General features: G+C 37.1%; 2 protein-coding genes and 2 non-coding genes across 4 annotated transcripts; all 4 read left to right on the top strand.

Annotated features, from left to right (window-relative positions):
• Positions 1-41329: 41329 nt before the first annotated feature.
• On the top strand, positions 41330-110860 carry LOC131065224 (protein FATTY ACID EXPORT 7). The gene is made up of 3 exons (XM_057999673.2): positions 41330-41795; positions 109932-110066; positions 110389-110860. Exons 1-3 carry the CDS (start codon positions 41741-41743, stop codon positions 110529-110531), a joined length of 333 nt encoding a protein of 110 aa, XP_057855656.1. The 5' UTR covers positions 41330-41740; the 3' UTR covers positions 110532-110860.
• On the top strand, positions 70368-70440 carry TRNAA-AGC (transfer RNA alanine (anticodon AGC)). The gene has a single exon. It is a non-coding gene; the product is annotated as a tRNA-Ala (tRNA).
• On the top strand, positions 76196-76268 carry TRNAA-AGC (transfer RNA alanine (anticodon AGC)). Its single transcript has one exon. It is a non-coding gene; the product is annotated as a tRNA-Ala (tRNA).
• Positions 86450-89131, top strand: LOC131065223 (uncharacterized). Its single transcript, XM_057999672.2, has 3 exons — positions 86450-88305; positions 88418-88633; positions 88736-89131. The coding sequence occupies exons 1-3, from the start codon at positions 87780-87782 to the stop codon at positions 88978-88980; spliced, it is 987 nt and encodes a 328-aa protein (XP_057855655.2). The 5' UTR covers positions 86450-87779; the 3' UTR covers positions 88981-89131.
• Positions 110861-144179: the final 33319 nt, after the last annotated feature.

Below are 144179 nucleotides of genomic sequence, written 5' to 3'. Positions count from 1 at the left end.
TTGAGTGCAACCCTTGAAAATTTGGAACAGATGATCTATCACCATCATGGGCATATTCTAAGACAACATCAAATTTGTTCTTTTCCAAAACCGACTTCAACGTCTTCTTAGTTTCCTTAATAACTCTATCAGTTTGCCTAATCATAAGCTTGATTATTCTAGTTTTGCTCCTGAACTCCCTTTTAGTTTGTTTAACTATTAGATTTACTTCCTCTATAGATATCGAAGGACATAATTTGATCAACACATACTCTTTTAAACTTTCATCTTCAACTTTGGCACTAACTCTTCTCACCTCTAAAAGATCATATAAACTTTTAGGAATCCCAGACATGATTTCAACAAGAGCCCTATTAAATGTGTTCAAGTATTTAACAATAGCGTATTCAATAATTATTTTTCTATCCTAATCAAATTTATCATACCATTCAGACAGAGGCTTTAGATTGTCATGCTCATTAACATCATTCACAACCTTATCAACTGACATAATGGGCTTATCTGAATCAAATTTCATTCTCTTGCTTACCTTTTCTCCAGCAGAGGGTTTGTCTTTAGAGACTTTTGAGGCTTTAGAACCCTTGGTCTTGATTTCTTTCACTGCCTCATTTGATTCGGTCTCTTCATCATCTTCAACAGTGACACAAACCCTTGAACTCTTGGCTTTCTTTCTCTTTTCTTCCTTCTTGGATGATTTGGCTTGTGATTTCTTAGAGTTGGCTAGCTATGGAGGACTAGAGGAGGGTGCAGAGCTTCTAGTTTTCCTTGGCTTAGGAGAGGCTCCCAAAATAGTAGATTTTTCTTCGGTGGGTTTCTCCTCTTTAGCTACCTTTGACTTCTTCTTGGCTTCCTTCATAGCTTCTTTGGAAATGCCAATACTCTTTGCATACTCCTCAACCTACTTTCTGACCTTTCGAACTATCTCAGGTTGCTTCACTTGAGAGTGTAAGTGTAAATCATTTTCTACAAAGGTAAAAAATCTTTGTTGGCATTTGATCATTTGGTCTGAACCAGTAATTGTTTGTTTTCTTGATGCAATCGATTCATGTCTATTTTGTAAAGAGATTAGATTGTTGTATGATGATTATGTTGTATGTTGTCATTGATGGAAACTATGTTTTTATAGTCATCTAAGTCCTACAGGTCAACCGAAAAGGCTTAACCGGTAAGCAGAAACAGTTTTATCACAACCGGTAATTAGGACTTTAACCAGTAAAAGACAAACAATATTATATTCCGACAACCGGTACAGGAAATCTATGAGGAATGAGATGATATGATTTTATAGCAACAATGAAGACTAATAGATGAAGTTATGTTCATGACCGCATGTGGTGATTTGATCAGGTGAATGAGATTTGATTGACAGATAAGGTATTATGATTGAGACTTAACTGGTAGTGATGAAAATCACTCAAATCGATAAAATGACACAAAACTTGTTTTGTTATGTCAGTGGCCGACATAACTAAGGCATGCAATGAAAGATTATCTATATTACTTGAACCTAGGGAATTTTTCCAAGGTTCTAGCCAACCTAATAATGTTTTTAAGAAGTGTCTTGAGCTATGAAGGCATATATGAGTATGAGCTTGAATGTATGAAAGATCATTAGCAAATTTCGTATTTCTGATAGTGCAGTGATCAGAGGAGTTATGAGATGAAGTATATGTGATATTGTAATATTCTAAAGTAGATCTTATTAGGCACTAAAGGTGTTATACTGAGATCATTTGTACTTGTTCTCTCCCTAACAGTTGCAGTAAGAAAATTCTCTCACAAGGTCACTCCTAACAGGGTGCAGTCGGATCCTAACAGGTCTGATCATTAAATCCTCTATCAGGTGACACATTAACTTGTGTTTGAAAATCCCAGTAACTTGAAAATCTCCTAACATGGTTGGTCTTCATAGGCCTTATTGTATAGCTCTTAACCGGGCTTAAACACTCCTAACAGGGTGTGCCCCTAACTGGGTGTTGTAGACCTTAACTGGTCAGATCTCTATACTGCAGATAGTGGATCTATGCGGGTAACAACTCCCACCGTGGTTTTTCCCATTTGGGTTTTCCACGTATAACCTATTGTGTCATGTGGTTTATGCTTTATGTGGTGATTGCATACTTGGTGTTATTTCTTATATACCCATTGAGTTTTAAGTTGGTGAAATATATAATCAAATTTGTATTGTTTTTACTTGCACTGATTCACCCCTCCCCTCTCAGTGCCTTATAAGTTCATCAATCTCTCCTCTGAAGTATCAACTCATTTTCTTGGAAGATTTTGAGAATACATCTCAAGAATTTGTTCATCAACTTCATACTCCATAGGCATAATCCAAATAGTTCTAGGCTCCACTGCTTACATCAAACATTGATCCATATCTACCATGAAGCAGATAGAGTCCTTGTACTTCTCAAAATTGGACTAAGGAATCCTTTCCCTAGCCCGCATTATGCCTTGGAAGTTTTTGAAGTATCCTCAAAGTGCAGTTCTTCAAGCCTTGCTATCACCAATGCTGAATAAATAATCTCTTATCTAAGCAGTAATTGGCTTTTAATTTCATCAGTAGACTTGCTTTACTCCTAAAACCTCATTCATGAATTAAAAGAATAGGCACAAGATAAAAGTACCATACTTGAAGTTGCTCTTCTTATCCTTCTTTATCTTTGCCAAATTCTCCATTAGTTGGCTTTGCAACAGCTCATATAGGTCATATTTAGCATTTCCTTTAATCATCTAGTATGTAGCATAGATGGTTGTCTTGGAGATTGAATTCTCCTAGCTGGAATGATAAATCTTGTATCCAATCACCATGGAGAAAAATTTTACATCTGGTTCAATGATATCATCAACTATCATTTCCCTCTTGTCAAACTTGGAACTGCTTGCGTCAGTAACAAGCTGATTCTTCACAAATTTTAGCATGGGTAGCTCGTCAGATAATCTTAAACCAGTTATGGCCCTAATTGCATCCTTGATAATCTTGAACGGGCTCATCAACTACATGAATTCATCATGCATTAGACTCAAAACATATCATACCCTTTCATTCTCTTCAAACAACAAAAAATTGATGAACTAAATGAAATTCTTCATCTCCAGTACCTTATACTTGGCTTTGAGGTTATAATCTACATCTCTGAGTTGATTCATGAATAGGTTTAGCAATTTAGAGCTCCTGAGTTCATCTAGATTTGCATGAATGTATGCCCTAATATTTTCAACATGAAGAACACCATACAAAACCAATGAAAAAACACCTAGTTGATCTACCTCCACAAATTTGAAAGGGTGTTTCTTGAAGCTAGGGTGAGGCCTCTCGGTGATATCCACAACCATTGGAGTGTCCATTTTCAAAAATTTTAAGTTCACAAGCTTCACAAAAAAATAGCTTTCTGCATTGTCAAACCAAAAATCGGTACTCAGAAGCTTCTAACTTGTACACCAATTATCACCGAAGACCAAAAATTTGGAATAAGGTATTCTAGGCATCCATCTACCTTCCCTCTAATCCACAACACAAAATGTTGACCTGAAAAGAAGTGCTGACCCAAATATTGAACACTATCAGATGCTTTATTCTTAGCTTGCCAGACTTGAGTAAATCTTCAATTTGACTTCTAGTATGATAAAATCATGCAATGCAAATGGGTGAACTGACTTGGGTTGCCATCAATAACAACACCTAATAACCTGTGTAGTGTCTCTTGCCAACAATATTCTTGTGTGATCGATCTTGTCATGTTATGTTATTGCATCAACCCTTGAAGGGCTTATCTAAAGAGCATTGCATCACCACCATTATCAATTCCTAAGGTAGTATCATTTCAATTTAAGAATTTCATTTGAATGTTAGCCTATGTCCTACCGAGCATAAGATCTCTTTTTCCTCATCATAGTTATAGTGGAGGTGGAGACACCAACACTAGGTTTGACACAGGTAAGCCCTTATACGACACAACATTTTTCCTCTATGTGAAAGTTATATATTTGAATGTTGAAAGTGATAGAATTATGCAGAGCAGATTGAGACGCATAGTTCCATATTTCAAATATGGGAAAATCCTAAGACTAATCCAATTAGCTACACAGTTTGATGCTTTTTGGCTAATTGACCTATAGGGCATCCTGATTTGAGATCTGAAGCCTTATTTGATGAAGACACCTACATGACTAAGGCACCTATATCCATAGTCCAACATTTTTAGGCTCAAATTTCAATGCAGGTTGTTCTCTATATCTCATTCTTGAATCTATACTTCTGAGTTGACTTTCAATTATGTATATGTTTGTTTATATTTGTGAGATTTTGCCAAGATCAAGAGGCAATGGACAACACAAATAAGAGAGACAAAATAGATGATAGGAATAAACTGTATTCTCTCAAGATGCAAAATATGATCAACTAGATCATTACAAGATATTGATTGATTGCCCATACAAATAATGTAGATGAGCCTGCTTATATAGGCAAAACTAGGGATATGTGAGCACACAAACATGACATGTGGCTCAATAAGAAACAAGGGTAGGTAGGAAATAGGTGTGGGTAGGTAGGAGAAATAATATAATAGTCCACATGAGGTGGATTACCCACTGAATGTGGAGTGTAACAACAAGATCAACACCATAAAAGGTGGAATTTCTCCTACACACACTATCCCAATGTGACACAAACACCCAAGTGTCTCATACCCAAACTACTATGAAATGCATTTCCTAAGTAAACTTAAGTAAGATGTAATAATATCCAAAATGAATAATTATTTACACCAACACCCCCCCTTAAGTACAACTTAGGGGAATGCACTTAAGTCTACAATGCAACTAAGCAATGCAAGATGGGTCTTGACTACGAGGCCATGTTAGGTACCCATATACAAATGCAAATGCATGCAAATCAATGCAATGAAATCTCTCACAAAGCGGGGAAAGAGAGAAAAACCCAATGGGAAAAAACCCTCCCCCAAAAGAGAGATGATGAAAGCACACAATGCTCTCAATGATGAATGAGAAGAACAAAATATGTCCCCCCCATAAAAGAGAAGAAGAGACCATGAAGCTCCCCCTCAATGTTGAATCTCCTACAAGGATGGTTCAATGAAGATGACCAAAATACCTCCCCATAAGGAAGAAAGAGAGCCAATGATGCACCAATAATGTCAAAGTGTGACAAAACTAGGTACCAAGTCGATGACGATGAATCACTCGCTGCAACAAAAAGATCGGTCATGGAGACAACCTACTATGAGCATCATCTGGATACTCAGAAATAGTAGAAATATTGGTACAATTCAAGTCTCACGGGAGCCATGCACAAATGTGTACAATCTAAGTCTCAACTGGAGCCATGCACCAAGTCTCACAAGATATTCTTAATCTAAGTGTACACGAGGATTACATCAAATATGTCAACAAAGACAAGATACAAAGAGGTGTGGCACTTTATGATAGTGTGAATACAACATTGCTCATGCAAGAGCATACATCATGATAAAATATTCAAATGTGGAAACATGAAAATGATGCCACCAACAAAGAAGCCTTGTAGAATATTGCAGATGGAGATGCCTCTGAATGAAATTTCACCAAGAGATATAAATGAACAACTGACCCCCCATAAAAAGATCATGTTGGCACTTGCAAATAATGGCAAAGTGGACTTCTGATTTCAACTTTACAACTTCTCAAAATGATATATAAGAGACTTCAACAAATATTGCTAGTGATTTAAACTGAGATCCAAGCAAAATACAAGTACCAAATATGCCAAGAATGGCCAAATACTAAAAGTACAATTCCTACTCAAAATCACTGCAAAAAAATGGCAGATTATGAAAGTAGACGAAAAATTATGCACTTTCAAAAAAAAACTGCACCTAAAAAGGAGTCCATATGAACCCAAATGAAGCCTCCAAAGTTGTAAAAATTGGGATTTCATGATTTCCAAAAAACCTGTATCCGAAAATCCAAAACTTCCTACACCATTGTACATATCACAAAATTCTACCCCAAAACAAAAAAAATTGCTCGAAAAAAGGAGCCCGGATGAGTGAGATGTCGCTATTTGAAAATTGCCTACAAAATTATAATTTCTGAAAAAATTTCGTTGCGACTTCAAACTTCAAATGCCTCTAGATTTGGCCTCTGAAGTCCGATTTGGATGAAACAAAAACAAAAACTGACTTTCTTAGACCTCTTCAATCCAATGGTGTCCTCAGATTTGACCCATCAAGCTTCAATAATAACCTGCAATAGAAAGCTCCAAAATGCAAACCCCAAATAGCATCAAATTTCTCTCAATTGGCAAACCAATGGCACTCTAATGGCTCTGATACCATGTGAGATTTTGCCAAGATCAAGAGGCAATGGAAAGCACAAATAAGAGAGACAAAATAGATGATAGGAATAAACTGTATTCTCTCAAGATGCAAAATATGATCAACTGGATCATTACAAGATATTGATTGATTGCCCATACAAATAATGTAGATGAGCCTACTTATATAGGCAAGACTAGGGATATGTGAGCACACAAACATGACATGTGGCTCAATAAGAAACAGGGTTAGGTAGGAAATAGGTGTGGGTAAGTAGGATAAATAATATAATAGTCCACATGAGGTGGATCACCCACTGAATGTGGAGTGTAACAACAAGATCAACACCATAAAAGGTGGAATTTATCCTACACACTATCCCAATGTGGCACAAACACCCAAGTGTCTCATACCCAAACTACTATGAAATGCATTTCCTAAGTAAACTTAAGTAAGGTGTAATAATATCCAAAATGAATAATTATTTACACCAACAATACTGATTATTGTATATTTTGCATCATTTCTCATCATAACCATATCCAATCAAAATCAATAAAAAAGGGAATAATTAACCAAAGTGCTTAGCTCTCCTTGAGGACTGAAGTTAAGCCTAATTGATTGTTTCACAATGAAAAGTGGAAATAGTGATCTAATAAGTTCTTAGTTTACATTCTTAGGCTAACCCATTTAGGATCCCTATTATACAGTGTGCATAATGATTTCTATTAGGACACTAAAATGGTCTTATTGGCATTAATAAAGTTGTAGATAAAGAAACAAACATGATAATTATATCATAGAAAGGTATAGCTAAATTTAATATTGTAGATGTATAAATCTGACCGCTTTCCTAAGTGAATATTTAATATTCATTTTAACCCCATTCTTTTTATTAATTAAATTATATTTTATTTATTTATTTATATTTATCTATTTGAATAAATAAATTACTCAATTTATTTAATTAAGTTCACCTAAGCCTTTTCTAACTTTTAATTAAATAAATCACTTTATTTAATTAATTCATCTTTCTCCCTTTTTAATTAAATTTACATTTAATTAAATTGATCCTTGCAAATAAATAAATCTAATTTATTTATTTAAATCCCCCACTTGTATTTATGCAAGTTGCATCTATTTAGTTGAAATAAAGTAATTTTATTTTAATTAAAATCATTTTTCCTCCACTTGCATTTTCCTACATCTCCCACTTGCCTTCTAAAGGCCATCTAGATTCTTCTAATCACTTCCAATTTAGCCTAATTCATCTCCTAATTATTGTCACAATCCTAAGAAAAGAGAAGTCACTTCTCAAAGCCTCCAAAGTCTTTGAAAACCATTAAAGGCTTTATGTCCTCAACAAGTTAACCCTCAAAGTCTTCCAAACCATTTAAGGCTCTTACATAACCATTAATGGTTAACTCAACCTTCTTGCATGATTAGAGACTTTCTCTCTAACTCAACCCTCCTCTAACCCAAGGGTCTCATCAAGCATTCATGGCTTTTATTTAACCCTTGCACAAGAGTTTACCCCTTGGGTAAAAGCTTTATCCATTGGATAACCCTAACCTAACCTTAACCTTACCTTTTAAGGTAACCTTCATGTCTTCTCAAGAATTTAATGCTTCTTTCATATCCACTCAAGCAACCTCTTGTTGACAATTGTCACCATTTCATTGGTGAGAATTGTAAACATGGATTTATTAACTTTCAATCCTGGCCCTTCTTAAGATTATTCAATCTTGACCATCCATTGCCCTATTTTTCCTATAAATAGAACTCTCATTCTCTCATTTTAATAGAGAAGTTTCATGCATCAAACTTATAGTCATTTTGCTAATTAATAATCTTTCATGCATCAAGCTTATAGTCATTTACTAAGCATTTTAGCCTATCTTTGTTAAAAGCATCATAGTAGCATTTAAAAGCATTATAATATCATAGAATATCCATGTTAGACTAGTATATCATTGCTCAGTTAATTAGCTAATCTTATCATCATCTTTATGCTAGATTAATCATCATAGTTTCTATATCATACATATCTAGGAATGCATTCATCCATAATAATCAAACATCACTCGTTCTTGGAGTTGTCATTCCTAAGTCACTTTGCTCAGTGATCTGAGAGCAAAAACACTGACTTTAGGGATCTTGTGAGATAGAGAACAATGGGACACCCCTTGGGAAGTTGAGATATTTCAATATAGTTCTTATAACTTGCACCAAGAGTCTCATTGGTGTGTGGGCCTTTTGAATCAGACTTTTACGTTTGTGTCGCCCTCATTTCCCACACACATTTTCGGTGCCCACCGTGGGGGACATCCCCATAAAATGTATTGTTTTTATGCAGGATCAAGATTACAAGCACGCGGTAATGTTGTTTTAGCACATCAGAAACTATAATTAGCGCATTCAGGGCAAACAATAGCGCGTTTAGTACATTGTTTAGCGCATTAGACCCTTTTTCTAGCGCATTCAAGCTCTTTGTTAGCGCATAACATTTTGGTTTCTTTCATGCATGATTGGACAATAGTGTAGCGCATTTGGTAACTAGTGTAGCGCATAGGAGAGTTTCTATAGCACATCCGTGACTTTCTGTAGCGCATCTATGCAGAAGTCTAGTGCGTGACTTTGACAGAGAGAAAACATAAATTGTAACCGAAGTAAGGAAAAATTAGGCTTGTGTAAGCCCACCCAAAGATTTTATATTTCACTAACTTTTCTTCTTGCAGGTCACTAATAATTTCTTGTAGGTTTGGAAGAAGTTAAAGTAGGAATTTAATTCTTTCTAGCTTCTCAAGTTGGGTAAAAAGAATTCATTTTCCAGTAGTATTAAAAAGAATCTCATCTTTTCATTTTGGGCTTAAAATCTACTACATCTTCATTTGGGTTTAAAAAGAATCTCATTGTTAGGTAAAAAGAACAACAAAACAAACTCTTTACTTTCTTGCAAGTTAGGAAAAACATTTCAATTTGGGCTTAAAAAGAACAACAAACTTGCTTTTGAGTTTGCAAATGGTAAGAAGAATCACATTTTCCTTTGGTGCATCATCACTTCATTTTGGCAAAGGATAAAAAGAATCTCACTTTTATTGTTTTTGTGCAAAACAAAGGAGTTTTTCATTTCGCGATTTTATTTTTGTTGACCAACATCACGATTTATTTTGTTGACCAGGATTTCACTTTCTTAGATAGAAAACATTTTTCTATGAAGAGTTCAAAAGAACACCATGCTTTTTGGAGCAACATCTCCAAATAGAAAGTTAGAAAATCATTTCTTTGAAGGTTAAAAACAACACTTGTTTGCTTTGTCTCAAAAGTGGAAGGTATATGCTCTCCCCTTAATTGGGTGACCAAAAAACCAAACCACTCTTAAAATCTTTCTTTACTTCAAGCATTTTAAATCCTTTAGCAGGCCTGCCCTCTCGAGTTCCTCTTAGAGCACCACTAATGGCTGGTGAGAGGGGAACAACCTAAGTGGGAAACAACTTTATCGCCAAGTGTTCCAACCCACTATAATCAAATGTGGAGGCTAATGAAAGTCCCCTTCAATGGTTTTGCTCAGCGATTAGCCTTCCCCTGGTATCTTTAAGATACGTAAAATCTTGGTTCTAAAGGTTGGGAAGCCTCTCAAGGGAATTTATCATTGAAGATCGAACGAAAGCCTAATTAAAAATCTTAGCACTAGAAACTTTAAGCTGAGTTAGTTACCAAACATTTTCAACATCATGGTGCAAGGGTGGGGAAGAATCTGTCCCCAAGATCACTCACCATGTATCTCCCAAGATAACTACTCAATTGTGAAGCAATTCACTTTGAGTTAATTTATGGCAAAAGGCAAAAAAATGGGCACCCTTTAGGGGGTGATAAGGTTGTTTGAGATGACGGAGTATCGAGACTAGTGGGCTATGATGTTGTTGATGACCCTTGAATAAAGAGTATGCTTGATTTGTCTTATATGTTATCTAAACCAGTGAAAACATTGGGGATTTGAATACATCCACACAGAACATACACTACTTGTTTAGCATAGGCAAAAATTGTTATCTCTTTTACGTGTCGTATTTTCAAGTTATTTTTCAGAAAATCATCCATCAAAATCACAAGTGTTAGTTTTCAAAACAATAGAAACAAAGAAATCGGGACAGTTAGCGCATAGGAGAAACATCCTAGCACGTAGCAACCATTCTATAGAGCATTTCAACCTAAACTTAGCGCTTTCATCAGTCAACTTAGCACCTAATCAGTACCATACTGGTGAAATTCCTAGTAGCACTTTACAGCATCAGTCTAGTGCATTCAAACATCAGCGTAGTGCATTAAAGACATATCATAGCGCTTTCAGTCCAAACAATGGCGCGTAATTGGGACTTTTTAAGCGCATAACCCATCCAAAGCAGTCATTTTCAAATAGTCTAAACTAGCGCATAGGAGAGGCAACATAGCGCATAGAGAGCTTTTTGTAGCACATCTTGAACATTCTTTAGCACATTTAGTCTATGTCTTAGCGCATGATCAAAACTAGGAAAAACAGAGAGAAAATCTTGCACCTTGGGAAAATTTTATCAACAGTCTTGAATACCCTTTCAGGTCCTTTAGCAAACTCAGTAGCCAAACTTCGAATCCAATCATCAGTGAGAAAATTTCCAATCAACAAAGTGTTCTTAGAGCATTTTTTTCAAATCTTAAACTAGCTTGAGATAAGACTTCATCCACCAAAATCAGGAAGTATCAGAAACAGTGATCAAGATTTCATCATCCAATAGATTCTATCAAAAACACATACCTAGTTTAATCCTTACGTTGTCAAATCAAGTTTTCATATCGGGAAACCTTTATCCATATCATTTGACACACTTTGTCATGGAGGCAAATCAAACTAAACCTCTACTTGATAAAGTAAACTTGAGTATTCAAACGAAGTATCCAAATCCAACATCAACGTCAACCTTTGATTATTCATGTATGACCACTCACATTTTGAGAAGAACGAGTCTTCATCACAAAACTAAGTTGAAGAATAGGCAACCTAATTCTAAGGCACTTGTGAGAAGGAATAAATTTCTCTATATCAATCGTCAACTCTTTGCATCACATGTGATTGTATATCCAAGGCAAAACAAACGAGTTTGACAAGGAACCTTTGAGAAGTAGGGCTTACATTCAGAAAGCAGGATTCACCCAATGCCTAAATCGTGGAGGAAAGATTAACCCCGCTTTATTCCCACAATTATGTATCACATATAACGAAGCTCGATCTGAACCACCAACACCACCCAAAATTCCCATAGAAGACAAAGAATTCATCACGGTAGAAATATATTAAATGTCTATTGTCACTCGATCTCAGAGAAACAAACAAAAAGAATCACAACCAGAATCAAGTATGGGTCATAGATTATCCAACCCTTTTGATGTGTATGCCAATATGAGCGAAACAAAGATCACCGAAGAACTTCTCCAAGAGTGCTAAGAAAATGCAACATTCTAAAAACTCATGGAAATACTTATTGAAGTAGATAAGGAAAAATATATACTCATTCTAACTAACAAAGGAGCTAAACTTCCTGAAGATTTTGATACCGAAAACTTAAGGAATATATATGAAATAATTTTAAGAACAAGGTCTATAAATTATGCCTATCAAGAACAACAAAGAGAAGAAGAAACGCATGACCCTGAAACATGCACGAACAAGACAACACTCACAAATGAAATCATGCTTGCAATCGAGACAATCTTAATGGAAGAGAGGAAGCTCTCCCTCGAAGTACAAATGCACCCATGATCACTCTTACACAACAAATCCAAATGCGGCAAAGACAAATGCAGGACATGCAACAAGGAACCATGGTGTGATACTCCTTGGACGAGATTTGTCCTTATCCTTTTGACAAGAGATTAAACATGGTACATTTTCCCTAAAATTCAGATTTACCAAAGTATGACAAGTACGATGGTAAAAGTGATCCCCATGATCACATTCGAGAGTTTTGTACCATAAGCCTAGAGTTTGTTCGTGATGACACTTACTTAATGAGACTATTCCCAAGAAGTTTGGGAGGGTAAACAATGGAGTGGTTGTCTAAACTTACACCTCCCATCTAATAATTTGATGAGTTGGTAAACAAATTTATCACGCAATACTCCTATAACATTCTACACACAATCACCATGTTGGATGTGTGTAACACCAAACAAAAGAACAATGAAACATTCATGGTGTTTCTTCAGTGATGGAGACGCATGGTTTCGAGATATCCTTGAGATGTGCCTGAAAAGGAAAAGATGGAAATCTTCATTGATAATCTGAATAATGAGATGAGTTATCAACTCAAACTCTAATGCATACTATCTTTTGCCAAGTTGATAGAAAACGAAATCCAAGTGGAGGAAGCCTGCATCAAGAAAGGAACATTGAAGTTATTTAAGGAAGGAGTTAACTCGTCAAACACTAACCCCTTTAACAATAAAAACAACAACAACACTTTAGACAAACCCAGATTTTGGACAAGGAACACAAATGTTGTTAATGATGGGATAGTTGATGCTAATAATGTGAAATCCAAACAACCGGTGTTAGCTTTATCAGGTAACCAGTCATCCAACAAAAATAAAAAAAGTGTTAATCAAGGAGCTAACACTTATCCACAGAATACCAATCAAGGAAATTCAACATCAAACACCAACAACAATAACCAAGGCAACCACACTAACCGAGGGAATAATGCAAACCAGAGAGGCAACATCAACGCTTTCCCGTATAGACGCATCTACACACCATTAGGAAAAACCTTAGAATCAGTGTTTCAAGAACTCTTGGCGAATAAGATTATCACATTACCAGCCATGAACAACTTTGAACCCTAGATCAAACCACCTTGGTGGAATGACTCTCATTTCGGTGATTTTCATCGAAACAAAAGACATCACACAAATGATTGCATGAGGCTTAAGAACATCGTTCAGGACATGATCGATAGAGGCAATTTAATAGTTGATGGTCACAAAACAAATGGTGACCATGATGCCTTTAAAAATCCTCTTCCAAATTACAACAAGGGAGGAGCTTCAACATCAAACAACACCGGAGGAGCTCGTATAAATCACCTATACAATAACACCATCAATCACATATCAACATATGACAACCAAGTAAATGTCATAAAAATCAAGGACAAACACGAATATGTGTTGATCAATGTGACAACCAGAGCACAAAAATATGTCTTGAAAGGGAACACATCAATATCCACAACTATCCCCAAGACTCAATACAACCTGGTTGATCAACTGCAGAGAAATCTCGCTCAGATATCCTTACTTGAGTTGCTCAAACTCTTGCCAAAACACAAAGATATCTTAGAACAAGCACTAGTTGAAACAAACATTTCTTAAGATTTGGACATTGATCGATTCCAAGCCATGGTGGCTCATATGGCAAGGCCTCATAACCTTACCTTTTCTGAACATGATGATGTCTCCTTGAATCATCCGCATAACACTCTGCTCCATATCGAAGTGAGTCTATAAACATTGAGTAAAAACAATATTAATAGATGGAGGAGTTGGTCTCAATATCTGTACTTTAAAGCTTATTTGTGCATTGGGCTTCTCTAAGCAGTCTATTGATCCAAACAAGAAGATCACCATCAAGGCCTATGATGATGAAGAAAGGTCATCCAAAGGAATAGTGATACTACCTATTCAGGTAGGACCAATACAAAAGGACACCATGTGCCAAGTCTTAGACATAGACTTAAAATACAATATTCTATTGGGTCATCCATGGTTACATGAAATGCAAGCAGTGCCTTCGACATACCATCAGTGTATCAAATTCTCGTACAATGGACATGAAATTTCCATATCTGTAGATAATAACCCTTTTTAGCATTTCAATGCTATGGGGGCATCTCAAGATAACCTGGTTCCACACAATAGGGAGGCCCAAGCTTCCTCAACATCCAATCACCATCAAGAATAACTCAAGTCTTTATCCATACACTTCAAACAAAAGATGAAAATCAAAGATCAAGGCATGGGGGAATACTCTTTTGAACCTTTATGTCTATCAAAATTGCCAACATCACCGAAATCTTATGGACAACCTTCTGCATCAACACATCAAGCAACACAACCCATCACCAATTTTGATGGTAAGTTTATCTAATTGGACACACTGGCCAATGAATCATAATAGAAAGACATCCTTAGTTGGCTATACAAGGATGAAGAAGAAGTCAGAGCTGCTACCATAGAGGTGGCCATACCAACACAACAATATAGAAAAGGATTATGGATCATGCAATCGATGGGATACAACAACAAAGGACCTATCGACAAGCGTCAAGAAGGCATTATAGAACCTCTGCAACTTCCTTCACAATTTGCACGAGATAAAATAAGACTAGGATATGGACAACATGTACCACCTAGGAAAAAGCAAAATAAATATCAGAAAGCTCAGTGGAGAGAAAAGAAGAAATATAATGAAAACTCATGGCAAGAGGCACTACACCAAGAAGCAGAAACAACAAGGAAAGAGCAAGAACATCAGGAAAATGAGAAACGACAAGAGGAACTAGCCATTCAAAGGGAAGAAGCCTCTTATAAAAAAGTGCATCATGTGCAAGAACCTGATCGAACCAAGGTAGAGCCACCACCTAAAGAAACTACTACTCACTGAAGGGAAACAATGTATGAACAAATGCAAAGGGTACAAGAAGGCTCTGATTCCGAATCAGAAAAAACTACAAGACTGGTATCAATTGTCAGAAATCTTTTCTCACCATACAACATACCTGTTAGAAGCAGTGAGATACTCTGGGACAGTAATTCTGAAACTGATTCTAATGAATATGAATGGGGTAGTTGTTCAAATATTACTGAGGACATTGAGGTAGATACCATCTACTCATACACACCCCTTTCTCGGGAGGGACAAGGCGCAAAATCTTGACCACTTGAATTCGGACCACGACATATCTACGAGGATAGTGAGAACGAGCAACAACAATACAAACAAGGCTACATCAAAGATAATACCATCGAAGACCTTAACAATATCATAGACGTAACCAATATCCCAAACAACTATAACGAGGCCTATATCATGACACTTACCGCAGTCGATCTCAACCTACCAAATGACTCCTTACCACTTGTATATCCTAATCTCATAGAATGAGAAGAACCTGAACACCATGATCTACCAATATTCCCAGATGATGAATCCATTGTCCAGTATCTATGTTCAGTCAACCCGAAAACATGCTCTACCAGTAAACAAAATAACAATATCTGTAGTCAGGGGAGTGCCAAGTCTCTCAGTCGCAAAAAATGAAAGAAACAAGGGATTCAATGTTGAAAACCAGTCAATGGCAACATGAGATCACAAAAAAGTAAAAATAAAGGAAGCATCTGCAGGTGAAAACCTTTTTGAGGCACCTAAATATGAGAGACTTGACACTCTTCCTAAACATTATCAAGAAAGGTCACCCATATTGATTGAGCCAACTCAATCAATAAACATCGGTACTGAAGCAACAGTCAAAACCATACACCTAGCAAAATCACTGAGATAAGAGGAACAACCAGATTTTATCAACTTCTTCAAACAAAAGCAAATCAATTTTTCTTGGTCTTATGTTGATATGCCCGGAATAGATCCGAATATGATCATGCATCATTTATCCATCGCTCTGGGAGCTAAGCCAGTCAAACATAAATTAAGAAAGATGAATCCGCATGTGGCATTATTGGTCAAAGTTGAACTAAAGAAGTTATTAGACGTCGGATTTATTCAACCTATAGACTATGTTGAATGGATTTCAAACATTGTACCAGTTTCAAAACCTGATGGAAGCATCAGAATATGCACAGATTTTAGAGATGTCAACAAGGCATGTCCAAAGGATGACTTTCCTTTGCCGCATTGACATAATTGTGGATCTAACAATAGGCCACACAATGTTATCATTAATGGATTGTTTCTCTGGCTATAATCAAATCAAAGTTGCCCTAGAGGATCAAGATAAAACTATGTTCACCTTTCCATGGGGAACATATTGTTGGAACGTCATGCCTTTCAGCTTGAAAAATGCTGGGGCAACTTATCAAAGAGTCATGAGGACAATCTTCCATGATATGATGCATACCTTCATGGAGAACTATGTGGATGATCTATTGGCTAAATCATTCACCTGAGCAGAACATCTAGGCATAATAGATAAAATCTTTCAAAGATTGGAGAAATTAAAGGTCAGACTAAACCCTAAGAACTGTGTCTTTGGGGTCACATCAAGCAAACTATTAGGCTACATTGTGTCAAAAAAGGGCATTGAAGTAGATCCAGTGAAGGTATAGGCCATCATGGAGATGCCAGCTCCCAAGAACATTAGCCAACTCAGATCTTTGCAGGGATGACTACAATCTATCAGGAGATTCATAGCCCAATTAGCAGATAAATGTCTATGATTCAATCATTTACTCCACAAGAATATACCTTTCAGATGGGAAGACAAGTGTGCAGAATCATTTCACTAGCTCAAACAATATCTGATGAATCCGCCAGTTTTGGTACTACCAATAGCAAGCAAGCCACTCATTCTCTACATATCAACAACTGAAGTATCATTGGGGGCACTACTAGCACAAGAAGATTCAGAAGGCAAGGAATGAGCTATATATTACATTAGCAAAACTTTGAACGGATATGAGCTAAATTATACATTCATTGAGAAGGCTTGCTTAGTCGTGGTGTTTGCCTCTCAAAAGTTCCACCACTACATGCTAGCTCACACAATCAAGCTGGTAGCAAAAATTGATCCTCTTAAGTATTTACTTAGCAAGGCAGCTCTTACATGTCGATTGGCTATGTGGGTCATGATTATCAATGAGTTTGATATCTAGTACACAGAACGTCGGGCTATCAAAGGACAGGTAATTGCAGATCAACTGGCTGAAGCACCGCTACTAGATCAACAACCAATGCAGGTGGAATTTCCAGACATGGATGCACTTATTGTCACACCCAAACAACGGACCCTGTACTTTGATGGATCCTATACACAACATGGATCGGGAGCCGACATCTTGTTCGTCACTACAGAAGGGCACACAATTCCATGATCTTATAGACTGATGTTTCCATGCACCAACAACATCACTGAATATGAAGCCCTGGTGACGGGAATCAAAATGGCTATGGAATGGAGAATCACAGAATTGGGAGTCTATGAGGATTCTCAATTAGTCATCAATCAGATCAACGATGAATATCAGACAAAGGATGATAAGTTGATGCTCTATAAGAGAATGGTGGATGATTTCAAATAGTACTTTGTACATATCACCTTTGAGCAAATACCAAGATTGGACAACAGAGCTACCAATTGAATGGCCACTATCGCTTCATTGCTACAAATTCCAAAGAAACAGAGTCGTTACGAGTTCTTGGTAGAGGAATTGTTTTCCCCAGCCTATGACAATTTCACATCCCAAGTCATCTATGCCTTAATCGGTTCAGACTCCCTTCTATATGGGACAATCTATGATTATCTTAAGAACAATACTCTTCCACTCGACCTGTCTCATAACAAAAAATGCAACTTCATCTAGCAAGTTGCCTGTTATACCTTAACCGCTGACACACTTTACTGTCGAGGTCTAGATGGTACTCTTCTTCGATGTATCGATCATAACAAATTAGACTCTACTTTACACGAGCTTCACGAGGGTATCTGTGGTATGCATTCAAGTGGTCCTACTCTTGCCAAGAAACTTCTGAGAATAGGATATTACTGGCCGACAATGGAGAAAGAGTCTTATCAATTTGCAAAGAAATGTCCTAAGTGCCAAATTCATGGCAATCTTATCCACGCACCAACACAGGAGCTACAACCGTTTACCACATCTTGGCCTTTCTGTCAGTGGGGACTCAATTTAGTAGGGAAAATTCATCCTTCTTACTCAAATGGAAACAAGTTCATTATCACTGCAACAATGTATTTCATAAAGTGGATTGAAGTCATCCCGATGACCACTATAACTGGAAAAACAAATCGCCTCATTTATTCTCAATTATCTCATTTGCAGATATGGCATTCTCAGTTCCATCATCACAAACAATGGGCATCCTTTCAAAAATCAAGATGTGCGAGAGCTATGTGAACGATTCAAAATCCAACATCACTTTTCCACACCTTACTACCCATAGGGGAATGGTCAAGTGGAAGCATCAAATAAAACAATTATGAAAATCCTTAAGAAAACAGTAAATGATGCGGGTAAGAATTGGCATGTACAACTCAATCCGACACTTTGGGCATACAGGACTAGTATTTGGACACCTACAGGGGCTACACCATATTCATTGGTGTACGGATCAAAAGCAATTCTGCCTCTTGAGGTAGAAATTCCATCTCTCAGAGTATCTTTGAAGGGCCTCATACCAGATGAGGAATATTGGGTAAACAGGTTGCATGAACTAGAGCTTCTGGATGAAAAACGACAACATGCCTATGCCCATCTCAAGGCATACCAGTAGCGAATGTGTAGGAGCTGTAATCACAGAGTCATCCCTATGGCTTTCAAGGTTGATGATCTTGTACTAAAGGAAAATCCCAAAAATCAGCAAGATCGAGAAAAGAAGGGGAAGTTTGAGCCTAACTGGTTGGGTCCCTTTGTCATCATATTGACCTATGGATCATGCACCTATCAGTTAACAAATTCAATAGGGGACATGCTTGACGAACCAACCAACAATAATCATCTAAATAAATTCTACACTTAAGTCGTCCAATGCATGGAAAAAAGAGAAAAATCAAAAAATCAAAAAAATATAAAAAAATCAAAAACAAATCAAAAAGCGCAATAAAAACAAGTAGTGAAAACCTGGCAACAGGCACTATTTGTAAGAGAATGGCTCCTCTATCCATCAGTACTCATATCTTTTGCATCCATCTAGTCTCAGCTAAAAGCCATCACCACAACACTTATTTGCACAACATTATCTCGGACATACTTAGCGTAGTCACTGTCCTTGATTATCCAAAAACGCTTATCCATATCATATCCCACCATGGCTTGGTAATCAATGTGTATATTCACATTGACACATATCTATGCCTAGGGGAAACATTCATCTCACTTCAAGCATTCCAACAACAAACAACAAGGATCACAACATGCCAAGGAAACGATGTCAACAACATGCCAAGGAAACGATGTCAACAACTGCTCATCAGGCTAGAAAACAAGATCATTATCCAACCAAAAATTTTAACACACACATGATGGATGATTTTCTGAATTGTGATTTTTTTACATATAGCATGAGGTTTTGATTATTTTGAATCTTAATTTTTGAAAATTAGATCTCCAGAGCTACTTGAGGATGCATTCAGTAAGAGAAGCAATGAAGGAATCTGATATTTTTCTTTAGTTTTTTGTCTGTGAGGCAATCATTCGTACGGTGCAAATTTGTCTCAAGACATGATTGGAAACATATCATTGAAGACGTTTTCCACTTTGCACATACAAATGGTTAAGTCTTGTCTGTTTTATGCAAGCAACACTCAGGTTGTCTTGGTTCACTTATACCTCGATGCTTGTGCCGCCTTGCAATATCAAACATACATGTAAGTTTTACTCAAGTCATTATGGTTCAATTATACCATGAGGCTTGTATAAACTTTCAACATATCAAAATCTCAATGATGACAAACAAAAATAGAGCACAAACAAGTGACTAAATAGGAATGATAATGACAACATTAAAGTGTTCACTTAGTTGCACATCATTTTAATCTTGCATTTAGTTGCATATCATTCTTAAAAACATGCATTAGTTGCATATAATTGTAATCTTGCATTAATATCACATCATTAGCATTATCATACATCTCATTTTCAAGATACATCTCACATCATTATCGTACATCTCATTTTCCAGATACATCTCATAAATCATAGTAATCAATACAATACATCATCATAGAATCATCATATCAATGCATATCATCAATCATCATCAATAACACATGTGGATCAGAGAAAATCAATGTCATATATATATATATATATATATATATATATATATATATATATATATATATATATATATATATATATATCTCAAAAATGGTCAAAATATACAAGGGATATCATGTCTCAAAATACAACAAAGTGATCAAAATACAATAGAGACAGGTCTCTCAAGTATGACTATCTTCTAAGGCTGACGGTCTTGCAGTAGATGTCCCAGCCCCTAGATCTCCACCAAGTGGATCATGTCGAGTAGGCCCTGTAACACCTCTTCTTTATGTCCTCATATGACTGCGGCCAAATCGACTGGATGCCACTGCAGCATAGCTAGGAGCTCTATGACCTCTAGGGACCACCTCCTCGTATAGGCACTTATAGTACTCAACCTCCTTGGCCAAAATCTCTATCTCTCTCAGCGTGTCTCACATCGGGCACCAACCATCGCTCTCTCCAATCTATCAGCAAGATCCTCTGCCCAACCCTGGCGCTCTCTCTCTGTATCCCGCTCTGCAATGATCTGCGTAATCTAGCACTGTTGCGCTAACACATGTGCCTGCAGCTCCTACACTGTGACCTGTAGCGCTCTGTTTTGTGAATCCTATCGATGGGTGGGTACCCTAATCTAAACGGGTACCTACGTCATGGTCCCACCCATACCTATCTCTGTCTGAGGCACCGGTGGAGGTAGAACATCAGATCTCCTCCTCTGAGCGAGTTGTCTGACATCCTCTATACCACCCACCGCCGCTAACACTGCATCTACCCTACCAATCCTACCAACACCAAGAACCAACCCTCATCCTCTATCTAATCCACCACCTCCTCTATTTCCCCCTCTCCCTCTATCAAATCTACCTCTCCCACCTCCTCTATCTCCTCCTCTGCCACCTCCTCCATCATCTCCGCCTCCCTCTCCTATCTCCTCTCCCTCCTCATCTCTCTATCTAGCTCCCCCTCGCCTCTGTGGCTACTCATCCTCCTCATCATCAAAGGAAGGTAACATCTTTGTCGGATCAGATATACGTGCCACTGCATGTTCCACGAAGTACGCTACAAACTCCTCTGTCATCCCAGCATCCACAACCCTAGCCCCGTAATCCCAAATCTGCCCTACCAGCGCCATATACTCCTCAACTATTACTACACTATCCAAAGTGGGTCCCCACTCCGACACATCTTGTCGCCGATGAGCATATAAGCAAGCTCCCTGTGGAATCCCCTTTTGTCTACCATACTGCCGCTGAACATGATTGTGCAAGAATAGCTCAATAATAAAGGGTGTCTGCCCAATCAGGTACCTCAACATATACACATAGGGCATCTCTAGCCCGTCCTTTGCCCACACTTCACAATCCATATACGGTCTCCAAATGACCGTATGGATATCATCCAGTGCTCTCTGCCAATGCTCCAGTTTGTCCAGCTTACGTTGGACAACTACACTTGTATACCTATAAACACAAGCTTTCCCAACTGGCCTATCCTTGTCTGCAAGTGGCCTTGTCACAGGAATGTGCTCCCAGGCCCACACCTGTAACAATGTCACCCCAACTAATAAACTAGTGTATCCCAGATATACCACCTAGTGAAGCTCTCTCTAAAGATGGGCCAACATACAGGACCCTCATGCAAACCTGTGTCCCTGCGTCACCATGTCCTCTAGCACCAGTCCCCATCCCATGGCTAATCCCTTCAACCTACTGTCGAGACACATAAATCCACCAATAAACCTTGCTAGTACAGATGGCAATGGAGCGTAACCAAAATCCAAAAACTCCTGCCATGGGATCTCGTGCTCGTTAATCTGATCATCCTAGAAGATGCGATGAAGATCCTCTGTCCCACCCTCCTCAGTCTGCTCATACGGCAACAAGGCCCCAACTATAGGAATTCACAGAATTTGATAAGAGTCCTCTAGTGTGACTATCATCTCGTCCGTAACCAAGTGAAAGGTGTTCGTATCACTATGCCACCTCTCTACCAAAGTTGTCAACAAACCTCGGTTAATGATATACCAAGGCATGTGTAGCAAAGAGGACAACCCACATCTCTTAATCACATCTTTGTCAGCCTGTGATAAGCGCGGAATCAATGACCATGGTCTCATAAACCTCTCTCGAGACTGGAGCACGCCAAGCTCTGCCTACAAAACAACAAGTGTCCATCATCAATTCCCAAATCTATCTGATATATCCAATCAAAGCAAAATCAACTTGAAACAATGAAGCATCTCAAGAACCCAATATCAATCAAAGACCTATATCAAAAAATCAAGCAAGGAACCATATCGAAAATCAGGACCCATATCGAAAGCAACATCCAAGATCCATATCGCAAGCATCAAATCAGACCCATATCAAGAAATCACAAATCAGACCCATATCAAGAAATAAAAAATTAGACCTGTATCGAGAAATCACAAATCAAACCCATATCGAGAAATCACAAATTTGACCCATATCGAAAATCTGGCCCATATCGAAAATCAAGACTCCTATCGAGAAATCAATCAAAGATCCATATCAAAAGCATCAAATCAAGACTCATAACGCAAGCAATCAAATCAAAGATCCATATCGCAAATCACATTAGGACTCATATCGAAAATCAAGAATTGGGACTCAAATCAGACATTAACTCAAAAGGCAAACATCAAAGATCCACATCAAACTCAAAATCAGGATCCACATCAAAAAGTCAATCAACTTGGCACTCCTTATCAAAAGCAATTAATCTTGACAACAACATACTCCAATCATCATATAAAAAATTGAACATCATCACAAAGCAGGCAAAACATTAGATTAGGACCCATAATACAATCAGCAGGTGTGTAGCACCACCTAAGCCATCTATCTCATCTATTTGACTCGCGATGCATTCTTCCACCCTTTTTACATCAACTTTGGACCCTATGCGCTAAACTAGGGCTCCTAAGCACTAAGCTGCCACTCATGCGCTATCCTTTTTCATCAATATGCTAGAAATCATACTCTATGTGCTAAATCCCTACCATGCACTAATTGGTACTTCCATTGCGCTACCCTGTCAACCCTATGTGCTACCCAACCTTACCTAGGCGCTTTTGTGCAGACCCTACACACTATAACTCTCTACGTGCTAATCTATTCTTGTATATGGTGAAAATGGATAACAATAATAACGATATTGAAAGGCTAAATGAATTCAACCACAAAACCCTAGCCTAACAATCAACAAAGATCCACCATAACATATGAAGATTACCTAAGACAATGCAAATCAAATGAAATCACAAAGATTATACCATCACATGTCCAATAGGGTTTTGATCTCCATTCTTCCTATCTCCATTGATCTTGCTTGATATATTTGCTCTCAGATTTTATATGCACAAGAGCTCAACAAAGAACGGAATGTGGTTGCTAATAGGATCGTAGTGTAGTCAATTGCATAAGTTGATTAGAATGCATAGAACGATTAGGGTTTGATAATGAAGGAAGCATCTCCTTATATAGAAGACACAATATGAAATGGAGGGATAAGATTGAGAGGTGTAAAAGGAGGTCAACTATGATTAGAGGGTAGGTAAAAGAAATAATAAAATAATGAAAGGGTAGGTAGTGTAGGAATTAAGAGATGAATGACATGTGTCATCGGTAGAAAAGGTTAATGAATTAATTAAATAAATAAAGATTTATTTAATTAATAGAAGAAGTGGGATAATTAAATAAATAAAATATTTATTTAATTTAGGAAAAAGGATAATTTAAATAAATAAATGTATTTATTTAAATGAGAAATAAAGCTAGAAGAGGATAAATGAATTAATTAAATAAATAAAGATTTATTTGATTAATAGAAGAATTAGGCTTAGATAATTAAATAAATAAAATATTTATTTAATTACCCATGACAATTTTGGGTGTCTACATTTTGCCCCTCTTTGAGACAATGCGACTTGTCGCGTTGTTTCAAAGAAGATAATATGAACTGATACAGAGTTGCCCCAGAATGGGAAATGATATGCCCCCTCGAGAGATTGGATGAAAATGTCTGGAAAGATCACAAACAATCTCTCGATAAGAAAGAAAGGCTAGAATGGACTGACCGGATAAAGTGACAAAGTCACGGGATAAAGAAGACTGACTCGGGAAACGAAGGCGAGGGCTAGGAGTAGTCTATAAGATAGACCACAGGGGAAAATACATCCTCATTGTCATCTACACGTCCACAAGAGCATATTGCAAAGCGAGAATAGAGCAGCAGCAGTCAGCAGCGATGGCTTTCACTCATAGATTCGACTGCGTTCGCCGATTTCAGAGGCCAGTAGAGGTAGGAGAGCCGGTAAGTACCACCAAACCTCCTCGTACTTTGACGCATTTAATTTTGTCATTAATGCATGCTAGGTAGAGAAATAAATGCGCTTAGACTAGGGTCCAAAAAGTGTCAAAAAACGTGTAGGCGCGTCTGCATTGGTGCCAGGCGCGTCTGTGTTCGCTAGGTGCGTTTGTGTTTGTGCTAGGCGCGTCTATGTCTGGACCCGCGTCTGTGTCAATTGCGGCCGCGTCTGTGTTGTTTGGGCGCGTTTGTGCCAAGAAGGCACGTCTATGCAGAGCATAGGCACGTCTGTGTCAAGCAGGCGCGTCTGTGTTGTTCAGGCGCGTCTATGTAGTCTTTGAGCGCGTTTATGTCATGTAAGCGCGTTTGCGTTTGAAAAGTATGAATTTGCATCTTCTAGGTCAAATCGACAATTCTGTGATGAACATATGCTGTCGATTGGATAAGCTGCTAAGAGGATACACTCAAGAAGGTCCTCTAGGGAAAACTAGGATTGCAAATAGGGCTAGGATTGACAATTCTGTGATAGAACATACGTTGCCAATTAGGAAACTACTCAAGAGGATTCACTCAAGCAGAGGCCCTAGGATAGGATAGATCAAGGCACTTTGTGATGAACAGTGAGTACCAAGATATAGTACTTTGTGATGAATAGGGAGTACTAAAATATGAGCAGCACTTTGTGATGAACAGGGAGTGCAAATGTGAGTAACACTTTGTGATGAACAGGGAGTGTCACACACGTAGTACTTTGTGATGAACAGTGAGTACCACTAGGATAAATAGCAACACTTTGTGATGAACAGTGAGTGTCACTAGGGTAGATAGCCATATGCATTTAGATAGCGAGTAGCATTTTGTGATAAACAGTGAATGCCACTATAACTGACATGATTGAGTTGTTTGACTGCAGGAGTATTTGCCGATGCTAGAGTCACGGGAGAGATTCCCATCGAGACAGAGGTTGCGACCTGAGTTGTCGCTCGAGGACAGAGCTGCCATCAAGGAGATGGGTCTGAGACATGTGCTGTATGTGCCTGAGTTTCAGGCAAACATGGGTTTGTTGACTGTGCTGGCTGAGAGATGGCACTCTGAGACGTGCACGTTTCATCTGTCGATGGGTGAGATGACAGTCACCTTAGAGGATGTATATAGGATTATGCGGATACCGATTGATGGGGAGCTAATTCCGTACGATCGAGATAGAGACAGGGATGCCCTTAGATGAGTGTTCTAGGATCCAAGACTGGAGATGAGGGTGGGACACGTGGCATGGGATACCATGACATGGATAGGATTAGCACTACCAATAGTGTTGGCAGGAGTGATCAGTGAGTTCCTCTGTATCAGTTTTGTACCATTTTGTATAATGATGTAGACACCTGCGGGTGATTGTAGCCATATGATTTTGACATCATTGTATCATGACACTTTATTTATAGGTATGAGATGATTCATTTTTGCGGCAGCTATATGCATGTGTACCTATGTAATGAGATGTTCTTATGTGATGCTTATGATATGGATGCAAATATGTATATGATGCAATGCAATATATATATATATTTTTTTTGTTCGTTTCTATTTTATATGTGTATGCCTGATGCAAATGTGAATGTAAGTAATGCAGATGAATATGATAATGCACATGTAAATTGTGCTAACAGGTGTTGTGTGCAGGATGTGATGCAGTTGTGATATCTATATGTATGTATGAAATGCTTATATGTGGTAATGCAGGTGTAACTATATGACATACAAATGTTTTTGGTGTGTCATTATACTCAGTCATGTGATAGCAGGCTACGCGGACTCGAGAAGGACGATAGAAGTCAATCAAGAAAGGGGGATAGAAGACAGAAGATATGAAAGTGAAAAAGCTTCTTGTGCGTTATCATCATTGAGCTTTATTATGGCAAAATAAGTTATGACAATCGAGGCATATGTTCGACCCAGAAAGTCATTGTACCTGTTTGCATGGAGATAAGACAGTCACAAACAAGGAATGCCCTAGTTCACACTAGACTCACAGTGTCCTCATATCCTTGGACAAGTCATAGCATTACTAAGAGACCATCCACAGACAGCAAATACAAATAGGTGACGATACCCCATCCTCGCCTTTCTAGTCAAGGACATCCTGGAGATAGAATCTCTAGTCAGAGACATCCTGGAAAAGCTAAAAGACATGTCACCAAAAGATGAAATCAAAAGAAAACCAAGACTCGACACCAACATACACTGTAGTCCTCAAGTTTAGTGTCTCTTGTCACTTGTATAAGTCTTAGTTGATTGTGGTCACAATGTTTACTTTCACAGAAAGGATAAATAGCACTGAACCATAATGTTGTCTGAGTCTGTTGAAAGATTTGATTTGTTGAAGCCCATTGTTGCTGCTGTGTCTCATCTGAAACTGACTGAATCCATGAAACTGATACTTTATTGCGAAGAAGACGAAACTTTATTTTGGATTTGCGATGCAGATGTTGCTTTATTGCGGATTGTGCGCGGATAGACTGAAGGAAGCTAGAAGAAACTGTACTCCTCGAAACATGTGATGTTCTCAGTTCCACACCCATCACTAGACATAGGATTTGCCTTAGTCACAGATAGGATCTGATTTATTATGGATGGAAAGGGAGGTGAAAAGGGAGGTTTATTATGAATGGCTAACCAATCTTGGGTAGATCAATAACAAGCCATGATGGGAATGGGTAAGTTTATTATGAACGAATAGGTTGTGAGTGTGTGCAAAGTGAAATGATGAAAGAGAATCCTAAAGGAGGGAGGAGCAATGTCTCTACGGATGGCGCTGGTGACCCAGTTTTCACCATGGTACTTGCCCAGGGCACCACTGAAGTGGTTTTCACCGTTGGACGAAATTATTTCTCTTTACTTTTTTCGATTTTTCAATGTTTTTTTGTGTCACAAGGTGCCTGTTTGCCAGGTTTTCACCAAGTAACGATTTTTTTGTTTTATAAATTTTTTTTTTTTGTATTTTTGAAATTTTTGATTTTTTTGTATATTAAAAATTTTTTTGATTTTTTTTTTGTATTTTTGAATTTTTTTGGATATTCCGAAGAGCTATGTGTAGAACCTGTGAAGGTGCATGCTGTTGATAGGATCCTCCAAAGGATCACCTTCTGTGGTTGAGAGCTGATATGCCCCAGATCCATATGCTGCTGTAATGATGTAAGGACCAAGCCAATTTGGTTCGAACTTGTCCTTCTTCTGTCTGTCTTGCTGATTTTTAGGATTTTCTCTGAGAACCAAGTCCCCTACCTCAAATGTGCGAGGTTTGACTTTGTGATTGTAGCTGCATTGTTTCTTGACTGAATGATGTGTAGCTCGAGTGACTGTCTTCCTTGATAAAGGAATTGAGATAGAATTACTAGTGTGTGGACTACACAGGCCCATATGCGTGTCACCTGAAGAAGTTTGGGCATCACTGATAGCAAAGTCCTTCGAGGAAGCTCCATTAAAGGTCCATGATGTATCACTAGAAGGGAATGGATGTGTGAAACAAGTGGATGATTGATGAAGGGTTATGATTGTGAAAAGAAGTGAAAGTAGGATAGCATGATGGAGACTTAGGATCAACAAGTATGCTTTTTTACTTGAAATTTTAGAAATTTTGCCCCTAGTTATTTTGGTATTAGGGAAGATCAACTCTTTCTCTTTTTGCTTCATAGGAATTTTATCCTTGACTTTGATTTTTGCAGAGTCCAATAGCTTTTGATTTTGATTTGGACTAAAGGACTTTTCTTTATTTTTGACTTCTAGATTTTTTTGTTCATAGCTTGATTTTTCATCTCCAATGAATAAGGGCTTTTGTAATTCTTGTTGATCCAAGTCTGGGAGAGGAGTGGAGATGGAATGAGTGGATGAAACGGTAAAGCTATGTGAGTTCTCAAGAGGGCTGGTGATATGCTCAATAGATTCCTTTTTGGAACCATTCTTAGGACTATTGATATCAAGAGATGCTTGCACCACTAGAGGAGATTTGCATTCAGACTTAGTAGCCACAACACTAGGTGGTTCACACCCAATTCCTTGGTCTTGCATATTGCTTGTAGGTTGTTCCTGTTGACAGAATACCTTAGGAGATAATGGGAGTTGGTCAACATGAAATATATACTCACCACATCCTAGGTCTTTAATCATGAACTTTTCTTTTAGCTCTGCTTGTTTGGATGTAGAAGCTTTTAAGGATTCAGGATCCACGTATGCCGATGAAGGAACAGCTTCGCGATTGACTGGGATTGTTATTTCTGATTGAGGTTGCAGATTGTTGCAATATATGAATGGATTTGGATCCGCTTTGACGGTCACTTCAACTCCATTGTGTGGAAACTTGATACATCGATGATATGTAGATGGGACTGCGCTCATTTCATGAATCCATGGGCGTCCCAAGAGTATGTTGTATGTGAGATCTAGATCAAGGACCTGAAAAACCACATCCTTTGTAACTGGCCCAACTCTGAGAGGCAAGGTGACTGTACCCTTGGATGAATGCTCTTCATCATCATATGCTTTGATAGTGATTTTGTTTGTAGAATTCACAGCTTTGTTGGAATATCCCAATTGTTTAATAGTGTTCAATGTACAAATGTTTAGACCTGCTCCTCCATCTATCAGGACTTGTTTTATTTGATGTTTGTGTATGAAGGCTTCAACGTGTAGTGGTGCATTATGTGGCTGACTTACGGAGGCGTCATCGGCTTCTATGAAAGTAAGGGAGTGTGGAATGGAAAGGTATCCCACCATGGCTTGAAACTGGTCCACATTCAGATTAGTAGGAATGACAGTTTCTCTCAAGATTTTGTCAAGAATGGATTTATGTACAGGGGATATGCGTGATAGCTCAAGGATTGAAATGAGCGCGGGTGTCTTCCCTAACTGTTCTACAAGGTCATACTCAGGTTTGGTTGATGAAGAAGCGGTGTTTTTAGTTGGAGCACCTTGCAAAGTTATTTTACCTCGGCGGGTTGTAACATGACATTCAGAGGTAGGTTCAGAAGAAGATCCAACACCTTTTAGGACAATCTTGGGTCTCTGGGTAGAATTCTCAGACGCTTTGTCCTTGATGATAATAGTAGAGACGTAATTGTCCATCGAGATGTGATTGATAGTTGAATCATAGTTATAGGATGCTCTGGTATAGTTGGTTTGATCCTCGGTGGCTTTAGCTTTTCCTTTGTCATGTTTTGGGAATGGTTCCTTAAACATCTCATGTTCTTGATTAGACGAATGTCGCTCAATCTCAATATCACCTTTATCAATGAGATCTTGTATGATGTTCTTCAATCGATGACAATTTCCTGTCTTATGACCCTTGCTCTTATGAAATTCACAATACTCATCATCATTCCACCAATTTGGTTTGACCTTTGGTTCATATGGCGGGAAATCTGGAATTGTGATCACCTTGTTTGCCACTAACTTCTTGAAAACTGACTCAAGTGGTTCTCCCAACGGGGTATACTTCCTTCGTGATCTAGAAGTTGTTTGAGTATTCACTTGATTGTTTGTAGAACTTGATCCAGAAAAAATGAATTTGGGTCGCACTGTATTGGCATCAACAACACCATCATTGACTGTGTTCTTGTTTTTATTCCAAAATTTTGGCTTGTCTTTTCCTTTAAAGTCATCTTTGTTTTCCTTGAATATCTTAATAACTCCTTGTTCAATTAGGACCTTTTCTGTTGCTAAGCCTTTTTCAATGACATCCTTGAAGGTGGACAAACAAGCTTTCCTTAGATCATAGCCAATGTCTTTGTTAACATTTTGGGTGAACATTTCTACCATTTGTTTTTGTGGAATTTCACAAGAGCATCTGCTGGCTAGATTTCTCCATCTTTGTAAAAATGATGCAAAAGACTCTCCCTCTTTTTGCTTGGTGTTGCACAAAGTAGTGACTGATATGTCTGTCTCTATGTTGTAGGAGAAATGTTGAATAAATGCCTCTGCTAAGTCACCCCATGACTTAATTCCAGGTGGAAGTTGGGAGAACCATTCCATAGCTTGATCACCTAAGCTTTGTGGGAATAATCTCATCAAATATGTCTCTTCGGCTGCTACCTCAATGCAAGCTGTGAAAAATTGTCTTATGTGTGCCTTAGGATCCCCTTTTCCTCTATACTTATCAAATTTAGGCGTCACAAAGTGTGTAGGAAAAGGAGGCATTGGAATGCTCTTGTCAAATGGATAAGGACATATGTCTCTCATTGTGTATGTTGGCTTCAGTGTATTTATGTCCTCCTTTTTCTTTTGTAAGTCCCTGATTTGTTGCTCCAAATTGCTCTTAGGTGGAGATTGACTTCTTGGACCATACCCCATGCTTGAGGCACCAATTGGAGGAGGAGCATGTTGCATATATGGATGATATTGATCATACACATGTTTGTATGGAGGAGGTCTGTAATGATGCTGCATATGTGGACCACTTGGTATAGATTCATGTTGAGGAGCACCATATCTATTTTGTGCATGTATACCATACTCTACAGGCATGTCATATTCTATTGTATTGCCCCCAAATTTGATGCGGGGTTTCCTTGTGTCCAAATTTTGAGCATGCCTTTGCATATCCCATTGCTTTGGTGGTTGATCTTTAGCATTGATATGTGATTGAGCATATTTTTCTCCATAAGATTTCCATAATGGTCTGCGAAGGTGAGTATCATATGTTTGACCATGTGTATGTGGGACCTCTGGTTTTTGAAGCAAAGCTGATGGTGATTCAGGTACCATATGTGGTCCTCTATTTCCTCCACTATTAGGTCTTCTTTGATCCATGTTAGAGTGAGGTTGTTGCAAAGGTTGATTTTCCATTATTTGAGACATGTCAAAATCATGAGGTATCTTGGCTCCACTTTGTGCCATCATTTGTAAAAAGTATTGTCTATCCCTCCTCATTATTTCCTCAACCAATCGATTGAAATGGGGATTCATAATGGATTCTTCCACATCTGCTGAATGTACTGAAAAGTTGTCCATATTGTCATTGTGTATAGCATTGTTGTTTATAGTGTCCATGTTCTCAACATTTGGAATGTTTCTATAGACATCCATGTCAGGTAATGTAGTATGATCAGAATTGAAAAAGATATCATTGTCATACTCATAAGAACTCATGTTTGCGGACTCTTGAGCCTCTTTAGTTTCTCTCCTAGATTTTTGAAGACGGGTTTCAACCATGAACTAGGTATTGACCAAGATGTGTAAGACTTAGATGAAAAATGGAAAGAGTATGGAAGACCAAGAGTTGGATGAAATGTAAATGAATCTGAAGTGTACTTGCAATGTCCAAAGTGTAAGACCAAGCATGTATGTAGTAGAGTAGGTGTGACTTCCAAAGAGAGGATAGTTTCTCTTGATGAGGTAAGCTGACCTTGACTCTAAGTAAGACCAAATGAGACCCAAAGGTAAGAAACCTTGATGAGGGACCACTTAGCAAAGTGTTGTTGTATGTAGTGTGTTGATAAAGTATGATGATGTGAAGCAATGATGGACTATGTGAGACCCAAGGATAGGTTGAATGCTAGATGAAACCCTGGAGAAATGACCTAGGAAGCTCAAGAATTCCGAAACTGACTGTGTTTGTTTGCTGGACTGTAACAGTTTTTCAATTCTGAACATAGACACGCCTGTATACTTCACAGACACGGTTTCCCGACACAGACGCTGCTCTGTCTAACACAGACGCGTTTCTGAGATTTTTTTGCCAAATGTAATGTTGACTGTTGGAACACAGATGCGATTCTGCCCTTCACAGACATGGTTAGACAACACAGACGCTATTATGCCCGACACAGACGCGTTTCTGCAAATTTTGTGCAAATTTTCTAATCTGTGAAGTTGTTTTGTTGTGACCAAATCTGACTGTTTGACTGTTTTTCGTGACAAGAGGACACAATGTTGATGATGACTCAATGTTTGCAAGTGTCTAGACTCAAAATGACTCCAAGAAAAGTGTGTGGTTTGATGTAAAAATGTTTTGCATACACTTGAAGACACAAAAGACACAATGTTTTGTTGTTTGTTTTTTTTTGAATGTTTTGAATGTTTAACATAAGTCAAGCACAATTCTTATGGCTGGCCAAGACAATAGTTGTTGATCCCACATGGGGTTTTACCCCCGAGGCTACACTATTCAGAGCGGATACTTAGATGCTTGACCTCACTAGCTCCACCCTCGGCACTCACTTCTCAGGTCAGCCAAGCATCAGTCCCCATGAAAACTCCCCATGGCGAACTTTGTATCTCTACTAAGAACCGTATGTCTGTGGGCCGCTACCAGAGGTTCGACCTCCTGCCCCAACAACTAGAAGGATTTGGGCCTCTAAAACAAAATGGTGCTAGTAAGGGCATCCGCTCGTGTGGCCATACATGTGGCACTTTCAGCTCTGTAAATACAGAAGGCTCCCAGCCGGTAGGGGTTACACCCTACAACTGATCAAATAAATTTGATCAAACGGGTTTATGGGGAGACATAGTGTCGGTATGAACTAATCAGCACACGTTATTCATAGTTTTCACCATGAATACATTTATTTATAGTGGTTCGGATGAGGTGGGTTTTCCTCGCTACCACTTGGGTCGTTCTCTTCTCACTAGTAGTCCTAATGACCACACGGGAAGACGGGCCCTCTAAAGATTAAACAAAAAGAGCCTATTGCTCAAGACACAAAAGACAATGATTCAATTTTAGTGCACCAATTGAAGTGTTTGCTAGTCTATGAAAACAAGACACACAATAAAAATCCAAAAACCCTTGCCAAGGACCTGCAACAAAGAGTTGTTAGTAGTTTGGGTTGTTTCAAATGATCACCCCTTCCTGCAAGCACACAAGTTAGGTAAATTTTAAAACCCAAAAGACATTGTGAAAATAGGGGCCTTCAACCAAACGATTTTGCTTCCAAGACAAGCTGCACCAATTTTGTTAGCTAGATCTGAAAATGTTAGTCCAAAAATAAACCAGATCTGAAACCCTAAATGCAAAATCCGAAAACTGAATCAATAAAACTTCAAAATTTTGAAACAGGTGATACACAGACGTGATTACCCTCGACACAGACGCGACTCTGTGACACAAACGCGGTTCTATGAGACACAGACGCGGATAAAAACCACAGACACGGATAAAAATGACACAGACGCATTTCCATAACACAGACGCGCCTTTTGGAAACCTGCAAAATAAAATTTTGTCGAAAACACAGATGCGATTCCAGATGTCGCAGACGTGCCAGAAAATTAAAAACGCGATCCGAAAGTATGCAGATGCGAAAATGTCGAAAATGTTATCGGAAATGCCAGATCTGCAACTTCAAATACAAAATCTGCAACAAAAGGTAAAATGCAAAAGGGACAAGAGTCCCATCGGGCGTGCCAAAATGTATATGGTGAAAATGGATAACAATAATAACGATATTGAAAGGCTAAATGAATTCAACCACAAAACCCTAGCCTAACAATCAACAAAGATCCACCATAACATATGAAGATTACCTAAGACAATGCAAATCAAATGAAATCACAAAGATTATACCATCACATGTCCAATAGGGTTTTGATCTCCATTCTTCCTATCTCCATTGATCTTGCTTGATATATTTGCTCTCAGATTTTATATGCACAAGAGCTCAACAAAGAAGGGAATGTGGTTGCTAGTAGGATCGTAGTGTAGTCAATTGCATAAGTTGATTAGAATGCATAGAACGATTAGGGTTTGATAATGAAGGAAGCATCTCCTTATATAGAAGACACAATATGAAATGGAGGGATAAGATTGAGAGGTGTAAAAGGAGGTCGACTATGATTGGAGGGTAGGTAAAAGAAATAATAAAATAATGAAAGGGGTAGGTAGTGTAGGAATTAAGAGATGAATGACATGTGTCATGGGTAGAAAAGGTTAATGAATTAATTAAATAAATAAAGATTTATTTAATTAATAGAAGAAGTGGGATAATTAAATAAATAAAATATTTATTTAATTTAGGAAAAAGGATAATTTAAATAAATAAATGTATTTATTTAAATGAGAAATAAAGCTAGAAGAGGATAAATGAATTAATTAAATAAATAAAGATTTATTTAATTAATAGAAGAATTAGGCTTAGATAATTAAATAAATAAAATATTTATTTAATTAGACATGACAATTTTGGGTGTCTACAATTCTCCTTGTGCGCTACCAAATGCTACTCAAATGCTAACTTAGCTAGGTTAACCCTATGCACTAACATGTCTATCGTATGTGCTAACACAACAAAATCCAGTGTAAAAATTGAAAAACATGACCAAAATGAGAAAAATCAATAAAAAATGAGGAGATTTCGACCACTTACTAGTGGGCCATAGGTGGTGGGTCTCCAATGTTGCCTGACATGCTCAAATCGGTGCAGGGAGTATGGAAACAACATCGTCGTCAGAGCTCAAAATTTCACAATCGCAAAGAGACAAGTGTGCAAATGATTTACCCAACTCACTTTTTACCTTTTTATAGGGTAAAATCAAGAAGGTTAATAAGTGGGGCATGCATTTTCCTCACTTTTTCATTTTTAACCTTATCAATATCATTTTCGGGAGATGAATCAATCCAAATGCATTCAACACAGTCAATATTCTCAAATTGCAATTAATCCAAAAATGCTCATCAACTTGACATTTTTTTACTAAAATCTTGATTCATCTCCTGAGGGGGCATCATCAATATTGTTCATCAAATCTGGGGCATCATATCGACATTTTGACACACAACATCATATCAAAAATTTTTGATAGCATATCCGACAAATTTTCTTTGAATCAACATGTGCACACATGTCACTTCAAAGAGGGGCAAAATGTAGACGTATAAATCTGACCACTTTCCTAAGTGAATATTTAATATTCATTTTAACCTCATTCTTTCTATTAATTAAATTCTATTTAATTAATTTCTTTATATTCATCTATTTGATTAAATAAATTACTCAATTTATTTAATTAAGTCCACCTAAGCCTTTTCTAACCTTTAATTAAATAAATCACGTTATTTAATTAATTCCCCTTTCTCCATTTTTAATTAAATTGATCCTTGCAAATAAATAAATCTAATTTATTTATTTAAATCCCCCACTTGTATTTATGCAAGTTGCATCTATTTAGTTGAAATAAAATAATTGTATTTTAATTAAAATCCTTTTCCTCCACTTGCATTTTCCTACATCTCCCACTTGCCTCCTAAACCCCTTCTAGATTCTTCTAATCACTTCCAATTTAGCCTAATTCATCTCCTAATTATTGTCACAATCCTAAGAAAAGAGATGTGACTTCTCAAAGCCTGCAAAGTCTTTGAAAACCATTAAAGACTTTATGTCCTCAACAAGTTAACCCTCAAAGTCTTCCAAACCATTTAAGGCTCTTACATAACCATTAATGGTTAACTCAACCTTCTTGCATGATTAGAGACTTTCTCTCTAACTCAACCCTCTTCTAACCCAAGGGTCTCATCAAGCATTCATGGCTTTAACCTTGGTTATTTCTTTAACCATTGCACAAGAGTTTACCCCTTGGGTAAAAGCTTTGTCCATTGGATAACCCTAACCTAACCTTAACCTTACCTCCTAAGGTAACCTCCATGTCTTCTCAAGCATTTAATGCTTCTTTCATATCCTCTCAAGCAACCTCTTGTTGACAATTGTCACCATTTCATTGGTGAGAATTATAAACATGGATTGATTAACTTTCAATCCTGGCCCTTGTTAAGATTATTCAATCTTGACCATCCATTGCCCTATTTTTCCTATAAATAGAGCTCCAATTCTCTCATTTTAATATAGAAGTTGTTAGGCCCAATATGGAAAGCTAATGTACTGAGAGGGGAGGGATAAATCAGTACTCCAAAACCTTTTAACAACAATATCTTTACTGTTATGCATAAACCAAAAACTGCTGCAACATAACATAAAGCTAAAACAAATAAATAACAATCATACATGATTCACTCCATAACTCATATATTTTGGTTACGTAGAAACTCTTGGTTAGAGAGAAAAATTGTGGTGGGGATGGCACCCACAACTTCACTACTGCAATAATAAAGAGTGCTCGGTTAGAGCTAGATGTTCAGCTATTTCTGATAGCTTACCTTGTTAGGAGTATTTAAGATCTTTAGATCTACCTTGCTAAAAGATTTTACAACACTTATTCTAAATGTTGCACCTGGTTAAAGGCTTTACAATTTATAGACTTTGTTAGAGTCTTTTACCCTGTTAAAGGTTTCTCTTACAACTTCAAAATATTACAATAAATCATTACAAATATCTGCAACTTTACATCTGGAATGTTATAGCAGATTCTATGTACTCATAATGAGTTACCTTGCTTATAGCATACCTCGGTAACCCATGAAGTAACTTGGTAAACCCTTCTGTTTACTCTGTTCTTCGACTGTTCTCTGAAATCCTTCTCGGTGACCTCTGTGTCTCTGTAACAGTCATAACACTCAGTGCATTCTTATGTGTTACACATGTCTTGCTTCATACACCACTCTCTCTCTCTCTCTCTCTCTCTCTCTCTCTCTCTCTCTCTCTCTCACACACACACACACACACACACACACACACACACACACTTTATTTTGTATCATCTGATCTCAATCCATGTTGTATAAATAGATCTCTTATGTCGGTGATCTGATTCATTGCTTCGATCTTACAAAAATGATTTATCGAATGAATAACCATACAAAATATTTCATTGGTTTAAATGACCTCAAAATCATACACAATCCTTAAGTGCAATTTCCAATGTGATAACGGTTCTATGCTCCTCGATCTTGTAACACGTTTCCACATGTGTGTCTAGGTTCAATGAATCTGGTAAAATGTTTCACTCGGTGTATATCAACTTGGTGTATCATTATTGCTGCTCGGTAGACATGGAATGATACTCGGTAGATAGCTCGGTGTATACTGGGCTCTGTGAATACTTTATTCTTTAACCGACTATTCTGTGCATACCAACTGAATGTTTCAGTAGGGGTAACCGACTAGAGTATATAGAATGACTTTGAATATAAAACTAATGGCAACTTAATAAGTAGTAACAGAAGTTTCATGCATCAAACTTATAGTCATTTTTTTAATCAATAATCTTTCATGCATCAAGCTTATAGTCATTTACTAAGCATTTTAGCCTCTCTTTGTTAAAATCATCATAATAGCATTTAGAAGCATTCTAATATCATAGAATATCCATGTTATACTAGTATATCATTTATAGGATAATTAGCTAATCTTATCATCATCTTTATGTTAAATTAATCATCACAGTTTCAATATCATACATATCTAGGAATGCATTCATGCATAATAATCAAACATCACTCGTTATTGGAGTTGTCATTCCTAAGTCACTTTGCTTAGTGATATGAGAGCAAAGGCATTGACTTTAGGGATCTTGTGAGATAGAGAACAATGGGACACCCCTTGGGAAGTTGAGATATTTCAATATAATTCTTATAACTTGCACCAAGAGTCTCATTGGTGTGTGGGCCTTTTGAATTAGAATTTAACGTTTCTATCGCCCTCATTTCTCGCACACAAATATAATGATAATTAGATAGCTTAGAATAGCCATGGTTGAGGGAGGTCTATCCTAACTATATCCCTATTAAACCCTTTGTGGGGTGGAGGTGGAAGAATTGTAACATTGGATGAGGTTCTATTATAGGAGTTGTCCTCAAACTTGTTCATTGTTAGGAATCATTCCTAGTTATGTAAAAATATTTATATGTATATAAAATATGCCGAGAGTGTGTTTTAAGCTATCAAATCTAAATATATAACATAATTACAATTTTTTCCTTTGCACATACAAATAAATAGATTCACTTAAACTTTGAAAGGATTGTGGCATTGCATGAGAATGCGTTGTGTGTGGGGTGTTACAATTATCATTAAAATTAATAGTTGAAGTCTTAAAACTCTACAAAGAGTTCTTAGTACTATGTTTGTAACATAGTGTTGAGCATTCCTTGAATATTTATAGAGAGATTTGGTATGTGTATATTGAGCATTTCACTTTAATATTCAAATAAACTTTCACAAATTGAACTATGATGTTACGATCCCTTAGCTATTGTGTGCACATTTGTATTGGCACAAACAAAGAGCTTTAGCTTTGATACCAATGATTTACTTCCAATGTAAACTAGTGGATGATTGATCCTATAAATTAGCTAGTATTTCAATAAGATCATATAGTCTACAATGGAAAATAAATATGCATACCAAAGACACATTTGATATGTGAAAAGATTCTAGTAGATATGTCACTTATTCAAAATTAATAAGAGAAATGTATAGAGGGTTTACATACAAGATGCACACATCATGTAAATGTATACAATAGTATAGATAAGATATTCATTTGGCTCCATGTAGATGCTAACAAATCTCTAATGCATATGACACATTTCACATGTGGATAAGATGTCACCAAGTCTCAATTCCTTAAGGTTCCACTTTTATTATTACATAATGTAGCACAAACACCACCATGTGTCATGTGCACATGGTACCACTTGTATATCATGCCCCATGATATAGAGGATATCACACACGTATGGTAGCATCAAATTTGAATATTGATGCTCCATTTATCACACACACATAGTTTGACTTGTCACAAGCACATGTGTAGGGTCATATGACACACGATTAGTGTTGCACATGGTTGCATGTACATACTATGCATACAGTTATGTGAAGAGTGTTGCATAGAGATGCATGAGCATTGTGTTGTGTACTTTGAGCAATATTGAGTTCATTGATGAAGATGATGCATAATATTATACTTCTATATTTTGAATGGTGTTTTTTAGCTTAATGTAATGAATATTTCATTACATGTTGATTTTTTAATAAATTCCCTTTTACTTAAATCCCACAGAGCACAAAACATGTTAAGTAAAAAATTCATGGAAAAACCACTTGACCCATAGTTTCTAGATTCCAACTAAAGTATTTCTTCCCATCTATGCATGTGCAATCACATTTTAACTAAATAGATGCTACTTTCCATTACTCACCAAGGACCTCAATCATTAGACACATGTAGTTAATTATTATATTGCTTAACGAGCACAATCATCACCAGCACAACCACCTGCATACTCATCTAACAACCATCATTTCCTAGCTCCTTGCCTATGCCCCAAGTGATTAGTAGATTCCAATCTAGCTCATCAATTTCCATTATCATAGATGATGGAAGGCGACTAATCATCTTTATCAAGCACCTTAACACTTTAATAGACATCTCCATCCGATTATAAGGTAGAATCTTTTGTCCAATGCCATATTTCTCTCTATCTATTTTGTATATTGTAATTCTTATGTGACCTTGATTGTTACAAGTGGTACTTCAATACTTTCCTTATAGTATATATGGATATCTCCCATGTTACAAGTATTTTTAGTTCGTTAGGTTATACTCTATCTTTAATTTTATGTTGCTTAACACCTCACCTCAAAGGGAATCCTTAGACTTGAAGCTTTTAGTTTATTACTTCTACTCATGGTTTTAATATAGAAGTGTCTTTAATTAATGGACTCACAAACATTGTTATATTTCACTACTTATACGTGCATTCTATTTGTTAGTTCAATTTTGGATGTAGGGCAAATCAACCCTAATACATAATACATGCAAGATGGATGCAGCTTAAACTTTGAAAATGAAACTAAATTGATTTACTCTTTTGACACATTGCCTATTCTTTATTCTATTTCTCTAAACTCTATCCTCCTCTTAACTCATTTCCTCATCATGATTAGTGTTAACTAGATTAGCACGAAAGCAAACTATACTAATAAAGTAGATTGGTTTAATTTAGACAAACAAACTACACTCATATAAGGAGCCAACCTTCTCCAAAGGTTCTTGTTACATTTTGGGAAATACAATTGAGTGCAATGGGTTTCCGAGGTTCTTGATGCCAACACTATGAAAGTCACAACATATGCACAAGTAACAAGAGGATCTAAACTAGGCTTGATGATTGGCGTACCAAGGACTTGTCATTCCTCCCCACCTCTTTTGCTTCTCAATCAAGGTCGTGCCTCTCTACACTTTACCTTGCCCCCACAATCATGGGTTCCATGTTACTCTACCACTTGCTCTACTCCACGAGGTAAGCAATATGACAAGAGCATGCTAGTAGAAGCCATCAACAATTAGATATTTTGAAGGACATGCTTTAATTCTAGACTCAACTCATATAACTACTAGACTCAACTCATATAACTAGGTTCATTTGCGAATTGAATAAAGACCAACCTCCACTTCACTAGACTTACACATGATGGATATCAAGCAAACAACTTAACTCTCCTTTGACTAAGAGTCAAAATTTAAGAGATTTCCTTTTAACTAAATTTGTTCGAACACAATCCCAACCTAATTTCGAAGCTTTATACCTAGTGAATACTTTATGTGCCATTCAACTTAAAAACTCTCTTTCATTTGGAGAAACTTGCAAAAGTTTTCTAGAATCTAAATGGAAGAGAAAAGAACAAAACCGATATTCTTAGAGGTGAAATGTGTTTGGAGTATCTTACAAACACATTCATAATGTTTAAATTTTATTACTGTCACACCGTCTGACTCTTACAACATCAGTAACAAATAGCTTACCTAGACCAAGGGGACGTTGGCAGCGTTCTCGCTCTTCCCTAGTCAATTGCTCCACGCCTTCGGTTTTATTTCAAATGGTCGCAGATGTCACCAGATTCCCACAATTTGTCTTCCTTTGCACGTTCTTGACCGTGTCTTCAAGGGCTCATAGCAGCTGGTCTTACTAATCGATCTCTTTTCACATCAGAAGATCGACAAGTTATCGTGTGCGCAGTCAGTGAGGGGCAGAAAGATTTCACTTGAAGTAGCAGAGGGGGAGGAGGAGGAGGAAATAAATTTGGCGGCGGTGGCGGAGGAAGCGGAGAAGTAGGAGGAGAAGAATAAATACCCGAGAAAAAGAAGAGCGTAAGTAGATGGCTTGGTCTATGTCTCAAAAACTTACAATTGCCTATGCAGGCTTGCTTGGAGGTGAACATTTCTCCGCCTCACTTTCAATATTTAGTTTTTCTTTCGTATGGCTAGCGAATACACACACAATGAGTAAGGTTTCTAAAAATAACTGTGAATTTAGTTTAGATCAACGTTTTCAGTCTTGAACACACATATAGTTCACCGAAAGATTGATTTAAGCCGCTGATATTGTAAATTAGTTTTGGTAAGTGACCTACTAATTAAAGATATGATATTTGTACAGTCTTGAAAATGAAAACAGATGTTTTGGTCAAATTTTAGTGATTTTTATCATATTTTATAATCCATCATCAGAATATAGAAGGAAAATGAGATAAATTGTAGAACTAGGCTTAATAAAGAAAAGGAGAAATCGACAGACCAAGAAGAACGAATCAAATTTATTTTATTTTCTTTTTAATTTTGGCTTTTTAGTGTGCTTAGATTTCCTCTCCTTGATCTCTCATTTTCGGCTCCTACTTCCTCCTTCTCCTTTTTCTTATTAAGTCTGTTTTGGAATCTATTTCACTTTCTTTCATGGAGTGCTCAGCATATAGAGACATCTGTGCCAGCTATGAAGGCACCCTGTAAGTTGATAATTTAAGTACTTTGTTTTAGGAGGCAAGGTTGGACAAAACTGCAAACTTCATCATCAAAATTCACTGCAGAAGATCTGATCTCGAAAGGGGATTACAAATTTTATAAGGCTTTTCTGCTAGGGGGTCGTGTGCTGCTCTTGGGTCCCATAGGCTGCTTTGGTCTAGTGGATGTTATTAAAATCTTCCATTCATTCATTCATTTATTTCTTCATTCTAATGATGATTCATGGAATGTGATCCAAACTGTTGGTGAAAACAACTCACACACCTTTGTTAGAAGTATTTTGTCTTCACTATACTTTATTAATTATGCCTATATTTAAAAAAAGGTGGTTTTTATTCACTTTATAGCTCTGGTGTCCCCTAGAATGGAATGCATGATACCAGGAATGTGGAAACTCGAGGAGTACAAAATTGGAACATTACATATAAGATGAAGAAAAAGTTCCAAACGTTCTGGTCAGGCCATGATCTAGAAAATGACCTTTACCTTTGCCTATGCTGTTTATTTTTGTTAACAAAAGAGTATAGTGCCAGAATCTTTATTACTGCTTTAAGCACACAAAGTTTAGGCATTCCCTTGGCACTCCACATGACCTGTTCAGCACTAAGTGTGATTAGAATATCACTAAAATATGAGTTACTAGATTGTGCAATTCAGCCTGAAACAAACTTAACTGTCTTGCTTGGATCAGCAGATTCAACCAGAAAAAAAAATTGACGTCAGCAACCAAAGAACTTACTCTTGAGAAACTGTACTAGAAGTCTTGGAAATGCAGAGCTAGAAGAACAAATGTGCTAGCTGTTGATCAGAAATTACTTAAGGTAAATTGTGGAATTCATCCAAGACTGCAACCATATGCACTCTAAATGAAAGATAAGTAACAAACAAGCCAATCAAGTAGAATGCTAAGAATCTTTTAGCTGGGCCTTCTTAACAGAGAATGTAGAGAAGCTGTTTTTGTAGCCAAGCAGTTTTTAAGGTGTCTAAAACCTTCTTGGTCTAGGAAGAGGTTAGTATCTCCATGCTATGTGCATTGAAATTGCAGAATTGTTCTCAAATGCGCTGAAGAGATAAGCCTGTATTTCTTTGTATGCAAAGTTCAAAATGATGGTCCTGAATATTTCGTTCCTATTATTGATAGAGGGAAATCATTTGACCTCTAGGAGGCATAACCAAAGCTACAAAAGAAAAGGAAAGATTTCAGAAGCTTAAGTGTGCCAGAAACTAGATCACTTGAGTTGATATCTGCAGTAATTCTAGCCTTGTACAAATATGCATTTTCTCCTGTAATGAACTTGTAGATTCTTAGTTAAAGTGATATCCATTTATTTTTAATGGATATCACTTTAACTAAGAATGACTCATATTGTCTACTCATAATGGAAGGGGTCAAATACTGCTATTCATTTAAGTTTCTTGGCCAGGATGTGATCAAAAGGGTCACCCTTACCAAAACCTTTTATATGTTAAGTTTTTCATATTGATTCCTCCAAGTGTTCAACAATCAAGGGTATAACATTGTGCACATTGTTCTCTTTGTATGTATATCCATCATTCATGCATGTGTACCTATCATTCATATTTGACATCTTCAATTAGATACCATTCTTCTCGCCCATGAGGATGCAAGGTGACGGGGTCCATTCAACCCTACCATTAAGAACATTCTTTGCCAAATAGGATCAAAGATAACCATCCTTTAAAGTTGAATAAATTCTAGCTAGCTTTCTCATTTGTAAAGCTCTTATAAGGAATGATGACAAACCCATTCAATTAATTAACAAATACAATCTCACACCTTTTTGCACTACAACCAGATGCAGAAGGAGGATGTTTCTAGGACCTTGAAAGCTAAACCCTCTTGGTCATCTGATGAGGATCACTTGGAGCAAGAGAAGCAACGTTTATTGAAGATTTTCGGAAATAATGGTTACTCAAGGAGACAGATTGCTAGGGCTTTCCAACAAGCAGAGAGGGGTTCTTACGTCAATATCAATCTAAAGAATTGAAATATTGGCCTTTAGCATTTCTTCTTTACATTGGGGGCATCTCCAAAAAATTAGCAAAGAATTTATGGCAGCAGAAGGTTTTGACTGTATTCCTTCCAAAAGAACTCCGAAAGGTGCCTGAGTCCTCTAAGAATTGTTTGGAGCCAAAGTAAAACATTAGGGTCTATAATGTTCCTTTTTCTTGTGGGTAACCTCACACAATGAAGACAGGGAGGTCAAAATAAATGAAAGAACATAGAGCAGAAATTTATTTTAAAGAGGTGGAGAAACCATTTTTAGTAGAACATTTTAAGCTCTACCAAGCATGGCATATGCATAGAAAAGGCTAGGATCATCATGAAGGAAGGTCAAAACTTCAAGCGTAGGTTCAAGAAGGTCCAAGATATTGAAATCATAGTTCCCAGGCTCAGACTCGGCAAGGCCGACTCGACTCGTGACTCGGCAATGACTCGGCTATGACTCAGCAATGACTCGACAAAATTAAAAAACCCTTGAAATTAAGAGATTTTTAACGATTTAAAACTTGTTTCATGCACCCATTATTGAATAAAGCCCAATTATAATGTGTGCTAGCTTGTTATGCCATGAAAGGCATGCTGGTAGAGTATCTACTTGTTTGGGTCTTCTGTTTAGTATTTTCTTTGGCCAAATTGAAATTCTGGGAGCACCAACATGAGACATCATGAACATCTTCACTTGGAAATTGTAAGGAGTGCTTGTATATGGTAGCATTAAATAGTGTGCTTGTTGAACTTAGGTTTTACCTTGGGACTATAGTTGACCTTGGTCTTTCTTGGACCTCTTAGTTTTTGGGCTATATATATGTTGGATGGAAGGGGGAATTGTGAGGCCAGAAGGGTTTGAGAATATGCTCCTCAGAGACATGTCCCTTGCCAAAAATAACCTTGTGCCCCATGGGGGGATTTTTTGGGATGTGGGGACAGGTAGGAGATGTACCCAACTCACTCCCTTTTTTCAAAATTTTAAGAAACATCCCTGTTGTGAGGTACTCACACATCACCCCATTGCAAATGAAGACCCCCACTTTTTGCTTTCTAGGGTTAGCTCTTTTAGTTTTGTTGTTGGTCCTTTTAGTGTCTTAGCCTTTGCATTGAAGGGATTGAGTTTCTCAAAGGTCATCAAGTCAGGTGGATCTCCTCAAGGTGGAGTGAAGGAGGTTAGGTCATTTAGATCATTCCTAGGGTTTTTGTGTACTATCCGGTCACGCTTCAAGTTGCTAAATCAAACCTTGGTTGAATGCATAGTGTCCTCCTAGGTCTCGTCCCTTACATCAAGGTCAAAGTGAACTCACCTTAAAAGTTTGGAATGTCATCCTGATCCTGAAATGGCCTGAAATTTGACTGTCTGGAAATTTGAAGGATCCTCCAAAAACTAGGTTTTGCATTATAACTCATGGAGGTCCGAAACCACTCTCAAACATCCTGACAATATATATGGAATATAACTTAAAGTATAAGAAAGAGAAAAGACATAAGGAAATGCCACTTATACTTACCATAACTCACCTGACTCGCGAGGCAGGCGAGTTATGCTCAAAACTCGCCGAGTCTGAGTCCCGAGTCAACAAAACTCACCGAGTCCGAGTCCCGAGTCAACAAAAACTTGCTGAGCTTGGCTCGACTCGCCAACTCGGCAAACTCGCCTGACTCGCGGTGAGTCTGGGAACTCTGATTGAAATACATCCACGTATTTTAAATAGGGATGGAGACTTAAGCCTAAGTTACAATATGTTGTATCAAATTGAACCTGTCTAGCAATATGGAATACCATATACTTCTTTAGTGTTGAAACTTGAATTATTAGGCTTATAACTTTCTTCATTGCTTTATGACACTTTTTGATTCATGTGGCAGCATGACTCGTATGATCAAAATCATTTTTGCATATGATCTCTTTGTAGCACCCTTCACTAACAAGCTTTCCATGTACCCCTTTGATCATTATACTTTACATTGCAGGTATAAGGCAAACCGTTTCACATTCATTTTAACATCATATGTGTTGCTTCATTGAAATATCCCTAGCCAATTTTTTGAAATTTTTGATCAACTTAATTACAACAACTATATGAGTGATCAATTAGTTCTGAGAAAAAAGTATTTGATTTGCTGAAGCAACTCTAACCAGAATGGCACCGTGTGGATGAGCATTGGTCAGAGGATCTTAGTTGCTTATGAAAAGAACTCTAACCAGTATGGCGCCGGGATGGCGAGCATTGGTCAGAGGGTCTTAGTTGCTTATGCAAAGAACTCTAACCAGTATGGCGCCGGGATGGCGAGCATTGGTCAGAGGGTCCCTGAAATCTAGAACTGGAAGGAACTCAACGCCAAGTATGTGCTACCCACTCCAGACGGATAGGGGCTACCATATGACGGAGTGAAACTTAAATGCTTGAATTTAATTGATTGCAGAAACTGAAAAGACACTCGACATCCAGGATGTGCTTTCAATCCCAACAGGGAGAGGAGCTACCATAGGATGGAGGTAGATAAGATAAGTTTGGTTAGCTTGACAATTACAATCAAGATCACAGTTCAAGACTGCCAGTACTACTGGTCAGAGTACAATCAAAGAAATTCTTTCACAACTCCCCTTTTAGAAGAGAGTTTCTGATTCAACATAAATCTGCACATTCAGCCGCGAACCCATGGATCACTGCCAACAGCTCATTTCGTCCTCGTACAATCTTCTTTCCTCCGGAAACTAATTGCAAAATGCCTTGGTGACGTGGAAACTTGCGAAAGACTCAAACAACACTGCAAAACCCTCACAATGAAAAATGGCACGATTTCCAATGCATTTAAAATGGTACGGCTGGCTGCAAAATACGATTTGTCATTAAAAATAAATGCATGAACCAAACTTGCTGAAACCCTAGGAAGTGCAACGCCTAGGTGAGGCAAATGCAAAGAACTAATACCCACAATGCAATTTTTTTGTATTTTCTGGTTGTGAACAAAACATGAAATTAGTCGCGGGAATTCTAGATGCAGAAAACTGAATGAACTATAAGCCTAAATGATTACAATGAAAACTCTGATGATAAACTACGGCTAAATGCAATTACATAGAGAATATAATCACCCTAGTTGCTATTTTTCAAGCAAGAAGAGATGCCTATGCTAGAAGGCTTCCATTCCTTGAAGCATGTCCAGAGCCAGACGGCTGCCCAAATACAAATTCTGCCAAAAGATCCCTTCAATCCTCCCAAGACTCCAATAAATAGCTTCACTTGCCTCCTCAAAACCCTAATTCGATTTCCAAGGCAAACCCTAATCCCCTCCTCAACATGGCGCCATCACACCTAGCCAAAAAGTCAAATGAAATAATATAAAAATATCACCTTGGTAAGTTTTCGCCATGTTTTGACTTTGGCCAAGGATAAAATATTAAATAAATCTTCCATGAGGGCGCCACCCATAAAGTCCCCCTTTTAAGTGATGTTTTTAAGTTGTTGGACTAGGCCAAGGGGGGATAAGCAACTTTATAATTATAATGATTATTTAATTAAAATAAAGTTACTTGACCACACAACTCCAAAATCTGAAGCTAGAACCTGACCATGCTCCTGGAGTTGACTGAACAGGATATAGAGATTGCCCGATGCCACGCGAGCCCTGCCAAAAATAGAACTTACTAAAAATAGTAAATTCTGAAAACTGCTCCAAAAACTGAGATGAAGACATCGTTGCGAAGCCCTCTGAACCATCAGAAAAAGCCGACGATGAACCCATCCAAAAAGACCTCCTCAAAAATAGGAAACCCTAATTTTACCCTCCGACTGGCCTCCGAGCTTCCTAGAAAGAGACCAACGGTTGCAGAAAGGATCAGGTTTGAGAAGGGGTCATTACATTCATCTTCTCCACGGTTTCTTTGTCATCTGTGCACAATATCTAATTGCAGAGTATGACTGAACAAAGCAGAGGTCTTTGTACATAATCATTTTCTAGACTAATTCAATGAGAATATTTCATAGACATCTCTCTGAGTGAAGGTGTCAACGTATGAGCCGGCATCATATCATCACATATTCAGGTCACTCATGTGTTTAGTGAACTCAATCGTATCCCTTGAGGCACCAGCATAAGGTTAAAGATACAAGTAGCCTGCTGGTATCCTTTAGCATTTGCCACATAAAATTTGCCCACATCAAATTGTGGCATCATTTACTCCTTTCATATTGCAATTGATATTATAATCACGATCTATATTTCTATTATGTACTCTGTGCACTTGCATATTTTTACAATATTTTGCTCTCTATTCATTTACAGTTCAGTTAAATTATGCATTATCTTATTCATCAATTGATGTTATAATTTGCTTCTGCTTAACACATCTGATAATGAATAATTGTGAGCATTGTCCCTTGGATACTCTTGAGATTCCAATTACTTTTTAATTTGTATGTATGGATAGATCATTTGTAATGCAGAACATGACCCTATAAATGCCCTGTGATTTACTTTATAAAGATTTCATGAAAGAATCATAAAATATGCAACCAAATACATGCTTTTCATGGGCAATTTTATTGTGCATTTAAATGCTTAATCGCCATTGTAAGTCAATCTACTTGAATATGATTATAATATGTAACAGAACGTCCTTGCAATCATGCCATTTTAAACTATCTCCAACTCAGAAGAAATTACTTGCAATAAAAAACAATAAAGATCATTTTAACTCTAAAAACCAAATCAAACCCTTGAATTAAAACATCACATTTGAAGCATCAAAATAGCCTTTGTGTGAGACTATCAACAATCACCCAGTAAGGATCTTTTACCTCCACAGATGATATTCTCCATGAAGGGTTTCCTCTTCATGAAATTTTGGAAGAAAACCAGCAGCATATTCTTCTCCAAATTTTCACACATAATGAGAAAGATCTCTAAAATGGCCTTATATATTTCCCCAATCTTCAACACCCAAACATGAGACTATAGTTTGATAAAATAAATATTTCATCATTTTCAAAAACATGGGGGCACATTCCAAGGCATTAGTTACTTTATTTAATACTTAAATGCTTAAGTGAACTTTATAATAAAATATCATAACTTTAAGCATTTAATTAAAATGACCCCTTTAAATTATGGAATCACTAATGGAGCATCGGATGCCAAAACTGAATGTGTTAGGGTGTTATTGAAGATGAGGAGATATGACTGAAGCCAAAATGCTAACTTACTATGAATAGCTGTGGGCTCCAATAAACTTGTAGCTCAAACTGGGTGGCTGAAAACGCTTTTGAACGCATCACCGTGAAACATATTGAAAGTTAAGCTCAAAGCCAACAATAGAAAAGCCAAAGTAACAAAATTGCAATGGCTCGAAGAACCAAGGAGTTCCCTAACCAACCACATTAACCTATGGGAACTTGAGAGATAGGCTAACGGTCACCAACTGCTAGGCTTAGAAAGGGGAGATCGCATTCCTCCCTCCCTAGAATTGCTTGTCCCCAAGAAATTTCGAACTCTAGATGCTACAATATCTCCTCACTCTCCAAGGTAGCATCCTCAACCAACAAGTTCTTCCACGTCAATAAGTACTATTTGATTGCCCTACTCCTAAGAGTACACATGCTGATATCAATAATAGCCTTTGGAATAAGAATAAGACTCCCTTCCTCGTCCAATGGTGGCACACTTAGAAGAGGGAACTACATTATGTCCCAATGCCTTTGAGGTGAGATACATGAAAAATATTGTGCACCTTGCTACTTGCCGGTAGCTCTAACTCATAAACTACTTCTCAAATCCTCTTGGAGATCTTGAATGAGCCATAAAACCATGGATCTAACTCTTCTGACCCACTCTTCTTGGAGTGGCATTCTTAGAAAAACCTTGTCACCAACCTCAAATGTTTGCTCAATGTGATGCTAATCTGCATATAATTTTTGCTGATTTTGGGCTTTGGCACCATATTAAGCTAGGGGGTTCGTAACCATATAGACCCATGAATGGTGACATCTTAATTGACATGTGGTATGCAGAATTGTAAAATTACTCATCAAGATGTAACCATCTTCCCCATGCCTTCTGCTACTTTGAAATGTAACTACGGAGATACCCTTCCACCCACTTGTTAATAATTCCAGTCTGCCCATCTGTCTGTGGGTGATAGCTGGTACTAGGTGTGAGCTCTGTCCCACTCCATTTGAAAAGTTCCTGCCGAAACAAGCTAAAGAACATGCTGTTCTTGTCGCTGATTATGTTCCTAGGTAACCCATACAACTTGAATATTTTTCTGAAAAACAAATCTGCCATTTGTGCTGCTGTAAACACTGCTGAAATGGCAAACAAATGGGCAAATTTGGTTAGTCTATTGAGTACAACATAGATGCAATTCTTTCCTTGCACCTTGGGTAACCTTGTGAACAATCTTGAATATACTTAAGACTTTGTTCTTAAGTTCTTTCCATGTTAACTTTTCTTGGATCTGCCTATATGTCTTGAAAAAACCTAGGTAACAAGCCATAGGAGTATCATGAAATGATCTCATAGCTTCATCTTAAATTGTGAAGTTGGTACCAAATAAATTCTACCTTTGTAAATGATAAACTCATTAATTACAATATACCTGTCATCTTCTGTAGTACCCTCAATGATGCTATGTAATATCCCTTCATTAATACTTAATCAATTAATATTGTTTTTATATTACTTTTTGCATATATTATTAATGTTAAATCATATTATTTATGACTAAGTCATTACCGTCAAATATTATATGACTAGTCATTACCGTTAGTATTTGTAATTGTTCACTACCGTCAAAATCAGGTAACTATCTGTATACCTGAAAGATGGTCAGATGTCAATTAAGAGCAAACATAACAAGCATACCAATGAAACATTATATGAAAAGATCTATCAAAGAAAACAAGTTAAATAAGCCATCTCCTCAAACCGTTCCATTGTACTCTATCTCCAAGGATCCTTTAAATTAAGGTTGCTCTCAGATCATTGAGCACTTGATCCTTTAGAATGACAACCTAAAGAATGAGGGATGAGTTGATAAAAGATCTATATGCAAATGCAACTAAGATTTATGATATGATAATGAAAGCTTAGTTATGGTAAAGACTATGCTATGATAATGAAACTAAACATGCTATAATATGGATATTATGCTAATATAATATATGCTAATGCTAAAATGCTCCTAAATGCTTAAGCTTGCAAAGAGAGGCAAATGTGGATTCTTGATAGACAATAACTTGGATGCATAAAACTTGGATGATGGATAATGAGAGAAATGAGGCCTACCTATTTATAGAAGAAATGGGCAATTGGATGGTTAAGATTGAGTTATCTTAACAAGGGCTAGGATTGTATGATCCTCAATTCATGTGATACTTTCAACCCAATCACATGTTGACAAGTGTCAACATGAGAAGGCTTGAGAGGAGAGAGAAGGGGCATTAAATACTTGAGGGGACATGATGGTTACCCTAGGGGGTTTGGTTAGGGTTGAATTAGTGGATAATCCTTTTATCCAAGGGATAAATGGATGTGCAAGGGTTAAAGGTGTTTTTTATAACTAGGGAAGAGGGTTCGGATTGCCTTAAGGCAACATCCGAACCCATATAGGACTGGGGTCCTATCCTAAAAGGGTAATGTGCCCCTAAACAGGACCTGCCCCATATCTACCACGCCACAATAAATTAAATTGGCGCCAAAATGCATTAAGGCCGACTTGGAGTTATATGGGTTAAAAGCTCATATAAATAAAGTTCAAATGCAAAACTCAAATCACTCATTCATTTTCTCATGCAATCAGCGAAATTGCTCTGCAACTAAATGTGCGAAATATAGAAGAGGATTGGGCGAATTTGTTCAAGAAGATAGAAGGCATTTGGTATTCCTTGATGCAGACTTGATGTAATTAGAAGGGCAGATCTGATATGATAAAAGGGAGCAGATCTGAAGAGTCAAGCTAAGTATTGTATTGATGCAATTAAGATTGAATACATAATCTGACCTGTGGGTCTTTAGTGTTGGGTTTTTCCTCCTTGGAGGTTTTCCCAGGGTATTTGTGTTGGCCTCTTGCTCTCTTATTTTCATTCTTGCATTTACTTGATTATGGTTTATTTAATGTTAGCAAACAATTAAATGCTGGAAATCTGATTACTGATCTAGGTCACAAAATTAACATGGTATCAGAGCTAAGGTGTTACTAACTTCAGATTTTAGTAAATCATTTGTTGCATATAGTTGCTGTTTGTTTTCAGATTAAAATGTCAGGTTTGAGGGCTGAAGATAGACTTGATGGAGCCCTTGATTTTGCTGCTTGGAAAGTCCGTATTCTATTGATCCTTGAAGAGAATGATCTGCTAAAATTCGTAGAAGAAGAAAGGCTGTCCCCTCCTGAAGATGTTGAAGAACTGAAGCACTTCAAGAAAGACTCCCTCAAGGCTAGGAAGATCATAATTGAATCTGTCAAGAGTCATCTTGTCACTGTCATATCAAAATTTGCGTCTGCTAGGGAAATGATCAAACACTTGGAAGGGATGTATGAAGTCAACAACCTCAGCAGGGCTCTTGCTCTAAGGCAACAACTTCTTCACATCAAAATGAAAGAAGAAGACTCAATCATGGCTTACTTCATGAAGATCAATGAACTAAAGGACAAGCAAAGTACTCTTGATTGCCAAATTTCAGATAAAGATCTTGTCATGATTGCATTAAATGGTCTACTTGATGAATGGGAACCATTCATTCGTAGCATTGGTAGAAGAGCTAATCGTCCCAACTTTGAGCATCTTCAATCTGATTGCATTGAAGAGGAATCTCGAATTGAGGTAAGAGGAAAACTCAAGAACTCTCACAAAGATGATAATCATGTTCTCTTAGCTAAATCTAGGAAAGGTGGGCATTGGAAGAAAGAAAAGAGAAGCAAAGATTTTAGATCCTCCTTCTATGATCCAAGGAAGAAGTCAAGAGATTCCTCCTACATTCGTTGCTTCAGATGTGATAAGTATGGTCACTATGCCAGAGATTGTCAGAATGATCCCAAGGAAAAGTGAAGTCAATTTAAATGAAGTTGCTGAACAAAATGAGGACTATCTTCTTATCTCTGCTCTATCAAGCAATGTTCCTACGGACAGTGGTACTTGGATAATTGACAGTGGTGCCTCCAGACACATCTCAGGTTTTCGTGAGCATCTTTCAGATCTGATAGAAAAGGATACCAACCTTCATGTGGTAATCGGTGATGATGCTCGATACTCGTTAAAAGGTTCTGGTACGACCTCTTTAAAATTAGATTCTGGTATTTCCTTACATCTCTGTGATATCCTTTTTGTACCAGGCATTAAAAGAAATCTTATTTCCATTTCTGCCTTAGAAGATAAGGGTTTGCAAATAGCATTTTCTGAGGGGAAAGTACTTGCTTGGTCTAAGAAATCTAATTTCAAAACTGCTCGTGTTATTGGAAATAGATGTGATAGTTTATATAAGCTTGCAGCTAATCCAATTCAAGCTCTCATCCATGAGGCCCTTGAATCATGCGAGCTATGGCATAGAAGACTTGGACATCTACAGTTTCAAGCTCTTCCCACTCTCGGTAAAATGGTTAAAGGTATGCCTAAACTTAGTTTATCTCATGATGATGCTTGTAAAGGTTGTGCAATGGGTAAGAATGTAAAGAACCCTTTTCATAAAAGTGATAGTAGGGCTAAAGAAAAGTTAGAACTTATTCATTCAAATTTATGTGGTCCCATGTCTGTAGCATCTCCTAGCGGCTTCCTTTATTATGTTATCTTCATAGATGATTTCTCTAGGAAAACATGGATTTACTTTCTTAAATCTAAAGAGTCTGAAGAAGTCCTAAACAGATTTAAAGAATTCAAAGCTTTGGTTGAAAACACTACTGGAAATCGAATTAAATGTTTAAGGTCTGACAATGGAGGTGAGTACACCTCAGGTAGTTTTTATAATTTCTGTATTAAGGCAGGAATTAAGAGGGAGTTCTGTGGGCGGAGGCATCCAAAACAACAGTTTACTTTCAGAATAGATGTCTCATCGTGCTCAAAAAAATGTAACCCCTGAAGAAGCCTTTACAAGAATCAAACCTGACATTAGCCACCTAAGGATATTCGGGAGCCCTGTGTATGTTCATGTGCCTAAAGAAAAACGAACCAAGTTAGATCCTTCTGGAAAGAAAGGCATCTTAGTGAGATACAGTGAATCTTCCAAAGCCTTCAGGATCTACATTTCAGGTCAAAGGTATGTTGAGGTAAGTAGAGATGTAACTTTTGAAGAAGATATTTCTTTCAAAAGATCTAAAGGTTCATTATCTGATAATAATGATATGGTGATTGAAAATCAAGATTCAAAAGTTGATGCTAACCCTGAGATACAGAAGGAGTCCACTGACCTCCCGGATCAGGAAGTTCGGGATGATCCAGCAGAACCCACGGACTCTATAGATATACCTAAGGATATTGTGGTCTGCAAGAATAGGTCACTTTGGGTTAGAAACACTATTCAAGATGCTGAAGGATTTGCTGCTCCCAGAGGAACCTTTAGAGATAGCAAGAGACCCCAAAACCACGCCAACTACATTTCTGTAATGTGTAATATCATTGAGCCTGAACCTCACAATGTCGAAGAAGCTATGTCCCATCATGCTTGGAAATCAGCCATGGATGAAGAGTATGGGTCTATCATCAAGAATGATGTCTGGGACATTGTACCCAGACCCAAAGGTAAGTCTGTTGTTTCTTCTAAATGGTTGTTTAAAATTAAGCATAATGCTGATGGTAGTATTGAAAAATATAAAGCTAGATTTGTAGCCCATGGTTTTTCTCAAAAGGAAGGGATAGATTATGAGGAAACTTTTGCTCCTGTTGCTAGATATACTTCTATTAGATCCATAATAGCTATTGCTGCAGCCAAAGGTTGGGAGCTGCATCAAATGGACGTTAAGACAACCTTCCTCAATGGTTTCATTGAGGAAGAAGTCTATATTGAGCAACCAGAAGGTTATGTAATCCATAAAAGAGATTCTCATGTTTGCAGGTTGAAGAAAGCCTTATATGGGCTCAAACAGGCCCCTTGTGCCTGGTATGAAAGAATTGATAAGTACTTACTAAGCTTAGGATTTCGTAAGAATGATGCTGATGCTAACATTTACTTGAAGATATATAATGATGATATGCTCATTCTGGTTTTGTATGTGGATGATTTATTTCTCACTGGTGAAAATAAATTAATCATAAGATGTAAGAAAGAATTAGCCTCAGAATTTGAAATGAAGGATTTAGGTCTAATGCATTACTTCCCAGGGTTAGAAGTATGGCAAAAACCAAATGAAATTTTTCTAAGTCAAGGAAAGTACACTATTGATATTCTGAAAAGATTTAGAATGATGGACTGTAAACCCATGTCTGCTCCTATGGAATCTAACTTAAAGAAGTTAAGTGTTTTTGCAACTAACTCTGATTTTGCAGATCCATCCGAGTACAGGCAGTTGATTGGATCTGTTGGAACCCTAAAATTTGCAATTTTTAGAATTCCAAATTCCAATACAAGGAGTAAGAAAAATTCTAAATATATATATATATATATATATATATACATATATATATATTGAATAGGTACAAGTAATATATTTAATATTTGTTGCACAATATGAAACCATAACATAAACACAATAATGGGCATAAAAAATGGAGTGTGAAGCACCAAAGGGGGTATTTACATCATTTAAAGACCATTTATCCATTATATACCCATAAAATAGCCTTAAAATACCTCTAATATGCCTAAACAACTTGTAAAGTGACAATTAATTACATAAACTAAGGCAATTTCGGGATTTGGAATTATTTATATTTAAAAGGGGGGTGTCTTTTCACCCAAAGGGGTATGAAAACCATTCAAACACATATATATGTGTGATGTAAAATGTAAAGAAAGAAGAAAAAGAATAGAGACAAAAAGTGGAGGCAAATTTTGTACTTTTAAACTTTTTATCAAAAATAACTGGTTGCATTTTCTTTCTCATATGTGTTGAGAGTTAACATATTTCCAGAAGGTAGTTGCTTGTGATATTATCTAAAGGAGATAAGGTTATTTGTGTTGTTCCAGTAAAGTTTTGTGTTTCATATTGTAGATTTGGATCAAAAGGATTTACTTGTGAATTGTAATTGTTCGTTGTAATTCTTCCTTGGATGGTCTCTTAAAGTTAGGGTTAAACTCATTCAAGCGGTTTACAATATAAAACATCAAAATAGAGCTCATAAGAAACAGTAACTGACAGACTTACCAAAAGGGGTGGGTTTAAAAATTGTCTCATAAGTTTACACAATAAGTCCTGAAGAAATATAAGACTCTGTAGCCCAAATAAGAGGAAAGGCACTGGTCATTTGTAAACAAACCCTTTAACCATACCAATTACCCTTTACTTTTAAGCTTTAGGATTAGTAGAGTAGGTATAGTAAGGTAATTTAGCCAAAGTGTAACATATATACCTTTGTAAGATACATAGATCAATACACACATCTGAAATCAATCTGTTTGAGAAACTTATGCCATTCTGAGACTAGGAGATATCAGATTAAGACACTAAATCTGCTATAAAAAGCATTAGTTGAAGGAACAACTAGTGAGTAGGTATACCCGCCTAGGTCCTGCAGAGCCTAAAGTGAGAGAGTTAGTAACCAAATAGGTTCACTCTATAAGTTGGCCAAGTCAATTGGAGGGTTTGATCATAGGAGTTGGCATTTCCTTAGAACCCATCCAATCTGTTGATTTGAGACCCAACAGATTGGCGACTCTGCTGGGGAAGAATTATTAAGACTTTGCTGGGGAAGAATTATTAAGACTCTGCTGTGGGAGAGAACTAAGAAGAAATAAATAACTTATGTCCTCTATGAAAGAGGTGGCGACTCTGTAAAAAGGAAAATTAAATGAAAAAGATCAGTAGCATTCAGTATGTTTCAATATCCATATTTTTATGGAGAAGCATCTTTAGAAAAATATGCACAGTGGCAACCACAGCCACAAAGAGACAGGAATATTCCAGGAAGATTTAAGCCATTGGATTTCAGTAACATCCTTGAGTATCCATATGCATTTCCCTGTGAGCTGAAGATCTGTATGCCGAGGTTCCATGGAGATGAAAGGGAATCACCAATTGGGCATCTAAAATCATTTTATTGGTTTATTGAGACCTTTAGAATCTACTTAGAAGAAACGATCATGAAATGGTTTGTGCTAACATTGGAGGATGTTGCAGAGCAGTCATTCAGCTTGTTACCCCCACAAAGTATCTCATCATGGGAAGAACTTGAGTGGTGGTTCATGGAAGAATTCTACGGTGTAATCGAGGACAACACTTCAGTCGCTAGCCCTTCAATTGGTTATCCATTCCAAAATCAGATTCAATCGGATTATGATTGCGGCAATGCAATCTACAACATAAGAAGAAAGGAAGGTGAATCTATAGAAAAATTGATAATACACAACTTAATTCAGCTATACTGGAGGAATTGATCGTGAGAGAATGTGGGTCTGACAGTTTGGAATCAGCATGTTCAATTCTTGAAGAATTGAATAAAAAAATACATGATTTGCGTGAGACGAGTAACATCAACATAAGAGATGCAAATGAAGATGATCATATAGAAGAATCAGTTATCCCTTTGGAAGTCCCATCTGATGAAGAAGCAATCGATGATGTTTGTGAGTACAAGTCAGAACCTGAAGAAATTGTTGCTAACATTGATGAAGAATATTGTACCAGTCATGAGGAGAGTGAATCCATACCTGAGTACCTTGATGATACAATTGATAAAGAGGAGGTATGCGAATTTGAAAATGGCTTTCAAATATTTTCAAACCCCTTATGTGATGAAGTGATAGAGGAAAATCATATTCCCTACTGCCATGGTATGTGTGTAAAGGATTTTCATGTATTCTCAAATCCTTTATATGATGAAGAAGAAAAAATTTCAGACAGTATGGACAATACAAACATGTGTGAAGACAACATGGGTAATAATATGACTAAGTCACGTGATAAAAGGACCACAAAAATAAGAGAGTTACAAAAGGAAGGTACATCACATAGAGATAAAATAAAAGGTGAAAAGAAGTACCAGTTAGATAATATGCAGCATTCCAATAAAATAGAGATGGAGAATATGCGGATGCCACAAGAAGCAAACTTTTGTAAAAGTATAAATATCATTTCCTATGGAATAGGGGATAATGGTAATCCAGGTGAAATAAAGAATCCTTATAAAATAAGGGTGGATAATGCATCTTATGACAGGAATTACCAATCAGGTGATATCACTAATTTCAAAGTTTTTATACTACTTCATGATGAGAATCAGATGTTTGATAGAGGAAAGAATTGGTGTTCAGTTTTTGGGCTTGAGGCCACCAAAACAGGTCAATGAATTAGGCACATGGTCTGCTCTACCAGAGATCTGAATTCTTGCTATGCCCACAAGGGGCATCCATCCCCAGACAGAGCCACTGTTGGAACCCTAAAATTTGCAATTTTTAGAATTCCAAATTCCAAGACAAGGAGTAAGAAAAATTCTAAATATATATATATATATATATATATATATATATATACATATATATATTGAATAGGTACAAGTAATATATTTAATATTTGTTGCACAATATGAAACCATAACATAAACACAATAATGGGCATAAAAAATGGAGTGTGAAGCACCAAAGGGGGTATTTACATCATTTAAAGACCATTTATCCATTATATACCCATAAAATAGCCTTAAAATACCTCTAATATGCCTAAACAACTTGTAAAGTGACAATTAATTACATAAACTAAGGCAATTTCGGGATTTGGAATTATTTATATTTAAAAGGGGGGTGTCTTTTCACCCAAAGGGGTATGAAAACCATTCGAACACATATATATGTGTGATGTAAAATGTAAAGAAAGAAGAAAAAGAATAGAGACAAAAAGTGGAGGCAAATTTTGTACTTTTAAACTTTTTATCAAAAATAACTGGTTGCATTTTCTTTCTCATATGTGTTGAGAGTTAACATATTTCCAGAAGGTAGTTGCTTGTGATATTATCTAAAGGAGATAAGGTTATTTGTGTTGTTCCAGTAAAGTTTTGTGTTTCATATTGTAGATTTGGATCAAAAGGATTTACTTGTGAATTGTAATTGTTCGTTGTAATTCTTCCTTGGATGGTCTCTTAAAGTTAGGGTTAAACTCATTCAAGTGGTTTACAATATAAACATCAAAATAGAGCTCATAAGAAACAGTAACTGACAGACTTGCCAAAAGGGGTGGGTTTAAAAATTGTCTCATAAGTTTACACAATAAGTCCTGAAGAAATATAAGACTCTGTAGCCCAAATAAGAGGAAAGGCACTGGTCATTTGTAAACAAACCCTTTAACCATACCAATTACCCTTTACTCTTAAGCTTTAGGATTAGTAGAGTAGGTATAGTAAGGTAATTTAGCCAAAGTGTAACATATATACCTTTGTAAGATACATAGATCAATACACACATCTGAAATCAATCTGTTTGAGAAACTTATGCCATTTTGAGACTAGGAGATATCAGATTAAGACACTAAATCTGCTATAAAAAATATTAGTTGAAGGAACAACTAGTGAGTAGGTATACCCGCCTAGGTCCTGCAGAGCCTAAAGTGAGAGAGTTAGTAACCAAATAGGTTCACTCTATAAGTTGGCCAAGTCAATTGGAGGGTTTGATCATAGGAGTTGACATTTCCTTAGAACCCATCCAATCTGTTGATTTGAGACCCAACAAGATCCTTGATGTATCTAGTCAATACTAAACAGATATCTGTTATGTTGTGAATGCCCTCTGTTAGTTTATGAGCTTGCCTAAACTTGTTCACCTGGTTGCTGCCAAGCACATTCTAAGATACCTGTTTGGCACTATTGGTTATGGGCTGAAGTATTCACTTAATACCTCAATCTTCTTGGAAGGCTATTTAGATTCAGATTGGGCAGGAAGTGTGGAACGGAAAAGTACTTCGGGTATTTGTTTCAATTTGGGCTTTGCAGTAATCTCTTGGGCATGTAGGAAGCAATCTTCGGTAGCATTGAGCACTGTAGCATCTGTCGCATCTAGAGAAGCAGTGTGGCTTCGCAAATTTCTGGTTGGATTATTTGGTCAATCTAGTGGTCCTACCACCATTCACTGTGATAATCAAAGCTGTATAAAGATGTCAGTAAATCCCGTGTTCCATGACCGGTCCAAACATGTGGAAACACATTATCACTTCATTCGGGATATGGTGCAAAGAGGCACCATTCAACTAAAGTATATTAGCACAGATGAACAGGTTGCAGATATTCTTACCAAACCCTTATCCAGAGTGAAGTTCGAATACTTCAGAGACAAACTTGGTATTGTGGAAAATGAAACCCTGGTTGAAAGGGAGTTTCAATCTCAGTGACTCTATCTGTAGCGTTTTGATCATTCTTTGCTTGTGTGCAAGAATGAGAAGTATCCAATCTATGCTTGTGTGCTAGATGGAAAATTGTAATTATGTAAAGACCCACTTGTGTATTACACTTTCTATGCTTGTGTGCTAGAACCATCCTATGCTCGTGTGATATGTGGAAGATGTAATTCTATGCTTGTGTGCTAGATCCATTCTATGCTTGTGTGCTAGATGGAACTCTAAAGGTTCAGATTATGTATTCTCTTCTTCCCTAGTTAAGAGGGAGTGTTGTTTATAACTAGGAAAGAGGGTTCGGATTGCCTTAAGGCAACATCCGAACCCATATAGGACTGGGTCCTATCCTAAAAGGGTAACGTGCCCCTAAAACATGACCTGCCCCATATCAACCACGCCACACTAAATATCAACCACTCCACAATAAATTAAATTGGCGCCAAAATGCATTAAGGCCGACTTGGAGTTATATGGGTTAAAAGCTCATATAAATAAAGTTCAAATGCAAAACTCAAATCACTCATTCATTTTCTCATGCAATCAGCGAAATTGCTCTGCAACTAAATGTGCGAAATATAGAAGAGGATTGGGCGAATTTGTTCAAGAAGATGGAAGGCATTTGGTATTCCTTGATGCAGACTTGATGTAATTAGAAGGGCAGATTTGATATGATAAAAGGGAGCAGATCTGAAGAGTCAAGCTAAGTATTGTATTGATGCAATTAAGATTGAATACATAATCTGACCTGTGGGTCTTTAGTGCTGGGTTTTTCCTCCTTGGAGGTTTTCCCAGGGTATTTGTGTTGGCCTCTTGCTCTCTTGTTTTCATTCTTGCATTTACTTGATTATGGTTTACTTAATGTTAGCAAACAATTAAATGCTGGAAATCTGATTACTGATCTAGGTCACAAAATTAACAAAAGGATAACCATGGTCAAAGCAATGAATGCTTGAAGAGACATGTGGGTTAAAGGGATGGTTAAATTGGAGAAAAAGTCTCTAATCAAGAGTCACAAGTGGCTGGGTTAGTTTTAAGCCTTTAATGGTTTATGAAGACTTTGAGGGTTAACTTGTTGAAGAAATAAAGCCTTAATGCTTTTGAGAAGTGACTCCTTAAGGAATGTGCAAATGTTTAGGAGGGGGTGAAGGGATTAGAAGAATCTAGAAGATGGTTAGTGTGCAAGTGGGTTTTGTAGGAGAATACAAGTGGGAGGGATTTTAGGATTTTAATTGGAATAAAATTTATTTATTTCAATTTATTGGTGCAACTTGCAATTGGATAGATATTTAAATAAATATTGATTTATTTAAATGTGAATGTGAATGTGAATTTTGGATTTTATTTAAATAAATCTTAATTTATTTAAATGAGAAAAAGGGGGATAAAACATTAAATGCTTTAAAACTTGAAGGAAGTCATTAGAGGCTTGAGAAGTCTTTAGAATGAAACCATTAAAGGTTTGAAGACTTTGAGGGAAAACATTAAAGGCTTGAAAAGTCCCTAGAATGAAACCATTAAAGGTTTGAAGACTTTAAAAGAAGCCAATAAAGGTTTGAGTTGATGGGTTTTGGGTTAGCCTTTGGTTTAGGAATGTGCAAACCATTAAAGGGTGATTAGGCTAATAATAGGGGTTTAAACATGATTAGGAGAAAGGTTAACTTGCAACTTGCTTTTTCTAGAAAGTGCAAGTGGGTGAGGGATTTTAGGAATTTCAAATAAATATTAATTTATTTAAATGTGAGAGATGGGATTTGGAGATTTTAAATAAATTTTAATTTATTTAAATGTGAGAGGTGGGATTTAATTTAACAAATATGATTTATTTATTTAATTAATGATCTGAATTTGGTTAAGTGAATTAAATCAAATAAATTGAATAGTTTATCTAATTAATAGGAGAAGAGGGTTGGGATGAATTAATTAAATATTAATTTAATTAATAGTTGGACAAAGGGAAAGGATTAATTAAATGTGAATTTAATTAATAGTTGGATAAATGATAATTAAACAAATATAAAATTCATTTAATCAAGTGAATAGAAATAGGTGTCTACACTATCCGTTACCAATAGCAAACACAAGGGAATCGTTCCATTATGAAAAGGTAGGAGGGGGATAACAAATCAGATTATTATTAAGAGACATACCCCCTTGATATGTCCAAACCCTTCAGGAGAATATACGATGGAATCCACTATTATTCCAACAAAGATGGAAAGGAGGAATTAATTTCCAGAAGGAATATACGTACTGGTTGCTCAATAGAGCATTCTGAAAGTGCAGTCTGGTACGCTGAGCCTACCTTTATTGTTACAATATAAATTTACTGTTTTTTTTTTCCTGATTATAGATAGATGTAATTCTCAGACTAAGGATTAAGAACATAAAACAAATAATATATTTTCCTAAATAAATCTGATTATTTCGTTAGAAGTATTAGCAGCGAATATCATAATTCATATATTTTTGATCTAATCTTTGTATCCCTGCTAATGCCTATGGGAGGGATGGACTGGATTTGTGCTCAGGGAGAGGCGGTCTAATTCAAACCAATTAGGCAGTCCCGAGATGGGGTAAGGACTGGATGCTGTAAACCTTGAGGGTATAATCCTGAGATTGGGTAAGGGTCTGCATCTGTAAACCTTGAGGGAGCTTGTTGTAGTATGGTTTCTTAGCACCTTGGCAACATAATCACCCTTCCTCCCTTAGGGCTTGGTAGAAACAAGGTTAGATCATAATATAGAAGGTTATGAATGATAAAAATGTAGAATTAATTGTAAAAGGCATAATAACTTGATAATGCGTTAAGTAATTTATGATAATTGTTGAAAACATGACAGCGTCCAAATAGGGGACATCACATGCTAGAAGCCCAAGAGTCCTCAACATACTTTGCTGAAATTATCTCATCCCAATCTGCTGAATTTTCCACTAAAGAGCATAAATGTGGTCTCCTAGATAAAGCATCAACCACTATTTCCATTTTTGCTATTTATCATTCGAGTCTTGCTGATTTAGGAAGTACTTGGTTTTGTTGTGGTCAATTTTGATAGTAAACATACCTCCAACAAGATATGGTTTGAACTTGGCCAAGGCATGCATAATGGCCAACATCTCCTTATCATATATAGAATAACTCCTTTCACCGTCCCTCAACTTTTTGCTCTCAAATGTAATAGGATTCTAATCTTGCATCAAATCAGCACTTATTCCCTCTCGAGAAGCATCACATTCAAGCTCAAAAGGCTTGAAAAAAGTAGGAATTAATAATATAAGATTTCCACAATCCATAATATTAGTCTATGCTGAATTTCTGGATTAGATTTTGTTTCTGATTTTTGCATAAAATTGGGAATAGCTAGATTGATGCACAAACTCATGATCTTCTTAAATTGATCAAAGCATTGCTGCGCAACATTAGAACAAACAAATGCCTCCTTTTTGGTCAAATCAATAAGTGGGGCATCTACCTGTGAAATTTCCTTCACAAACCTCTTGTAGAATCCACAGTAACCAAAAAAAAAAAACTTAAGCTGTAAAAGATTAGCAGGCAGAGGCCAATCAACAATTGCCCTAGTTTTCTCTAGGTCTACACACACACACCCTTGGAGTTGTGTGACCAAGACAAATCCAAATTCACACTTAGATTCCTTGGCAAATAAGGACTCTCTTTGAAGGATGCTTAGGACTTCTCCTAAGTGCCTCATGTGCTCTTCCCATCTCTTGCTAAATATTAAAATATCATCAAAGAATATTAGAACAAATTTATGGAGCTGATTGTTAAACACCCTGTTCATGCAAGATTAAAAAATGGCTGGTGCATTGGTTAAGCCAAAGGGCATAAGTAGGAACTCATAGCGTCCAAAGTGACATTGGAAAGCAGTCTTCTCTACATCCCCCTCATGGATTTTGATATGATGATAGCCTCCGATCTTAAATCAATCTTGGAGAAGTAATGAGTACCATGCAACTCATTTATGAGCTCATCTATCCATGAAATAGGATAACTATTCTTTATTGTTTTCTTATTTAGAGTGTCTATGCAAATTCACATTGCCCCATCGTTCTTCTTCACCAACACCATTGAAGATGCAAAGAGACTCTTAATTGGCCTAATGTGTCCCATGTCAAACAACTCCTTGGGCCTTCTCTATCTCATCTTTGTGCCTCTTTGGATGCTTGTATGGGTGGTGATAATCAGTTTCACAACCTCCTCCAACTCTATGACATGCTCAATGCCTCGATCTGGAGGCCTCCGAAGAGGTATGCTCAATTCTATGACAGTGTTGTGCTTAGACAACACAATTTTCCACATGTAGATGGCAACTCATCTTCTGTTGCTTTGTAATTGTAGGCATAATAATACATTCCACTACCCACTCTCTATAGTCATGTCTAATAAGTCTCTCCATTCTTTTGAGAGAGACTATTCATGGCCCACCATTTGACATGCCTCTGAGTAAATTTTTCTTACCACCCGCTTCAAATTTCATCTCCATGGTCTGCAAATTAATATAAAACTCCCCAATTGAATGTAGCAACTGCATACCAAGGACTACATCTGTATTTGCGATGCTCACCACATAGAAGTCATCTTTGATCTCATACTCACCCAATTAAATGCTCAAGTTTTGAATATTCCTGATATATGTGAGGGTGAATCCATTAGCTCCCATCACTTTGAAAGCGTCACAATCTTTTGTTTTGACTCCCCTTCTGGTGACAACCCCCTCATCAATAAAACTTTGTGTGGCACCTATATCAATAAGAGTGACTATCCATTGTCCACATAATACTACCATAACTCTGAAAGATCCAACCTTTTAAAGCTAGATAGTTGGGCAAGTATGCTTCCACATTCTTGCTCCTTTGACTCTTTTGTAGAGCTATCCTCCTCTTCATCTTCCGGATCAGTGTTCTGTTTTGATTTTTCAGAAGCTGATTCATCAGCTGATTAGCACTCAATTTGCTTAGCTTTGGTCTTGATGGAACATTTGTGAGTTGGGTCTCATGGTTCTTTACAGCTAAAGGATAACTTCTTCCTTTAAAGGTCATTGAATTGATCTTCATCTAGTCTTGTAGACGCCTCCTTATTCCGATTTGAATCTCTTTGGAAGTGTTTCTTACCCCTATCTTTTTTACTTTGGAATCCCTTTGACGAAAACTTATCTTGAAGGTAGAAGATTCCATGTCTCTTGCTCTTTTGATGGCATCCTATAGTGTGGATGGGTTAAGAGCCTTTATCCAACCTCTCAAAGTATCGAATAGCGCATCAACAAATAATACAATCAACCTCCTCTCTAAAATATCTCTGACCTTCACTGATAACCTTTGAAATTATGCAATATAAATATCCACTGAACCTCTTTGTTTCAGCTATGCTAACTCCTTGGAGAGCAATTTTGGGTCCTTATCAAATCTATCTATTAGTCTCTCTACAAACTCATTATAAGAGACAATCTAAACATGGGGTAATCAGCCCATGGTACCACCATTCGTGCACTATTATCCAAATGTAAGTTTGCATATTTTTATTGCTTCATCTTCAACCATAGAGTTAAGCTGAAAGTATGTGTAAGTTTTTGCACCCAAGCTCTTGTGGTAGTCTTTCCATAACCATCAAAGTAAGGAATTTTTAACTTGCCCACCTTCATATGCAATTCCTGATTATGTTGCCTACCACCTCCCTATTCCTTTCCTTGAAAGCCAAGTAATTTGGAAATGTCATTTCAGCCTATAATTCATCTTCAAATCCATTCCAATCCCTCCAAACCTGCCTATGATATTCTTGATCAGTTGGTTCATTTTTAACCGGAGTGCTATTTCTTTGATTAAAGCTAGGCATAAGAGACCTAGAGTTGACTGTACCACTTAAGGTTAGCTGTTGAGCAGCCCTGTTATTAGCTGAGTTTTGCCCATTTGTGCCATTGTTTCCAGCATTACCATTATTGCCATTATTGTTTTGCATTAATTGGGCAACCATCTAGGTCATTTGTTGCTGTGATTGGGTCATCATGTTCATCATTTCCCACTAAGCTCTAGCCAATTCACTCAACATGTATTCCACACTGGACATTTCTGCTCTCCTTCCACCCATATTAAAAGGTTCCCTACTGTTTTGTCCCCACTGTCCTGGCAAATGTTTCCTTTGCTTGTTCAATCTTAGGTTGAGTTTCAGCGTTTGGATTTGATTTGTTTCTTCTTAGGTAGTAATGATTTGTGCTAGGATGCATTACTCATACTGAATAGGCTGCGAGAAATTTCTCTGTGCTCTGATAGCACTGTAGTGTAGGCCCCTGATTTTTTTTATTTGAATGATTTTGCCAAATAGAAAGAGTTTTCTTGACAACAATGATTAAGTTATTTGCTGATAAGTTTGAACAATGTTTTCACATTCATTCATAATCTACGTTACCAGGAGACCCTTCTCCTACCCCCTGAGACGCGTACCAGAGACAGAGACGCATACCAGAGACAGAGACGCGTCTCCGGTACTAGAAACATCTCTGGAAACTTCCTGATGCACAGGCCACATAGATTTAATATTATAAGCAATTTTAATTTCAACTTTTGTTCAATTTTAAATTTAACGTTAAACTTTACCACTGTTCTTGTTTTCAAAGTTCTATGTCATGATACTCTCTAGAAATTATTAAATTATATTTAAAAAAAATTGGTGTCTCGAAGTACCCGTCTCCTATTTTTGAAAATTAGGCGTACCAGTACCGGTACCAGTCTCCAGCGTCTCCAAGTACCTCCATTTCCCGGTAACCTAGTTCATAATGCTTTTTTACATTACTTTTGGAGCATAGTCATTGCTAAACTTGAAGATAATGATATGAAAAGACTTAACTGCCTAATAATTTTAAAGAAACCAAAATGACTCGATTGAGCAGCTTATTTGGAAGTTGTAGACCTGATGCAAACTCAGATTTGTGGACCGTCATTAACAGCAGCAATGCAGCACCTTTTTGGCATGAAACAACCCCTTCTAAGGCAGCGATAGAAATATAATGCACCTCCAATGGAAAACAAGCAACATCCAAGTACTTGGAACAGATTTGTAGACTGAGATACCACTAGATCAGTCACCTTCAAGGCAAATAAGTTATCCTTAGTTATTTTTGTAGCTAGCTGAGCATAGGTAAAACAGGGGCGAATTGCTAAAATATTGATTGAATGCCTCCAATCACCAAAATCTGCTAACAGATAATCAAATCAGCTGCTAAAACCTTGGATGCCACCTTAGGGACTGTCATCAATCTGAAATAAACCCTTAACCAAGTTGATCCCTTATGAGCAAGGCAGCCAGCAAAATAGGGCGATTTGGCTCAATAAAATTCACATTTGATCCAAAAATTCAGAAATCAACTTTAAATCAGGCGCCTAGAGAAACCCTTTTGATTAATACCCACAAAAGGTTCACCAATAAATAATCCTAGTCGACCTCAAAAGGTGAGTTTTTTGGTTCTTCCTGGCACTGTATGGATACCATAGACGTCCCTTCAACCATGACATTACAAACTATTTCCAATCCTCTATTCACACCCAAAACTCATAAGAAGTTACTTGCAATCAAAAAACAATAAAGACCTTCATTTCAACTTTGAAAACTGAATCAAACCCTTTAATTAAAACACCACATCCAAAGCATCAGCATAACCTCTTTGTGAGACTGTCAGCAATCACCCAGGAAGGATCTTTCACCTCTAAAGATGATATTCTCCATGAAGGGTTTCGTCTTCATGAAGTTCTGGAAGAAAACCAGCAGCATATCCTTCTCCAAATTTCCATGCATAATGAGAAAGAGTTCTAAAATGGCCTTATATATGTCCCCAAACTTCAATGCCCAAATATTAGACTACAGTTTGATAAATTAAAATATTTCATCATTTTCAAAAACATGGGCACACATTCCAAGGCATTAGTTATTTTATTAAATAATTAAATGCTTAAATGAACTTTACAATAACCCTTTAATTAAAATCACCCCCCCTTAATTTACGGAATCACCAACGGAGCATCAGATGCCGAAGTTGAATGTGTCGGGGTGTCACTGAAGATGAGGAGACATTACTGAATCTAAAACGGTGACTTACTATAAATAGCCATGGGCTTCAAGAAATGTGGAGCTCAAACTGAGTGGCCTAAAACACTTTCAAAAGCATCACCATGAAACACATTGAATACTGAGTTCAAAGCCAACAATAGAAAAGCTGAAGGAACAAAACTGCAACAGCTTCAAGAACCAAGGAGTTCCCTAACTAACCACATGAGCCTATGGGAACTTGACGGGTAGGTTAATGGTCATGAACTGCTCTGCTGAGAGAGGGCACATTACATAATCCTTGCCTTTTGTCAAGATTAACATATTACTTCAACACAAAACCATTTTTTATGTTGTCCATGTATTTCAAACTGTAAATTCACTTTTAGCTTTTTCTATCAAACTAAATATTAAATAGATTAAGTTCTCAGAATATGATCCCTAATCAACATGTGGAACTTATGCACCCCAAGAGCACTAGCAGGCAGTTATGCTGAGTAATATTGTACTCGATATTTTCAGCTTTGCAATTTTCAGCATTGGCTTAATTGACCTTGCAATTTGCAAGCTGTGATCTTGAAGGGTATCTTGTTGTAGAGGAAACCAAATTTGAAGGGTATCATGGGAGTGTGGAAGGCTTTCACGAAGGTAAATTAACTTGTCAAATGTAATTTGGTGTATGATTGAGAAAAAATTGCAACCCATGGGACAACATACTAAATGAATGTGCATTCTTGCCATTGGTCTTAAGCACTAATCCAAATGCGTATATAGACAACTGGAAAGCAATTCTTTTACAAATTTTGTTTAATGACTGGAAAAGCAGAAATTAAATTTTCAAAAAGTGCATATTTATATAGTTGAAAAGAAAAAGGGAAAAACTGTTGTAAATTTTTTACACTTAGATTATCTGGAGTAAAATAAATAAAAATGAACTTATAAACTATTTATTTGTTATATTTTGTAATAAACAAGCAACGTTTTGTATAAATGGAGTCTTTGATTCACACTTATGAGTTAAGTTGTTGTGATAGACTACTACATCTAATGCCTAATGGCTAATACAACTGCAACAATGATGTTTGTGGCATGACCTTATAAATCATCAGGGAGAAATACAGGCACAAAATTGGTTTTCAAAAATTTCATTCCACACCCTACCAATTTTTCTCTATCATTAGATGTAAATATTGGTATTCAAAATTTAGAGTATATTGGGAGGTTATGCCCACATTGGAGGATTTCTTTCTAAGAAAGTGTGATTGATACAACGAATCATTTCACATATTACCTTGGTATCATGTACAACTCTCTTTCACATATCTTAAGGTCTCTCTCATGTAAAACTTTGTATTTCAAGATGTCTATCATCTTCCATGTGTCGATGGGTATATCGGAAAGCCAAGCATGTTGGTGTTGGAAATAAGCCACACCCGGACCGACGATGGATTGGTCCAAGAGGGGCCAGTAGCTCAGTGGTAGAGCACTCCATCAGCGTTATGGAAGGTCCTAGGTTCGAGTCCTAGCTGGTCCATGTCTCAACATGGTATCAGAGCCAAGGTAATCGAACCTAAGGCTATTCAATTTTGATAAAATTCAAGGACTAAGTTACAAACTACATCACATTTCCATAATGGCCAACGCTATCAGATTCGAAGATAGACTCGGAGGTAGCGAAGATTTTTCAGCTTGGAAGTTTAGAATCAAAATGATTTTAAGAGAAAACAAAGTTGATTCATATGTCCAAACTGAAAGTGCACAACCAGAAGATGAAACCGAGAAATCCACATGGATCGAGGGAAATGATAAGGCTATTAAAATAATAGTGGATGGGGTAAGAAATAATATAATGCCCATCATTAGAAAGCAGGAGATGGCTTATAAAATGTTCAAGGCACTTGAAAGGACATTTGAGATATCAAATGCAAGTCGTACTCTAGCACTAAAACGAGAAATAAATCATATCACCATGAACAAAGGGGAGACAATCAATGCCCATCATTAGAAAGTAGGAGACGGCTTATAAAATGTTCAAGGCACTTGAAAGGACATTTGAGATATCAAATGCAAGTCGTACTCTAGCACTAAAACGAAAAATAAATCATATCACCATGAACAAAGGGGAGACAATCAACGCCTACTTCATGCGGATATCAGTTCTAAAAGATGAACTTGCAACTCTGGACTATGAGATCCGAGGCAAAGAACTAACACTCATTGCTTTAGATGGGTTGCCTAGTGGATGGAGCACATTCGTCCAAGGCATCAGTGCAAGGTCCAAATATCCTAAGTTTGAAAGACTAAGAGATGACTGTCTACAAGAAGAATCCCGATTGAACAAGGTAGGAATAAAACAGAAGAATATAGATGAAGACTTGCAAGTCCTAAATACAAACATGAATAAGAAGTACAAAAAGAAGCAATTCAGGAAAAGAAAAGCTAAACAAGGCAAGAACACTTCTAAGAAAGACCTATCACATGTTCAATGTTATAGGTGTGACAAATTCGGACACTATGTTGCAAACTATCCGGAGAAAGGGAAGCAAGCCACATTTGCAAAAGTGAAGAAATCTAGAAAAGAAAATGACTCCGAGAACTATGTCCTCTACTCAGCACTTACAAGCCATACTTCAAACAAATCTAACTCATGGGTGATCGACAGTGGTTCATCCAGACACATCACCGGCTTTAGAGAAATACTAGACTCCATGATAGAGAAAGATGATGAGGAAGTAACCATCGGAGACGATTCTTCACATCCAGTCAGAGGAATTGGAACCTGCACCATCAAACTGAAGATAGGCATGTCACTACAACTTGAAGAAGTACTATATGTTCCAGGCATCAAAAGAAATCTAATCTCCATATCAACACTAGAAGATCAAGGATACAGAGTGACTTTCATGGAAAACAAGGTGTTGGCTTGGCCAAAGAGATCCTCCATCAAAGACGCTAAGGTCATTGGTCGAAGACAAGGCTATTTGTATGAGCTATGTACAGAGCCCAATCTAGTATTGATCCATGAAGCAACTAATGCAAATGAAGTATGGCATAGGAGATTAGGCCATTTGAATTATAGAGCTTTGTCAACCCTGGGAAACCTTGTCACAGGTCTACCTAAGTTGAAGCAATATCATTCAGAGGCATGCCAAGGGTGTGCCTTAGGTAAAAATACCAAAAATGTATTTCAGAATAGTACTAGGAAAACTAGCAAAGTTTTGGAGTTAATTCATTCTGATGTATGTGGACCTATGTCCGTACCCTCGCTAGGGGGATTTTTGTACTATGTAATTTTTGTTGATGACTACTCTAGGAAGACGTGGATCTACTTTCTGAAATGTAAAAAATCAGAAGAGATCCTAAGTAGGTTCAAAGAGTTTAAAACATTAACAGAAAATCTCTCTGAAAACAAAATTAAAACCTTAAGAACTGACAATGGGGGGGAATACACATCAGGACTATTTAAAGACTTTTGTAGAAATTCTGGGATTAAGAGGGAGTTGACAATACCTTATAATCCACAACAAAATGGAGTAGTTGAAAGGAAAAATAGGACCATAGTAGAAGCTGCCAAAGCCATGATACTAGATCAAAATCTAAACTTGAACCTTTGGCCAGAAGCAACTAACACTGTTGTGTACATACAAAATAGATGTCCTCATTCACACCTTGAAGATAAAACTCCTGAGGAAGTCTTTACCAAGACAAAACCAGATATCAGCCATCTTAGGATATTTGGGTGTCCGGTCTATATTCATGTACCTAAAGAGAAAAGACTAAAACTAGAACCCTCTGAAAAAAGGGGAATACTTGTAGGATACAGTGAAACTTCTAAAGCCTACAAAAATCTATGTACAAGGGCAGAGAAATATTGAACTCAGTAGGGATGTAATCTTTGAAGAAGATTTAGCCTTCAAAAGGGCCCAAAATACAATAGAACCTGAAATTCATAATCCTACTCCTAACCTAGAAGAAGAACCTACTCCTGAGCTTCAGAGGGAGTATCTTGAGGAAACTATAAGTGAAACACAAGACCCACCTATAGATAATCGCAAGAAAAGACCACTATGGGCCACCAAAACTATAGCAGAAGCTCAGAAGTTCGCTGCTCCTTCAGGAACCTTCAGGGAAAGCAAGAGGCCTAATAAATTCATCAACTATGTTGCACTTATGAATGATCTCTCTAAAGCTGAACCTAACAATGTTTCAGATGCACTCAAACATCAAGTATGGATAGATGCCATGACTGAAGAATATCAGTCCATTATGAAGAATGATGTTTGGGAGATTGTTCCTAGGCCAACCAAGAAGTCTGTCGTGTCTTCTAAATGGTTGTTTAAAATCAAGCATGCTGCAGATGGCAGTATTGAAAAACACAAGGCCAGATTTGTAGCTAGAGGGTTCTCACAGAAGGAAGGAATAGATTATGAAGAAACATTTGCACCTGTTGCCAGGTACACATCAGTAAGAACTGTCCTAGCCATTGCAGCAGCAAAGGGGTGGAAGGTACATCAGATGGATGTTAAGACAACATTCCTAAATGGCGAGATCGTGGAAGAAGTCTACTTAGAGCAACCTGAAGGGTTTGAAATTCATGATGCAAAGTCTCATGTGTGTAGACTCAAGAAAGCTCTTTATGGGCTCAAACAGGCTCCCAGAGTTTGGTATGAAAGAATTGACACCTATCTCTCAAAGCTGGGTTTCTCTAAGAATGATGCAGATCCTAATCCCTACCTCAAAAGAAATAAAGGTGATATGTTAATATTAATTTTATATGTTGATGACTTATTAATTACAGGAGATGATCACCTAATAGATCAATGCAAGAAAGATCTATCCACATAATTTGATATGAAAGACTTGGGGCTTCTTCATTACTTCCTAGGATTGGAAGTATGGCAGAATTCTGATAATATTGTACTGAACCAAGGGAAGTACACCTTGGACATATTGACAAGATTTGGAATGCTAAACTGCAGACCCATGACCTCTCCTATGGAAACCAACTTCCATAAACTTAAAAAAGCAGCAGCAGAATCAAGACCTACTGACCCCACTCAATACAAGCAGATGATTGGGTCCCTGATGTATCTAGTAAATACAAGACCAGATATCTGCTATGCTGTTAATGCCTTAAGTCAGTTCATGTGTGAACCTAAGGAGATACACCTGGTTGCAGTAAAGCATATAATGAGATATCTACAAGGTACCCTAAAGCTTGGTCTTAAATATGAAAAGGTTGACATAGATCTACATGGATTTACAGATTCAGATTGGGTTGACATTGTGATTGACAGAAAGAGCACTTCAGGGTGCTGCTTCAGTTTAGGGTCAGCCATGATATCCTGGATCAGCAGAAAACAATCTTCAGTAGCTCAGAGTTCCACAGAGGCTGAATATATTGCAGCTTCAATGGCTGCCCGAGAAGCAGTATGGCTAAGGAAATTGCTCGTGGGATTATTTGGAGAACCTATGAAACCTATAGTCATTCAGTGTGATAATCAACGCTGTATAAAACTTTCTGTAAATCCAGTATTTCATGACAGGTCCAAACATATTGAGATTCCATATCACTATGTACGAGATATGGTTGACAGGAATGTGATAAAGTTAGAATATGTGTGTACAGGAGATCAGACTGCAGATATTCTGACCAAACCACTTTCCAGAGTGAAGGTTGATCACTTCAGAAAGGGTTTAGGTATGATAGAAAGGTAATCTGCTTTGTAATCTATACTTACATATATTTAAGATGTTTAAGGTGTAAACTTCTTTGTCATGTTTGGACTATCTCTTGGCTTCTTGCCACCTGTGTTCATATCTAAGAGGTGACGATCTCTCAGATACTGAACACTTGTATGTAGACATCATAAGGTGACGATCTTATGATAGTCAAACCAGTAATCATGTTGGATCACTGGTAAGTCATGGATGTGCCATGGCTATGTTGTGATACAACATTTGTACAAATGTTATTGCATTATCACAACTTGGATATGATGAGAACTTAAGCACTTCTCATATGGTTATCCTTGTATTGCGTGTTAGGCAATATTGATATCACGTGTAGGTGATATCTCAACCATTGATCATGTTGGATCTCTGGTAAGTCATGGATGTGCCATGACTATGTTGTGATAAACATTTATAAATGTTATTGCACTTATCACAACTTGGATATGATGAGAAACTAACCTTTCTCATAGACTTATCCTTAAGTATTGCGGGTTAGGCAATACTGATATCATGTGTTAGGTGATATCTTGATGAATCTTACAGATCACATGTTTTGGTGATTTCTCACATGATCAGGTGATGATTCTCTTATTTTAAAAAAAATAATAATACTTTGTCACATGCTCAAGTGATGTTCTTCTATTTTGTATCATATGTCTTGATGGTACTTCTCATGTATAAATGATTTTTGCTGACTGACATTATCTTAGTTATGAAAAGGAAATGTGATGCAGGTTGCCTTATCTTCCAAAGCTAAGAGGGAGTGTTAATGCATGGTAGCTTATGCAAGATAAGATCTTCCTAACCTTCCTTGTTCTGTTATTTATCTACATGCTTCATGTCTGATTTATATTAAATGCTATAAGTTATCGGGTTAAATTCGCCGATACATACTGGCTATCGGATGCATAAACATTGGCACCTATTCACATCTGTTATTGGGCTTAATTATATCGAGCATATTTGTTATCGGGTTTAATGAATACACCGCTTCATTTGGCATTAACATTGGTTAACAAATTCACCGGTTGGATTATATTCATTGTGCACTTTTAATCATCGGTGTTTTTATGAACCGATTCATTAAATTGATCAGTCATTATATTATGATATTACAATATGCTATCGGGGGTTTTTGAACCGATAATCAGCATTGTGTTAATGGTATAATTGTAAAGGCACCGATCAATGGGTGCATTGATCGGTCATGCCTAAAAGGCATGACCGGTCAATACACCAATTGACCGGTTACCTAAATAATATATATGGCAATTGAATTCATTTGGGGAAGACATAGAAAAATATTAAATGATCTCTCTCCTTCAGACCTGCAGATAAAAATCAGATTTATTAGACATTGACATAATTCCTCATATCCATATATAGCATTCATAGTTCATAACTTGTTCTTTAATTAAAATTGAAATAACTTTACATGGTATCAGAGCCAGGTCTAGGCTAGGAGCCCCAAGCACACGAGAGGTGTGGCTTAAGGGGGGGTGTTGGTGTTGGAAATAAGCCACACCCGGACCGACGATGGACTGGTCCAAGAGGGGCCAGTAGCTCAGTGGTAGAGCACTCCATCAGCGTTATGGAAGGTCCTAGGTTCGAGTCCTAGCTGGTCCATGTCTCAACAAAGTATAGAGAAAGGTTTAGTATATGGTACTGGTGATATATAATAAGGGGAACCTTTTTGGAGAGATAAAGAACCATCATCTAAAAAAAGGATTCAAATGCTTTAAAAATAATGATTTTGGGATTCTCAATTGCTAAGAGGTGATAATTATTTGTCTTGGAAAACCAAGGTCCAACCTCAACTTGAGTTTCATGGGATGTTGTTGAAGAAATCAGCATATCAACACAAGCTAGAGATGAGTAGAGAAGGTTTGATAAGGTTAGTGTTGTGATGTTTTCACACATCGACCCATTGCAAATGGGGATCCCCACTTTTTGCTTGTGGGTTAGTTGTCTTAGTTTAGTCGTCTAGCTTAGCGGTAGTTTCTTTAGCTATTAACCTCTTGCTGGAGAGGGGATGCAGTGCAACTTCTAGGTCAGGTCAGGATGTCAAGCAAGTGGATGCCCTTAGGTCAGAACTTAGAAGCCAAGAACAATCAAGGAGAGGGGCAAATTGAATGATTAAGTGCTTGAAGGAAGGAATATTTCCTTTACTGCCCCAAATTCATGACTAGGAAGGTGGATGATGATTTCCCTCTTTGAATTGCTAGGATGCACGACTTGTGGAGATCAAGTGCTTGAAAAGTTTTGAAAACAATGGTGAGATTGCCTTGGTTAATGAGGATGAAAACATTTTAAAAGTAAATGGAGTGGAGAAATCTTGGTGCTGAAGGTGAACAATATGGCTTAGCAAAATTGCCTCATACCCTAAAATGTCCGGCCATCCTTAGCCTTCCATCTGGACACATCAAAATCCCTGGCCATCCTTAGCCTTCTGTCCGGACACATCAAAAAGTCCGGCCATCCTTAACATTCCATCCACATCCCTCCAAAAGCCTGACCATTAACATGTCCACATCCTTCCAAATTCTCGGCCATCTCATTCCTTATCCTCTCCAATCCACGACCAAGGTGGAAATACTTCCCTTGCTGGCTGAAATCCACAATAGTCTTCCTTGGCTGGTCAAGACCTGTGGCCAAGAGCAGATCAGGGTAAATTCAGACCTGAAAACATAAAAATCAGACATGAAATCAGAGACTAAATCATCATTTCCCCCATTAGGAATGCATATCAAATCAGAAAGTTCAAAAAATGTGTGAAATCTGTCTATGGTCATGGGTGTTTGATGCTTTCCGTGTTTGTTTTGTAGGCAACTAAGGAAAGAAGATGAAGGAACTGGCTGCAAGCATCTCAAGGGACATTGCAGCAAAGGAGGAAAGCTCCCCATAACACTTCAGCAATGCAGGAGAGAGGACTTCACAAAGAGGCACAAGGAGGCGAATCGATGTCATGAAGGATCCAACACATTCAAGGCAAAAGGGATATCTTCACCATGTCCAACAACTTCTCAATGAGGCAAGTATAGAGGTCGTCATCAAGGAAGGAACATGTGACTATCTTGAGTTTCCTTCAGAAATCCATGAAAACTTGTCAGGATAAGGAGGCAATCCAAGGAGGAGATTCAAGATGGAGAGCAATGTAAGGACAAGTTCTAGACATCATAAAGGAGGAGTTTTCACGCAAGAGAAAGAGAATGATCAAGGAAAGACAATTTCAAATCAAAGTTAGAAAGTCAGCTTGGTCACTACAAGATGATATAATTTGGGAATATCTCCCACCATCATCACATCAGACGCTTGGAAATATCGAGTATCAAGAGATATTGCCCAAATCAAAAACACTTGTGATGAGTTACAAGGAGTAAGCTGAGGTGGTGCCTAGTCATCACCAACCCAATTGCATCATTCCAAGTCAAGGCGTCCAGATTCAGTGCACTTGACTCATCCAACGAGGAGGATAACTACCACATGTGGGGGCACAAATTTGTATGTGCTTAACCTCTCATCATTCATTGGTCGAAATTCAAGGAAGGACATGTGTCCTAAAAAATGTAATTTTATCATTGGTCAAGCATCAAATGTTGTGTAATGGGTGTAACAAACCCTAATTAGGGTTTCTATCTTTCAATCTTGGCCATTGATTTGGATTTGATCCAAGCCATTCAATTGTATCGAGAGCACTATATAAAGCTCCACTCTTTCATTTGTAAAGGTTATATAGTTCAATAGTAGGTTAATAGTTAATAGTTGATCAATAGTTGATAGTAGATAGCTAGAGTAGAGTAGGAGAAAAGGAGATTGTTGGCAAGGCTTTTTTGCAAGAAGCATATTATTTTCATTGAAGATATGGTGAATTTTATGTGTTGATTAAACATTTGCATGGTCTCTACTTCTCATTTATTTTCATGTTGATAAGATGGATGGAAGCTATTGTGGATGATTAATGGTGAAATTCGCATGTTCATACTACTTGTATTTCGCTGATTGCTAGATACCTTGCATGGTCAAATGAACTCTTTATACAAACTCAACTTCGATTGCTACTTACCCATTGATATGCATCACATTGATGGTATCTATGTTGTTGGTGGTGATTTGAACATCATAAGATTACCTTAGAAGATCGCACTAGCTTTGTGGAGTTGTTCTTTGCATGGCAAAGCAAAGTCTAGTAGAGTTTCACTAAGTCATTCATAGTCTCTTACATTCTTAGGATTAGACTAGCTTCTTAAACCTTCATCCTTTTTATCTTTTTCCAAATCAGTGAATTTCGATGTTCTAGCCACATTCAAGCAACATTCATGCAAACGTAAGTCCCCCTTGTGACTCCACCAATATCACATCAAACCATTGAGCTTATCCACACGCCAAGACCTAACATTTGGAACCTTGGAGTCACCTCAAGTGATCACTTAGTTCAGCATTTGAGAGGATTTTGTTCAAGAGAGGATAAGATACCTTGTTATTTTATTTTGTGTATGAAGTGCATAAAAAACACAACAGTTAGGCAAAAGGCCAAATTGATAATCTAGTTCAGAGTTTCAAATAAGGTTCAACCTCACATCAAAATAATGACTATTGCTAAAGAGGCTTCAAATCTATCACAAGATAGTCTATGAATAAAAAAATGAGAATCAGATCCTTAATTTGAAAAGGTAGTTAACTGTTGGAAACTACAAACTGGTGAAAAACTATAGATTTTTTAAGAGAGTTGTAGAATCAAGGACATTATTGCAAACATTAAGGGAAATTGTGTTGGATGACTCTTTTGTACCCATCATCTTGAGAGCACTACACCTACCTTTCAAGTGTTTGTGTAATATACACCCCTAAATGTTTTTGAAATTTGTTACCACTTGAAATTTAGTATGCCATGCAATGCCCCTTCCACTTTTTTGATCACCCAGTTTTCAAGATGGGCAAGGTGAGAGCATATGGTGTTTAGGACCATAGTTTGAGGACTTTGTGAGTACTCTCTAGAACTCTCCAAACTCCCGAGTCCTATCTTTGGCCAAGTCCACTTGCCATTGACTCCTGCGGCGAGTTTTTTGGAAGAGTTATGGGGAGTACTTGTCTGAGTCTTGCCTTGGGACTCTCTAAGTCCTAGACTCAGACTCTCAAGTTCTAGGTGCGGACTCTCAGATCCGCTTGGGTGCATCTAGGGAGGTAAAAAACATAAAAAAGTGACTTTTTCTTCACTTTTTTTTGGTCCAAAATAGGTTTGAACAGCAAAATAGGAAAGGAAGGAGAGAAGAAGAGGAGCATTCGAGATCCAACAAGACGATGTTGAAGAAACAATTCATCATCATTTTGATACTGTAGCACCTTTTAGTTCAAGGCCTGACAAATTGAGTTACATTAGGAGGGGAAAGAGGAATATGTAGATTGTACTTGGTTGTTTTTCTCATTTTAACATATTATTATATGTAAACATTTATAAACTTATGATACTTTTATACATTTGAAAGTTTGAAATTATGAGTATCAATTCTGAAATTTCAAATATTGAGTGTTTGAAGATCATATGATGTGTAATGTTTGAATTATGACAAATTGATAGTCAAATTAGACTTTTATGTTCTTTAAATGCATTAATTTTTTGTTGTAAAACTACCGTTTTTTTTGCCGAGTCCTAGTCGTGTTTTTTGTCGACTTTGTACCCAGTTCCAAGTACGAGTCAAAATTTTAGGCTGCTGAGTCTGCACCGAGTTTGTAATGTCAGGTTTATTAGTTCTTAGTAGACATTTACTCCAAATTATTTAACTTACTAAAGATTATAATACCAAAATATAACATAAACTATGTAATCAATAGTCTGAATCAATTAATGTCGCTTGCTCTTCCTATTATAATCAATATAAATGAATGCTAAGTGAATAATATATCTTTAAATTTTCCCTTTCACCCAAAGGGGTGTAGACTGAAAGATAGTTGTCTCTGATTAGTCTTTGATAAATGTGCTGATGATGATCTTCCAATCTGTAACTTGATTCAATTGCTCTTCCAAGTTTGACAATAAACTATACAATGAAGTCTGTTGTTTCTGCTATGTCTGATATACTCAACAAGCTTGCAGGTCCGAAGGTATTGCTGGTAGCAACATGTTTGCTATATCTAATATGATTAATGTAATTATGCAAGATATGGTGATATTGCTGAGAAGCGATATGTTGCTATTTCAGATTTGGATTTATATGCTTGCAACCACAAATATTGATGCTGTTCCTGATTATTCTTTCTATGTATGCAATCATGGTGCTCTCTGATCTGCAATATATCCTTGCAACCAAAATGCCAAAGGCAACTGCTCAAACGAGCAGATCCAAATAGGATACAATTAAACAAAAACAAATTCCAATTTCATGCCTTCTTGGATAGGGGTCGATCCTCATTAAGTATCTTGGTATCAAATGGTTGCATCTTTTGGGAGTAGAGACATCTTTGTCAAGGATTAATTAATCTTTCTTAAGATCGCACCTTTCCATTATTCATGAGTATTTGTTATTTATACAAATTAGCTATTTCTCTTAATCGCTGTCTTACATCACTACTCATAATTGCTGTCTAATGAGTAATCATTCTTTTAATAACTAATCATTTGATTAGTTAATATATGTGACAAATCAGGGTGGCGATATTGATAGATGGCTACGTATGTGGTAATCTATAAGTTCTATTGCTGACTGCAATCATCTCTTGGCAAAAGTTGATATATTCGTTTGGTTGCATTGAGACTCAGTCTTCTTTGACATGAATCGTTGATAATAAAACGATTATAATGATTGCTCAATATAATCTACTTTAATTAATGACTTGACCATTCTTTACAAGCGATTTGTAATATGTTTCCTTGAGCGACGATTACATCAATTGTCCTTATTATTATATGGATTACTGCTTGGTGGGATCCATCTGAGGTAATCGCTGCACAAGTTCGCTATATTGGTTATTTTTTGCTACTCATTGACCAAGTCATTTGTCATATGAGTCGGCTTCTCTTTGGTGTCATGATTCTGGCTATAATCTCCTTACTGAATGCTGTCTAGTTATGAAGAACTTACATTGTTAAATGTATACATGGATCACTGTCTTACAATAATTACTGTCTCTTCTTAATTCCAGATTGACTTTATCATAGACGAGACTGGTTATCTAACATATTTGACTTCTTTATGTATGATAATCTGATTCATTATCTTGATTTTGTCTCTCCAGAGACTTCACAAAACTGAGATGCTTGATTGACATGATGAGGACAGGATGGGAACATCACAGAGTTCGAATCATCAAACTTTGTTTAGGACTACAATTAAAATAAATGCTACAACTGAAATGGAAAGCACTAGGTGGGAAGCTAGCAAATTCCACTTATTCAGTGGAGTGCATATGCAATCCTGAAAGAAAACACACAACTACTTGTTCAACGAGGTGCGATTACAAACATCCACTTATAGAGTGACAAGACAAAGAGGAGGGTTCCACTTATTTAGTGGGAAATCTTAATACAAAGTAACTGCTTGTTCAGTGGGGAATCAATAATCAAACCATCTACTTGTTCAGTGGGAACATCACAAACTTCCACTTATTCAGTGGGCAAAGCAGAATAATCACTTATTCAGTGGCGTGAGTATGATAAGTAAAGGGCTTATACCGAACTCACAGCTGTACTAACATCCAGTATTTGCAATGATTAACATGGAATGCATTACAAAATAGCATGAAATCGCTACAACAATAGATATATTATTATGTTCAGAGTCATCACGCCACTACAACTTAATCCAACTGAAATATACCTCTAATAATTGATGGAAGAGACTGATTTAGGTCTCATATTACTCTGTTCTGCTGCTCAGAACACTACTGTCACAAAATCAGATTGTACTACTGATAACTCACTAGAAACACCATCACTCAACTGAAAACACTATCTGGATGCATATCAACACAACCCAACTGATCTTATTGATCTCTGTGACTGCTGCAACACTGAAAATCACTGGTAAACATGTCAAAACAACAAGGTAAATACTCAGAAATTCATAACCAGCATGCCCAACACACCTCCCAAAACATATGAACTTGAAACCACATCCAATTTACTCCAAAAATCCACAAGACATGATACCCATGAAATGCACACAGAAAATACTGATGGGGGGGGCCAGGGGGCGGGGAGGGGCCGGGGTGAATCAGTATGTTAAACTTTTAAAACATGAAACCATATAGAATAAACTACATAGAGAAGACATAAACACAAGAACACAAAGTTTCACATGGAAAAAACCCTTTTGGGTAAAAAACCATGGCAGATAAATAGCTTTCATTAGCCAAATGGGCACCAACCCAAATTACATAAGTGAGCACCAACTCACAGAGAGCACCAACTCCAGATTTCCACTTATTCAAATGCACAGAAATTTTGAAAAGAACTTTACATCATTACAGCTCATATCAGCTTAGGTAGATGAAGAACATTAGATTTTTGTTGGGTTCAGAAATCCTGATCATATCAGATCACATACATATTTGGCTTCATAAATCACCCTCCACAATATGTACTCTACTTTGCCCTTTTTAAAGATCACACCATAGAACAAAATTGAGATTCTTGGCACTCTATGCGTCTCATACTTATCACCGATACCAATGCACATATATATTATATTCGCATCCAGCTATGTCCTTAAAAAAAAAATCAATACAATATCAAATGTCAGTCAAAATAAAAATATCATCGCTGAAATATCCCCCTTGATTTTTTTCAAAATTTTCCAGTTACAAACATCACAAGCACCCATTAGGGTTAGAAAAATGATAATCAAAATGCTTCTGAAAGGTAACCCTTCCACTTTTTGATCACCAAGAGCCCAGTGTGGGAAGGTGAGAGCATACGGTGATAAGGGGATCATTAGCTTCCAAAATCAATTGGAAATTACAATATTGGGCGGCAAGCCAGCCCCTTTCGCTTGTCCAATGGGTAGTAGAAATTTTAACAACAATTTGGCGGTATGACCAGCCAATCACAATGCCAATGAAACTGAAATAAATAACAATCACTCAACCATTTATTCAGCGCGAGGACTGAAAATGATAAATACAATCTGCTCAACCACTTATTCAGCAGGAGGACAACATTACAATAAGAAAGATAGGCGGCAAGGCCAGCCTCTTCCACTTATTCAGTGGGTCTTGTGTTACAATTCCAGAAAGAAATAGCTGTTAGTACTACTAATCAATTTTACAATATATAGCATGAGATTTCAGAATAAGAACATCGCTGTCCATTGCTGCAAATGATAAGATATGCACTCCAAAACCACCAATGACTAACCACTCCAAAAAACACACTTCTCACTATCAATTTCAGAATCTGATATGCAAACAACAAGCTGGAAATATGCAGACCAGCAACTACAAAACTCACAAAATCGCTCACAACTTTGCCCACACACAATGGAATGACCCCAAATCAGATGCAAATGAAAGCTAGGATATATGCAATTAAGCTAGAACTGACAAAACACATAAAACAGATCCAAAACTATTTTGCACGCATCCCAAGGCAGCTCCAGCATGGTACGGCTAGGGCAGAAAATTGATTTGCAATTATAAAATTAAAGACTCCAAGATAAGCGCTAAAACTTACAGGAATGATCGCCTATACCCAGAATCGACATAAGACCATGCAAAGACTTATGAGCAAAACACACCTACAACACACTGAAAATCAGCAACCTGGAACTCACACACAACACTCCAAAATCAGAAAACTTCGAACACAAACTTCGCAATGAATTCCATCTATTCTCTTGAATGAAGAACAGTCCCAAGTCTCAACTAGTTGCTATCTTTTAAGCGAGAAGCCAAGCATTCAATCTAGGAGGAGACAATCCTCGAAGCATTCAATCAGAATTTCAACAGCACTTCGTTATAATATTCATGGATAGTCTCAAATGAAGGCCAAAGCACATATTTATAACTTCCTCCTCAAATCGAACTTCTTTTTCCTCCAATATGGGATTAAGCAACGACATTCCAATTTCCTTAATTTGCATTTCATTTCATTTTTCCTAAAATCGCCCATCACATGGTGGCAAATACACTTTATAAAAAATACATCAATAAAGTGTAATATGGTGTCCAAAGAATAAAGTGAATTATATCATAAAATTGTTTTATTTTCCTCCTAAGGTGTCCATCTTGCCTTCACAATAATTCACTTATAAAATATTTTTCTCAACCAAGAATCGCCCACATATAATTAAGGAAATGACTTTAGATATCAATATAACTTAAGCAATCCCCCTTAAATAAATCGTCCAACTTTTGCTTTAAGTTATAATTTAATTTAAAACACCATTTTTCATCAAATACTTAACTTGTCAAAACAAGCTCCAAAAGTGTTGGAAGACAAACTGCTCAAACTGGCCTACCAGAAATAGCCATCTGAACTGACCAGCTGCATCCCTGCTAAAAATAGTAAGTGTTTCCAAAGTGATTTTTACCACATTCTGAGCAGCTGTCGCCATAGAAACAACAATCGGGAAAAAACGCGATTTTTTCTGATTAATCGGGGATCGGATGGAATGCCGATCAATTCCCCAAAATCGTGCATAATAATCGTTGACTGTTGAAAACGATTTTCAACGATTTTTTACTGATGAAATCGCGGAAAATCGCGTGATTAATCGCCAATCAAACGTCGTGCGAAAAAAACCCCTAAACTGCCAAAAAAGGGCACGAAAAATCATCCGCTTTTTTTCTTTATAACTGTTTCGTGCTGCAAGTTTTCCATATCTCACCCGATTACTTGCAGGCTAAGAGTGCGGTGTAGGGTTTGCAAGCTGAGAGTGCGATAGTTTGCATATAGTATGCAGGTTGCAGATAGTATTTACAGATGATTGCTGAGAGTGCCATAGTTTGCATATAGTATGCAGGTTGCAGATAGTATTTACAGATGATTGCTGAGAGTGCGATAGTTTGCAGATAGAATTTCAGTGGCTTGAATCAGAGCACGAGCTGCTGCGAGTGGAACACTTCCAGGTATTTGCGCTCAACATTCTGTGATAAATGACCATTCTGTGTAGGCATCTTAACTTTTGAACATTTTACTAATAATATTTAATATTTAATAATATGACTGTAAATATTATCAGTAAAATGTAAATATTAAATATTACTAATTTTACTGATAATATTTACAGTCATTACAAATATTTTTAGATTTTAAGTAATGACTGTAAATATTATCAGTAAAATTAGTAATATTTAATATTTACATTTTACTGATAATATTTAAGTCATATTAAATAATTAATATGACTGTAATTATTAGTAATTGCTAAAATGTAAATATTTACAGTCATATTAAATATTATGGCAGTAAATATTATATATGTATATATTACTAATAATAATGGTTGTATATATTATCAGTAAAATGTAAATAAGCATAAATACAATTATTAGTAATTTTAGATTTTTAGATTTTTAGTAATAAGCGTAAATATTTTGTTTGTAATTATTAATAATTTTAGATTTTTTTTTTAATTAAACTGTTAAATATTTACTAATTTGTGTTTAGTATTTACTGTCAAATATGTAATTTGATTGTGTGTTACTGTTAATTATTAGTAAAATTTGTATTTCATTTTCATTTACAGTAACATTAAATTCATTTTTTGTTCAATATTCTTAGCTTTTAATATATGAAAATGTCATTTTCATTTAATATATACAGCCTATCATAGATTCATAATGTCATTTTCTTTGAAGTTATTAACATTTAATATACAAAAAAATGAAAATTTTAATATAAATGTTCAGTTTTCATGATGAATGTCCAGCGTTAATATACACAAACCCAACCCTAGATCCCTCAAAATTTAAAAACTAAGTGTAATGCTTTTGCAGAACTGATTCTTGATCACAATGCCACGCTAAAAAGACTTTGCATGGACACATTGCACAACAATTCTTGGTAGCACGAAGGTCAAGTGCAATTGGTGTCAAGATGAGATAAGTGGTGGAATTTATCGTTTCAAATGGCATTTGTCAAAAGAACGAGGAAATAACACCGAGATATGCAAAAAATGCCCTGCAGATGTCTCGTATCAGGCAAAGAAATCTCTTGAAGGGATTGCTGAGAATAAGGCCAAAAAGGCAAGAATTGGGGTTGAACTAGGTTCTACTTCTACAAATCCTAGGATGCACGATTTGGGTGAGGATGGTGAAGATGAGAGTTTCAGGGAATCTGGGTCGACACATAATTCTATAGCATGTGGACCAAACACAGGTGGAGGAAACACTAATGCTTTCTTCCAACCTCGTACCACACCAGGATCACAAACCACTTTGGAGAGTACAGGATGGAGGAAAACTGTCACTGAACAAGCAAAGAAGGCAATTGCTAATTATTGGTACTCCTCTCACACGACATTCCATGCTTCCAGAAATCCATATTGGCAACCCATGGTAGATGCTATTGCAGCTGTAGGTCCTGGGTTTCAAGCCCCATCTTGTGAATCATTGAGGGTTGGTATGCTGAAAGATGCAGTAGAGGATGTTCAAGATGTTGTTAAACAACATTGATTGCAGTGGGCTAGAACTGGTTGCAACATCATGTCAAATGGTTGGACAGATAGAAGGAACCGAACTCTCATTAACTTCCTTGTCTCTTGTGAGATTGGCACTGTTTTTTTGAAATCTGTGGATGCATCTAATATGACGAAATCCACAAATGCATTGTTTGAGATGTATGACGTGGTAGTTACGGATGTAGGGCCACAAAATGTGGTTCAATTTATCACAGACAATGCTGCTACTTGTGTTGCTGCAGGGAGACTTCTGACAGATAAATATCCTTCCATGTTTTTTACACCATGTGCAACACTTTGCCTTGATTTAACCCTAGAGGACATTGGAAAAATTGAATGGGTTAAGGCGGCATTTCAGAAAGCTCACAAGGTTACCAAATTTGTTTATAATCACACAAGGGTTTTGGCTATAATGCGCTCTTTCACAGGAGGCAAGGAGCTAGTTTGACCAGGAGTGACAAGATTTGCAACATATTTCCTTGCATTACAAACATTATGTGAACAAAAAGGTAATTTGAGGCGAATGTTTGTTTCAGCTGAGTGGATGGAGTCTGGTTTCACAACTCAAGCAAATGGCATAGCAGTGGCAGAGTATATGTATTCTACCACATTTTGGGAATCTATTGAACAAATTGTAGAATTTTCAGAGCCTTTAGTAAAAGTCTTGAGACTAGTGGATGGAGATAAACCCCCCATGGGATATGTGTATGAGGCCATGGATAGGGCCAAGGAGGTGATAAGGAGTAAGCTGGAAAATAATAGGGATAAGTATATGCCGTTGTGGGACATAATTGATAGGAGATGGGATGGACAAATGCACACTCCTCTCCATGCTGCAAGATACTTTCTCAATCCTCCATTATTCTATAAGATTGACTTCCTGGAAATTGATGCTGAGATCAAACAAGGCTTCTTCAAGTGCATGGAAAAAATGTTTCCTGACTTGGAAAAATTTGATGCGGCTACGATAGAGCTGGAAATGTACAAGCATGCTAAGGGCTTTCTCTCTTCTAGGGCTGCTATACAAAGCAGAAAGACAATTCAACCAGGTAGACTCTATAAACTTTTGACAATCTCTTTATTTTGCCAACCATTAAGTTTGTTAAGATTATAAGATATTCTTAGTCTTACAATATCATCTCCATATAATGTGTTTTTCAGCTGCATGGTGGGCTTCTTTTGGAGATGAAATACCAAATTTAAGGTGGATGGCGGTGCGTATTTTGAGCCAACCATGTAGCTCATCAGCTTGTGAGCGTAATTGGAGTGTGTTTGAACACATACATTCTAAGAAACACAACCATCTATCACAACAACGACTGAATGACTTGGTATTTGTTCATCACAACCTTCGCTTGAAGATAAGGAAAGCTCAAGGTGAGAATATTAATATATAGTTGCAGTTTTTTGAATTGTATTCACTATTCATTGGTTTTTCATTTGTAAGGGAAACACTAATTTCTACATGGGCAAAATCAGGAACTATTGAGGAATGCTTGCCAATTGACCTCGATGAGATATATCCAGAGTGCGAGTTGATTGCTGTTGATGATGCTAATGATGATGATGATGATGTTGATGATGATTATGTTGTTGCTGATCGTGCGCTTGTGTCTGAAAATTTTGATATCATGAGGCAAGCCAACTTTCGTCCTGAATGGGTTGAAGGAATTAGGACAGGCTCTTACCTAGGAGTTTCATCATCAGGGCCTCCTGCCCTCTAGCATGTCATTGCCTACATTTGAGATTTTGGAATTTTGTACTTAGTTTACAGGTTGACTTTGTTCAAAGTCACAAACTATATTGTAATTGACATTTTGACATCTATCACCATCTAGATATTATTTATGGTGTAGTATATTTTGTGGAACGTAATCAGTGATATGAATATAAACAACGAAAATCTATTTCCTGCAATTCATGTTTTCAAGTGTTTGTTTTATTTGCCTACAATATCTCTATGCTATGGAAATACCCTAAAATATATAAAAAAAGTAGTTTTTGATTGTTTTTCTGCAATTTTTTACGTTTTTTTGTATATCCGATTTTTTGAAAAAATCTTATACTTTTGTTTTGCCTATTAATTCCCCAAACGATTATTGTTTCCTTGGCTGTCGCAACTTACTAAAAATAGTAAGTCCGAAAAAGTATTCTGATTCATTTGCATGTTACACCATCGTGAAACTCTCTAAAAACCCAGAAAAATAATATCCTCGCCCCCACTTATTGAAAATAGTAACTAACCAAACTCCACAGATTGCTACGCACGTACCATCATTGTGAAACTCTCTGAAAACCTGGAAGGAATCTAGAATCAAAATTGTAAAACTCTAACATGCAAGCCACCAAAACTGCCAAAGCATTCTCCTAGAAAATAGGAAACCCTAATTCTGCCTTTGACTGACCAATGGTCAGAAAAGGGGACATTATAGAAATCCTGATCATGTCAGATCACATTAATATTTGGCTTCATAAATCACCCTCCAGAATGTGTACTCTACTTTGCCCTTTTTAAAGATCACACCATAGAACAAAACTGAGATTCTTGGCACTCTATGCGTCTCATACTTATCACCGATACCAATGCACATATATATTATATTCTCATCCAGCTATGTCCTTAAAAAAAATCAATACAATATCAAATGTCAGTCAAAATAAAAATATCATTGCTTAGCTCCGCTATGTTTGCATTCCACTACTTTCAATGCACACGATCTGCTGCACACATCCTGTCTATATGCTATGCACCTTGTCTATATTTAGCACTGTTCTTACATTGTTAACACATACGGTGTTAAATGCTACGCACACCATTCTCAGCTCCACTCAACTATAGGTAGCATGATGTTTTTATTTAAAACTTGAAACTCGCATCCTTTTATAAAAAGCTTGGCAATCGACATAATGTTCAATTCCCATAATGATAGTGTATTCATTATCACACAACTTCAGTTTTCAACATTTTCTGATTGCGGCAGGTTAGATTCCAAAAATAACTTTTCTCCAACATTAATATCGCACAGCACAATAATAAAGTCAGCTCTTCCACTATCACAATTGAAAATTCCATAGATGATGTGTCACTAGAAATAGACAAGTAGGCAGATGACAAGGACAAGCAGCCAGCTCAAGCTGACAACCAAATAGCTCAAACTCTCAGCCAAGAAGCTCAACCAGACAACCAGGTAGCTCAACCAGACAGCCAAGCAGCTCAACCATATAACCAAGTAGCTCAACTAGACAGCCAAGCAACTCAAGCATGCAACCAAGCAGCTCAAGCACACAACCAAGCAGCTCAAGCAAGTAACGAAGTAGCTCATCCACACAACCAAGCAGCTCATGTAGATAGTTAGGCAGCTCATTTCAATTCTTTATTACTTTGAGTAATCCTTCGAAATTTATATGACATTGATCATCAACCTTTGACATCAATGATAACATATTCAACAACCCAGACTCATACTTAACTGAAAATCAGACTGTAATTAAAAATTAAATTAGTACAGATCTGAAAATGGAGTATTTTAATTGCCGGTATAGCAAGTATAAATTCATAGAAATTGCATGCAAAACACAAAATTCCACCTTGAAGTGTATTATTTTGGTTTTCTTTGGTTTCCCAAGGCTTAGGTGTCTCCAACCAAGGTAAAATAGGCTCCTAAAATGGAGTGCTTCACACCAGCTCTTCCCATGTCCCCTTTATGATGGTAAAGCTTGTACTGTCTGCTCCATAACCTCTTTCAACCACTTCACAAGACTTACATAACTTCTTGAATCTGCATCATACCCTTGCACACCAAAAAGATGTCAAAACACATCAAAAATCCCCATTAAAATAGAACTGGAAAAATAACTTAATCATGCAGCCCAAACTGAGAGAACTTCACTTTCAGCACCAAGGCAATCTTTGAATGAATTTGACCCAATGGATGTTGAGGGTTTTCGTTCCCAAACCCAATATCTTCAGCACACTGGTGCTCTCTGGATTAAATCACTCTATCCAGCTAGGAGGGTTTTTTGTCCTCAAAGTCTATGAGAACTCAAATTCTCACTCAAGCAAACTGCAAATATAATATTCAGTCTAACCTTTTCTTCTCAAGACTCAACTTCCTTTTATAACATTTTGAGAGCTATTTTAAGGAAAAAGCGCTTTGCTTTTTTGCTTTTTTGTTGTTTTTTTCAAAAATCAACATTTTTCTTTTTTTGAAAAAAACACTTTTTGCTTTTTTTCTTCTTAAAAGTAATTATCCTTAATAAAATAGTATAAAGTGTTCTTGTAATCACTTTTTATCACGACACTTTATTTGCACACTTAAAACACCTTTTTAACAAATTATTACACTAAGCTGTGATTTCAAGTTCAACATTTTCAACATTAGACGACTTAAGTGTAATTACTTATTAACTTAACAATTTACCTAAGTATTTGAAAGCACTGACATGACATTGGAATCAAACTTTGATCATACCATCATGATACTGAAGACTTGGTATGTTGAACGGAGCCATTTGAGTAACTTGCTAAAAATAGATTGTTTCTCCAAAAAGTTTGGAGAACTCCCCAAGTGTCAAAAATTACTTTTGAAAGTGGCATAATGATCCTCATTGCCGACTGAACTCATTGCCAAGAACCAAAGTCATTGTTAACCAACCCTGAGCATTCCAAGATGTTTGGAGTTCCCCAACTCACCGAGAAGCTTACGAGAAAACTAGGAAACTGGACAAATCACTTACAAAACAATTTAGAATAAAATGGGGACATTATAGTTTGTCACTTGTTTCAATGTGGCTAGTAGAAAGCCATTGTTTGAGGGTTTTTTGAATTTGCTTCAATAAGAAAAAGAAATTTATGATGAGACAACTCCTAAGAGAATTAGGTTTGTCGTCTTAGTAGAGGGGGAAAAAAACTCGAATGTTAGAGTGGTTCATTAGGTTCCTCTAAAACCAAAGAAGACAATTCATTTTCTCAAGAAAAGAAGTTTCTCATTTGTGGGAAGAAGGGATATAATCTCCAAACAATTCTAGTATAATTCATTTGCCAATGGTGAGCTATGCTAGAGAATGCCACTAGGATAAGGGAATCTTCATTGGTTTGAAAAAGAACAAGAATCAACAAGGGAGTTTTGCTTTGACCAATGATTTTAATGAAGTTTTTTTTTTGTATGTTGTAGAAACTTAGGCTTTCGCTTTTGAAAGTCCTATCTAGTATGTTGATTTTGGTGCATCTAGACACATGGCAGAAGAATAAGAATGGTTTTACAACCTCACTCCTTCAAGTACATATGGGCAAGTTTAATTGGTGATGATATTGTAAAGTAAAATTCAAGTTTTAACTTTTAATATTACATTGATATAGGTTGGGAATGAAATTGTTAATTTATTGGAATATAAAGTACAAAATTAACATACCGAGTTCAAAAGCAAAAGTAGCAGAAGATAAGGAATATGACACCAAAATATTGGAAACATTGTCTAGGATGACAATGCATCACATGGACATTTGTGCGTCGCATTGTCATTTGTTCAACCCAAGATGCTGAGAAATTTTTGGAAATGCTATATTTTGGTCAAGTTGTTTATCCAACTTGCACAACAAAAAATAAAAACATAACAGCAATATTCAAGGTGATAATAAAAATGAAAATAATAATATTTAACTAATATATTCAAATGAAAAATAATGAAATAACAAGGAAAGGAAGATAATTGCAAACTCTTATGTGGTTGAATATCTTCTCCAAGAGGAACCTTTAGCTACAGCAAAGAAAATGTTTTGGGGTTGTTTGGGAGTTTGCAAGAGTAGTGAAGCGGTAAGCCCCTATGTTGGTCTTTTGACCTTCACAGACAGCCAATGATAAAAAGATGATAAAAATAGTGTGTGCTCCTATCATAAGTGCATCTAGGAATTAAGAGTAATGACAATGCAAAGAACATAATTAAAATGTGTATTAGAGTGCTAGTAACTAGGAAGTGCGATCCCAAGGTGCCAAGGGCGCTACAAAAGAAGAGCTGCAATAACAATAAAGAAGTAGACAAGGTAAGCGCAAGGAAAACAAGAACAAAGTAACCTCTTGAAGCTTGATGAAGCCTAAAGGACAAGGGTGTTGTTATATTCCACAAAACTTTCTAGAAAATTGTTGCAGAATTTTTTTTCTCTTCACATGGAGGAACCAATGCTAAAAAACTTGTAGAGAGAGATGAGAATAGCTGGAGAGTGCAAAAGGTTTCTAAGATGTTTTGAATGTGAGAGAGTGTAAAATGAAAGATAGAATGAAAACGAGAGGTAGGAGGGTATGAGAAGTTAGCAAATGAACTAAGTGATCACTTGAGGTGACTCCAAGGTTCCAAATGTCAGGTCTTGATGTGTGGAATAGGTCAATGGTCTTATGTGATATTGCTGGAATCATAAGGGGTACTATGTTGATACTTCAACTCTTTCTTGAATGGCTGGAACTTGAGATCTAATGGACTTGAAAAAAGATAAAAGGATGAGGGTTTAGGAAGCCTAATCTAATCCTAAGATCAATTATAGCATTGGATCATGCTAGGATGGACACATTCCTTAAACTGAGCTTTGCTTTGCCATGTTGCCACCAACTACACAAAATCGATGCAATCTTCCAAGGGAATGAAAGGTTTTCATATTATGAACGTTCATCCAAATACCCAATACACTGGCTCAACTTGAATAAATATATCCATGATTGAACTTAGCACATTTTAATGTTCAAGCTAACTATGCACTATAATTGAAAATCATCCAACCACAAATAGTATGAACCAAGGAATTATCAACATCCACACATTACTCCATCACAATCAATGAACTTCATCTAACATGAGGATACAACAAGAAACCGTGCAATATGTAAAAGAAACACCACTATCCACCATGAATTCAATGAAAATGATGTTTATTTACAAGCTTGACAACTTTTTCTGCCTTCTCCTCCTACTCTACTCTACTAATGCTCTAGCTGCTAACTAATCACTATTACCTATTGATCAACTATTAACCTTTACAAATGAGAGAGTTGAGCCTTATATAGTGCTCTAAATACAATTGAATGGCCAGGATCAAATCCATATCAATGGTCAAGATTGAAAGATAGAAACCTGAATTAGGGTTTGTTACACCCATTACATAACGTTTAATGCTTGACCAATGATGAAATTTCAATAAATAGGACACTTGTCCATCATTGAATTTCGACCAATGAATGATGAGGTTAGGTACATCAAACTTTGTGCCTCCACATGTTGTAGTTATCCTCCTCATTGGATGACTCAAGTACATTGAATCTGGATGCCTCCACTTGGAATGATGTGATTGGGTTGGTGATGACTAGGCGCCACCTCAACTTACTCCTTGTAGATCATCACAAAGTGTAGGTGATTGAGGCATATCTCTTGATACTCAACATTTCCAAGTGCCTGAGGTGATGATGGTGGGAGACATTCCCAAATTGCATTATCTTATCTGATTTGATCACCTTCACCTATCCTTCCTTATTCTTGGGAATTCACCTTTGTGTGTTTCACCTTGCATTAGACCCAAATACCATCTTGGATTACTCTCTTGTTGTACTAGCAACAATTCTTGGATTTTTGGAGGAAATTCAAGTTGTCCAACTTCCTTCTCATCGTGAAGGCTTGATCCTCCTCGTATAACTTGATTCTTGCAACCACCTCTTGTATTCTTGAATGCTTTGATGACGGGCCAATCTTTCTTCTTTGAAGGATAAATGTAATCCACCTCCGCCTTGTTGAGGTGTTCCTCTTCTCTCTAAGTCCACCTTCAAAAGTGTTGAACTTTCATCATCCCCATGTTGCATTTGCTCCATCTCTCTCTTCCTTAATCACCTACAAAAACAAAGGAATTCTCGGATCAAACACATAAGATATATCTTGATTTCAAAAACATGTTATTTAATATAGACTCTAGATGTTCTGATTTCCATTCTCATGTCTGATTTCACTCACTTCAGGTCTGATTGGGGTTTTAAGTTAGAGTTTTTTTAACATTTTGAAGTTTGTAGATTCTACCAAATGACATACAAATTGCTGCACTTCACCAAGAGGTCATGGATCTTAGCAATCCAAGGAAGAACTTGTTGATGACTTCTGTGGATTTGAGCATGCAAAGTTTTCTTCCTTGGCCGTGGATTTGAAGGGGTGAAGGAAGTTTTCTTCCTTGGCTGTGGATATTGGGAGTGGAGGAAGAAATGCACCTAGGCCATGGATATTGGGTAGTGGAGGAACAAATGCACCTAGACCGTGGATGTGGGGCAGTAAGGGAATAATTTGCTTGCCTCTCACAAGTCATAGTTCCTTTAATGAATTTTACCCTTCCTCAAACTTATTCATTTGCCTCATCAAATATCACAATGATGCACCTTCCAATGCCAAGTCAAGAGAAAATTGGTCATTGTCATGGATTTTGAGAGGCAAGGGAAAATTGCTAGGATGGTCAGGGATTTGAGGAGGTAAGGAAAGATGCTTAGGATGGTCAAGGATTCGAGGAGGTAATGGAAGATTGGGGATGGTTGTGGATTTCAGCATGCAAGGGAAAAAAGTCATAATGGCTGGGGTTTTGAGGGAGTGAAGGAAGTTCTCGAGTTGTGTCGTGGATCTTAGGCAGTGAGGGAAGAACTCCTCCAAGTTGTTGATTGCCTTCATTCCTCATTAAACTTAGCCATTTGCTTGATCAAATATCACAATGTTCTTCATTTTCAAAGTTAAAGATATGAACAAGCTCAATGTTTCTTCTTATCCTCATTAATCAACCTTGCTCCCTTCATGCTTAAGGTGTGGATTTCCAAAATCCAAGGAGAAATGCATCCTAGGCCGTGGATATCAACATTTCAAGGAAAAAATCCCCCTAGGCCATGGATTTGGGGATGTCAAGGAAAGGTTTTGTTGGTGTACGTTTTATCATATACCGAACATTAGAATAAAGTACCTGTTGTGACGTTTTCACACATCGCCCCATTGCAAATGGGGACCCTTGCTGTTTTTTGCTTTTTAGGGTTTGTTTTCTAGGTTTTTTTAGGGTTTTGTTAGCTGGCCTTTGCATTTTGAGTGTCGCCCAGGAGATCAATAGGGTAGCAAGTCCGGCTTTAGTGAGGTCCTGATCCTGAAATTTGGCTAAGTCTGGAATGTCCTGATCCTGAAATTTGACTAAGTCTGGAAACTGAAAAAACCTCCAAAAACTAGATTTTGCAATATAACTCCTAGAGGTCTGAAACCACTCTCAAACATCCTGAAAGTATATATGGAATATAACTTAAAGTATAAGAAACTTATACTTAAATGTTATATTCCATAAAATTTATCCTGATAGAGAGTTCGAAAAGTCAAATTTCGCTCCTGTCCTTCACTGAGGATCCAGAGCGAATTTCGCTCCTGTCCCTCTCAGGAGGACCAAGGCGAAGCGCTCCTGTCCCTCACCAAGGGACCAGAGCGAAAATGCTTAGTTGAGCCATTCCTGACCTTGTTTGGACGAATTGAGACATCAAAGGCATGGTGAAGGACGAAATGAGCATGATAGAGCATCCAGACTTGATCAAAAACAATGAAATGATGAAGTTTTTGCCTAGAAGGTCAAATTCGCTCCTGCCCCTCACTGAAGGACCAGAGCGATTTTCTTTATATGCACAATTTTAGACCTTTTTTGGACATTAACTTTTATTCATAGCATTAAGTAAGATGATATCTTCCTTAGCCAAGACTTTTTTTGATGAAAATTGTAACGATTTGGCATAGAGAGCAAATTTCGCTCCTGTCCCTCAGTGAAGGACCGGAGCTTAAAGTCTGACATTGCTTTGTCCTCGCAGGATTTTAACGACTTGATGATTTGAAGAAGTCCAAAGAGATGCATTTTACCAAATGAATATAACTTGAAGTGCCGTCGTGAAGAAAAATGAACCAAAATGCAAAAATCGCTCCTGTCCCTCAGTCAGGGACCAGGGCGAAGTCTATTGTAGCTCCTGTCCCTCTCCCAGGGACCAGAGCGAAATTCTTCATAGGGTATGCACTGGGCAAAGATCAAGCAAGTTTTATGTTCGAAGGCAAGAAAGGAGGTGAATTGAACCCATTGAAGATAAATTGAAGATTATAAAACATCAACAAGGGACCCAAATGCCCAAGTTCGCTCCTGTCCCTCAGTCAGGGACCAGAGCGATTTTTACTTTTGACAAATTTCTTGCCAAGTTACAATGATTTCCAAGCCAAAGATGAATAAAACAGAGTACAACGAATCCGTTGAAGATAATTTTTGAAGGTGATAAAGTAAGATGAAGCCTACAGGACCAAGTTCGCTCCTGTCCCTCTCCAAGGGACCAGGGCGAAATGATGATTATTTTGCTTTCTACCTAAGTTCAAGGCACTCCAAGGCGAAATACAAGGTGGCGAGGACGTTTTAAGGCATCTCAATGAAGAACGAAATATCCAAAGTCGCCGATATTGAAGGAATTACACCAAATGTCCCAATTCGCTCCTGTCCCTCAGTCAGGGACCAGAGCGAAATCTTCATGATGGCCTAAGTTTTAAAGGTTTATCAAGTATCAAGTGGCCAAGAGGGATAAAGGGACTTCATTGTACACGATGAAAGCAATGGCAAGTCAATGGAAGCAAAGACAAGCTCATAACCTTGAAATTCGCTCCTGTCCCTCAGGTAGGGACCAGAGCGATATCCACTATATTTGCCAAATCTCTCAAAAATCACGTTGAGACAAGGTTATGCGAGATGGTACAAGGTCTAAGGTGTCTTTAGAAGATGATATACGAAGGTTCCAAACGTCAAAATGCTATCAATTAAGCCAAGGAACTTATATCGCTCCTGTCCTTCAGGCAAGGACCAGGGCGATTTTCACAAAAACATTCATTTTCCTTCAAAATCATGACAAGGCAAAGATACACAAGATCAAGGACGCTATTTGGAAGGTAATGAACGAAGAACCAAGGTCGAAAGATGACGCATTTTGGCTAGAGCTTCAAGATCACTCCTGTCCCTCTCCAAAGGACAAGGGCGATGATCCTTCCCAAACGTCTAAATGCCTCATAGAAGTCAAGAAAAACAAGCATAGAATGAAGAAACAATGTTATTATTCACCTTATGATGAAAATTTGAGATCGAAGATATAAGATCAAGGAGAAAACATCTAGATCGCTCCTGTCCCTCTCCAAGGGACCAGGGCGATAGTAGTCATAAAAGGCATTTGTTCACACAAGCAAGACACTTTAGCTCGAAATCCCTAGCGAAAATGCCAAGTTCAACGTGGAGATGAAGACTTTGGACGTCAAAAATGCAAGAATCAAGACCAAGATGATGGATCGCTCCTGTCCCTCAGTCAGGGACCAGGGCGATGAGGTTTGTAATTTTCCACTCTCCAAATTTTGGCGCTCAAACACATTTTTGAATTTATTTAAATGCTAGGAAAATCGATATTTAATTAAAAGCATTTAAATAGCGCATGGTATTCATTAATTAATTGTTTTTTGCCTTGTAAAGGAAAATCGAATTTATTGATAATAAACGAAGGCATTTAATAATTAATTATTAATTATTAATAAAAAATTAAAAAAGGAGCGCTTGGTTTATGAAAGTCGGCCTTCTATTTTATTTAAAAATTGTTTTAAATTGCTTATTAATTACCAAGTCGGCCTTAAGGTGAATATGAGGTGAGCGCTATAAAGGGAGGTGAAAGACTTTTATTTTCACATTATTATTTTATCATCTCACATGCGATCTTGAGGGAGAAGTGCGAATTGTGTTTGAAGAGTGCGAATTTCATTTCAAGCAAGGTGGTGCGAATTTATATCCAAAGGTGGCGCAAATATTATCCAAGGAGGTTCGAATTTGTCAAAGGCATTGGAGATCACATCAAGAACATATCAAAGGTGGCGAAGTTGCTATTTTGAAGGAGAGATCACGTTGAAGACTATATAACTTCAATTTTGCCTAAGCGATTTTATTCATTTTGCATTCTAGAGTTAGCTCTCAAATAAGGTATGACGATTTGGTTTTATTGTTTTTAATTTTGTACGTAGATCGTCATAGCCTAAATTTTGAAATTTTGAATTCCAGTAGCTCAATCGTTTTTTAGGAAATAATAACTCAAGGACTTATTATGAAGTTTCCTAAATTTAATCTCTAATCTAGTTATTCATTGCAAAATCATGTTTCTAATTTTGAAATGTTGTGTAGGCATCAAATGGAGATCTCATCAAGGAAAATCAAGTCGGATCAAGGACGGTCTTCGCCGGGACGATCAAGCCAGGACAGGGGCGACCTCTTTTAATCCAGCGTTCCAAGGCGAGGTACATCATCATCCTACACATCAAGGACACATGGAGTTAGGACAAGGGCTCGTTGAAGAAGCAGATAGTTCCAGAAGAATTAATTAAAGCTAGCTTCTCAACAACATCAAGTTGAATATCTACCAAGTTCCAAGTGTCAAATGAGGTGGCATCCTAGTCATCGCTCATCCAATCAGTGAGGTCCACCTCAGCATGTCCAGATTCAATGTACTTAACTCATGGAAGGTGGCACAAACTCCGGTGTACCTACCCCGGCTATCCATTGGTCGATTTTTCTAGAGGGGACATGTGTCCAAGCAATACAATTTTATCATTGGTCAAGCATTAAATGTTATGTAATGGTTGTAACAAACCCTAATTAGGGTTTTCATTGTTGAATCTTGGCCATTGATCTCGAATTGATCTAAGCCATCAAATTGTATTGTGGGCACTATATAAGCCCTGGCATTTCATTTTGTAAGGAGGATTAGAGAGAGTTCTAAATAATAGAAAGCAGTTAGTAGATCGAGAGTAGTTAGAAATTGATAGAATAGTAATTAGAGTAGAATAGGAGGACAAGGCAAGAAATTGTTGCCATTGATTGTAAACAAACTCCATTTTCATTGAAGTAATGGTGAAGTGTGTCGTTTCTTGCAATTTGCATGGTTTCTTGTTGAGTCTTCAATCCTAGATGGTAGATGATTAGATGAATGGAGGAAATGCGATTGATTAATGGTGGAATTCGTATATCCATACTACTAGCAGTTTGTTGATTGCAGACTTGCCTTGTGTAGTCAACTGGAATCATTCAGCTTAAGCTCAATTTCAATTTGTCGCTTCTTCATTGATATGCATCAACTTGATGGTGTCTATGCCTGCGGTGATGATTTGAACATCATAAAGCTTTCCTTAGAAGATCGCACTAGCCTTGTGGAGATGGTCCATTGATGTCAAAACAAGACCTAGTTAGAGTTTCATCAAAAATCAAATCATTGCTCCTACATTCTTAGTATTAGGATTAGATCTTCTCTTCGCCCTCATCCTTTTTCCATTTTTTCAAATCTAAGCCAGTAAGAGCCTGTGTTCCAGCAAAGCAGATCGGAAGTTCAATCATCAGATGTAAGTCCCCTTGTGATTCCAGCAAATCACATCATACCACTGGAGTTTATCCACACGTAGAGACCCTACTAACCAGAACATTGGAGTCATCCTAACTGATCCTTCATGCGAATCTTCAGCAGTTAGAGACTTTATTCAAGAGAGGATAAGATGCCTTTAGGTATTTTATTCTGTGTATGATGGTGTACAAAATACACGTCAACAGTACCCAAAGATAAATTATCCTCACTTGAAAAATCACCGCTTATGCTAAGATTGCTAGAAGATCATATGGCGATTCCAAGGTTTCTTTTGTTAGGTCTTGACGTGTGGATAAGCTCAATGGGCGTTGTGATATGCTGGTAATACACAAAGGGACTTACGCTTGGATTGTTCACCACTTTGGGATTTAGACAAATTTAACAATTGATTCTCTTCTCTCTTTTTTTTTGGATTTTCGGATTAAGACTTTCAAAAAAAGGATAAAAAGGATAAGGGTTTAGAAGTCTACTCTACTCCTATGAACTCAAGAGATGGTATTGATTTGGTGAACTCAATAAACCACACTTTTCTTCGCCTCGCTTAAGACAACTACACAAAGTGGATGCAATCTTCAAGGGATTTGTTTTGATCGGAAGTTTAAGCATGCACAAAATAGAAAGCTCAGACTAACTTTGCACAGTGAATGAAAATCATCTATTCACCAAAAGAATGAGCGGAGAAACACCATAAACCAATACTTATCAAATCTTTCATTCATCGAACAACATAAAATAAATTCTAACTAATGTGTTGAAGAAATTGAAAACCTTGCTTAATCATTCAAACAATAGGGATTACAAAGCCTTAAGAGAAAGCACACATGTAATGTATTGTCTGAAAAATGACCTTTATGCAACAATATTTCAAAAAACCTCACACTCTCCAAATGAGAGGAGGCAACCTTATATGAGTCCAAAAATTTTGAATGGCCAAGATTGAACAGTGATCAAGGGCCCAGATTAAAAGATAAAAACCCTAATTAGGGTTTCCAAAAACTCAATTAGTTTCAACAAGAGAAAAGAGGACAAGTGGCGTAGTTGCTAATATCACTGAGGTGGGCATGTAGTTTCCTTTTCAGTAGATGCAATGTATTTGGACACAAGTGGCTGAACCTCCTCCATGGTGACATGCGGCAAGCTGCCAATTTGGAAATCAATCATGTCCATGTCGTCAACAAATATGGTGAGCGTGCTCTCCCAGTCAGCTGCCTGTGCTAAGAAATTCTCATCAATATGAATGAAACTCGAAATCCTAGTGAGATCTTCCTTGAGAATCGGCCCTGAAACTTTTGAAGAAGTTTCCTTGAACTTTGGCCCTCAAATTCTTTGCACGCAAATACTTCTCTCGCACCTCACTCTGCTGCAATATCTCAGCTGCCACAAAGAAGACTTTGTCCTGAATACCCTTGATGGTCTTTTCAATCTCTGAACATTTAGCCTCAAATTTTCTCAAAGATTCAACCCTAGTAATCAAAGCAAAGTACCAAGTGCTGAAATCATATCTATCCCCTGACTGAATAACCTTTCCATCTATAAGATCCTACTGAGAAATCTATCTGATTATTTTTAGACATGGAATTATCCTGCTCTGAATATCCTCAATATCTTCCCATGCTTCAGCTATGTCTTGAATTCTGCTCAATAAGGAATTGGTGGAGTCATGTGCTGATACCAGGTTCTCAATAAGTACGTCAGCACGCTCTGAAGCATCAGAAGTCCATCCTTTTGCTTCTCTGAAAGTCATCTTCATGTCTTCATAATCCTTTAATGATTCTTGTGGAAGAGGTATGGGTGGAGTAAAAGGTACCTCCTCTCGATCAATGGGTTTTGTCAAATGTTGAACACATCTCTTCCATTGCTCATTCTCAACTTCAACCTTCTTTCTTTTTTCTATTTCCTTGTTCAGTCTTGCCTTGAGGGTGTTGCAAGAATCATCAAAGTCCTGGACCTCTTGGGCTTTGGTAGGCTTACCCAAGTTCACGGTAGTGATCTCATACTCCTCGAGAGTGATATCATCCTGAGTTTTACTGTCTTTGGAACGTCTACCTGAACTGTCCTGAACCCTGCACTATTTCTTTGAATCAGAGAAAATCTCTTGGTTGGCTTGGGCGGTTTTACTTTGTTGGACTTGTCTAATTCAGCCAAGAGTGCAACTGTGTTATCTACTTGGTGCACTTGCTAAGGAACCTTTGCTTTCATTCTCTCCTTCAACCAATCAAGAATGGTTGGTTGTTCCATGCCACCTTCATCAAAATTATCCTCAATATCCTTTGGCGAAGTGATTATACCATCCAGGAATTCTCTTTGAGGTTTCGGGTTCTCAACTTCTACAATCTTAGCGACATTGGGCTCATGTGTTGGTTTCTGAAATGGGGCCTGAATTGGTTCCTCTATGATCTCCTCAATGATAGGAGAAGGAACTCTCATTTCCTCATCTTCCATTTCACTGTCCTGTTCTTGTTCATCAATCATAATTCTCATTGGTGTGGTAGATGAAGCACTTATGGTCAAATGACCTTCTCCTGACTTGTATCGTCTGCTCACATCTACTTCTCCAGTGACTTTCTTTTCTTTTGTCCTCAGTGAATTCTCAGTGGGTTCCTTTCTCTTCCTCGATCCAACAATTTCTGGATTCCTGGGACCATTGGATGTTACACCATGATTTCAAGACATAGACTCATCAGTTCCCATGAGATCATATGTGAAGGCAACGTTTTTTCTTTGAGCTCCTTAGTTTTCTGAGCTGCCCACCACTTGGAGTACTCAATTACAGGCCTCATAAGATCACTTAGGTTAGATCTTTCAGTATCTGACCAATCAATGGAGGCAAGGGGTTCATTCTTCAAGGTGGCATAATGTGGCTGCTCATATTCTTTGTCTTCCTCAAGCTGGTTTGCTACACAGAATACTTTAGAAACTCTGATCAAACTCAATGGAATTCTAGACCATAGCCTCCTCACATCGAAGCTATCGGCATCATTAGCCCAATAATCCTCGAGATCCGGCCTGTGTTCAAATTTTACTTCATTCACCTTTCCCATTCGATGAAAAGGATCGAAATAACTCCTCGCTTGATACTGGAAGAATGGGTACCATTGAATTTCTCTGTCAGCATGTGTAGCAGCTTGGGCCGATGGACATGTTTCCAATCCATTTTCAATAGTGAGAGAAGACACTCCTGTCTTTTGTTTCTTTCTCTTCACACATAAATTTCTCCAATTGACGTACTACCTCAAGTAGTACCATCCTGTTCGTAGGAAACATGGGTAACTTGTATGGCTGTCCGAAGAATCCTTGGATCCTCAAGTAGGTAAATCTGGGATATTGGATATACCAATACCCAAACCTACTGATAAAATCTTTTGACTCTTGAGAGAGTCGATGGATACCTCCTTGAAGGGTTCTCGTGATATGCATTAAGAATGCATCATTAACTCTTTTCAAATGGAATTTCTCCTCCAGGTGTAGTTGTGGTTAATAGTCATAAACAACAAATTGGTTCTCTTTATTTCCCACAGCTCCTCTGCATACAAGACCTCTATATCTGTATGTCCTGGCCAAAGAATAGACCAAATAAGAATTCATATAAAATGTCCTATTCTTTTCCAAGTTTCTCAACTGATCATCCAGATTATCATTGATGATTCTGGCCCAGATTATCATCTTAACTCCAGCAGTCACTTCTTAGATAAAATAGTACATCCATGGCTCGAAAGGAGCACCTTGTTGGCTGCCCATGACTCTGTTCAACAGGACTATGTGGTCTCTGTAATCTTCTTTGAAATATGCCCTCACAAGGAGTTTAGGTATCTTGGAGATTCCTTTCCTCGGCTTTTCCAACCATGAATGGTTGATATTAGTGTCATATTCTTCTATGTAGTCATTTTATAACTGGGTTGCTTCATCTCTAGTCATGTAGATAGTGTTATGATGCTCAGGTATGCAAAAGGCTTCCCTAATTGCCACTTCTCCAATATTTGCGAGAATTCTGCCATCAGGAGCTACCATCTCTCTGTTCTCTGGGTTGTAGTGCTTGAAGCACTCTGCAATCAATTCAGTACATTGCATTGCTGGAAGGAAACCAGCAGCCTGTACTATACCATTCCGCATCATTTTCCTTGCTATCACAGTGGGTGGCCGAGTGTCTGTGCTGTGCATCCGCTTCTTAAACTCTTGGAGGTTGATGTGTCCCAAGTTTTTGTCTCCCACTTGTTTCCATTTAGAATTCATTTTTGATTCCGGAGGGGAATCTTTGTCGACCTGAAACTTCATTCTGCCTGATGTTCCAACCTTGGAGGTCATCCAAATCTGCAAAAGAAAGAAATAAACTTAAGTTAAGGTCAGTATTTTAGGTGTAATTTTGGGGTTTGATAGCTAAGTAATTTATGATTTTACTCTCTTCTCAACACTTAGCCCTGAAAATTGGATTTTCCATACTTGATTATTCTGAAAATTTTGAGAAAATCCCTTGAAAATCACGATATTTAGGAAACTTGAAGTCTGATTTTGACTTCAAAATCAGAACTTGGGAAAAATTTAAGTCCAGGAATATTTCATTAAATCCATTCAAACTCTTTTGAAAGGCAGAAAATAAGAAAGAGAAGAAGGGAAATCTGTTTCTTTTTATTTTTTCTCTTTAGAATTTTGAAGAAAAATCAGGTTGAAAGCTTAATATTCTGCCTATGAAATCAACTTTCACCTTCGAAGAATGAGAAAATCAGAAGTTAATCACAGAAAATCAATGGGTTTATCCTCCAAACAGTCAAAGCTCTTCAAAATCTGAGTTGAAACTTGTTGAAAAATGGTTGATAACTCTATCAGAAATATACTTGAACCTTCTTCAAAACACTTCCAACCTGCAAAAATTCCTTCAAAATTTACTCTCAACCTGCAGAAAACCTTTCAAATTCACTCTCAACTTGCTCAGAAAGTTCAAACTTCATGTGTAAAAATGAGAGAATGAATAAGGTATTTGTATAAGAGTTCGAATTTCATATTTGGAAACACAGAGGATCTTCAAAATTTGTTTCTAATTCGCTCTTCATTCATCAAACTTGGACATTCAGTCTTTAATCTTTCAAAGAAAGTTTCCAAATCAGACCTTGGTGAACTGTCATCTCTTTGGCAAGTTTGAACTTTCAATTTAAAGTTCAAGATGAAAGTTTCTAAATCCATAACTTGATCTTCAATATTCTCTTTAAAAAAAACCTTCTAATTTGGTCTCAGTTCGAATTTCATCATCAAATCTTGATGACGTCACCTTGGAATATTCCTTTGTTTCAAACTTAGCAAGTTTCTCTCTCTTGGGTGGACTCATCTTAACTCGTTTCCAATTGCAATCAAAGCTAAGGCAGACTTCATCACATTTAGCAACCGCTGGTTGCAAGGTAAGGCGAACTTTGTTGATGTTATGCACCAAGTGTATGCTGATGTAGGGCAGACTTCTCCATACTTAGGCACCACATGTTTTACTTTTTGATTTGATTCTTGGCACTTCACTTATTACCTTGGGCGGACTTTGTTGAGTTTGTGTACCATCATGTTAACTTTGCAACCATTCGTAGGGCGGACTTTGAGAAGGTCATGACCATGCTTTCCTACCATGAGGGCGGACTTTGCTCTTTTCATGCACCACTCAATGCATAGTGGGCGGACTTTACCAACTTTGTGCACCAAATTTCATGGTGGACTTTGTTCTTTATGTGACCAAGGAGGGCGGACTTGCTCAAACCTTTGCATTTCTCCTACATGCTACTTCCTTCACCCTTGGGCGGACTTTCTTAACTTCATGCATGTTATTCTCAATCAAGGGCGGACTTGGTGAACCTTAGGAACCATGGAGAGCGGACTTCATAAACTTCATGCCACATTGCTTGCTTGCTAGGCGGACTTTCGTTGACTTAGGAACCGTCTTCATGTCCTTGGGCAGACTTTGTGATCATTAGGCACCTTTCCCATCACCTTCAAGGTGGACTTCATCAATTTCAAGAACCAAGGAGGGCGGACTTCAAGAAATCTACGCACCATGAGATCAAAACTTTGAATCTTCATAACTTGAACAATACTCATCGGATTGCCTTGAAACTTGAAAACCATACTTCAATCATCCCTTGAATTTCTCATGATCCCTAAAATTTAGGAAATTGGCTTTTTCAAACTAAGCTTGAATTTCAGAGGAATTTGTTGATCGTTTCCAGTGAATCTTAGAGCCAATAATGCAAACCCTAGATCCCCTTTCCAAAAATAGAAAAAGAAAGCATCCCCAAAAATAGGAAAAACTTTCTAAAAATAGCCATTTAGGGGATCGTGCTCAAAATGCCAAAAACGAAAATTCCTAAAAAATAGGAAAAAGAAAAAGGCAAAACTTTCCAAAAATAGAAAGTTGTCCAAATTGACCCAAATCAATTGCAATCATCATCCTTTTTCCTTTCTAGGCACTTTGACAATGTCTAGACTCTTTTCTGACCATGACTTGCACAAACTAACTCATGACTTTGAAAATTCAGACCATTCAAAATTGACAAACTTTGGCAATACCGATGCAGGAAGGTCACAAGGCTCTAACAAAACCCTAGAAAGTAGGAAAAAGGGAGGGCCCCCATTCTCAATGGGGTGATGTGTGAAAAGGTCACAACAGGTTCCACCTAGGCCATGGATTTGAGGGAGTGAGGGAAGATTGGTGATCTAGGTCGTGGATTTGGGGGCGTCGAGGAAAGGTTCCTTACTTCCACATTGGGTTGACCACTTCACTAAATGCCTAAGTAGATCACTTCAACTCTTTCACCAAGTGTAGAATGATTTGCTCGTAGGGTTGACTTGGTGTTTTCTTCCTCCTTCATCACCTCTTAGACCCTGATTTGTCTTCATCAAGCACTTCATCTCAGCTGATTGCTCATCTCTCTCTGATCTTATCATCCTCTATTGAGGTACATATTTGTTTGAGGATTATTCAATCACCTCGAGCATCCATCACGGAATTCATACCTTGACTTAGCCATTTATTGCCTGAAGGTTACATTCTGAAGCCTTACTCAATGAAGACCTTGACTCCTATCCAATACTCAAGCACTTAGAGCTGAGAAGACTCCAAAATTAGTCTGGAGGGGAACCTGACTGCTGCTAGACTGCTTGACTTGATCACATCCTGATGACAAAGGCATTACATTCCCTCACAAGCAAGAGGTTAAAGACTAAAGAAACTACTGCCAAGCTAGACGACTAAGCTAAGACAACTACGCTACCAAACAAAAAGTGGGGGTTCCCATTTGCAATGGGGCGATGTGTGAGAACGTCACAACAGTGTCCAGACAGTTTGATCATTCACAGAAGTAGAATATCACATCTTAAATGGAGTTGTCTATGAAGCAATGTGGTTATGTTACATCTTGATAGGAACGAGTGTGCTTGAGAACCATCCTACAATTTTGTTTTGTGACAATAAGGTGCTGAAGTTTTTTTTGTGATTTAGTTTGAGTGCACTAAACTCATTGAGGTTTAATGCCACAACATCTGCAAGCATGTGAAACAACAAAATATTCAGGTCCAATATTATTCAACTTAAGAGCAACATGTTGACATATTCACCAAATCATATGCAATAGTGAAGTTCGAAGCGATTTGAACTTCTTAATTTGTACTCTTGAGAAAATGATGTAATAATAGGGATTGTTAGAATATAATATCACATTTAAATGTTTACATAATATTAAATAATACTAATATTTCATTGTTATTGTTTAATATTGAATAGTTGCTGGTTGGTTGGATATTTGATTGGTTACATTTTAAATTTTAGCCAAATATTTCATTTGTATATACTGCAAACTTCTTTGAATGATAAAATTACTTAATGTTTCTCCCAATTTTATGAGTTTTTACCATATCCTAATTTATTTTTAATGGTTCTGAAATTTTTAGTGGAAAGCACATGCCTCAAAATATCCAAGTTTGATGAATATATTATTTGATTTACATTTTGGGCATTATATACTAGTATGGTCCAGTGAAAATGTTTGCCCATTCATCTAGTTCACATCACCAAAAGTTTAAAATATTTGGAATAATTGAGCATGAGAAATCCAAGTTAGAGTTCTTTGAACTTTTGACGTATTCAAGGCAGATGCCTCCAAGAACACGAGTAAGCAGTGGAGAGCCAACACACTTAAAACTTGAGCCATGGGTGACATAACACTGAAATGCAACCAAGTATGTAGACACTGTGCATACCTATTGCGTTAAGGTTTTTGAGACAATTTTCACAGGTGTTCATTTTTGACACATCTACCCGATTGCTTGTCTTTAATCCACTGTTACATACTTTATTGATGACAGTTATTAAATTTTTGATCTCCTAGGATATTTTTCATGATGTGATTCAAACTGAACAGCTTAAAAGTTTGAAGCCTTTAGCCACTCTAGTGCTTTTTAAACTGTCAATTTTCAAAGGTTCTCATTTTTAAAACATCTAGCTGATTGCTCGTCTTTGATCCACTTTATATACCTTGTTGATGACAGTTATAAAGTTTTTGATCTATGACATTTTTCATGATGTGATTCAAGCTGAACAGCTTAAAATTTAAAAGAGTGAAGCTTCTAGCCACTTTAAAAAGCCAATTTCCCAAGGTTCTCATTTTCTATTTGTAAAACATCTAGCTGATTGCTCGTCTTTAATCCACTTTTATATACCTTGTTGATGACAGTATTAAGTTTTTGATCTCATATGACAAAGTCAACAGCTTAATAGTGTGAAGCCGCTAGCTATTCTAATGCTTTTTAAAACTTAGGCCACCTCAATGGTTTATTTAATTCTAGAAACTGGTATCTTAGGTGATAAATGGAGAAGAAGAAATCTTGTAATAATAAAATGTGTCTGTACTTTTAGGCATTGGGTTCCTTGGTGGCTAGAAAGATCATCAATCAATTGAATCAATAACAGTTCATTCATTAGTAAAACAGTCATGTGCCTGTAAGTTGTTTTGGCAACTCAATAGAGGATGCATACTACTGGTAGCTTAGAATTAGATGGTAATAAAGTGGTAAAACCTATGGCAGAAAAATATCAAAGTTTATTTGCTGATACTTGATTTGTATTGCTTTCAGGACTAAGAATAGCCATTACCAATGTTGAGTTACCCTTGCCATTAACATTTTTCCTTTAATTGACTAAACATGCACGTAAGGGTAAAATGTATTATTGATTTTCTAAACACAATCTTCCCTTTATTGTTGCTCAGTGGGTGGACTTATGGGCTATGTGAAAAGTGGGAGCTCTATGTCACTTATATCAGGTGGATTGTCAGCATCAGTGCTTTGCTATGTACATACTCAACTTCCTACAAACCCAACATTTGCTTCGTCAGTTGGGCTTGGTAAGTGCTGTCATGGCATCTCTTTTTTTGTTCTTTGTGTTTTTGTTAGTTTTTTATCGTGGACTATGTCATTCTTGCACATTCACCTTAATAGTCACTTGCATTTATGCAAGCTCTTCTCTCTCTCAACACCCCCTTGCCCCCACACACACACATAATATTGCTTTTAGCATTGACATGCTAATCTGAAATCAGATTTTACAGGAATTTAATAGTGTGTGTCATTTTTGGCTGGGAGTTATTAGATTAGTCAGTGTAAGGAGATTAATAAACTCTTCAGAAAGTTCCTTTGAGACTATCTAAGACAAGTGTTTTATTTCAGGGATCTCAGCTGTTCTTTTGTTTGCAATGGGAGCACGTTTTAAGAAATCTGGAAAGATTTTTCCTGCAGGTGTGGTATCTGTGGTCTCTTTGGTCATGGCTGGTGGTTACCTTCATGGTATTCTACGCAGTTCCCATGCATAGAGTAGTTACAAAGACTTTTTAAAATGAATGCTATGCTGCTTCTTTTGAGATTTTGATCATAAGTAACACTATGTTTTGTCTTTTGTATGCTTGGCTCTCCCAAATTCTTTCTCAAGCATGCTTTTGAACCTTACATGTAGTGGAGTGGGGTCCAAACATATGGAAGGATTGAGGTTCCAATATTCAGTGCTTGCTGCCTATATAAACTGTCTTTTTCAGAAATCATTAGTTTTGATTTCTAATGTCTTGAGTTTTCTTAGGTTGCTTCTTGATGTACTCAAATGAATGTGTTACTTTTAGTGGTAATTTTCTTTCTTATTTCAAGCTGAGACTAGAACTTCATACATTTTTCTAATGCCCTTTTTTGTGATTTTACTCTGCCAAATGACTAGTCAAATTTTATTTGTTTTTGCTCATTTATTACATGTTCTGAATAGCATGCTGGCCAACTTGTGTATTCAGCAAGCTTAAGATACCCGCATATTAGGTAGCTCATTGGTTAAAACCAGTCACTTAGAGATGAGGGATACAAGGGCACGAATGTGAACATCATTTTAGAGCAGGGTACAAGAATATATAAATAAGGTTATATTACATTGAAATGCCATTAAAAGATACAGGCATAGGCACAGAAATCCCACTTTTAAATCTGAGTTTCCTAGTGACTATGGTTAAATCATAACAAGTTACTCTACCACAAATGGATGTGAAATGCATTGTAAAATGGAAGTCATTCACTAGATTATTCTCTAGTACTAACTCTGCTCAAATGAGGCAAAACTATTTTGTACTCAAGTTGAGAAGCATTGCCCCCAATTTATTGGGACTTGTGCTTTATTGTTATATTGTACGACCAAAGGAATTTATTTTGTCAGATTCACCGAGAACTTGTACCTGACATCAAGTGTTGGGAATTTGGATGTGCCACACCTAGGGAGTTGGATGTTTTAGTTTATATTGGTCTTTTAGATTTGAATGTGGGACTCCATTATTAAAACCCCAATACTTTTTTTTTTGATCGGTTAATACAGCATTATATTGAATTTGGAAAAAAGAGTACATTGTTTGCAAATTTTCATAAAACCATTCAAAAAACCACCCCCAACCCTGCTACACCAGCAAAAACATACTAGCCTTCCATTGCCCGTCTCATCGACATTACAAAATACAAAATGGGTTTTCCCTTATAGACAAATTTACAACACCTAAAAACTGAAACCATATCAACTTGCCTCCCTCACAGCTTTGCCTCTGATATCAACTATCTCTTTTTGAGCAACCATGGGTTCTATTGTTTCTGGAGCATCTCTGTGGCTCGAAGACTCACTAATCTGCAGTGAGTGAACCAACTTCATCTTTGTCGAGCCCACCGGCCTCCTGCGTTTGTGCTTGGAAGGAGAAGCTTCAGCCGTTGGTGACACGATCTCAACATGCGGCCCCCATTTCACAAGTTCATCCCTGATGCTTTGTGTGTTCTTTGCTCTCAGGTAATCTTTGACTCCAGCCATTTCAATCTGGGCAGAAGCCCTGCGTACCTCCTTGTTGCAGTTAGCACTCCAAAGGAGGAAAGGCCTCAACAAAGGAGCAAACTCGCTCACGTGGAGCCAATCTATGCTAGGGCATACAAAGCCTTCACCATTCCTTGCCATCCCAACAAATCTCTCTAGACCCCGACACCACTGCATCTTTACACAATTGTTCATCAACCAGATCGTTGTCTTCTTCGATTCCAATTCAAAGTACCATGCCAAAAATATCGTGGCAATGCCCACATTTGTTCGGTAGAACCCCAATACTTTTATTGCTTGAGTGCATTATGTTTGAATTTGGGTTTCAATATATTTTTCAAATATGATCCTTTATGATCATTTCATAAATTATGGTTTCTAAGCAATTTTCATTTCATACCTGTGTCTGTGTACCATATATTGAGACAGAATGGTACTGAACTCAACACATTCTCTCTTTCTATATATAGATATGAATGATTGTGAAGGAAAATAACTTTCCCTAAGCATTAACCCAGGCAAAGTAAACAAATGCATACAAGTAAGCATAAATCAACCTAGATTAATTAATTTTAGAATTGTAGGAGTGAAAATTGAACAAGTAAGAATTTAGCTCTAGAAAGGAAGATGAAGAATGACTCTATTGTGCTAAAATCTGATCTACCTTGGCACTTAAAACTATTCCACTATATGAAAAATACCTTCGAATTGCCATTTAGTCTTCTTCTATACATTTTTAATCTGTACTTGTAGATCACTTCCATGTGGATTTGATCTTGCTAGTTGCACACTTTAGCTTTGCACTCCACCTAGGGGAGATTGCTTGATCACAAGGCTTGTGTTCTCGTAAGTCAACACCTTTGATAGGACCAACTGTTCTGGTTGTGGAAATGATCAAGGGCATCAATCTTCACATATGTAGATGCTCTAGGATGATGCAATGCAAAATTAAGTTCCTTTTAAGGGATCCAACTAAAGTTTTTCTAGCATTCAATGATAAAATAAGCAATGGAATGCCCTGAAATGCAACTACATACCAATACATTGTGCAAATTGTGTGTTTAATTGACTCATGAGTCGTAATGCTTACTGAAGAGTTGGCCAAATTTCAATATGAATTTTGGAATTTTAGAGGTCAACTATGTGGATGTGAAATCAATTCTACACCTACGAGAATGGCCTAATATAATAGAGTGATAAGATCCAAACAAGGAATGGATAATTCAAAAAATGTAAATAGTATGGAAGAATGTGTAAGAATGGATGAAGGGAATGAATGTTAAATCATGGATGTGGCAATAAATATAAATAGCATGGGAGAATGTGTAGGAATGGATAACATATGTTTAGAATGGGGAATGTGTGTAAATGGGGATGGGTGAAGGCTAGGAGAATGAGCCCAATATTAGATAGGATTGTGTTATTTACCAATATATAATTTCATTAACATATTGTCTCAAAATAAACATAAAACTAAATAAGAATTGACATGGATATAAAAATTTCACCATTACAAGAATATTATAATAAATACATTTAAAGAGAAAAATACTCAACATACATTAATATTTACACATATATATCACGTGTCTCGGTGTATATATTATAGAAGCAATTATCTTTAAAATATCATGATACATTAGATATATCTTTTCTTGGCAGATTCCCAAAGTTTTTCTTGAAAATATCATGATTTTGTCAAAATATCTTTGACCATGACTTTGGCTGAAATTTTGACCATTATATCATGATATTATTGGCAACATATCATTGTAATATCACAATACAAGCATTAGACTTGTGATTTTTTTTTTCATCATTCTTCTCTAGAGCTTTTTTAAATGGGTTATACTCCTTGACCAGTGTAAGTTGCTGTTAAAGATTTCCAGTTTCCATTACTGAATAGTGGTAAGATCTATTTCAAGGGACAATGGCAATTATTGCTGTCATTATTTAAAAAATTAACTCATCTACAATTGTAAAGACACTTGATATAATCAGGTTTGAAAACCTTGTGAATATTGAACATTATTATTGTTATTGTGATGAGTGATTATCTTTGTAGGCTTTGATAACGGTGAACCATGCTGCCATTATTGATGATTCATTAGCATAGTCAATACTAGATAAAATTCTCAAATGATTATGCTATCGTTTGACTTCTTGTCATTGTTATTGAACCATATATGTTAGTGTTGTTGCTGACTTGCTACCATTTCTACTTATCAATAGCTATTGTCATTGTTACTTGATTTGTAGACATAGTTGTATTATTGAGGTAATTGCTTGGGAATGCTTAGTGCTACATATTAGCTGTTAAAAATGTCGTACCAGTTAGAAATTGTTGTCATCATTATTGTCTTTTGGCATATAATTATTCTTTTGTGTTTAGTAATCTTATGATCACATATCAATAGCATTATGTCATCATTGTGATTCATCAATATGATGTTAGCATTGCTACTTGTATTGTGATCAATTAATATGGGTATTAACTATCAACACTACAAGAAATATTGTTGATCAATATGATTAACGTGAAACATTGTTAAGGCGGGACATTCTTGTCTTGAAATGCTTGGTATGATTGTTGCCACTAACTATAAACTTAAGAGGTATTTCAAGAGGTTAGGGAGATTGATGTTATCATCTATAGTTACCATTTTGTGTATAGATTAGTCTATTGGACTTGATAGTTAAGCAGAATGGGAGGGTTAATGAGTCCTATTACTTTAATTGTGTTCCATTGCATGAAGGGTTCATTATCATTCTGTCAAAGTTATTTATTAACATTGTTTTTGATTAAGGAAAAAGCAGGTTTTGAAGGGGCCCCGAAACCCTTTACAAGTAGAACTTAAACAACAAAGCTACGAGAAACAGAAAAAAATAGAACCACAAAAAACCAGCAGAAAACCGAAGAAAACCCCAAAAAGCCCCATAAAGCCAGCAGGCCTTCCAGCATTTAGATTTTTTCCAGGGTTTTAGCCAGGGTGTTGCTGATTTCATACAACTCTTTGATGTTGTCTTTGAAGTTAGGGGGATCCTTTGTTGAAACAACCACAACTTTCTTGATACTGGCCCTGGTTCTCTTCGCAATGCTGCCCACCGAAGTAGCATCACCGCTTCCAGTCTGGATGGTTTCTTCCTCCAGGTCAAGATCCACGACCGGTTTAGGAGTGCAGGTATGATCAACGACCTTGACGATGTCCTCCAAGTTTTTAGTGACAGCAGAGAGGATACTTGTGATAACTCCCATCAGATTTTTCATCGCTTCTTTTCCCTCTTCCAGCGATTTTACCTTATTTTCCATTTCCTGCTTCCAATTGATCTGCTCTTTGTTTTCATCCTCCCCTCTTTTCATCCGTATTTATCCCTTTCTTATCTAGGTTTTTCAGGGTCTCATAGGTCCATCTATCGAAATCCATTCTAGCTTCAGAGAGCTTCTTGAGGTTATCCAGGATAAGCCCTTTACTAGCACTTTCCTTGTCCTCGCTATCCCTATCTTCAGTTAGGTCCTTCTCAAAGTCTTTGTTCATTTCCTTCTCAGAATTCACTCCGGTTTCCTCGTTATCCTTGGGATTCGCTTCTTCCATCAGATGGCTATTGTCCTTACCAGGGCATTCGCTGAGGGTAGGGCTTTCTTGACCAGGCTCATTATTGCCACTTTCTTCCTCGTTACCCAGCTCCTCGTCTTTCCAGCTATCTTCACCGTTGGAGTCGTCCATCTCCATTCCGTTGCTTTCCTTAACAATGTCCTCTGTTTCCAACTCAGGGACGCTTTTCCTTTTTTTGCTGGAGGACGCCTTCTCCTTGCTAGTTTCTCTCTCTTCCATTTTTCTCTTGCCCGGAGAGGCAGAAATCCTCTTATTTTCTAGCAGGGCAAGGGTTTTGCAATGCTCATAGATGAGGAGCAGAAGCTCGTAGTGGAGAATCGGGTTGGAAGGGTTAATCCTGTGTTTGTTGAGGGACTTGGAGAGGGACCGAAAAAGGTAGTAGGGCAGGGATACCTTTTTTTCGTGTCTGAAATGGTTTAAGAGCACGAAGTGGTAGGTGTGGGCCCTGGAGAAACGACTTTCAACCGTGATGTACTCCATAATTGCGTTCAGAACTCAGCGCCACAACTTCTTGATGTTTGCAGCTTCGTAGTAGCCCCCAGTAGCCTTGCCAATTTTAGCCCTCTTTCTCTTTTCGCGGGAACAAGTTAACCGCGTTGTTGGAGACTTTAAGGTCTCGAAAGAAATTAAGCTCAGTGTGGGGCATTTCGGTCACAATGGAAATGAGCCCAACGTCTAGCTTAAACTTAACTCCATAAAGTTTAAAAGAGCCATTAGACCAGTTTTCGGAAATCTTGGAAACGACTAAGTTAACCCTATCTTTGTCATAGTCCTCAAGCTTCTCCATGAAGCTGGTAAGAGAGCCCTTCTCCAATTTCGCCCAGACTTTTGGCATCGCTTTCCAGGTCGACGTGTTGTCTGGCTCTTCCCGCCTTAGGTCTCCTCCCATCTTCAAATACGTGCTATCTGCTCTGTTTCTCTGCAAATTATAACCTTCTTTCCCAATGTTGCTCAAGTTTTCGAATTGAATAACCTAGAAAGCGTGCGGCAATTTATTAGAGATAATAGAAGATCTGCCGCAGTGCCAAGTAATGATGGCCTTTCTAGCAAGGCATAAATGATGCTTTTTACTTGTCATGATTAAATTGTACTTCTCTTCTCGTATAACTGTCCTTTCTAATGAACTCTTTGATATTTAAATTGAGATCCTCCTTGTGCCAAATCATTTGAGAGTTAGAGTTAACTCCAGTATTTGCTAAACAATCCACAACGTTGTTTTGCTCTCTGAAGGCATGTTGAATAATAATTTCTTTGAAACTGGCGATGATCTCCCTAGCTTTCATGATGATATTTTCAATAGACCATGAAGGCTCTGATTCCCCCTTTAAGCATTTTATAATATTAAGTGAATCTCCCTCAAACTATATTTTATCATAATTTAGATTTTTGGCTATCATTAAAGTATTCAAGGCGGCAGAGGCTTCAACAAAATGGCTAGTTTGATTCCCTAGAGGACCAACCACCGCCTTAAGACAACTTCCAGCAAAATTCCTGACAATGCCCTCATATCCAGCTTTACTCGGATTCCCTTTAGAGGCCCCATCAAAGTTAGCTTTAATCCATCCCTGCGGAGGAAAACACCAGACTAGACCTTCTCTTCCAGTCTCCTTGCTAGTAGTAGTGGTAGAAAGGTTCCACCTGTCTTTAAAATCATCTTTAGCAGCAAGTCCCTGATCAGTGAAGTAGAGGCATTAAAAAATACTCCTAAAGATTTTATCTGCAACCACTTCAGGAATAGCCCTTTTATCCCTAAAAATCTTCTTGTTGCGCTCTTTCCAGATATTCCAGATAACAATTGGCAGAGTAAGTTTCTCCGTCTCCACAATTTTAGGATTAGAATTAGGGCTATGCCATTGAAGCCAGGTGTCACCAAGAGAGTTCGGGAAGACCCAGCTCAGGTTCCACCGGGTAAGGATGATTTTCCTGATATCCTGGCTAAAAGTGCATTGATTGAGAATATGGCAAGCTGTCTCTTCTTCCCTGCAGCAAAGAGAACACCTATTAGGAAAAATAATACCTCTTTTATGAAGATTGTCCAGGGTTAATACCTTATTTTGGATGAAAATCCAGAAGAAGATATTGACCTTAGGAACTAACTTCTTGTTTCAAACTTTAGCCCAGATGGGAATTTCTTCCACCAGGACATTGTGTATAGCCACAACAGAGGAAATAGAGTATTTCCCATCCAGAGTTTCCCTCCATATCAATCTGTCATCTTTGTTGTCTTTAGGGATTTTAGCAGAGAAAGCAATTTGAAGGAACTTGAGTCCCGGACACTGCTGGCTAAAATCAATCCATTTCCCATTTCTCCAGTAATCTCTTACCATTTCTCCATACCTGCTTTTGAATCGGTCTTTCCAATCTTTAAGGATTGGGATTTCCTCCAAAGGTTTATCCAGGATCCATCTATCTTCCCAAAATCTTATTCTCCTCCCATCCCCAAGGTTCCAAGTTCTGCTAGCAGCAGCCCAACTTTTAGCTGATTGCACAATATTCCATATGGTGGATCCTTCAACATTAAAAGAGTTGTCAAAGAATTCTTCCTCAGAAGGTTGCATATAGAGATATTTGTTTTTCCAGATAGAGTTCCATTCTCTTTCCTCCCCTTTGAATCTCCATATTTGTTTGGCTAATAAAACTTTATTCATAGAACCAATGTTCCTTAAGCCCAGCCCACCTGAGGCCTTAAGGGAACAAATTTTCTTCCAGGCAATAAGGGGAATTCTGTTTTTAACTTCCACTCTCGACCAAAGGAACATTTTTTGGATTTTTTCAATGGCTTCCGCAAACTTTGAGGGGATTTTGAACAAGCTAAGAGCATACACAGAAAGATTTTGGAGAAGTGGTTTTGAGCAGAGTGATTTTACCTGCTTGACTTAGGACAACCCTTTTCCAGCCAGCAAGTTTTAAGTTAATTCTGCCAATTAGCTTGTTCCAGAGGGAATCCTCAGGCTTGAGACACATAGGAAGCCCCAAATAAGTAGAGGGAAACTCAGAGATGTTGCAGCCAAGAATCCTACCAATCCTTAGTTGCCTTTGGACCGGGGTATTGATGAAAAACAGAGAGCTTTTATCCTAGTTGATTTTTTGGCCAGAGGCAGATTCATAGGTATTCAGAATAATCTTCATATTTTTAGCTTCCAAGATGGTGGCTTCCCCCATGGTAATAGAGTCATCAATGAATTGTTCATGAGAGCAAACAACATTGGATGAAGAAGGTTTCAGACCCTTAAGATTGCCATCTTCCACATTTTAAAGGATGAATCTACCCAGGCATTCAACAAGAATGGTGAACAGGATAGGGGATATGGGGTCCCCCTGTCTGAGACCTCTAGAGCTTTTGAAGAAACTGGACGAGGAGCCATTAACAATAACAACATAGGAGGAAGTTTCCATGAGTTGAGAGCAGAGCTGAATAACTTTGTCACCAAAACCAAACGCTTTCGTGATCTTAAGGAGAAACTGCTAGTTCACTCTATCAAAAGCTTTAACCATGTCTAACTTTAGGAAGAATCCCTGGTTATTCACCACTTTCAGGGAGTGGATATTTTCATGAACAGAATTAATGGAGTCCAAAATCTGTCTTCCGGGGACAAAGCCATTCTGCTAGACAGATATAATCCTTAGAAGAATTTCCAATAACCTGGAAGTCAGAACCTTGGATAAGATCTTGTAGACAGAGTTACACAAACTGATGGGTCTAAACTTGTTAAGAGAATCAGCTCCGGGGATCTTTGGGATTAGGACAATGAAGGTGGCGTTCAATTCCTTAAGAAGTCTTCTAGAGCCAAAGAATTCCTTAACACCATTGCATATGTCGGCCTCCACTATGAGCCAGAAATTTTGGAAGAAAAACACGGGGAAGCCGTCTGGACCAGGGGATTTATCACCCTGAAAGGAGAACACCGCCTTTCTGATTTCCAGATTAGAGGGAATACGGGATAAAGGTGGTTGTCAGCTTCCGACAGGATAGGAGGGATAGCTTGTAAAAGGGTGTTTTGCTTGCTGAAATCCAGGATATCCACATCACCCAACAGGGTGCTGAAATGCTCGAGAGCTTCCTTCCTAATGTCACAGTCCTCTGTTAAGATGCCTTTATTGCAATTTAGTCTGGATATTCTGTTGGCTGCCCTATGCTTAAGAGCAGTTAAGTGAAAGAAGCGGGTATTTTTATCGCCTTCCTTCAGAAACAAGGTTTTGGATCTTTGTCTCCAGAAAGTCTCTTCATTAGAAATGATGGAGTGGTATTTAGATAAAAGATCATTTTCAGCCATCCTAAGATCTTCGGTCAACCCCACCTCTTGGATTCTATCCTGAACAGACTTTATTTCAGCTTTGACTTGAATTTTGTTCTTGAATATGTCCCCAAAAAACTCTTTGTTCCAGGTTTTAATTTTGGTTTTTATGATGTTGAGCTTTTTGGCAATTCTAAAAAGAGCCTTACCCTCCACTTCAGAGTTCCACCATTCAGCAATGCAAGCTTCCAGAGAAGGATGGGAGAGCCAAGCTTTTTCAAATCTGAAAGGGAAGTTTCTCTTTGCTGAAAAAGAGTTGGCAGTAAAGGAGATGGGGTAATGGTCTGAACCAATTTTGATAATAGAAGCAAGGGAACAACTATACTTAGAAAACCAGTCAGGAGAAATTAAAGATCTATCAAGCTTGACTTGAATCAGATCAGCTCCGGTTCTTCTATTGGTCCAGGTGAAATTGATGCCCTGGAGATCCACATCAATGAGAGCTTGGTCATTAATGAAGTCCATGAGGTCTTGTTTCCCATCAAGTTGTAAAGGGATACCTCCCATCTTCTCTTCATCTTTGAGCGGGGTATTGAAGTCTCCCATAATAATCCAGCTTTGATCAGCAAACTAGAGTTTGTCAGTTGCAAGGCTTTTCCAATATTTAGCTCTTCCGGGTTTGGTATTAGGCGCATAGACATTAGATAGCACCCAGATAAAGTTGTCCTTAATATGCTCAAGCTGAACAAAGATCCTATTAGAAGCAAAGATGATTTCCTTTTCAGTAATGGTTTTTTGGTTCCAAAAAATCGCAGTTCCTCCAGAAGCTCCCTCCGAGTTTGATCCTATGACTCCATTTTCTTTGAAAATTCTAATCTTTTCAACTTTTTCTTTAAACATCTTGGTTTCCTGAACAAGGACCACATCTGGTTTATGATCTCTGATGATGTTCCGTAACACATCCTGCTTATGAGGGGCGTTCAACCCTCTGATATTCCAAGATATTATCTTCATACTTTAACTGGGGATAGGGCTGACTCAATGGAACACTGTGTTCCATCAGCACGGTTCTTCCAGCTTTCTTGTTCCCTTTGATGTTTTAGGGATGGCCTTCCATGCTTTTTGTTTTGACTTCCAACATCTGCGTTTTTCTTGATCTTGCTTCTAGTTGAGATTCCTCCATTGAATTCCTCCTTGTTCGGTTTTCCTTCTCTCGATCCGAATATCCGGAGATTCCCATCCATCAAATCCACACTTTGAGAAGGGGTTTTACAGAGGAGAGGTTTTGGGCTTCCATTGGTTAAAAGCAGTAAAGGCTCAGTATTAGAAGGGTCTTGAGCTTCATTAAAGTTTTCCTCAACCGGTTTTGAGAGTGATAGGGCTGGAATGGTCTCTTCCTTCTCCTGACTCACTGATCCAGCCTCCTGGTCTGGAATGGATTCTTCCTTCCCCTGACTAACAGATCCCGTCTCCTGGTCCTCTGGGTTTTTTTTATTGTTCAACTCAATTCCTTGCTCTGCTTCTTTAGATCTCTCTGGTTGGTCATTGGAGCAAACACAATCTTGTTGGTCGTTACTACTACTCCCATTCCTCTTGGCTTCATTCATAAGATCCATTATATCCTTATTTTGGTTACACTCAGTTGTTGTTGAGTCTCCTTTTTTATTTATCATTTGCCAGGTCTTTTTGTTCTTGTTGTTGCTATCAGTCTTGTTTTCCTTGTTTTTCTTGAGCGGACATGATTTAACCCAATGCCCCAATTTTTTGTAGTGGAAACAAGCAAATGGTAGAGATTCATATTCAATAGCTTGGGACCATTTTCCAAGTTTAGAAATAATGTCTATGGATTGAGACATATCTGTCATTTGATTAACATTTACGCAGATGCGAACAAAGACTAACCTTGATTTAGCCGTCGTCATCGGGTCGATCGACAAGAGTTCTCCAAAGGATTTCGCAATACCCTTGAAAACTTCCTCATTCCAGTGTTCCAACGGAAGACCGGGAGGTGCGTCCAGACTGGCGCAAAAACAAAGAAGGATTCGTCGAGGACAAAATTCGGGGCCCATTTCTGAAGAGCTAGGGATGACTTGCCAAACATCCAAGGGCCTTCGCAGAGAGCTTTATTCATGTCTTCTTCAGAGTTGAAAGCGAAGGTAAAAAACCCTCTAGGCAGCGCTGCCACTTCCACTTGTCCTTTAACAAGCCATTTTCTCCTTATGAAATTCCTAACATCATCAATGTTAGGCCTAAAGCCAGAGAATCATCCTACTAATGTCATAGAAAGGCCAGCAATAGTCATATCAACCACTTTGTCTGGAACAGAAATAACAAACTGTCCAGAGGCAGGGTCTGAAATGTTTGTTACTTCTGGGAGCCCAAATTTAACCAGCGGCTTCACTCCAAAGAGCGAAGACCATTTTTTTCCTTTACCTCTGTCGTGTGGGTCCCTAGGGTTCGAATCTTTGTCCTCTCCCAGTTTTGCTTTTTCCTTGTCCTCTTCTAACCCTTGAGGTGCTTGACCCCCTACCTGATCGCCAATTCCGATCCTTGAAAAACTGCAATCTCCAGGAAATCTGCTGTTCCCAGGGATTCCGCCATTTCCCAAATTGAAATTTGGGATTCCCGCTCCTTTTCGCTCCGCACTCGCTCCCATTGTTCTACAAGTTTTTTCACTTTGATGTTAGATTGATGATAGATGTTATTTATTTATTAACATTGTTAAGGAACATAGTAGGAAAAATAATTTTTTGGGGAAAAAATCGGCAAACCAAAAGTATAAGATTTTTTGAAAAAATAGGGAAAAAAAAGCAAAAAATCGGATTTAAAAAGAAGACAAAAAATTGTGGAAAAAGATACAAAAACTTTTTTTCTTTGTTAAATTTAAGGGCATTTCCATAGCTTAGAGATATAGAGAGAAAATAAAATAGGGTTTAACCCATGAATTGTTGTAAATAGATTTTTGTTCATATTCATATCATTGATTACACATGTAGTTGTGAGACAACTTATGTAGTTCAATCATAACTAAATCAAAGCATATGGAGATCATATTGGACACACATTAACATGCTTATAGTATCTTATTAAAGTATAAGAGTCTTTAAAAGTGTTAAACCTGAAAATTTGATCTCTCTGAATCATAAGAAGGTTGAGGATGGCGGAAGGCCTTCAAAGGAATGACCAAGTTAAATTGTGAAGTACAAAGGCATGATTGATTAGTATGGATGAAAGGAAAGTTTCTAGAAAAAATAGCATCTCTTTGTTAGATGTAAGCCTTCTTGTTGTTGTCTTTGCAATTAGATAATTGTAAGAGTCAAAGCAATATGCTTGCCATAACTAGTCTTATAGCTATATGCCCTTCAAGAAAATCCAAGGATACAATATTTGTAATGCCACAAGAGGAAATGCATAAATAGGAACTTAAAGATTGATGAGAATATAGAGAACTTGTGAAAATAAACTCTAAGAAGACTTTTGTTTATGCTTTGATAACTAAGAAATCACTTTTGATTCAGTAGCTTGTAAAATTTTAAATGGTGGAGAGTAGTAATTAATAAACTCTAAGATGAATTTTGTCCATTGTTTGATAACTAAAAAAGTGCGTTGTTATAATCAACTTTTTTGAGGTGACTAATTTAGAAAAAAAACTTTTTCTATAAGAACAATGAAAACCACTTTTGACACCAAAACAAACTATTACACAAAAATAAACCGTGTATTGGACACTTTTTAAACATCCTAACTTGTGACTAACAAGATATTCTTTATATATGGGTGTGTGCAAGATCATGGTAGGCCAAATAGGCCCTTAAGTGGCGATGAAAAATTAGAAAGCAGAGTTAGGCAACTTGACATGAAAATTTGAATAGGTTATTAACATAATTTGAAAAATATGTAAGAAAAATATTTGTAGCAAATTAATCTATTTGGTGAAAATTCAAAATTTCAATGTAGTATTAAATTTTTAGGAAAAAGAAAGAAAGATAAAAAACATGTGTATGTCTAACCAACCTAAGTACAAGCAAAATGTAATATTTTTTTATGCCACTTTAAATATAAGTAGAGAACTTGTGCTTGAATGTGACATATATTTTTTGTAATTTTTTGCTAAGTAAATAATAAGTTATGATTTTTTTACTAGAACTTTTTAAAAATATAAAAACTTGTATGTCTGACCACCATAACTTGGTCAAAACTTTATGAAATTCAATTTTTTTTAATCCTATAGCATGTGAAACATAGAATGTGGTGCATCTTTCGGATTTGAAAATCGTTTAATCGTCTCAGGACTTTAGACATAATATATGTAAAAAATCAATAATAATTATTTATTAAATTCAAAATAAGACATAATTTATATTGGTGGAAAGCTAACAATTTCCTTAAAAAAACATTTTTGTTTCATTAATCTTAGGTAAAAAAAAGTCATTAGCTACATGGGCGAAGTTTGGAAAACCAAGGAAAACTTCTAAACACGTTTTTTGTGTTGACTTTTTAGGTTTGGAACGACCAAGCCAAATCCCAAAGCAATCCTGAGGGAAAAATGGAGGGAAAAAATTTACGTCGTAAAAACGAATATCCATTTTGAAAAGTCTAGAAAAATGCATTTTAATAAAATGTGCATAACTTTTACATTTCTTATTGAAATTTTTGATTTTTTATAAGTCTTGAAAAGGTGATTCAAAGCTCTATGCAATGGAATAGAGTTTTTCTATGTTATGAATTAAAAAATGATTATAATTAATTTAAATTCATCCTTCATTTTTGAAACATAAAAACCTTCACTTTTGCATATAAATTCCCTCCCTCTTTAATGATTTTTTTGTAACAATCATCTGAAAATACTCTAAACATTAAATGAGTAATTAATAATAAAAAAATTAGGCATTTTACTAAGGAGTCTAATAAATTTTGATAAATTGTCATCTCTCTCTCTGTTTCTTTCTCCACCTCTCTTTCCTAAGATCTAAACCTATCACTCCACCTCTCCCTTGCCCCCTCCCTCTCTTTTTGTCCCTATTTATACACCTCTCTAGACCTAGCTCTCTAACTCTCATTGAATCCCTCCTCTCTCTCAAGCTCTACATTTATATTCCTACCTCTTCATCACTTCCTCTATCTCTCTCTCCTCTAAGATCTAGATTTGTCTCTCTACATCTTCCTCCCATCCCTAGCCACAAAAGTAAGTGGGGAGGGGGAGAGAGGTGAAGAGAAAGAGGGTGATTGGGGGGAAGAGAGGATGAGAGAGAGAGAGTTGGGGGTAGGAGGAGAGGGACAAGTATCAACAAAGGGAGAGAGAGAGAGGGGAGGGGGGCGGGGTAGAGGGGGAGAGAGGTTAACGAGAGAGGGTAATTGGGGGAGAGAGAGAATGAGAGAGTTGGGGATAATTAGGGGGTAGGAGAGGGGCAAGTATCAACAAAGGGATAGAAGGAGAGATGGGGAGAGAGGTGAAGAGAGAGATAGAGAGGGTAATTATGGGGAGGGGGAGAGTGGGGAGAGGTAAGCATCAATAAAAGGAGAGGCCGAGAGAGGTGAGAGAGAGAGGATAATTGGGGGAAGAGAGAATGAGAGATAGAGTTGGGGTAATTAGGGGGTAGGAGGAGAGGGAGAGATGCAGATAGAGGTGAAGAGAAAGACAAAGAGAGGGTAATCAGGGAGAGACCTCTCTCCTTTTGTTGATACTCACCCCTCTCCTCCTCTCCTCTTACCCCCTAATTACCCCCCCCCCCCCCCCCCCCCCTCTCTCTCTCTCTCTCTCTCTCTCTCTCTCTCTCTTCACCTCTCCCCCCATTTAATGTCCCCCACAAGGAACCTCATGGAACCAGATAAATAATACATCAACAAATAATTGCTGTAATTTTTTTTTTTAAAACTGAAACATTAATATCAAGAATCATTTAAATTCATTAGTCAATTATTTCAAGAGGTTCCTCCACATTTAGCAATAATCCCAATTGCATGAAATCATAAAGACAATGACCATAAACATTCATGATCACAACATCTAAATCCTATTATTCCATTTCACACAACCATATCTAATCCGTAATAAGTTAAACATCAATGGCAAATAAAGGATTGCCAGTACCAACATCAGACAATCTAAACCACTAATCATAATCATCAATACATTACATTATCCAATTACATCAAGATTCCTCCAAACGGAGTGATACAATTACAGTTACAAAAATACATGATACATTGTCATAAATACATCTTTGATATCAACACTAGAATCACGAACAAGATGCTCCAACTAGGGAAGATCACAATCACACTTTGCAAGGGAAATTGATTTCCATAGGTAGGCCATGACCACTCAACCATGTGGAGCATGAAGGTCCTCTCCACTGTGCTAGGGAGATAAACACTAGGTCCTAAAAGATGTACTAATGTCAACAAGGTCTAGCCATCCAAGGGAAATCAAGTACTAACATCATGGTCCACTATCAAAGGCTCATAACACAATACTCCAGACAAGGTGCTAGGATGTTAGAGGGAAGGAGTGTCATCACATGGTCCCTCCTAGGGTACACATGTGGAACCAACCACCTTTCATGAGGACAAGGCAAAAGACTATGCCTGCTCCAAATGTCTCATGGATGGACAAGCAATACTAGCTCCAAATGTCACATAGATGAACAAGCAATTGTCAACTCCAAACATCACATAGACGAACATGCATCTTCTAAAACCCTTCTAGAGCCTATCTGAGCACTCAAGACATAGGCAAGACAAACTTAATTATCTTGATTAAGCGTGTTACCCTAGTTCATTATAATTTAGTTATCACTTGTTAAGCAACTCCACAATAGGTTACTCAGGTGGCCACTTTGGGCCCCGATCCCCATTATGAGCCACTCCTCCCTAAGATTCCAACACTACTTTCCCATAGATTAATCCACTCCTAGAGTAAAACCAATCATGAGAACAAAGGTATTGATCAAGGGAATTCATCACCCTAATAATAAGCCTCAATACCAAACCCACATGGTTTGATCGATCATTAAGGAGAAAATATTTCTGCAATCCCATTATCTAAACATACTGATAAGTTACAACCAAAGAGATTATGATTTAAGGTTTATCAACCTCCCCTAAGAGCCTTTGTGACACTATGCTAGATACAATTTATACCCCTAGGGTGATCTAAAATTAACATAGCTAAGCAATGTCACAAGCCTATAGGGTAAGATATATCTAAAATGCAACAACTTCGACAACGACATAAATTAAATTGATCATTATACTAACTCTATAAACCAAAGGGTTTTGATTCTAATTAATGACATTTAAACACAACTCCAATACCAAATTTCTTAACATTAACGACCTAAAGGTATGCGTTTTATTAATCTTAATAATGAGACCACTCAAAACATTAATGTCACTTTCTAACTAATTGTAATTACATAAAGAACTTAAATCACTAAGAGATTCTATATTTGTTAAAAACTCAAGAATTAATACCCACATTAAATATTCTAGTTTAAGTAAAACTAATAATATAACTATACATACAAACAGTAACATTGACAATCACTTGACAATCATAACTTCCTGGTAATTATCTCATCATAGCGTAATTGATATATACAACTCAAATATCTAAATTATTTCCAATTAAATTAATTAAAACCATATTAACAAATTACTTCACCTATAACTAACTAACTAACTAACTAACTAACTGACTATATATATATTGTAAAGTAACCTTAGCTCGAGATGATTTGACTCCTAAAATTTAATCCCAACAATTCTAAGCATTACATTTAATTACGTTAAGGATCCAAGACAAAATACTTAATATAGATTCCCACAAAAGCCCTAAACCTAAGAAAAAAATAACAGATAAATTCTAAAATCAACTTTCCCTAGGTAAATTGTTACCCAATTAAGTTTCCATTTACATTGACTAAAATAACTCTATAGTATATATATATATATATATATATGAATTAAATAGCTTTTATTGGAAATCCTTTGTTCAAAATAAAACAAAGAACCTTGCAAATCACTACGCAAATAAATAATCAATTCACAATATGATTCCACTCAAATACAAGAAAAGATGTTACTAGACAATTTCAGAAAGAGAAATTATTCTGTATAAATAGCAAGAAAACCTATTATAGGTTCTGACCTCAAGATTTTTGCATATACATGAATAAAGAACAATAGGGCATTGCAATAACAAATATATATTAATACCAGAACACAAACCCTACTATCAAAGGTGCTCAAAAGAAAGACCTTATAACCAATAATATATTTACGCAAAAGGACAAGCCTAAAAGAATATCTAGTGTTATGATACCTTACAAGAGGATAAAACCTGGCACACTACGCATTTGCCTAGCGAGGCACCCTACCCTAAGCTCTTCCCACACAACCCAATGCGTGGAGTATGATTCTCCCATGCTGGGGAATGACTACCCCTCCCACGTGGGTGGAGTGCCACCCAATGTGGTCACTCCCCCCACGTAGATGGACGTGGCCCATGTTGCGTGGGTGAGTGTCCACATTACGTGGTACTCCCAATGTGGTCACTCCCCCCACATAGATGGACGTGGCCCATGTTGCGTGGGTGAGTGTCCACATTACGTGGTACTCCCCACATAGGTGGGGCTGCCACCCTATGTGGGTTTACCACTCCACAAACAAAGAAATACAACACAACACGTCGAACACAGGGAGGAATTAGAATAGTTCAATACCCGGTAAGGCAAGATAAAATATAAGCAATAGAACATAGAGGCCAAATCAATGAAAAAATAAAGTTTAAAGGTCCTCATTTTCCGATGAGAAACAATATTAAGAGTTGGTAGAAAATTGGTTTGGTTTCGCTAATAAAGTTGTGTCTGGCTCAAAAGTTGAAATAAGAGCATCCAAATACCTATCTGTGCCTAGATATATGCTCAAATATAAGGCTTTTGAATTTGTTTAAAATCTTTGTACAAAAACTTAGAAGCACAAAGCCAAATATAAAACAATAAATTCTTTCTGGATTATTATTATGCATTAGCCAATATATCACATTCAAGCAAATATTCACTCAGAGGGCAAAAGATCCTACCTCGAATCGCAAAACCCCACACAATTTGGTACAATATCTCTGCAGTCCTTCAATCCTTCCACCAACCAAATCTCCTCAGTCAAAATCTCCCGCAAACAATATCCCAATCTTTATTTTCAAAAACCAACATTCCATGCCCTTCTCAAAATGAACTTTAAAATTATAATCTCCAAAACTATTCCAACCGATCAACCAACTATTCCTGAGTTGCACACGAGAATTTTTTATGCATGCAGATTATTTATTTTATGCTCATAATATATTTAATTATAATTATTTTATTTTCAATTTAACTATTTCATAAAATTTAATCTTTTTAATTTAATTATCATAAATTATAGTTTTATAGGATTACGATGACATAAAACCGAGAATCACACCCTGCACGTCGGTTACCAACCAACTCAGATCAAATAGGTAAAGGTTACTAGTGTTAACCTTGCTCCCACATCAGAGCGACACAAGGTGGACACCTAGGATCTGGATACTATCTCCCATTGTCACCTTCGAAAGTCGATTGGGCATGCTCAAACCTGCAATGAGGAGGAGTCAATGCTCGGTTCTTGCAAGTTGTATGCACAAGGAACTCCATAGAACATCATATGCACGCATGTACATAAACAATATAAACCATCAATAGAACGAAGGTGATTGTGAACCCTAATGCCTCTCAAACAAGTGATACGGGGTTCCAATCGGTTACGATATACATATATAAAATTCATGTTAGTACCCATAATCATTTTGATTTTCTATTTCTGATAACATAAAAACTTAATCATAATGTGAATAAGGCATGCATCATCACATAAACTAAGCATCCGCAGAAGCAAAAACATATCTGCACGCTCTATCATGCATCTAGACAAAACAATACATCTACCCATAAACATATATTTGTCATGATAATAAAATGTCAGGGATCAATATCAAGTCCAACGGTAACACAAATAGCATGGTAGGAGAGGGGCATCACACCCCATATCTTTTCTCTCTTTATTGATACTTGCCCCTCTTCCCCTCTCCTCCTACCCACTAATCACCTAGGCAACTCTCTCATTCTCTCTTCCCCCTAATTACCCTCTCTCTCTAACCTCTCCCCTCCTCTCCCTTTGCTGATACTTCCCTCTCCCCCTCTCCCCCTCTCCCCTCCCCCTAATTACTCTCCCTCCATGCCTCCTCTCTCTCATTCTCTCTTTCCCCCTAATTACCCTCTCTCTTACACCTCTCTCCCCCTCCCCTTAATTATTCTCTCTCTCTCTCTCTCTCTCTCTCTCTCTCTCTCTCTCTCTCTCTCTCTCTCTCTCTCTCTCCCAATTACCCTCTCTTTCTGTAACCTCTCACCCCCTCTCTCTTATTGATACTTCCCTCTACCCTATCTTTGCTCCCCTTAATTACCCTCTTTCTTTGTCTGTCTCTCTGTCTCCGTCTTTCTCTATTTATCTCTATACGTCTCTACCCATCTCTCCCTTTGTCTTTGTCTTTGTCTTTGTCTTTGTCTCTCTCCCCCTCTCCTACATTACCAATAGGGAGAGATATCTATATAGATGAAAATATAGATATAAAGAGGGAGATGGAGATAGAGAGGGAGAGGAAGAGACAAATAAAGAGAGGGGAGAGGGATAAAGAGAGGTAGGCAATATAGATATATAGAGACGAAGAGAATGAGAGGGTGAGAGATAGAGATGCATACAAATAAAGATAAGGAGAGATATAAGGGTGAAGAGAGATGGAGAGATAGAAAGAGAAATATAGAGAGATAGGCGTACCTAGAAAAGAAATAGAGACACAAATATAGATATAGATATTAAGGTATATGAAGAAAGAGGGAGACATATCTAAAGATAGAAAAGGAGAGAGGAAGATAGAGATATAAATGAAGATAAAGGGAGAGGGAGATGAATAGATATAGAGAAAGAGAGAGGTAAAGACAAAGATAAATATATAGAGAGATAGGAAGGTACAAATAGAGAGGGGGACATAGAGGGAGATACATAAAGGAAGAGATAGAGGGATATAAAGCAAGAGGAAAATGGATAGATAGAGAGATGTAGATAGTGTGATAGAGAGGGTATAGAGAAGGATTGAGAGAGCCAAATATATATAGAGAGGGGGTAAATAAAGAGATAAAGGTAGAGAAAAGGTAGATATACATAGAGATGTTGAGAGAGGAAGAGATGGGTGTTGGAATCAAGGAACACTGAGAGGGGTTGGTGAATCAGTGTTATGCAAATTTTAACATTACAAATTCGATTCTTCAACAATCTAATGCAAATCAACAAAAGAAAGATGTAAACACATAAGGAAAATATCCATAACACCACAACACTAGATTTATACGTGGAAAACCCGGTTAAGGGAAAAGCCATGTTGGGAACATACCCACAATGAGATAATACCCTGTTAGGAGTAAGTGAAATATTACAATGGGAATGCACATGCATTCAAGCACACTACCTAGAGCTCACTGCTCAAAATTATAGTAAGGGCTACAACCCGGAAGGCTCAATGCCTTACAAAATTACTACAAAAGATAGAAGAGGGTTTTAATTATTGAATAGCATCAACAAATGCTCGAGTATAGTTTTGGTTAAGCACAAAACACATATTCTTACTCTGCTCTGCTACTTTGCTCTGTTTTGATATTCTGCATTATACCAGAGCACAAATCTTTCAACCGCATATGTGAAACTATGTACAATCGCCCATACACACTTCGCGCATAACTATCAATACCAAAAATGATCAAATCAATCGCTCTAATATATCTGCAACCTCAATTTAGATCTTCATCATGTTGGCCCAAAAATGCATAACATGCAAATGAAACGTGTTACCCAAGCCGACTCAATCCGATCCGAAAAAATCATTACGGACCAAAACAAATTATCCACACGCTTCCTACATGTTGGCTCAACATCCCCAAACACACAAACAACCACCAAAATCACTATGAATGATCCACACAACAAATCTTCACACGTTACTGCCAATGAACATTGCTATAACAAAAAACTGTCTATTGGATCTTCCAATTTACTCAACACACAACACCAGAGGCCACAAACCTGTAATAAGGCAATTTACACATCCACAATACATCTCCAAAATCCACAACACAAAATACTCACACAAATAAACCACCAACCACATCACTGTATATTTTGTCGGATGACCTGTACTTCTCACTGGACCTTACCAGAACTCCATCAATCTTTCAGTATGAATGAATCATGAACTGTGGATTGGATATCTAACTCAAGTTACCATAACTGACAACATCTAATCATTAATGCAGTGTCTCTTGCCAACAATCTCCTCTTTGGCATTGATGGCAACACTTAGTGAAAAATGACTAAGTGTCAGATCAAAACCAAAATATATACACTACAACCAAATATCTGACTACCGAACTCCAAAAAAAATTCACAACTCCCCCTAAGATCATCATTTTTCCAAAAATGACTAGGTGTCGGACCAAAACCAAGATATATATACCACAACAAGAATCTGACTGCAAGACTTCCCAAAAATCAAAACTCCCCCTAAGATCAACATTTTTCACTCATCTACTCTCCTCCTTTGACATGAATGGCAAAGGTAGAGTTCTGGAAACCAAAAATGATATTTACATATGTACACACAATCCTTTCATACTCACAAAAATTTGAAGATGTCTGCAAAAGAATTCTTCAATGAATTTAGGTGGCTATCCCAACCCTTCTTGAGACTCTCCAACATAGTTATAAGCCTAGTGAACAAGTATGCAAGTGCCTCTACTGACTTGAGATCTGTCAACTCCGTGGATTTTATGGCACTTTGGGCATCTTACAAACCACTAATCATCATATCCAAGTTGGGAGTAATGAGACTCCTAAGTTCACAAACTCTGCCAATTATTTTCTCTTTTTCCTTATTCAACCTCTTGATTTTATCAAGTAAGGATATCACTTGGTCTTCCTGACTTCTCAAGGAGACTGATAAGGGATCAAATGATTGAGACATCTGTGCAAGTTGATCCTCATGCTCTTTAGCGTTTTTCTCAATATCAGTAGTGAATTTAGATAATGATAAACATGACTTATAAATGTTTCCTCCCTCAGATAGACTATCTAGACTTCCCTTTACACACGTATCCAGAGTGACTATCATCAACAATCATCTTCTTTAGTGTCTCGAGCCTTCTTGCATTGAACTCATTCCAGACCTTCTCTTTAGCAGATTTTTCAAAAGATTGAAAGTGACTATCCATAGAGTTGATTAAGCTTCTCAATTTCCCGGATGAAGTGTCTGATGAGTCCTTTTTAAATAAAGGCATGAGTTTCTCCAGTACACCAAACGCCATAGTAAACAACTCACCATCCTCTGTGTGAGATTTTAGTAAGTCCTCACTAGCTTTTGCTTGAGCAAATGTTGTCAATTTGAGTGCTTGGACAGGGGACACATAAGCTAGGTTGATGGGGCCTTGTGTGAATTCTAGATCCACATAAATCTGCTTCCCCCTCACTTATTTCTCAGTGTCTCTTACCTCAGCTTCAATCTCAACCTTGACCTCTACCTTTTCCTTTTTAGCATTCTCCTTTGTATATACTTCTTTTGCAAGAACCCAAGGGTTGACTTCATCAATTGGAGGGTTGTCACTCTTGTCTTTATCCTCATCAGATTTTAATGTATCCTCTCCACCCTTGTCAACTGCATCTTCAACTTCAACTTCTTCCTGATCAACAGCCTGAACATCTGGGACAAAAGTGTCATCCATTATTTGCACTTCCAGATTGGTGTCTCCTTGTCCTTGTGCTCGATTGACTTCATATCGGTTATCTAACAAAATTTTTATCAAAATCTTTTCTGTTTGCTTAGCAATTTCATCAATTTTATTGAACATGATCTTGTTTAGTCCGTGCTTACTTCTTAATTCATTCTTTGCTAACTGAAGTAGTCTGTCTATTTCTTCCTTAGACATTACTTAACAAAGAGTTACTAATACATATTCCTTCAAGTTCTCATCTTCTTTACTTGCAGTCTGTCTCCTAGCATCCAAAATGTCATACAAGCTCTTGGGTATGACTATCATTAACTAAATTAAAGATTTACTATATACATTTAGATACTTTGCAGTTGCTTCCTCTAATGTTCTTTTATTAGATTCATCAAAATTTTCATACCATTCTACTAATGACTTCAAGTTACCATTCTTAACGACTTCATTAACAATCTCACTCAAAGATATGGGAGGCTTAACTTCAAATTTACCTTTCTTTAAAGCCTCATCAAGTTCAAATTCTGATTTTTTACCAGATTTAGGTCCACCAGATGGTTTCTCCTTTGAGATCTTGGTGACCTTAGCAAATTTTTCTTTGACCTCCTTGACTTCTTCATCTGACTCCATCTCCTCTTCATCAACAAGAATGAATACTCTAGCTTGTCCTCTCTTCCTCTTTCCTTCAATGGATGGTTTGGCTTGAGGATTAGGTGAACTGACAGGTTTCTGAGCACCAGAGGATGGTGGTGAGCTCTTTGGTTGCTTCGGCTTAGGGACAGGGGATTTTGGTTTAGCCTTCTTTGGCTTGACCATATCTTCTTCTTTCATAATGTTTCACTCTCTAGCTCTCTGAACCGCCTCTTTAGTAATCCCCATGCTTTTTGCTAGCTGCTCTACTTACTTCCTGACCTTCTTTTGAATCTCAGGGTTCTCGAGCTTAGAGTGTAAGTGTAAGCTCTTCTCCTTGTAAGTTCCAAACCTTTTTCTGAATTATCCACTATTTTGCTTAATAAGTATCGACCATAAGCATCAAGAATATGTCCTTCCACCTATACCCTATGGGCACGATCCATGATGTTCTTGGTTCCACAGCTTCCATAAGACATTAGTTGGTATCAACCATAACACAGATTGCATCTTCATACTTCTCCACTATCTCCTTAGGTATTCTCTCTATGCTCTACATCGTGCTTTGCAAGGTTTTGAAGTATCCCCAAAGAATTTTATTTCAGACTATAGAATTTTTGAGGCCGTGAAGTGTTCCATTTATTTGTACTACCACCGGCCTATCATAGGCCCACTGAACTTTTCTTACTCCCGGATTCTCATTCATAAAATAGAAGTAGAGACATAGGATCAAAGTTCCAAATTTAAACACATGCTTCTTATCCTACTTGATTTTCTTCAAATTGCTTGGTAGGTCACTTCAGATCACTTCACACAAATCATATTTATTATCTTCCTTGAATATCTAATAGGTTGCATAGATAGTCGTACCAGATACTGAATTATCCCGACTAGAGTGATATATCTTGTATCCCATCACCATTGATGAAAATCTAATATCACATTCAACAATGTCGTTGATTGTCATTGATCTTTTATCAAATTGAGAATCAATAGCTTATGTTATGGTCTAGTTCTTAACATTTCTCAAGGCATGCATCTCACCGAATGAGCTCAAACATGTTACCGCCCGAATTGCATTCTTGGTAATATTGTAGGTTTTGTAAAGTCACATGAACTCTTCATGCATTATGCTGAGAATGTACTGTACCCACTCAAGTTCATCGAACATCAAAATTTTTATGAATTGCGCAAAATCCTTCTCCTCAATCGACTTAAATTCAGGCTTCAGGCTTCACATTCCATCAATCATGTGTTGAGTGTATAGTTTCATCATTTGAGCACTTCTGAGTTCCTCAATGTTACAATGGATGTAAGTCCTAATATCTTCCACATGCAACACTTCATAAGGGATTGATGAAAATGCGCTGCTTGGATCATCGTCCATTGACTTATATAGATGCTTCTTGAAATTAGGCCTTTCCCTATCAATGACATCTACCACCAACGGGCTCGCAATACCAGAAGATGCCATATCCAAAAATTTAAGCTTCAAACTGAAAAAGTGTTAACCGATAAATACCTTTCAACCGGATGAAAGATTGCACAATAAATCTTCTTTTCACTCTGAATCTCTGGAAGTTCTGCTTTACTACGCTCTTCTTCTCTCTGGCTTCGAATGCAAAGTGAGAAATGAAGTCAATTTTCTTTTTATCCTCTGAATACCTAACTTTTAGGTATAATAAATACACTTAACCTTAACTCTTCCAGATACCCTGCATTCACAGAATTCTCCCAAAATATCATCTGTGGATCATCAAGTTTGATCAAAAACTTCTAGAAATCCATCTATGACCATCACACACATCTCTGTAACTTGTCGGAACTAGGTACAAATCTCCAACAGGGGGTTTGTAAGTTTTTCACGAAAACCTCCCCCTAAAACCGAATGCCTTAGCTTAGTTACCGAATGAGATTCCAACACCGGAATCAAGTGCATACCCATTCACTACATTATCATCACTCTTCTTAACCCAATCTTTGATCTCTTCAAGTTTTACTTTTCCTTTCTCATTTGGCTTTACATTCTTGTTCTTGTCTTTCAAACCTCTCCTATTCACATTTCTTGATCTGCAATACTTAGCAATGTGACCGGATTTGCTGCAAGCATAGCAAACAACATTTCCTTCCATAGGTCTGAAGTTTATCTGATTTCCTCTTGATCTACACTGATTAGCAACATGTCCAAACCTACCACATGCATAACATCTGACATTTCGCCTATTCTAAAAGTTATTCATCATACATCTACATATATTTGTCTTATGACCATACTTATTGCATTTGAAGCATTGACTGGTAAAAGATGGATCATTATTATTCATCCTATTTCTGCACTAACTAGCCATATGACGAAATTTATTGCAAACAAAACAATTACCTTTGAATTTATGATATTAGGTTGCCTTACCGGAGGATTTCTTGAATTGTTCTTTTGTTGTGTTGATTTGGATCTTTCACCCTTCTCAAATCCAAGATCTTGAGTATCATTAGGATTCTTCTGACTTGCAAGCATCTCATCTTGTTTGGTTGAGCTAATTTGGGTACTCATTTGCAGCTTCAAGGTCAAACTTAAGAAGTAGGACTTGCTTTCCAAGATCTTCCTCATGTTCTCTAGCATCTTGAAGGTCACTCAACAATTGTCCATTCTCATTCTCAAGTCTGCAACATTCTTCGGATTTGAATTTCAAAGTCTGAGCAAGCTTTTCCTCATTCTTCTTCCTTTCTTCAATTTCAATTGTCAATTTCATCACAATGGCTTCCATCTCACTCTTTTGAACTTCATTCTCTCTGGCAAGCTTCTCACATTCTTCTGCCTTTTCCTTCAGGGTTTCATCATCCATGCTTAGACTCTCTTTCTAATTAAGTTGATCAACAAGCTCCTTTCTCTTTTCCTTGACTTACTCAGTTGCTCCTTTAATGTTTGAATGAAATTTTCAACATCCTTAAGATTTGTTTTCAATTCCCGGACTTTGGCTTTGGACTGATCAAGATCATCAAGTGCAACAATTATTTGTTGTCTAAGACCACTGGAAATCATTAAAACACCTTCCCAGATGTTCCTCAAGCTATTAGGCCCCTTTTGAAGAACTAGGCTCTGATACCAATTGTTGGAATCAAGGAACACTAAGAGGGGGGGGGGTGAATCAGTGTTCTACAAACTTTAACATTATAAATATGATTCTTCAACCATCTAATGCAAATCAACTAAAGAAAGATGTAAACATATAAGGAAAACATCCACAACACCACACCAGATTTATACGTGGAAAACCTGGTTAAGGAAAAAATGACGGTGGGAACATACCCACAATGAGATAATACCCTATTAGGAGTAAGTGAAATATTACAATGGGAATGCACATGCATTCAGGCACACTACCTAGAGCTCATTGTTCAAAATTATAGTAAGGGCTACAACCCGGAAGGCTCACTGCCTTACAAAATGCTTACAAAAGATACAAGAGGATTTGAACTATTGAATAGCATCAACAAATGCCTAAGTATAGTTTCGGTTAAGCATAAAACACATATTCTTACTCTGCTATGATACTCTACTTTGTTCTGATATTTTGCGTTATACCAAAGCACAAATCTTTCAACTGTGCACAATCGCCCATACACACTTCCCACATAACAATCAATACCAAAAATGATCAAATCAATCTCTCTAATAAATCAAATACCTCAATTTATATCTTCATCATGTCGGCCCAAAAACACAACACACAAATGAAATGTGTTACCCAAGTCGGCTCAATCCGATCCAAAACCATCATGCGGACCAAAAGAAATTCTCCACACGCTTCCTAGATGTCAGCTCAACATCCTCGAACACACAAACAACCACCAAAATCACTCCGCACAATCCACACAACGAATCTCCACACATTACTGCCAATGAACACTGTTCTATCAGAAAACTGTCTATCGGATCTTCTAATTTACTCAATACAAAACACCAGAGGCCACAAACCTAGAATAAGGCAATTTACACATCCACAAGGCATCTCCAAAATATACAACACAAAATACTCACACAAATGAACTGCTAAACAAATCACTGTACATTTTATCGGATGACTTGTTCTTCTCACCGGACCTTACCGAACCTCAATCAATCTTCTCATATGATTGAAACATGAATTATGGATTGGATATCTGACTCAAGTTGCCATCAATGTAGTGTCTCTTGCCAACAAGGGGGAGATAGATTAATCATGTATAGATGAAGAGATATATTGATAGAGGGAGATATAGAGAGGGAAAGAGATAGAGATATGAAGGAGGTATAGATAGATATGGATAGAAGGTGATAGAGAGAGTAGGAAAAATGGAGGGAGAGATGGAGTGAATAAGAGATATTTGGAGATAATGAGATATAGATAAACATAAAGATAGATCTATAGGGAGATACAAATATAAGGGATAAGAGTGGGAGAGAAAGGAGGTGACAACGACAAGTAATAAATAGGTATAGGTAGAGGGAGGGATATAAATAGAGAAACAAGAGATTAGTAGAGAGATATAGAAACAAGGAGTGATAGAGATAAGTGAGATAGGGAGAGATGGATATAAGTTGGGAAAGATCCAAATGGGATGAGAAAAGGAGTGAGGTAAGTAGAGAAGGAAGAGATAGAGGAAAGATAAGGGAAATTGAGAGAGATGGAATTGAAAGAGAGATAGGAGAGGGGGAGAGAGTGTGATATACCTAAGTAAATAGAGAGAAGGATAAAGAAGTATAAGACATTTTCTCCTACACCAAATTTGACAAAGGTGTGCATAGGATCAAATACAAGAAGGAAATTTCTATGATAATTTATGCAACTTTGTTAGTTTCATTAGTACGCAAAATCAAAATTTTTCATTATTTACTACTTTTTAGATGTTTCAATTCTTTTGGGAGCAAAAAATGAAAACAAAGATTTTGTATGCAAAATTTATGAGTATTTAAAGTTTTAAAAATTAAGGATTAAATTCAAATTATTATAATTGATTTTTGGTGTATATTATAATAAAATTACCTTACCCATTTTATAGGCCTTTGAATCACCTTTCCAACGCTTGTTAAAAATCTAAATTTTGATAGGAAATGCAAAAGTTATGCCCATTTTACTAAAGTATGTTTTTGAGGCTAAACAAAACGGATATCTTTTTTAAAAAACATGACATAGCAACAACGATGTCAGGAAACAGATATCCATTAATAACAAATATCTATTTTGGTTTGGTGTTAACAAACCAAATTCATTTTTTTTTCCAATGCATACAAAATGTCAAAGTGGAATTTGGCATCTTTGGCAAAGTAAACAATGTGTTTTTTTCCTCATGTTGCAACTTTTTGGCCTACCATGATCTTGCACATACCCTTATCACATAAATCATGCATTCAACATTCACGGAGAAAAAAGGGAATTTACAATTTATCATGATCTTTACTAGTGCAATATTATGAAATTCACATTTTCTCAGTCACACATCTCTAAACAATTTCATATAATTAAGAAATTACATTCACATTTTATCAAGGAAAATATCTTTTAATTCTTTTATATAACTACAATTAAAATTAGCAATCACATATAGTATGTATTCTCTGTGATGTTTCTCTTATACATACTTTCAGAGGTTCATAATGAACATGATAGAAACAACATATAACACATAATAGGCCAACAATATCAAACATTTATAATAGCCACCATAAGATTTAGAAAGAGAAAACCCAAGTGGGTGAATTGTTAAGTTCAACATACATCAAAAAATGTTGACAATTTCAACAATAAATCAAGTGTGAGAGGAGTCGCAAAATAGGTAGAGAGAGAAGTATGGTGACTAGAATAAGCATTAAAAAAGTTCAAAATTCATTGCTAGCCCACACAACACATGGAACACTTCATCAATGAACACAATAAATCATCAATTGTGAAACAATTCACATAACAAAGTGACTAATATCAACCATATGAAAGGGAGTAATCATTGCACGACACCCAAGGATACAATACCTAGGTGCATTAGAGAATGCACCCAAACACATCAGGAAATTGAATCATTCTACACTTCATTCTTAAGAATTTTTTATGCAACAATATATGCAATCATGATTTCTAATTACTTGCAATCATTTATTATTTTTAATGCAATGCAATCCTATCCTTAAGCAATAAGACTTATGCAATTATTTCTTTATGCAAGAATACACATGCAAGGGAGAGATATAGTGCCTCACACACAAGGAATACACTTAATGCATGACCAAGGTTCACTTAAAATGTCACATTTACAAGGTAATTACGTTCACAAGGGTTTAACACAAGATCCATTTTGATATCTTATTCATGACACAAGCTCCATCATGATTTCACACAATGTATTTACACAAAGACATACACAATGGTGATTCGCATGGGCCACATAGGAGCTTCCACATAAAGGTCATGGCTATCATGGCAAATGATACCAAGTTCTCAATAAAAAACACTTTATGGTATGTTGTAAAGGGTAAGCACAACATAACATCATGGTTCACAATGCACAATAAACAACATGTAGATTAATTGAATGATCTTCATGATGCCACAAGTCAATTAAGTCACCGAGACACTCATACACATGCATAAATAATAAAAATTTGGAACATAGGTCCTTAACCCAATTGACCTACCATGATAATTTACATAACTTTCTCTTATAATCACTGGTCTTACATATTCCATGATGCACTATTTCTAAAACCAATTCACAATGCATTCCAATACAAACATAGGGAGTACAACACTTGCATGTAGAGTTTTAATAAATACTTAATTAAGAGCCCAACATTAACATCCAAGTCAAGTCAACATGTAACCAATCATGCCATCAACTAGGGAAAAAAGCAATAGGGTCACTCAAAGGTTACCATACACCCAGGAAAACATGAATCAATCATCAAGGAGACTATCATTATATAGGAACTCCTTGACACAAAAGAGGGTCATATAAACCCTAAACAACATACAATCATCAATATCATGCTATATTTCATGAGGCAACACAACCACTGTTTCCAGAAGCCTCCACACACACAAGACACATAAAGGCCAACAAACTCTCACAAAAAGGAGCAATGCAAGAAAAACAAATTCTTATCCCACTCAAGGGCTCTTGCACTATGATATCTATCCATCTTTGAGAGGCACAAATAATCTAGGAGGTTCTATTCCTCCACCACAAGTTACTTGTTTCGCTTCGTCCTAAACTCTCAAAATTCCATATAAGGCACCCAAGCAACAAGCTAATGACTAACTCTCAATCTTGAATGCTCACCCATCTATGTGATGGTATGATGAAAGAATAAGTATCCGGTAGAATACTGAGGGGGGGGGGGTGAATCAGTATACTGAAAAACTGATACAAAGTTCCCAAACTCAAATTCAATCACACAAAGTAAACTTATCAAAGTTAAAATCAATATTCCTAAGAAGACTTGACATCAACCGGTTTGACTGGTATGACAACTTAATAGTAAACAACTTCAATCTTTGTAAACATCAACAATTCTTAATCATATCTCAACATATTCATCATCTCTCAATGCTTCTAGTTATCATGCCTTATCATAAGTTAATCAAATCAACAAATAAGATCATAACCACAAAAATATTCACCACTTGACACAAATGTTTATACGTGGAAAACCCAAATAGGTAAAAACCACGATGAGATGAGACTCACAAGGATAGCTTTACAATAAGTCCTATTAAGAACTAATTCCGGTTAGGAATCACCCGGTTAAGGGATTTACAAATATGGCTTGATGAAAAGCACAATACCCTATTAGGAGTAACCTCGCTGGAGGATTTAAAAATCCAAGCTAATGGACCACCTTGTTAGAGGATTTAATAAGTAACCAAGCTTGTTAGAGCTTACTCAGTTAAGGGATTTCACTTCTACTGTAATTTTTAGAAAACAGGTTTTCTTGATCTATCTAAATAACACTACATTTGCTTTATCAGATCCTTTTAAGCTTCAATCTGCTTTTACTCAAAGTGCATATCCATTCACCGATTAGGCAACTACACACTCAATAGGTTTCTGCTAATCTTGCCAACTTCTTTTACAAACAACTTCATCGACCTTAAATACAAATCAATTAGGTTGGTAACACAACAAAAACCTAATTCTCATCATCGAGATTACAAACAAGTCGATACAATATTGACTATTAGAAATCATAACAATCTCTTCACATTATTTAAGAAAATTCCAACCGCTCCATGATCACCGCTTTATTGGACTTTGTAACTCATCATGTGCTATGCATTAGATGCAATCCACTTTGCTCCTTCCCAAGACATCAAACAAACGCACCAAAACAATATGAACTTATCCTCATACAATGATCACATGTGTCTCCATCATTACCGCTCATCAAATAATAAACCAACAAAATTGATCGGTTAGGGTTTAACAAAAACAACAGGTAGGGTTTACCGGTTATATTGCATAGAAAGGTTTAACCCTTTACACCAGTTTACTGGTTCAACTCACAAACTTAACATACCGGTTTACAACATCTTCCTCAAAGATCTTCCTACCGGTTACTAGCCAATATAAAAAACAACAATTTCAACAATAACATAAATACCATTACCAGTTCAATTGACATCAATGACAACATATCATTAATGCAATTTATATGCAAAATGCCAACAAACTAAAAATGCCAACAATCTCCCCCTTTGGCATTGATGGCAATACAAATATCAATGCCTCTGATTGTTGCTGAGATTGGTGAATAGGAATCCTAGTTTACATTACCAAGTATTGCTCTGTTTGTCTTTAGCCTACCACTGGTTTCCCTAATCAGACACATAATTCTTCTTCTCAATCACATAATTCTTCTCCCCCTTTGACAACAATGCCAAAGTGAAAGTAAAAACATGTAATTCTTCTCTCACTGTGCATCAACACCATACTGCAACTTGATGCTCCCCCTGTGGAATATATCCACTTCTTCGTCAATCCATGTAAGATTCTACAAGTAATGCAGGGACTGATGCAATTAGCATCATGCTCAACTAACTTCATGAAGAGGGACAACCCCCAATCGACTTCTAAGATACTCAAAAGTGATCTTAGGCAGAGGTTTGGTAAAGATATTTGCAAGTTGCTCCTTGGTAGAAACATGCTCCAAGATAACATCTTTACTTTGAACTTTTTCCCTCAAGAAGTGATACTTCAATTCAATGTGCTTAGTCCTTGTGTGCAAAACAAGATTTTTAGAGATGTTTATTGCACTTGTATTATCACACAAAATCTTTATAGGTTCTGAGATTTTCATCTTAAAACCTTCCAAAATGTGCTTCATCCAAATAGCTTGTGTGCAATTCATGTTAGCTACACATACTCAACTTCAATAGTAGATTGTGAAGTACAACTCTTCTTTTTACTACTCCATGAAACCAACCTTCCTCTTAGAAATAATGCTCCACCGATAGTACTCTTTTGGTCATCAATATTTCCTGCCCAATTAGCATCTGTGTATGCCTTCAAATCAAAATTTCCACCATATGGATACCATAACCCATAGTCAACAATATCTTTCAAATATCTAAAAAATCTCTTGGTTGCCATCAGACATGCTTCTTTGGATTCTTTTGAAATCTAGCAACTATACCAACTGCATGGGCAATATCCGGTCGATTGTGAACAACATAGTGTAATTTGCCAATCATTGACCTACATTCCTTTTCATCTACAGACTTAGATGCATCTTCCTTGGACAACTTACAACCTATAACCATTGGGGTTCCAACTGGTTTACAATCAC

The sequence above is a fragment of the Cryptomeria japonica genome, chromosome 2, assembly GCF_030272615.1.
Source record: "Cryptomeria japonica chromosome 2, Sugi_1.0, whole genome shotgun sequence".
NCBI lineage: Eukaryota > Viridiplantae > Streptophyta > Pinopsida > Cupressales > Cupressaceae > Cryptomeria > Cryptomeria japonica.
The sequence above is the reverse complement of the archived record's forward strand: the minus strand, read 5'-3'. Positions and strand labels throughout refer to the sequence as shown.

What these genes read in the sequence shown, in the direction of transcription:
- LOC131065224 (XM_057999673.2), top strand. Translation starts at nt 41,741, where the DNA reads ATGGCTTGGTCTATGTCTCAAAAACTTACAATTGCCTATGCAGGCTTG. An exon ending in CTATGCAGGCTTGCTTGGAG is followed by an intron (nt 41,796 to 109,931) that starts GTGAACATTTCT and finishes ATTGTTGCTCAG; the next exon opens with TGGGTGGACTTATGGGCTAT. An exon ending in TGCTTCGTCAGTTGGGCTTG is followed by an intron (nt 110,067 to 110,388) that starts GTAAGTGCTGTC and finishes GTTTTATTTCAG; the next exon opens with GGATCTCAGCTGTTCTTTTG.
- LOC131065223 (XM_057999672.2), top strand. Translation starts at nt 87,780, where the DNA reads ATGTTTGTTTCAGCTGAGTGGATGGAGTCTGGTTTCACAACTCAAGCA. An exon ending in CAGAAAGACAATTCAACCAG is followed by an intron (nt 88,306 to 88,417) that starts GTAGACTCTATA and finishes TGTGTTTTTCAG; the next exon opens with CTGCATGGTGGGCTTCTTTT. An exon ending in GAAGATAAGGAAAGCTCAAG is followed by an intron (nt 88,634 to 88,735) that starts GTGAGAATATTA and finishes GGGCAAAATCAG; the next exon opens with GAACTATTGAGGAATGCTTG.